This window comes from Procambarus clarkii, unplaced genomic scaffold (assembly GCF_040958095.1).
Source record: "Procambarus clarkii isolate CNS0578487 unplaced genomic scaffold, FALCON_Pclarkii_2.0 HiC_scaffold_197, whole genome shotgun sequence".
In the NCBI taxonomy this organism is placed as follows: domain Eukaryota; kingdom Metazoa; phylum Arthropoda; class Malacostraca; order Decapoda; family Cambaridae; genus Procambarus; species Procambarus clarkii.
The window spans coordinates 91253-235431 of record NW_027189230.1 but is presented as its reverse complement, the minus strand read 5'-3'; positions in this window follow the sequence as shown (position 1 = coordinate 235431).

Below are 144179 nucleotides of genomic sequence, written 5' to 3'. Positions count from 1 at the left end.
GAAGCGCCTAGTGTGATCTCCTAGTGAAGTGTAAGCACTCTACCGAGTTGTGGGTTGGGTTGTCCGTAGAGAAGGATCAACGACGACAACACCAACCAACCCACGAGTCTATAATATCTGGCAGTAAAACTCCTCAAGGATAATTATGCTGATCCAGAAGTAAGAACATCACATTTAGTTCATGAGCTGTTGCATTTACCCCCACCGGAGGCTTCAGCTGATTCACTCCAAGTCTTCAAGCTGGAGGTAGAATCAATGATCAATGCCCTCAACCTGACAGCAGATACAAACGGGGCTGAGTGGGTCTTGAAAATAATTGTCCAGGAGAAAATACCTAGGGACATATTGAGACAAATGAGTGCTCATTACAATAAAAGTATCTTATCCATGAGGGAAATATCTGAGGGTTTAGAGTCAGTAGTTCATCAATTACGAACACATGACAAATTAAAACCACCAAGTAAACCCTCAGAAACCAATAATAGTAAACCACAGAGTACCAAAGGTACTCCAAATCAATCTAGACAATATAATTCAACACCAAAGTGGAACAGTAGCAGTGTGGGCGTATATGCAGTGGGACCCTCCAAGCCTATAGTTACTGCGTCACCCAAGAATGTGACACCAAAGGGTACTAGAAGCTATGGAACATGTTTGTTCTGCAATGAGAAACATTCAATGTATCACTGCCCTAATTTTCCTGATAGTGACGCCCGTGTTGAGCGACTCAAAAGATTTGCAACATTGCACGAGGTGCCTCAGGAAACATAACATCAACGACTGTGATACCCAATTACACACCTGTAATAGGTGTAACAAAGGTCAGCACCATGCAGCATTGTGCAGAGACACCAAAACAACGTCTCCAAACCCCAAGGTGGAAGATAGCATTCCCACCACAGTACAGTACTGCAAGGTGCAACAAACAAAGAGTGTCCAATCGGCAACGTATAAAGGTAATACAACTTTGCCTACTGCCCAAATTACCATCCTGAATAAGAGGGCCAAGGTCCATACCTGTGGGTTGTTTGACCAAGGGTCCCAGAGAACCTATGTCACTAAAAAGTTGGCAGATGAACTACAATTAAGGCCTGTAGCCCAGATGTCATTCAACATCTCAGGGTTTGTAACAGATGCAGGACCTCAAGTCTACCAGGTGGTACAACCATCAGTACGTTTAGGCAGGTACAAGCCATTGTGGTGGACAAAATACCAGTAGACCTACAAGTTCAAGGTCTTAGAGCAACAGCCAAATTCCTGAGAAATAGAGGGATAAAATTGGCAGATAATATTAAGTCTGATCACCTCACCGACTTCGGTCTCATTGTAGGGACAGACTATTGCCATCGATTCATTGGTAGCCCTACTAAATATCAGGGCATATCCATGTTAAATTCTGCAGGAGGTAAATTACTCTCAGGCCCAGTGTCAAGCCTGAGGAGACCTATGCCTGCAGATAAACAATACTAGTAGAAATCTAAATTTGTCAGCTGATTATATTTCTCCAGTAGCATTATACTAAGGAGATTACAGCTGACTATACCAACAGAGGTTGATGTTAGTATCATCATTTAAAGCTGAAGATGAGTTCATGAGGCCTCAGTAGCAAATCAGTGAACAGTAGCCTAAACAGCTACAAGTCACTGCGACCAATGTCACTGAACCCACTGCAGTCTCAGAACCATACTTTACTTTAATGATGAGCTATTCAATCTTCTGAATCAATTAACTAAATTAAACCCCAATAAATCTGATGACTGATTTGATACATTTATTATTTAATCAAGATGTATTCCATGGGCCTCAGTGTTTATATATCAGTGACCAGTTACCTGAACAAACTTCAAGTTATATCTAATGTCACTGATCTCACTGCAGTCCCTGAATCATACTTGACTGTAGTACTTGATCACATTCAGTCTCCTGGGTTAAATAATATGTAATTAGGCTTGAATTTTAGCCTTTCAAGAGTTAACAGGAAAATGAAATCGCATTAGAATTCTAACCCCTGCAACTCTAGTACGGGACATCCGTCCTGTACGAACAGACGCACAAATGTGTGATTACTAACTACTAACATCAAATTAATCTAATAATCCAAAGGAGGAGTATGATGTTCGTCTGTTCTGAATAGGACTTCGACCTGTGAGCAGCCCCCCCGGGAATTATGTCGGAAAACCTGACACCATTTAATTACTAATATCATACAGGCAGATAATATTTCTGCATTGTATAAACAAGTTACCCATAGAAAATGTAACTTGTAGTGGAATTTCCATCTATAGAAAACGGGATATCATTACCACATACTATTATAAATTCACCACCTATTATGGTGGGAATTATTCTTAAATACATTAGTCTTTGGACTTTACCATTATAAAAACATCTCATATAAATTAACTTAATTATCAGAATTAAAATAGAGTAAATGTGACCCTTCTATCACTTACTGTCATCTGGACAATGTAGGCCAGTAGCGTCAGTGAGGAGGGAGTGGTCAGCCATTGTTATTGGACTTAGACCACAGAGGCTCACGGGAGCAAATACGGCTGCTGTTAATTTTACTTGGACGAAGTGTTATGGAAACCAAAGGTGTACCATCATCAACACGCTGTCAACAAATACAAGTTAAGTGTTCTGCCGAAACCCATTTATCTATCATTTATGGCCATTAATGTCATTAGATAGGGGCGGGCCGATTAGAATACGAACTGCCTCTTAATAAAAGGTAATTAAGCCTAGGTCTTTACGGTTCAATGTACAGTGTTTTCTCTGATATAGCTGTCATATATTAGGATTCTGGCTTTATAGCTAGCACCCTTTTGACAGGTCAAGACGAGGAAGCATGCTTTGTGTACCAGTTACTGGGTGATGGAAGCTACCTCAAAGAGGATAATTCGGTGTCTACATCCTAGTTATATCTGGTGGACTAAGGCCTGCTGTACAATAAGATAAGGAACCTCTTCAATGTTTAACAATATATGTAGTTTAATACTGTAGTTTGATTGGCTGCATATATATAAATTCAATATAAACCCCCCCTAATGTGTAGAGGATCGATCTGTGAGATTATTGCAGAAATACAGTCCACTTAACATCATACAAATTGCTATCAAAGTATACAAATTAACGTAAATATAAATTCTATATAAATTCATATAAATTAAATAAATATAAATCTCACAGGTCGGTTCCCACAGAGTTTAAGAATATGGGCAGTGAATAAGAAAATAGATAAATGACTGGTTATGAGATGTGGATAATTTGCTGGAGGCATGAAGCTCCAGCAAATTATCCACATCTTAGTAACAGTTGATTGATTGACAGTTGAGAGGTGGGCCGAAATAGCAGAGCTCAACCCACCCCCCCCCCAACCACCTGCAAGAACTACTAGGTGAACACACACACACACATACAAGATGAGTACACACTATGATGATGACGACGCCATCTGTTGAGGGTACCCGACCTCAATTTTTTTAGGAGGGGAGGTGAGACATCACCATTTGTTGAGCGCACCCGACCCCATTTTTTGTTCCCTGGTGGAAAGCTGTAATCATATTGACACCGGCATAGTTTCCTTCTTTCTATTCATCTTTTATGCCTCAGTGATGTGTCCCTTGGTCGACAAAAATCAGTTCACCCAGGACAGTCCTGAGCTCAAGACGTGTTGCTGTGGGAATAGTGGGTCGAGTCAGTGTATACTGTGATATGTCTGTGATACCCAGGTTAGTATTCGTGATTGAACCGATGCATCCCGTGATAGTCCAATTGAGTTACGAGACAAAATTAACTTCCGTCTGTTAAGGCTTCTTATAGTTGAAGCATGTGCAGAAGCCAGCTAGTGTTGCTGGAGACCTCTGCCAGCGTGTTACTGGTGACCCCTGCCAGCGTGTTACTGGTGACCCCTTCCAGTGTGTTGCTGGAGACCTCTGACAGCGTTTTGCTGGTGACCCCTGCCAGCGTATTGCTGGAGACCCCAGACAGCGTGTTGCTGGAGACCTGCCAGCGTATTGCTGGAGACCGCAGCCAGCATGTTGCTGGAGAAAATTCAGTGTGTTGCTGGAGACCTGCAAGAGTGTTGCTGGAGACCTGCCCGGGTGTTGCTGGAGACCTGCCAGTGTGTTGCAGCAGACCTGCCCGCGTGTTGCTGGAGACCCCTGCCAGTGTGTTGCTGGAAACCTGCCCGCATGTTGCTGGAGACCCCTGCCAGTGTGTTGCTGGAAACCTGCCCGCGTGTTGCTGGAGACCCCTGCCAGTGTGTTGCTGGAAACCTGCCCGCGTGTTGCTGGAGACCCCTGCCAGTGTGTTGCTGGAAACCTGCCCGCGTGTTGCTGGAGACCTGCCAGCGTGTTGCTGGAGACCCCTGCCAGTGTGTTGCTGGAAACCTGCCCGCGTGTTGCTGGAGACCCCTGCCAGTGTGTTGCTGGAAACCTGCCCGCGTGTTGCTGGAGACCTGCCAGCGTGTTGCTGGAGACCCCTGCCAGTGTGTTGCTGGAAACCTGCCCGCGTGTTGCTGGAGACCTGCCAGCTTCTTGCTAGAGACCTGCCAGCGTGTTGCTGGAGAGTAGAAGTGGTGCTTTGCACCGTGAAGACACTCTTGAAAACTGGCCAATAATTTACTGAGAAAGGTGAACTCGCTGGCGTGAGTACCAGAGAAGACATTCTCTCGGAGGGTACCTTGAGTGTTGTATGATAGAAGATAGGAGTGGACTCGCTGGGTTAGAAGATCGCAGACGTTCGTTAGTAGTTTCCTGTGTGAAAGTTACACCTAACGTGTTATGTTATGTACATATGTTATAAGTGTATATAGTTAAGAAGTACGCAAGGTGATGGTTTTTGTTTAGTAATGTTTACCCCCCTAATCCTTTTGGACTATTACTGTGAGTTCTAATAACTTATCTATGACTCGCGGTTGTATCGAGTAAGAAGAGGCATTAAAGCCCAATATAAAGTTTGAAATTAAAAGAACCCGTTTACTGGCTAAGTGAGGCCGTACTATACACACATACACACACGCACCAATACGATGAAGCCAATCTCCCTAACTACTGCAGGTGTGTGAAGCACCGGCCAGGTCCTAGTGGTCTGGCCAAGAGGTGCCGACCCCCACCCCCCCCCCCCCCTGGTCACTCCAGGTTGCCGAGGGATATCTCTGCCAGCTTCAAGACTAAGACAGCTTTAAGACTATCTGCCTCGTGAAGTTCATCTGTGTTCCTGGTGTTCACTTCCAAGCTGGAGGAAAGCCAGAGCAGTTTGGAAGTTTTACATTCACACACACACACACACACACAAGCATTAAGAGAGGAATTAAGCATTAATTTCATTAATGCTTAATTTATGTATTAAACCATAAGTCGTAAGCAAGAAAGAGAAGGATTGGCAGTCGGCATTTTCTTGGACGGTCAGAAAGCATTTGACACAGTACCCCATAAGAGACTTGCACTAAGTGGGAGAAACAAGCTTGATTACGTGAGAGGGTTCTCCTAATGAATACGGGAGTACCTAAACAACAGAGAGCAAAGAGTTACTGCAAGGGATGTGACCTCAGACTAGCGTGACTGTTTAAGCTTTGGGTCACTGAGGAGTTTATTTCTCTCTGCCACACTAAGCTGTATGGTATTGTTATTTTGAGTTTACTATGTGTTTGGTTGAGACTCGTACTTGCAAGGTTTGTAAGCCAGCAAGCACTTCGTATATCTTTGCAACTGTTAAAAACGATTAATTATGCTGGCATGGTCTGGATAATTCACACATCGATATTCTGAATATTCTGCGCTGCAGAACAAACAATATTTAAATTAACTTGTACTGTATGCAGGACCTTCCTTAGTAGGAGCTACAGTAACAACAGGTTTTACTGGGGAAAGTGTGTACCTTCACACGCGTCCTGGTTTCCACTTAATTTTTTTTTTTTACATGCAAGCATGCAAGTATAAGGCAATAAATACAATAAAAAGAACAGAAGAAACAAAATAATCAAAACAAAAAAACACCGGCCATAAGGATCGACAGCACAGTACAAAAACAACAAACATCAACAGAACACAAGAGAAAATAGTGTAAATAGGCGAGCAATACACAGAACATAATAACACATAAAACAAAACAAACATACATCATAACACATAGAGAAAGCATAAGGATAACAAATAACAAAAAAAAAATATAAAAATATACAACAAGCCAAGAAACAGAAACATAAGTCACACATGTCGTATCCGCTGAAAAATGACTTGACTAGTTCACCGGGGTAACGAAAAACACGCGACACAAGTCTTGTCCGCCGAAAAAAGCAAAACGGATACGACTTGTGTCTTCCCCCCACTACTAGTGCCCCCCGTCCGCTCAGACGGACGAGGGGCACTACGGAACAGGCTGCACACGGTCAACAAAGTGAAACGACAAAGGGTTTTGCTTCCCATCATATGCCACGCCGGAGGCCAAGACGATTGGGAGGGGCTTCCAATTTACCTGAAGGCCACTGACACTAGTAGCCTCGACGAGGACAGGAAGCCGGCGGCTTGTCGAAGGTCCCCCTATTTGCTTTGAAACTTTGAAAAACACTTTGTATATGTTTACTTGTTGTTTCAGTAACATTGTTTTTGCTGTTCCACTTACGTGTGGCTTTCAAACAGTCTGGGAGTTACAGATGAACTGTGAGCAAGTGGCTCGCTGGAGTTGTTGGGTTACTGACCCGTGTGACTCACTAGTGACCTGTAGTACATACTACCATTGTTACATGGCCCGTGTGACTCACTAGTGACCTGAAGTACATACTACCATTGTTACATGGCCAGTGTGACTCACTAGTGACCTGCAGTACAAGGCTGCCTTCGTTACATGGCCCGTGTGACTCACTAGTGACCTGCAGTACAAGGCTGCCATCGTTGCATGGCCCGTGTGACTCACTAGTGACCTGCAGTACAAGGCTGCCATCGTTGCATGGCCCGTGTGACTCACTAGTGACCTGCAGTACAAGGCTGCCTTCGTGTCAGAAGTAATAAAGTAAAAATCACTGCTGTGTGTTAATTTGAGTGATGGTCTTTGCAACAGTTTGGATTCAGCTCAGGTTAGTCCTTCCCTATCGTCCTTGGTGTGTTACAGTTGTATTTCTCACCACTCACAGGTGTGACATAACAGAAATAAATATATTAATTAAATTTAAGTAATGTTAATATACATATAATAAACACGGCATAATATTCAGCACAACTCGTGCTAATTATTGTCCCACCTCTAAGGGTCTGAACATCGAAATATAATGTTGACTTCACTAGGTAGGACAGTATTTAGTTCAATGCCTAGCTTTATTTGTAAATTGTTATTGTATAAATCCTACTTTTGTAGGTTGGCACTAAACAACTATAATTGTATAATATACTAGGATACGTGTATCCTATGTGTATGTACGTGTATCCATACGTGTACCCATACGTGTATGCAAACTAGGATACGTGTAACAGTTTTTTATTTAGATTATATAATTTTAATGTTAACCTACTCACTAAACTCAATAATATAAAAGAATAGAAATTAAAATAATCTTTAGTAGCCTTGCATTAGACGTTTATAGTATTTATTATTATAATAGGAAAATAACCTGGAGATTCCTTTGAGAAGTGAACACCATCAGCGAATGAATTCTCATGAAATTGTCTAGCTGTGAAATGAATGTAACATCTTTGAATGTAATGAAACGCCAGTTTCTGGGTGAACCCTAAAGGATCTCTGAAGCTACTCTCTCCGATTTAGGTGCCATCTACTAGGTTCCTCCAATCGCGGAGTTCTCTGGCCTACCTTCGACCCAGAACTAGAACCTGGATCCCTCACAGTAGTGCAAGGAGCCGTGTCATTTATTAATTTATGCCACCACCGAGGAAGTGGTGACATGCTACCACAAACTATCGAAACTCATAAAACTTTCAGAACGTTCAGACGAGTGCTGCAAGAAACCCGACTTTCTTGGGCAGGGATGGTGTCAGGGAGCCACCGGGGATCACTTGCAGGTGTCCAGCAGATAGTCAACAACGTGATAAGGACAAGGGCCTCCTGGTAGCTAAGTGACTCACCTGCGGGTGTTGTCCAGCAGACAGTCAACAACGTGAGAAGGACAAGGGCCTCCTGGCAGCTAAGTGACTCACCTGCGGATGTTGTCCAGCAGACAGTCAACAACAAGAGGAGGACAAGAGCCTCCTGGCAGCTCAGGTGACTCACCTGCGGGTGTTGTCCAGCATACAGTCAACAACGTGAGGAGGACAAGGCCCTCCTGGCAGCTAAGGTCCAGCAGTCTCATGTCGTCGCAGGCCTCGCCTTCACCTCCTGAATAATATAAAATTCCTAATTAATTAACTAAATCATTATTTACAAATTGTTTAATGCGTAAGGAACTATTTTTGCTTGTACAGCTTAGTTGAATTTTTTTTATGTATTTAGCACGCTCTGGTGAGAATGATTACTCATTCTCACCAGATTAATGATAACAAGAATGAAGACAGTACAAATGTAACTAATGTACTGTAACTAATAACAATTGATCTAAATACCATAGAAAAATTTTGTTATATTTATTTATCAACTACGGGGTATGTGGCATAACCCGAGTCTCTCTGTTTCCCATTTGTCCAATTATCTATCCATCCATCTATCTGTTAGCTTACCTGTCCATCTATCCATCTATCCAACCATCCCTCTATACATCTGCCTAATGCATTCGGCAGCATTAATTTGGAATGCATTAGGCAGTGATGTGGCGGAGGCAGACTCCATACACAGTTTCAAATGTCAATATGATAGAGCCCAGTAAGCCCTAGAATCTGTACACCTGTTGATTGAGAATTGAGAGGCGGGATCAAAGAGCCAGAGCTCAACCCATGCAAGCACTACTTGGAAACAACAACTAGGTGAGTACATCTATCCATTCATCGATCACTCCATCTATCTATCCATCTTCCTATGTATCTACTTATCTATCTACATATCCATCTATATATCCATTCATGCTATCAATCTATCATTTCTTTCATCTATACATCTTATCTATCTGACCATCTATCCATATATCTATCAATCTATTCGTCTATATATATATATATATATATATATATATATATATATATATATATATATATATATATATATATATATATATATATATATATATGCGCACAAGCCTGAATGGTCCCCAGGACAATATGCAACTGAAAACTTGAGTTTTCAGTTATATATATATATATAAGTATATTTTGGTAGCAGTCTTTCCTGTTGACATATATTATTAAATATGACCGAAAAAGTAAGATTCATAATTCTAACACGAATTTTCCCGATCTTTCTTACGTTTCTTTTCACTGTTGACGGTAATTCAAAAATCATTGAATTAATCAAAATCAAAAATCATAAAATTGATTTTTGAATTACCATCAACAGTGAAAAGAAGCGGATGGTAATCTTGGGCATAGCATTTTATCAAATCACCTCATTTTTTGGGGCAACACGTGAGGAACACATATGCGAACAAGTCTGAATGGTCCCCAGGACTATATGCAACTGAAAACTCGCATATGTGTTCCTCACGTGTTGCCCCAAAAAATGAGGTGATTTGATAAAATGCTATGCCCAAGATTACCATCCGAGTGCCGGCGGGGAAGTGGTTCAAATAGCTTCGGCTATCACTTCCTTATGTCCGGTCGTGATGGTCAAGCGGATTAAGGCGTCCCTGTACATGCCAGTTGCGTTGCTCCTGGCAGTATGGGTTCGAGTCACTTCTGGGGTGTGAGTTTTCAGTTGCATATAGTCCTGGGGACCATTCAGGCTTGTTCGCATATATATATATATATATATATATATATATATATATATATATATATATATATATATATATATATATATATATATATATATATATATGTCGTACCTAGTAGCCAGAATGCACTTCTCGGCCTACTATGCAAGGCCCAATTTGCCTAATAAGCCAAGTTTTCCTGAATTATTATATTTTCTCTAATTTTTTTCTTATGAAATGATAAAGCTACCCATTTCATTATGTAGGAGGTCAATTTTTTTTCATTGGAGTTAAAATTAACGTAGATATATGACCGAACCTAACCAACCCTACCTAACCTAACCTAACCTAACCTATCTTTATATGTTAGGTTATGTTAGGTAGCCGAAAAAGTTAGGTTAGGTTAGGTTAGGTAGGTTAGGTAGTCGAAAACCGATTAATTCATGAAAACTTGGCTTATTAGGCAAATTGGGCCTTGCATAGTAGGCTGAGAAGTGCGTTCTGGTTACTAGGTATGACATATATATATATTCTACCCACCTGAAGACTCCGCTCCAATATAGAAGCATCAAGAAATATATATATATATATATATATATATATATATATATATATATATATATATATATATATATATATATATATATATATATATGTCGTACCTAGTAGCCAGAACGCACTTCTCAGCCTACTATGCAAGGCCCAATTTGCCTAATAAGCCAAGTTTTCATGAATTAATTGTTTTTCGACTACCTAACCTACCTAACCTAACCTAACCTAACTTTTTCGGCTACCTAACCTAACCTAACCTATAAAGATAGGTTAGGTTAGGTAGGGTTGGTTAGGTTCGGTCATATATCTACGTTAATTTTAACTCCAATAAAAAAAATTGACCTCATACATAATGAAATGGGTAGCTATATCATTTCATTAGAAAAAAAATTAGAGAAAATATATTAATTCAGGAAATCTTGGCTTATTAGGCAAATCGGGCCTTGCATGGTAGGCCGAGAAGTGCGTTCTGGCTACTAGGTACGACATATATATATATATATATATATATATATATATATATATATGCAAACAAGCCTGAATGGTCCCCAGGACTATATATCATTTGTGTTCCTCACGTGTGCCCCAAAGAATGAGGTGATTTGATAAAATGCTATGCCCAAGATTACCATCCGAGTGCCGGCGGGGAAGTGGTTCATATAGCCTCGGCTATCACTTCCTTATGTCCGGTCGTGATGGTCAAGCGGATTAAGGCGTCCCTGTACATACCAGTTGTGGGAGTATGGGTTCGAGTCACTTCTGGGGTGTGAGTTTTCATATATATATATATATATATATATAACCTAGAAGGGGTACCACCTCTGGTGCAAATGTAGGGACCCATAGCCTCGGAGAAGAAAATAAAGAGTACTCAGAGAAGACCTTGTGGATCCTCACTGAACACTTTGATATTTTCTTCTCCTACCACCCCTATTCTTTTGTTAAGTGTGTATATTTATCTAACTTTATTTGAAAATGTCATTACACAAAAAAAGTTACAATATTGATTACATACAGGGTACAAGGCTGCTTGTCACAAGTTGAATAGCTCCTCCAGCTCCTCAGATGGCGGGCAGGAACCATGGATGCAGTGAGCATTTCCTCTCTGGATTGCCACACTAAGGCGCTGAAAAAGAAAACTGGCAGCTCTGGGGTCTCTAGTTGTTTCGATTAGCTTAGACCCCAACTCCTTTAAAAAGCTAGCAGCACTTTTACCCCAGGCACCAAGTGTCTCTGAGGCAATGGGGACAAAATTGTAGTGGTGCTCAAGGTCTCTGTATTTACGTGACTTGGCCGCTTCCCGGTGATTGGCAGCTCCTCCTGCTTGTGTAGCACTGAAGTCAACATAGGTACTGGCCAAAGTTGAAACGCAAGTGTAGTCCCACACCAACTGTCTACCATTCTTCCAGGGGTTCACCGTAATTCCGTCTGGGCGACCGACAGGCTCATCAGAGTTGCGGGACATTAGGTAACGGGGCTCTCTCTCTGCTGGACAACCGGCTGTGGTAAGGCTCCTCTTAATAATGTCATTAACCTCGCCGTGTCTTGCATGCCATCCTCCCGTCCTTTGGCAAAGAAGGCCATGCCGTCCGTATCTGTCGGCCTCTGCCTCGCCGCAAATACACCTGTATTTGGTGTGGATTGGGGCAGCTAGGCGGAGAGCCACGGCAATTCGGAGGGCCTGCGGTGTGAGACGGGTGCCGGTTGCTGACATTGGGGTTGCTAATAGGAAATCACCTGCATGGGGAGCTGCTACAGCTCTAAGTCGGGCAGTGTCATGTGGTGTCGTCGCAGCTTCTAGCAAAGTTGCAGCTTCTTGGTCGGCAATGGGGCGATCCCAGCTGGATTGCTTATGGGCTTCAGAAGGCGGTGGTTGGGGTGCTGGTCCTGCGAGAGAGACCCATTTGGTTGTGCAGTCTGTGAAGCTGGGATCATGCACCCCTGCCTGTTGAACTAGGTGCTCAGGTAGGATTTCCTTCATCAGGTTGTCAGACCCCACTGAAGAGGACAGGAATGCTGGTACAGCAATTTGTGTTGCTGTGCGCACGCCAAGGCCCCCGAGTCTGACAGGAAGGGAGGCCTGTTTCCACTGTGAGTCGCTGAGGGAAAGATTGAGGGCTTTTTCTAGTGTTTTTCAGATATATATATATATATATATATATATATATATATATATATATATATATATATATATATATATATATATATATATCATTGGATATATACAGCACCCCATGCCGAGGTGCTGTATACTCGCCACACTCATGCCGCTCTCCACATTGGAATTGCCCTTCACCTTGCCGCCCCCATCTTCACCAAACATCTTCACCAATACATATGCTGCTGTCTTGTCGGCTTTTCTTATTGTTACGTCTTTCAGATTTTTTAGTTGTTTCGCTGCTTCTTTGAGTCGTGGGGTTAAGATTGTAGATGAATATGTTCCTCGTTTTTTCCCTGCTTCTGTTAGTAGTTCAGCTTGAAGTGTGTCAGTGGTGATGACTTTTTTGTTGTCTTCTAGCTCCTGGCAATGTTAAGACGCATAAACCAGGTAACCCACTACGCCCTATAATCAGCCAAATACCAACCCCAACTTATCACCTGGCAAAGAAACTCAATGAACTCCTAACTCCATACTCTCCAAGTAAGTTTAGTCTACAATCATCAGCAGATTTCCTAGAATTGATCAAATCTACCCAGCCCGATGGAATCATCGCATCCCTGGACGTTGAATCCCTATTTACCAACGTCCCAGTCGACACAACCATAGGAATGATACTGGACAGAGTATACAGAGACGAGAGCACCCCCAAATTAGATATACCTGAGCCACGCTTGAAGAGTCTTCTCGAAGCATGTACAAAGGAAGCACCTTTCATCAGTCCACAAGGAGACATGTATTTACAAATAGACGGAGTAGCAATGGGCTCCCCCTTAGGAGTTTTATTTGCTAATTTTTATATGGGAACCATCGAAGACAGGGTCTTCAGTAGCAGACAAAACCAACTGTATATTGCCGTTATGTAGATAACATATTCGTAATAGTAAAAGACTCAGATGAACTAATTGACCTAAAAAGACACCTAGAGAGAGAGTCAGTACTCCGATTTACACATGAAAATAATGAAAATAACAGTCTGCCATTCCTGGATGTACTAATAACAAAAACAGGAACCTCTTTAAGCACCAACGTATATACCAAGCCCACCAACATAGAATTATGCCTGAACGGTAGAAGTGAGTGCCCCCAAAGATACAAAGCCAGTGTTCTCAATGCTTATATTCGCCGAGCGCTTACCCACTGCTCTGAATGGAGCAACGTGAGTAGAGAGTTTGAAAGAGTAACTCAGGTATTGGTGAACAACGGATATAGCAACGCGGAAATAAACGCTGCTATAAGAAGACACTTGGACCGTTGGTATAATCCAGAACCTAGAACAGAAACCACAACACCTCCAATAAAATTATATTACAAATCAACCATGCACAGTGAACATATAAAAGAGGAAAGAATAATGAAAGAAATAATCCGTAAAGGAGTAAAAAGCACTACTCCTAACCAAAACATAAACCTGATAATATTCTACAAAACCAAGAAGACTTCCGAACTACTTATCAAAAACAGCCCGAAGCCGACAGAGAACCCTCTACAGCAATCAAGCGTTGTATACATATACATTTGCCCCCACGAAGGATGTAACCTTCAATCTAAGTACATAGGTATGACGTCGACCAAGCTGACGAGGCGTTTGACATGCCATCTTCAATCCGGTGCCCCTAGGAATCACATGAGACAAGCCCATGACATCACTCTAACAAGAGAAATGTTGAACAAGAATACCTGCATAATAGACAAAACCCAAGATGCAAGAAGATTACAAATTCTTGAGGCAATTCACATAAGAATAGAACAACCTACCATGAACACCCAAATCACGGAACTATTTACTCTACCCACCATGAGAGTAAGGACAAGACCAGAACATAACGATGCCAACACAGAAGACAATGTCCAACATAACAGGCCAATTACACTGGATTAATCTTTGTGTTTAGATAGGAGCTGCCTCGTATGGACCAATAAGCCTTCTGCAGGAACCTCTATGTTTCACCTCACATTTATCCCTTATGTATCCCCCCATGTTTTCACCTTTATTGTATTATCACCTGACCCAGTGCGGGTATAAAATCAACCAGCATTGTAAGATCTGTTCACTTAAGAATGAACCATGGAGGTTCGAAACGTTGTGCAAAGTGTATAAATAAGTGTAATACACTCTATAGTAAATCACTTCTTTTCTTCACCTTAAAAGTACGAAAATGAGTTTTGGAAAACTCCTATTTCAACTAAGCCCTGATGCTAAGAAAATAGTTAGAGGGATAGAAGCCCTAAACCAGAAAATAATAAATACAGAATATGCGGTCATATTCTATGAAACATGTTTGAAAGAAAACCTGCTGCCAGAATACACCAATATATATATATATATATATATATATATATATATATATATATATATATATATATATATATATATATATATATATATATATATATATATGTCGTACCTAATAGCCAGAACGCACTTCTCAGCCTACTATTCAAGGCCCGATTTGCCTAATAAGCCAAGTTTTCATGAATTAATGTTTTTTCGTCTACCTAACCTACCTAACCTAACCTAACCTAGCTTTTTTTGGCTACCTAACCTAACCTTACCTATAAATATAGGTTAGGTTAGGTTAGGTAGGGTTGGTTAGGTTCGGTCATATATCTACGTTAATTTTAACTCCAATAAAAAAAAATTGACCTCATACATAGAGAAAAGGGTTGCTTTATCATTTCATAAGAAAAAAATTATAGTAAATATATTAATTCAGGAAAACTAGGCTTATTAGGCAAATCGGGCCTTGAATAGTAGGCTGAGAAGTGAGTTCTGGCTACTAGGTACGACATATATATATATATATATATATATAATATATATATATATATATATATATATATATATATATATATATATATATAATATATATATATATATAATATATATATATATATATATATATATATATATATATATATATATATATATATATATATATTATTAAATATGGTCATATTTAATAATATATGTCTACAGGAAAGACTGCTACCAAAATATACTATATATATATATATATATATATATATATATATATATATATATATATATATATATATATATATATATATATATATGCAGGTGTTCTTGTTCAACATTTCTCTTGTCAGAGTAATGTCTTGGGCTTGTCTCATGTGATTCCTAGGGGCACCGGATTGAAGATGGCATGTCAAACGCCTCGTCAGCTTGGTCGACGTCATACCTATGTACTTACATTAAAGGTTACATCCTTCGTGGGGGCAAGTGTACATGTATACAACGCTTGACTGCTGTAGAGGGTTCTCCGTCGGCTTCGGGCTGTTTTTGATAAGGAGTTCGGAAGTCTTCTTGGTTTTGTAGAATATTATCAGGTTTATGTTTTGGTTAGGAGTAGATGACATATTCATAATAGTAAAAGACTCAGATGAACTAATTGACCTAAAAAGACACCTAGAGAGAGAGTCAGTACTCCGATTTACACATGAAAATAGTGAAAATAACAGTCTGCCATTCCTGGATGTACTAATAACAAAAACAGGAACCTCTTTAAGCACCAACGTATATACCAAGCCCACCAAGAAAGGATAATGACTGAACGGTAGAAGTGAGTGCCCCCAAAGATACAAAGCCAGTGTTCTCAATGCTTATATTCGTCGAGCGCTTACCCACTGCTCTGAATGGAGCAACGTGAGTAGAGAGTTTGAAAGAGTAATCAGGTATTGGTGAACAACGGATATAGCAACGCGGAAATAAACGCTGCTATAAGTAGACACTTGGACCGTTGGTATAATCCAGAACCTAGAACAGAAACCACAACACCTCCAATAAAATTATATTACAAATCAACCATGCACAGTGAACATATAAAAGAGGAAAGAATAATGAAAGAAATAATCCGTAAAGGAGTAAAATGCACTACTCCTAACCAAAACATAAACCTGATAATATTCTACAAAACCAAGAAGCCTTCCGAACTCCTTATCAAAAACACCCCGAAGCCGACGGGCTGTAGAACCCTCTACAGCAGTCAAGCGTTGTATACATGTACACTTGCCCCCACGAAGGATGTACCCTTCAATGTAAGTACATAGGTATGACGTCGACCAAGCTGACGAGGCGTTTGACATGCCATCTTCAATCCGGTGCCCCTAGGAATCACATGAGACAAGCCCATGACATTACTCTAACAAGAGAAATGTTGAACAAGAATACCTGCATAATAGACAAAACCCAAGATGCAAGAAGATTACAAATTCTTGAGGCAATTCACATAAGAATAGAGCGACCTACCATGAACAGCCAAATCACGGAACTATTTACTCTACCCACCATGAGAGTAAGGACAAGACCAGAACATAACGATGCCAACACAGAAGACAATGTCCAACATAATAGGCCAATTACACTGGATTAATCTTTGTGTTTAGATAGGAGCTGCCTCGTATAGGCCAATAAGCCTTCTGCAGTTACCCCTATATATATATATATATATATATATATATATATATATATATATATATATATATATATATATATATATATATATATATATATATATACACACAAATATATGTTGTTGAATATGACCGAAAGGGTAAGATTAATAATTCGAACACGAATCTTCTCAATATTTCTTACGATCTTCTTTACTGTCGAGGGAAATTGATAAATTAACTCTCCAAAATTCATTCTTTATTTCTAGTCTGACGGCTGAATGCGTTTCGTAATGCTTATTACATTTTCAAAGACTTAGTTTACACATAAAATACATTCCTACTTATACTCGTTTTGGGTGAGGTGATGTGGCACAAAAGTTTTGGGTGAGGTGACAAAGCTATGACAGACTCCACCTGCTGAAGATTATTGGGTAATGCAAACCTGGTTAAGTGTATGGGAATGTCAAGACCCACAAGCCTGGAAACCCACTTTCGCCAATCAGCAAGATACCCACACCCACATACAGACACACCCACATACAGAAGTGGTTGGGCCTTCCATCAAGCAGAACGCTTTGAAGGAGAGCAACGTCGTCTATGCCCTTAAATGCTCACTTGGGGACTGTAAGCCCCTAAGAATTCAGTATATAGGCATGACAACATATAATCTCTTCTCACAACCAGACCATCACCAGACAAATCTTAACAAACAACACAGAAATCATCGATAGGAAATTTCAAGCATCGAAATGATGCTTGAAATCATCAAGCCCCCAGCGATAGCAGGGGGCTTGACATCAGCGAGGCACTACACATCAAAAAGTCAACACCAGCAATCAACAGCCAATTAATGCACAACTATATTCTATCCATTTCAAGACCCAGAACCAATATGGAAGCTGCTAGAGGAAGTATAGGCCAATTGGCCTTCTGCAGTTACTTCCATTCTTATGTCCACATATCCACGTTATACCCATTGTTTCGTGTTTTGTTTTGTATTTGTCACCTCACCCAAAACTTTTGTACCATATCATCTCACCCAATAGAGTATAAGTACGATGAATTTGTGTGTAAATTAAGTCTTTGAAAATGTAATACGATTTACGAAACGCGTTCAGGCGTCAGACCATTAATAAGAAATTAATTTTCGAGAATTGTTATTTTCATTACCACCGACAGTAAAGAAAAACATAAGAAATATTGAACACATTCGTGTTAGAATTATTAATCTTACTTTTTCGGTCATGTTCACCAACATATGTTTACAAGAAAGACTGCTTACCAATATATACTAATATAGAGTATATGTCTTACCTAGTAGCCAGAATGCACTTCTCGGCCTACTATGCAAGGAACGATTTGCCTAATAGGCTGAGTGATTTTCTTTATTTTCAATATATTGCTTCCAGTTAGTTTATTTGAATTATTATTATTATATTATATTGAGAATATAAATTACTGACGTAGTTGTGTTAGTTTAGGTTAGGTTTAGATAGGTTAGGTTAGGTAGGGTTGGTTAGGTTCGGTCATATATCTACGTTAGTTTTAACTCAAACAAAAAACAATTTACTCATATATAGTAAAATTAATAGCTTTATCATTTCATAAGACAAAAAATCGAAAAAAATATAAATTCTGGAAAACTTGGCTTACTAGGCAAATCGTGCCTTGCATAGTAGGCCGAGTAGTGCGTTCTGGCTACTAGGTACGACATATATATGTATATATATATGTCGTACCTAGTAGCCAGAACGCACTTCTCTGCCTACTATGCAAGGCACGATTTGCCTACTATGCAAGGCACGATACAGCCCAATGCGCTCAAGCATTTGTACACCAGTTGATTGACAATTGACAGCCGAGAACAAAGAGCCTAGGCTCAAAACTCGCAAGCACTATTAGGTGAGTAAAACTATCACTCTGTCAATCTAGCTATTTATCTAACTATTCATCTATTCATCCATATGTACATACATCCAGCTATCAATCTATGAATCCTGTTATCTATTCATCCATACATCCAGCTATCAATCTATAAATCCTGTTATCTATTCATCCATACATCCATGTCTCTGACCATCTATCCATATATCCATCAATCTATTTGTCTACCTAGCTTTCTATACATCCATTTATGTATTCATATATGCATCCTTCGATATATCCTTTTATCTATCAATCCATCTCTCTCTATTTATCTACCAATATATCTATCCATATATTGGTAGCTATTCTATCAGTCTTTCCATAGAGGTATCCTTCTATCCACCCATTAATCCATCCATCTATGTATATCCGTGCATTTACCTGTCTATCCATTCATCTGTATGTCTATCCATCTATATATCCTTCCATCCATCTATCTATCCATCCATCTATCTATCCATTAATCTATCGATCTACCTATTCATCTATCCCTGTATCCATATATCTGTTCAGTCATCTATCATTTATATCTATCCATCTATCAATTAATCTAACCACCCATCTACTGTCTGCTCTTGTTACGAACCCGACTCCATCGTCGGAGCATGGAGCAGCGACGTCAACGCCATCTGTGAGTCCGTTCCCGAAACCCCCACAAAATGGACGACGCCATCTGGTGCTGGCAGTATGATACCTGCAAGAGACTCTAGATTTCTGCCTTGATCAGCCCGAAGAGTCGCTGTAGCTGACCTCTGGTGTGGAGGCGCCTGGAAATCAACACCATCTTTTGGAATATGAGTAGTATGTCAAGGTCAGAGTCCGTAAGTGGTATTTTTGGTTCACAAGTACCGGCGAGTTTATGTATCCACAGAGGCGACGTAGGGCTGCTGTGGTACGAAGACAGTCAGTCTACCCGGGCAGCCTATTATCTCTCTATTTCATTCTGCTTTACGTGAGCAGTGAGCCGCCGCCGAAGAGGAACTGAGTAGTATCTGCTGTCTGCCTGTGTAGTGGCAGTGACAGAATTCGGCGTATCCCCGGACTGGCTAGAGGAAGAGACGATCGACAGTGAGGTGCTATGGAGGAGTGTAACTAGCTAGTTGCAAGACGCTCCTGCCAGAGGTTCGCTACCCTTGTATTTGTTCTTGAAGAGGCCCAGCAGCACGAGGCTGATGTTCTCTGCCAGCACTAGGCTTGAGAGTGATTGTGGGCGTTCACAAGGAGCACCTTGTGATATTTTAGGTGTTGGTATTTCCCAGTACTGGTTGAGGACGGTACTGTGTGTTAAGGAAACACGGAAGTTGACAAGGCTACATTGCATAAGCATAGAGGAGCTCTTAGTGTCCTATGAGAGCGACACATGTGTATATATCAGTGTAGTAATACTTCGTTTATGATTCTATTAAGGTGATGGGAAAGTGATGTGTGAATATATTGATAAAAGACGAAGTGTCGTATTCCTTTTAACTTCCCCATGTTATTTTACTTGCATTACCAAGCCAACTCCTTGAAAGCCACTACCGATTTGGGGTCGGATACTAGTACTTTGGTTCTTCCAGCAAAGAACCCGGTTGCGTCCCATAGTGGCTGTAACAGCTCTACTACTGTGGTTTGACGGTAGAGCGAAGGTCTCGCTTCATGCAGGTCGATGTTCATTCCCCGACAGTCAAAGTGGTTGGGCACCATTCCTTTCCCCCCGTCCTACCCCAAATCGTTCCCTCTCTCCCGTCTACTGTCTGTCTCTGTCTTCCCCCTCCCTCTGTCTCTGTCAATGTCTCTTTCTTTGTCTGTACCTATCTGTCTGTCAGTCTCTTTCTCTCTCACTACAATGTAGTTATTATTCTCACCACACTGTAGTTATTATTCCCACAATACTGTAACTATAATTTTCACAACACTAGCTGTTCACTCAGATGTGATGTATCAATAAAAACATCTGTCGGAGCACTGATGAGGACTCGAACCAATGGAGTGGGTGATCCCACGCACACGCCCCAGACAATTCTCTTCTCTCCATCGTCAATTCTAGGCTGACAGTGGACGATATAATCCACCTATACAGTGCTCCACTCCGTTATACAGTGTGATGGCTCGACGTATTACGTGTTTCAGAGTGCCTCCCGCGAAAGATGTGTAAACCTGTTGATGGGCCAGGCTGGGGGAGAATGACACCTGATGATGGGCCAGGCTGGGGGAGAATGACGCCTGATGATGGGCCAAGCTGGGGAAGAATGATGCTTGATGATGGGCCAGGCTGGGGGAGAATGATGCTTGATGATGGGCCAGGCTGGGGGAGAATGACACCTGATGATGGGCCAGGCTGGGGAAGAATGATGCCTGATGGTGGGCCAGGCTGGGGGAGAATGATGCCTGATGATGGGCCAGGCTGGGGGAGAATGACACCTGATGATGGGCCAGGCTGAAGTAGAATGATGCCTGATGATGGGCCAGGCTGGGGGAGAATGATGCCTGATGATGGGCCTGGCTGGGGGAGAATGACACCTGATGATGGGCCAGGCTGGGGGAGAATGATGCCTGTTGATGAGCCAGGCTGGGGGAGAATGACACCTGATGATGGGCCAGGCTGGGGGAGAATGATGCCTGTTGATGGGCCAGACTGGGGGAGAATGACACCTGATGATGGGCCAGGCTGGGGGAGAATGATGCCTGATGATGGGCCAGGCTGGGGGAGAATGATGCCTGATGATGGGCCAGGCTGGGGGAGAATGACACCTGGTGATGGGCCAGGCTGGGGGAGAATGACACCTGATGATGGGCCAGGCTGGGGGAGAATGATGCCTGATGATGGGCCAGGCTGGGGGAGAATGACACCTGATGATGGGCCTGGCTGGGGGCGAATGACGCCTGATGATGGGCCAGGCTGGGGGAGAATGACACCTTGTGATGGGCCAGGCTGGGGGAGAATGACACCCGATGATGGGCCTGGCTGGGGGAGAATGACACCTGATGATGGGCCAGGCTGGGGGCGAATGACGCCTGATGATGGGCCAGGCTGGGGGCGAATGACAACTGGTGATGGGCCAGGCTGGGGGAGAATGACACCTGGTGATGGGCCAGGCTGGGGGCGAATGACGCCTGATGATGGGCCAGGCTGGGGGCGAATGACGCCTGATGATGGGCCAGGCTGGGGGAGAATGACACATGGTGATGGGCCAGGCTGGGGGAGAATGATACCTGGTGATGGGCCAGGCTGGGGGAGAATGACACCTGGTGATGGGCCAGGCTGGGGGAGAATGACACCTGGTGATGGGCCAGGCTGGGGGAGAATGACGCCTGGTGATGGGCCAGGCTGGGGGCGAATGACGCCTGATGATGGGCCAGGCTGGGGGCGAATGACGCCTGATGATGGGCCAGGATGGGGGAGAATGACACATGGTGATGGGCCAGGCTGGGGGAGAATGACGCCTGGTGATGGGCCAGGCTGGGGGAGAATGACGCCTGGTGATGGACCAGGCTGGGGGAGAATGATGCCTGGTGATGGGCCAGGCTGGGGGCGAATGACGCCTGGTGATGGGCCAGGCTGGGGGCGAATGACGCCTGATGATGGGCCAGGCTGGGGGCGAATGACGCCTGATGATGGGCCAGGCTGGGGGAGAATGACACCTGGTGATGGGCCAGGCTGGGGGAGAATGACGCCTGGTCATGGGCCAGGCTGGGGGCGAATGACGCCTGGTGATGGGCCAGGCTGGGGGAGAATGACGCCTGATGATGGGCCAGGCTGGTGGCGAATGACGCCTGATGATGGGCCAGGCTGGGGGAGAATGACACATGGTGATGGGCCAGGCTGGAGGAGAATGACACCTGGTGATGGGCCAGGCTGGGGGCGAATGACGCCTGGTGATGGGCCAGGCTGGGGGCGAATGACGCCTGATGATGGGCCAGGCTGGGGGAGAATGACACATGGTGATGGGCCAGGCTGGGGGAGAATGACGCCTGGTGATGGGCCAGGCTGGGGGAGAATGATGCCTGGTGATGGGCCTGGCTGGGGGAGAATGATGCCTGGTGATGGGCCAGGCTGGGGGCGAATGACGCCTGACAAAGCCATTTGAAATGAGACCTCGTTGAAAATAATTGGAATTACTATTGGTTTAACTACTAGTTTAAATATGTTGGGTCTGCTCCTCAGCAGGACGTTAGATCCCAACAACACACACTGTAGGTATTATTTTCAATACACTGTGCTTATTTTTTCACGATACTAGAGTTATTATTCTCACCACCCTGTAGTAATATTTCTCACCACATTGTAATTATTCTCACCACACAGTAGTCATTATTCTCAATACAGTGTGGACATTATTCTCACCACACTTTACCTATTATTCTCATTTCAATGTAGTTATTTTTTTCACTACACAGTACCAAATATGCTTATTCATCGTTATCTCCAGTAAAACATGCAATTTGCGTGTAACTAACTGAACCACAAGCAATTTACTTGCAATCAACTAGAGAGTTTGGATTTTACTTGTAATCACTTAGAAAGAACGTTATTTACATATCACCATGAATGGCATTACTTTATTTGTAACCGGTAGTAAAGCAAGTCAATTTCTTGTAATTAGCAAGAAAGCAGATAATATACTTATAATAAAGAGCAGACCTCCCGGCACGGTGTGAGCGTGGCCACCAGAGCAGACCTCCCAGTACGGTGTGAGCGTGGCCACCAGAGCAGACCTCCCGGCACGGTGTGAGCGTGGCCACCAGAGCAGACCATGATAACCACCACCTGCTGCCACACTCCACCACCATAACCAACACCTGCTGCCACACTCCACCACCACCACCTCCACCACCTGCTGCCACACTCCACCACCACCACCTCCACCACCTGCTGCCATACTCCACCACCTGCTGCCACACTCCACCACCATAACCACACCCTGCTGCCAAATTCCACCAACACCAACACTACCACCTGTTGCCACACTCCACCACCATAACCACCACCTGCTGACACATTCCACCTCCACCACCTACTGCCACACTCCACCACCACCACCACCTGTTGCCCCACTCCACCACCATAACCACCACCTGCTGCCACACTCCACCACCATAACCACCACCTGCTGCCACACTTCACCACCGTAACCACCACCTGCTGACACATTCCACCTCCACCACCTCCACCACCTGCTGCCACACTACACCACCACCACCTGCTGCCGCACTCCACAACTATAACCACCACCTACTGCCACACTCCACCACCATACCCACCACCTGCTGCCACATTCCACCATAACCACCACCTGCTGCCACACTTCACCACCATAATCACCACCTGCTGCCACACTCCACCACCGTAACCACCACCTGCTTTCACACTCCACCACCATAACCACCACCTGCTGCCACACTCCACCACTATAACCACCACCTGTTGCCACACTTCACCACCATAATCACCACCTGCTGCTACACTCCACCACCGTAACCACCACCTGCTGCCACACTCCACCACCACCACCACCTGCTGCCACACTCCATCACCATAACCACCACCTGCTGCCACACTCCACCACCATACCCACCACCTGCTGCCACATTCCACCATAACCACCACCTGCTGCCACACTTCACCACCATAATCACCACCTGCTGCCACACTCCACCACCGTAACCACCACCTGCTTTCACACTCCACCACCATAACCACCACCTGCTGCCACACTCCACCACTATAACCACCACCTGCTGCCACACTTCACCACCATAATCACCACCTGCTGCCACACTCCACCACCGTAACCACCACCTGCTTTCACACTCCACCACCATAACCACCACCTGCTGCCACACTCCACCACTATAACCACCACCTGCTGCCACACTTCACCACCATAATCACCACCTGCTGCTACACTCCACCACCGTAACCACCACCTGCTGCCACACTCCACCACCACCACCACCTGCTGCCACACTCCATCACCATAACCACCACCTGCTGCCACACTCCACCACCATAACCACCACCTGCTGCCACACTCCACCATAACCACCACCTGCTGCTACACTCCTCTACCATAACCATCACCTGCTGCCACACTCCACCACCATACCCACCACCTGCTGCCACATTCCACCATAACCACCACCTGCTGCCACACTCCACCACTATAACCACCACCTGCTGCCACACTTCACCACCATAATCATCACCTGCTGCCACACTCCACCACCATAACCACCACCTGCTGCCACACTCCACCACCACCACCACCACCTGCTGCCACACTCCACCACCATAACCACCACCTGCTGCCACACTCCACCACCATAATCACCACCTGCTGCCACTCTCCACCACCACCACCTCAACCACCTGCTGCCACACTCCACCACCATAACCACCACCTGCTGCCACACTCCACCACCATAACCACCACCTGCTGCCACACTCCACCACCATAACCACCACCTGCTGCCACACTCCACCACCTCAACCACCTGCTGCCACACTCCACCACCGTAACCACCACCTGCTGCCACACTCCATCACCATAACCACCACCTGCTGCCACACTCCACCACCATAACCACCACCTGCTGCCACACTCCACCACCATAATCACCACCTGCTGCCACTCTCCACCACCACCACCTCAACCACCTGCTGCCACACTCCACCACCATAACCACCACCTGCTGCCACACTCCACCACCATAACCACCACCTGCTGCCACACTCCATTTCCTTAACCACCACCTGTTGCCACACTCCACCACCATATCCACCACCTGCTGCCACACTCCACCACCAATACCACCACCTGCTGCCACACTCCACCACCATAACCACCACCTTTTTCCAAACTCCACCACCAGCTGCCACATTACACCACCGTAACCACCACCTGCTGCCACACTCCACCACCATAACCACCACCTGCTGCCACACTCCACCACCATAACCACCACCTGCTGCCACACTCCACCACCATAACCACCACCTTCTTCCAAACTCCACCACCATAACCACCACCTGCTGCCACACTCCACCACCATAACCACCACCTGCTGCCCCACTCCACCACCATAACCACCACCTGCCGCCACACTCCACTACCATAACCACCACCTGCTGCCACATTCCACCACCATGACCATAACCACCACCTTCTGCCACACTCCACCACCACCATAACCACCACCTGCGGCCACACTCCATCACCATAACCACCACCTGCTGCCGCACTCCACCATGATAATTACCACCTGCTACCACATTCCACCACCAAAACCACCACCTGTTTCACACTCCACCACCATAATCACCACCTGCTGCCACACTCCACCGTAACCACCACCTGCTGCCACACTCTACGACCATAACCACCACCTGCTGCCACACTCCAACACCTGCTGCCACACTCCACCACCATAACCACCACCTGCTGCCACACTCCACCACCAAAACTACAACCTGCTGCCACACTCCACCACCATAATCACCACCTGCTGCCACACTCCACCATCATAACCACCACCTGCTGCCATACTCCACCACCATAACTACCACCTGCTGCCACACTCCACCATCATAACCACCACCTGCTGCCACACTCCACCACCATAACCACCCCCTGCTGCCACACTCCACCACCAAAACCACCACCTGCTGCAACACTCCACCACCATAGCCACCACTTGCAGCCACACTCCACCACCTGCTGTTAAACTCCACCACCATAACCACCACCTGCTGCCACACTCCATCACCACCACCACCTGCTGCCACACTCCACCACCAACCCCACCACCTGCTGCCACACTCCACCACCACCTCCTGCTGCCACACTCCAACACCACCACCTGCTACCACACTCCACCACCATAACCACAACCTGCTGCCACACTCCACCACCACCTGCTTCCCCACTCCACCACCATAACCAACACATGCTGCCACACTCCACCACCACCTGCTGCCCCACTCCACCACCATAACCACCACCTGCTGCTAAAATCCACCACCTGCTGCCACACTCCACCACCATAACCACCACATGCTGCCAAAGTCCTCCACCAAAACCAACACCTGCTGCCAAACTTCATCACCCCCACCACCACCACCTGCTGCCACACTCCACCACCATAACCACCACCTGCTGCCACACTCCACCACCACCACCTGCTGCCACACTCCACCACCACCACCTGCTACCACACTCCACCACCATAACCACAACCTGATGCCACACTCCACCACCATAACCACAACCTGATGCCACACTCCACCACAATAACCACCACCTGCTGCCACACTCCACCACCATAACCACCACCTGCTGCAACACTCCACCACAATAAATACCACCTGCTGCCACACTCCACCACCATAACCACCACCTGCAGTCTCACTCAACCACCATAACCACCACCTGCTGAAACACTCCACCACCATAACCACCGTCTGCTGCCACACTCCACAACCATAACCACCACCTGCAGCCACACTCCACCACTATAAACACTACCTGCTGCCACACTCCACCACCAAAACCACTACCTGCTGCCACACTCCACCACCACCATAACCACCACCTGCTGCCACACATCACCACTATAACCACCACCTGCCGCTACACTCTACTACGATACCCACCACCTGCTGCCACACTCCACCACCGCCCTACCACCACCTGCTGCCACACTCCACCACAATAACCACCACCTGCTGCCACACTCCACTACCACCACCTCCACGACCTACTGCCACACTCCACAACCAAAACCACCACCTGCGGCCACACTCCACCATCATAACCACCACCTGCTGCCACACTCCACCACCTGCGGCCACACTCCACTAACATAACCATCACCTTCAGCCATACTCCACCACTATAACATCCACTTGCTTCCACACTCCACCACCAAAACTAAAACCTGCTGCGACACTCCACCACTATAACCATCACCTGCTGACATACTCCACCTCCACCACCTGCTGCCACACTCCATCACCAAAACCACCACCTGCTGCCAAACTCCACCACCATAATTTCCACCTGCTTCCACACTCCACCACTGTAACCACCACCTGCTGTTAAACTCCACCACCATAACCACCACCTGCTGCCACACTCCACCACCTGCTCACACTCCACCACTATAACCACCACCTGCTGCCACACTCCACCACCTGCTCACACTCCACCACCATAACCACCACCTGCTGCCACACTCCACCACCAAAACTACCACCTGCTGCCACACTCCACCACCATAACCACCACCTGCTGACACACTCCACCTCCACCACCTGCTGCCACACTCCATCACCATACCCACCACCTGCTGCCACACTCCACTTCCTGTTACGGCCCTCTCGGGTCGCAACTGGGTTCTTACTCTGATGTCGTTAGAGGAAGGGTATCCGGCCCCAAGCCAGTAGTGGCTTTCAAGGGATGTGATCAGTAACGCAAGTAAACAAAAAAGGGGAAGGGAAAGAAAGGCAAAAACTTAATATTATAATTAACACCAACACCAATAAATAATATATAAAAGGTTACTCAGGGGGAGGGGTATTAACACTGCACAGGGGAATTATTTACATGTTCGTCTTCTCCTGAAGACTCTGGATCCTCTCGGTGCCAAGCTCTCGGTGCTCTCGTGGTCTCTCGACGAATCCTTCCACAAGCTGAGTCTACCCCGGACACAGGCCAGCCAAAACACAGTTCCATTGGGGCACCGCCGTGGAGGCCGTCAACCACAAGTCCAGCAAACTGCTGGCAGGTTCCGGATCAGCAACGCTGTTCAGGCCACTCCACGAGCGATACTAGGGTAGCGCCCTAGTCAGGAGCCTCGTGTGATACCACAGATCACTCTCCTGTCCACAATACCCCAGTGGTCAATCGTCTCCACCAGTCGGTCCCGGGTACGATAATCCTTCAACTGCCACTTCACTGGCAGGGTAACACCACAGTGTTCCTCCGGGAGGCGACTCACAGCTGCTGCAGCAAAGCACTTGGTATGGGGACGGCTGCCTTGGGTAGACTGACTCAACTTCCCTTACAGCAGTCCCAGGTCGACTCTGTAAGCAGACACGTCATCAATAACTGGGACACACTAAAGCACCTCACTTACAGGCTCAGACCCAAACGCCCACCTATCCACTCCATAGATGGCGTCGTTGTCTGAGCACCACCTCACCAGAGGTCAGCAGCGGCTGTGTTGTGAGCTGAACAGGACTGGAAACTGGCCCTTGTGGCCAGTACACTTCGTCCTCACCAGGTGTCGTCGTCCGTTTGGAGGGGGTTTCGGGAGCTGACCCACAGATGGCGCGGTCGTCACTGCTCCGTGCTCGGACGCTGGATTCGGGTCCGTAACACCTCCCCACCAAAAAGAATTTGGTTTGGGGTTCTATAAAGAGAAACACAAACCAAATTAGTACGGGGACACAACTCCAAATGGACTCACATGCTGTATAAACTGGAGCGGCGAGGCTGCCTTGTCCACAGAACTGTCCTACTGGGCAATTCCGGCACAACGGGAACTTGCAGATAGAAGGCAATGACCTGTCTGACGTAATCTTCCACCTCTCCACTGCGAGGGGGGGCTTCCCTATGTCGTGGCACCGATGATGGCTGGTCACAGACGGTATTTCTAGTACTGGTCCGGCGGTCCTTCAGGGAGACGGGCACCTGGAATACAGGGGTCTGATAATTTAGAGTGACAGCGACAGCGGGTAAAACAGTACTTACAGCATACTCCTCTACTAGGTCCACACCTAGTCCCAACAGGGCTGTTTGTACATTGAAGATGGCATTCGCTCTGCCACCGTCAGGTCGACCAACGTTCCGTATAACGCTGCATTGAGGCTCAGCAATCACGTGGGGGGTGTCAACCTGTCGGAAACAGTCACTCATAATATCACCTCTCGTACCTCCTGTATCAACCATCACCTTCCAGGTCCTTCCTTTGACTGCAACACTCACTGTGCACGTCTCCAATCCCTGGGACCTCTTCATGGCGTTCACGGGAGCCATCATCTGCCGGGTCGTCCACTGGTCCTCACTGAGAGCACATACAAGAATAAAACAAAATACCGCTAGGAAACATTTGGTTAACATAGGGATAAGCTTCCTGAGCCTGTCATGTCCATAGCCGGCAATATCCACTAGCCTGGTTTGGACCAAAGAGGGCACTAGACCTTTCGAACACACCTCACATACCTCTGACGTCTGGGGAATCTCTGGCCGGTTCAATGAACGTGGTATCTTGCCATACCGCAAATACTCATCTGCCTTCGCTCCAGACTCTGGGGTATTCGTGGGTGCTTGCACACGAGACCTCTCTTCTCGCTCAGTTGCTTCTGACTTCGTAACCGCATGTTCCTCGTCGGGAGAAAAATCAGGAGACTCTGCTAGAATACTGTCGATCTGCGGGTGAGAGGACAAATTAAACATGTTTAAATCCGGGTCTGTTTTTACCTGGATATTACCACTGCCTGCAATTACCTCTGACCTTGCTGTTCCGGCCGACTCGTCAACGACCTTGGGAAGATCGATGCTCCAATCTGTCACCAAGTCGTTGGCTAGTACCACGTCAATCCCTGCTATAGGGAGGGTATCGACTACTGCCAACGCACATGTGCCGCTGAAGTAAGGCGAGTCGAGATGTACTGGCACTAAGGGGGCGATGTACTGCGTCCTAGGAAACCCAACCAGGACAACCTGTTGTCTCCCGTCCACACTTACTCCCTCGGGTAACGAGCTTCTCACGATCAGGGACTGGGCTGCTCCACTATCTCTGAGCACTACATCTGATCTACCAGTATGATCACTCGTTACATACCCGCTTGAAGTGTGAGGGGAAAACAATCTTGGTCCTTCCTGCGTCGCCGTCGACTGGCTTCCTGCTGGTGGTGTAACACAGCTCATCATCATCACCTCCCTACGTGCGCCGCCACCTCTTCTGCCTCGGCACATAGCAGCTACATGCCCTTTCTGCCCACAAGTCCAGCACACCATATTCCTCCTCGGACTCCGGTGTTTCGGACTGCTAGGACTTGTCCTTCGAGGGCTACTTGGGGGCGTCTTCTTAGTGCTTCGTGGGACGGGGGTCTCTTCTTCGTCATGAGGTTTGTCAAACCGGCGTTGGTAATTCCTCGGGACGTACTTAGCAGACGGCCTATGAGTCAGGATGTATTCCTCAGCCATTGTGGCTGCTGCACTCAAGGTCTCTACCTGCTGCTCTTCTAAGTACGTCTTCAGGTCTCCAGACAAACAATCCTTGAAGTCCTCTAACAGTATGAGCTGCTCGAGGTCTTCTTTGGTCTCCACCTTCCGAGAAGCACACCATTCCTGGAAAAGTCGCTCCTTAATAGTGGCGAATTCGGTGAAAGTGTGCTCTGAGGTCTTTTTCAGGTTTCTAAACTTCTGCCTGTACGCCTCAGGTACCAACTGGTAAGCCATGAGCACCACTTTCTTCACCCTGTCGTAATCGCCGGAGTCGTCAAGGGATAACGTGGAGTAGGCGATTTGGGCCTTCCCAGTCAAGACTGTCTGTATCATGATGGCCCAATTCTCCCTTGGCCACTCCAGAGAGGCAGCGACTTTCTCGAAGGCTGCGAAGAATTTCGAAACTTCCCTCTCGTTGAATTTTGGGACCATTTTGATGTTCCTTACCGGATCGAAACTACTGGTGTCCGTTGTTTGCCTCCGACCACCACCTAACCGCAATACTTCTAGTTCATGTTGTCTCTCTCTTTCTTTTTCTTCTCTCTCTCGCTGTTTCTCTTCCCTTTCTCGCTCTTCTCTCTCTCTTTCTCGTTCTTCTCTCTCTCGCCTCTCTTCTCTTTCTCGTTCTTCTCTTTCTTTTTCTCGTTCTAATTCTAAACGTCGTATCTCTAGTTCTTTTCCTAATCGCTCTCTTTCCGTTTCTAATTTCTTATCTTCTCTCTTTCTCGCTTCCTCTTCTCTCTCTTTAGCGATTTCTAGCTTTTTCCATTCTATTTCTCGATGGATCTCTAGTTCACGCATTATCACAGTAAGCACACTTATATTGAGTTCACTCTCATCACTTTCGACATCACTGCTCTTACCTTCCTGTTCAGTGGAAGCTATTTCCTCACCTTCCTTTATACTAGGAGTCTCGCCTTCCTGTTTCTCTTCTGCCTTCAAATGCCGGTGAACCTTGGACAAGATCTCCACACGGGAATCACTGGCACGGATCTTGATCTCCAGGTAGGCGCTCACTAGTACAATTTCCGGTTTGCTCAGATATTTTAATCTGGCAAGACAGTCCTCTCTGTTCAGAAAAGCCTGAACGTCGTCCAGATCATAGATGGTAGCTTTTTCTGCCATTGTCACAGATGGAACACTTAACTAGCACTTAACACACCGCTTTCACGTTAGCACTTAACGCACCGAGCACTGTTCTACGCCAATATTGCACTTTATCGCACCAAACACTGCACTTGCCAATATTGCACGTAATTACTTCGGGCACCGCACTACACAATATTGCACTGAATCACAGCGAACACTTCGCCCTACAATATTGCACTGAATCACGCCGAGCACCGCATTACGCAATATTGCACTTAATCGCTTCATCACAGCGAGCACCGCACTGCACAATATCGCACTTAGTCACTCTGAGCACCGCACAGGACGTATAACGTCCCAATCGTCACACACAGGGGGAATTATTTACAGGGATTACGCCACTTCACCACCCCTGTCAAATATACTTAACAAGGAGACGGATCCCGCTGGGGATGCCAATTATGTTACGGCCCTCTCGGGTCGCAACTGGGTTCTTACTCTGATGTCGTTAGAGGAAGGGTATCCGGCCCCAAGCCAGTAGTGACTTTCAAGGGATGTGATCAGTAACGCAAGTAAACAAAAAAGGGGAAGGGAAAGAAAGGCAAAAACTTAATATTATAATTAACACCACCACCAATAAATAATATATAAAAGGTTACTCTTGTATTAACACTGCACAGGGGAATTATTTACACGGTCGTCTTCTCCTGAAGACTCTGGATCCTCTCGGTGCCAAGCTCTCGGTGCTCTCGTGGTCTCTCTACGAATCCTTCGACAAGCTGAGTCTATCCCGGACACAGGCCAGCCAAAACACAGTTCCACTGGGGCACCGCCGTGGAGGCCGTCAACCACAAGTCCAGCAAACTGCTGGCAGGTTCCGGATCAGCAACGCTGTTCAGGCCACTCCACGAGCGATACTAGGGTAGCGCCCTAGTCAGGAGCCTCGTGTGATACCACAGATCACTCTCCTGTCCACAATACCCCAGTGGTCAATCGTCTCCACCAGTCGGTCCCGGGTACGATAATCCTTCAACTGCCACTTCACTGGCAGGGTAACACCACAGTGTTCCTCCGGGAGGCGACTCACAGCTGCTGCAGCAAAGCACTTGGTATGGGGATGGCTGCCTTGGGTAGACTGGCTCAACTTCCCTTACAGCAGTCCCAGGTAGACTCTGTAAGCAGACACGTCATCAATAACAGGGACACACTAAAGCACCTCACTTACAGGCTCAGACCCAAACGCCCCCCTATCCACTCCATAGATGGCGTCGTTGTCTGAGCACCACCTCACCAGAGGTCAGCAGCGGCTGTGTTGTGAGCTGAACAGGACTGGAAACTGGCCCTTGTGGCGAGTACACTTCGTCCTCACCAGGTGTCGTCGTCCGTTTGGAGGGGGTTTCGGGAGCTGACCCACAGATGGCGCGGTCGTCACTGCTCTGTGCTCGGACACTAGATTCGGGTCTGTAACACTTCCATAACCACCACCTGCAGCCATACCCCACTACTATAACACCCACCTGCTGCCACACTCCACCACCAAAACTACAACCTGCTGCCACACTCCACCACAATAACCACAACCTGCTGCCACACTAAACCACCATAACCACCACCTGCTGCCACACTCCACCACCAAAACCACCACCTGCTGCCTCACTCCACCACCATAACCACCACCTGCTGCCGCACTCCACCACCATAACCACCATCTGCTGCCTCACTCAACCACCATAACCACCACCTGCTGCCACACTCCACCACCATAACCACCACCTGCTGCCACACTCCACCACCATAACCACCACCTGCTGCCACACTCCACCACTATAAACACCACCTGCTGCCACACTCCACCACCATAACCACCATCTGCTGCCACACTCAACCACCATAACCACCACCTTCTGCAACACTCCACCACCTTCTGCCACACCCCACCACCATAACCACCACCTGCTGCCACACCCCACCACCATACCCACCACCTGCTGCCACACACCACCACCAAAACTACCACCTGCTGCCACACTCCACCACCATAACCACCACCTGCTGACACACTCCACCTCCACCACCTGCTGTCACACTCCATCACCATAACCACCACCTGCTGCCACACTCCACTACCATAACCACGACCTGCAGCCATACTCCACTACTATAACACCCACCTGCTGCCACTCTCCACCACCAAAACTATCACCTGCTGCCACACTCAACCACCATAAACACCACCTTCTGCCACACTCCACCACCATAACCACCACCTGCTGCCACACACCACCACCAAAATCACCACCAGCTGCCTCACTCCACCACCATAACTACCACCTGCTGCCGCACTCCACCACCATAACCACCATCTGCTGCCACACTCCACCATGATAATCACCACCTGCTGCCACATTCCACCACCAAAACCACCACCAGCTGCCACACTCCACCACCATAACCACCACCTGCTGCCACACTCCACCATAAATAACCACCACCTGCTGCCTCACTCCAACACCATAACGAGCACCTGCTGCCGCACTCCACAACCATAACCACCATCTGCTGCCACACTCAACCACCATAACCTCCACCTGCTGCCACACTCCATCACCATAACCACCACCTTCTGCCACACTCCACCACCATAACCACTACCTGCTGCCACACTCCACCACCATAACCACCACCTGCTGCCACACTCCATTTCCTTAACCACAACCTGCTGCCACACTTCACCACCATAACCACCACCTGCTGCCACACTCCACTACCATAACCACCACCTGCTGCCACACTCCACCACCACCACTACCACCACCTGCTGCCACACTCCACCACCATAAACACCACCTGCTGCCACATTCCAAAACCACGACAGTAACCAGCCCCTCCTGCCACACTCCACCACCACCACCTCCACGACCTGCTGCCACACTCCACAACCATAACCACCATCTGCTGCCACACTCAACCACCATAACCTCCACCTGCTGCCACACTCCATCACCATAACCACCACCTTCTGCCACACTCCACCACCATAACCACTACCTGCTGCCACACTCCACCACCATAACCACCACTTGCTGCCACACTCCATTTCCTTAACAACAACCTGCTGCCACACTTCACCACCATAACCACCACCTGCTGCCACACTCCACTACCATAACCACCACCTGCTGCCACACTCCACCACCACCACTACCACCACCTGCTGCCACATTCCAAAACCACGACAGTAACCAGCCCCTCCTGCCACACTCCACCTCCATCACCTCCACCACCTGCTGCCACACTCCACCTCCACCACCTCCACCACCTGCTGCCACACTCCACCACCTGCTGCCAAACTCCACCACCACCACCTGCTGCCCCACTCCACCATCATAACCACCACCTGCTGCCACACTCCACCATGATAACCACCACCTGCTGCCACACTCCACCACCATAACCACCACCTGCTGCCAAACACCACCACCATAACCACTACCTGCTGCCACACTCCACCACCATAACCACCACCTGCTGCCACACTCCATTTCCTTAACCACAACCTGCTGCCACACTTCACCACCATAACCACCACCTGCTGCCACACTCCACTACCATAACCACCACCTGCTGCCACACTCCACCACCACCATAAACACCACCTGCTGCCACATTCCAAAACCACGACAGTAACCAGCCCCTCCTGCCACACTCCACCTCCACCACCTCCACCACCTGCTGCCACACTCCATCACCATAACCACCACCTGCTGCTAAACTCCACCACCTGCTGCCAAACTCCACCACCACCACCTGCTGCCCCACTCCACCATCATAACCACCACCTGCTGCCACACTCCACCATGATAACCACCACCTGCTGCCACACTCCACCACCATAACCACCACCTGCTGCCACACTCCACCACCATAACCACCACCTGCTGCCACACTCCACCACCATAATCACCACCTGCTGCCAAACTCCACCACTGTAACCACCACCTGCTGTCACACTCCACCACCATAACCACCACCTGCTGCCACACTCCAACACCTGCTGCCACACTCCACCACCATAACCACCACCTGCGGCCACACTCTACCACCATAACCAACACCTGCTGCCACACTCCACCACCAAAAGTACCACCTGCTGCCACACTCCATCAACATAACCACCACCTGCTGCCACACTCCATCACCATAACCACCACCTGCTGCCACACTCCACCTCCATAACCACCACCTGCTGACACACTCCATCACCTTAACCACCACCTGCTGCCACACTCCACCACCATAACCACCACCTGCGGCCAAACTCCACCACAACCACCTGCTGCCACTCCACCACCATAACCACCACCTGCTGCCACACTTCACCACCATAGCCACCACTTGCAGCCACACTCCACCACCATAACCACCACCTGCTGCCACACTCCACCACCATAACCACCACATGCTGCTACACTCCACTACGATAACCACCACCTGGTGCCACACTCCACCACCATAACCACCACCTGCTGCCACACTCCACCACCATAACCACCACCTGCGGCCAAACTCCACCACAACCACCTGCTGCCACTCCACCACCATAACCACCACCTGCTGCCACACTCCACCACCATAGCCACCACTTGCATCCACACTCCACCACAATAACCACCACCTGCTGCCACACTCCACCACCATAACCACCACCTGCTGCCATACCCCACCACCATAACCACCATCTGCTGCTAAACTCCACCACCATAACCACCACCTGCTGCCACACTCCACCACCATACCCACCACATGCTGCCAAACTCCACTACCAAAGCCACCACCTGCTGCCACATTCAATCACCACCACCACCACCACCACCTGCTACCCCACTCCACCACCACCACCACCTGCTGGCCCACTCCACCTCCTGCTGCATTACTCCACCACATTAACCAACACCTGCTGCCACACTCCACTACCATAATCACCACCTGCTGCCACACTCCACCACTGGAACCACCACCTGCTGCTACACTCCACCACCATAACCACCACCTGCCACACTCCACCACCATAACCACCACCTGCTGCCACACTCCACCACCAAAACAACCACCTGCTGCCTCACTCCTCCACAATAACCACCATCTGCTGCCGCATTCCACCACCATAACCACCATCTGCTGCCTCACTCAACCACCATAACAACCACCTGCTGCCACACTCCACTACCATAACCACCACCTGCTGCCACACTCCACCACTATAAACACCACCTGCTGCCACATTCCACCACCATAACCACCATCTGCTGCCACACTCAACCACCATAACCACCACCTGCTGCCACACTCCACCACCATAACCACCACCTTCTGCCACACCCCACCACCATAACCACCACCTGCTGCGACACCCCACCACCATAACCACCACCTGCTGCCACACTCCACCACCAAAACTACCACCTGCTGCCACACTCCACCACCATAACCACCACCTGCTGACACACTCCACCTCCACCACCTGCTGCCACACTCCATCACCATAACCACCACCTGCTGGAACACTCCACTACCATAACCACGACCTGCAGCCATACTCCACTACTATAACACCCACCTGCTACCACACTCCACCACCAAAACTATCACCTGCTGCCACACTCCACCACCAAAACCACCACCCGCTGCCTCACTCCACCACCATAACCACCACCTGCTGCCGCACTCCTCAACTATAACCACCATCTGCTGCCACACTCAACCACCATAACCTCCATCTGCTGCCACACTCAACCACCATAACCTCCACCTGCTGCCACACTCCATCATAATAACCACCACCTTCTGCCACACTCCACCACCATAACCACCACCTGCTGCCACACTCCACCACCATAACCACCACCTGCTGCCACACTCCACCACCATAACCACCACCTGCTGCCATACTCCATTTCCTTAACCACCACCTGCTGACACACTCCACAACCATAACCACCACCTGCCGCTACACTCCACTACCATAACCACCACCTGCTGCCACACTCCACCACCACCACTACCACCACCTGCTGCCACACTCCACCACTATAAACACCACCTGCTGCCACATTCCACAACCACGACAGTAACCAGCCCCTCCTGCCACACTCCACCACCACCACCTCCACGACCTACTGCCACACTCCACAACCATAACCACCACCTGCGGCAACACTCCACCACCATAACCACCACCTGCTGACACACTCCACCTCCACCACCTCCACCACCTGCTGCCACACTCCATCACCATAACCACCACCTGCTGCCACACTCCACCACCACCACCACCTGCCCCACTCCACCATCATAACCACCACCTGCTGCCGAAGTCCACCATGATAACCACCACCTGCTGCCACACTCCACCACCATAACCACCACCTGCTGCCACACTCCACCACCATAACCACCACCTGCTGCCACACTCCACCGCCATGCTCACCACCTGCTGCCACACTCCACCACTGTAACCACCACCTGCTGCCACACTCCACCACCATAACTACCACCTGCTGCCACACTCCAACACCTGCTGCCACACTTCACCACCATAACCACCACCTGCGGCCATACTCTACCACCATAACCACCACCTGCTGCCACACTCCAACACCTGCTGCCACACTCCACAACTATAACACCCACTTGCTGCCACACTCCACCACCAAAACTACCACCTGCTCCCACACTCTACCACCATAACCACCACCTGCTGCCACACTCCACCACCACCACCTGCTGCCCCACTCCACTATCATAACCACCACCTGCTGCCACACTCCACCACCATACCCACCACATGCTGCCAAACTCCACCACCAAAACCACCACCTGCTGCCACACTCAATCACCACCACCACCACCACCTGCTGCCACACTCCACCACCATAACCACCACCTGCTGCCACACTCCACCACCACCACCTGCTGCCACACTCCACCACCACCACCACCACCTGCTCCCACACTCCACTACCATAACCACAACCTGCTGCCACACTCCACCACCACCACCACCTGCTACCCCACTCCACCACCACCAACACCTGCTGCCCCACTCCACCTCCTGCTGCCATAGTCCACCACATTAACCACCACCTGCTGCCACACTCCACTACCATTATCACCACCTGCTGCCACACTCCACCACTGTAATCACCACCTGCCGCTACACTCCACCACCACCTGCCACACTCCACCACCATAACCACCACCTGCTGCCACACTCCACCACCAAAACCACCACCTGCTGCCTCACTCCTCCACCATAACCACCACCTGCTGCCACACTCCACCACCATAACCACTATCTGCTGCCTCACTAAACCACCATAACCACCACCTGCTGCCACACTCCACTACCATAACCACCACCTGCTGCCACACTCCACCACCATCAACACCACCTGCTGCCACACTCCACCACTATAAACACCACCTGCTGCCACATTCCACCAACAAAACTACCACCTGCTGCCACACTCCACCTCCATAACCACCACCTGCTGACACACTCCACCACCACCACCCGCTGCCACACTCCATCACCATAACCACCACCTGCTGGAACACTCCACTACCATAACCACGACCTGCAGCCATACTCCACTACTATAACACCCACCTGCTACCACACTCCACCACCAAAACTATCACCTGCTGCCACACTCCACCACCATAACCACCACGTGCTGCCACACTCCACCACCATAACCACCACCTGCTGCCACACTCCACCACCAAAATAACCACCTGCTGCCTCACTCCACCACCATAACTACCACCTGCTGCCGCACTCCACCACCAAAACCACCATCTGCTGCCACACTCCACAATGATAATCACCACCTGCTGCCACACTCCACCACCAAAACCACCACGAGCTGCCACACTCCACCACCATAACCACCACTTGCTGCCACACTCCACAACCATAACCACCACCTGCTGCCACACTCCACCACCATAACCACCACCTGCTGCCACACTCCATTTCCTTAACCACCACCTGCTGCCACACTCCACCACCATAACCACCACCTGCCGCTACACTCCACTACCATAACCACCACCTGCTGCCACACTCCACCACTATAAACACCACCTGCTGCCACACTCCACCACTATAAACATCACCTGCTGCCACATTCCACAACCACGACAGTAACCAGCCCCTCCTGCCACACTCCACCACCACCACCTCCACGACCTGCTGCCACACTCCACAACCATAACCACCACCTGCTGCCACACTTCACCACCACCACCTGCTGCCCCACTCCACCATCATAACCACCACCTGCTGCCGAAGTCCACCATGATAACCACCACCTGCTGCCACACTCAACCACCATAACCACCTCCTGCTGCCACACTCCACCGCCATAATCACCACCTGCTGCCACACTCCACCACTATAACCACCACCTGCTGACACACTATACCTCCACCACCTGCTGCCACACTCCATCACCATAACCACCACCTGCTGGAACACTCCACTACCATAACCACGACCTGCAGCCATACTCCACTACTATAACACCCACCTGCTACCACACTCCACCACCAAAACTATCACCTGCTGCCACACTCCACCACCATAACCACCACGTGCTGCCACACTCCACCACCATAACCACCACCTGCTGCCACACTCCACCACCAAAATCACCACCTGCTGCCTCACTCCACCACCATAACTACCACCTGCTGCCGCACTCCACCACCAAAACCACCATCTGCTGCCACACTCCACAATGATAATCACCACCTGCTGCCACACTCCACCGCCATAATCACCACCTGCTGCCACACTCCACCACCATAACCACCACCTGCTGACACACTCCACCTCCACCACCTGCTGCCACACTCCATCACCATAACCACCACCTGCTGGAGCACTCCACTACCATAACCACGACCTGCAGCCATACTCCACTACTATAACACCCACCTGCTGCCACACTCCACCACCAAAACTATCACCTGCTGCCACACTCCACCACCATAACCACCACCTGCTGCCACTTTCCACCACCATAACCACCACCTGCTGCCACACTCCACCACCATAACCACCACCTGCTGCCACACTCCACCACCAAAATCACCACCTGCTGCCTCACTCCACCAATATAGCTCCACCTGCTGCCGCACTCCACCACCATAACCACCATCTGCTGCAACACTCCACAATGATAATCACCACCTGCTGCCACACTCTACCACCAAAACCACCACGAGCTGCCACACTCCACCACCATAACCACCACCTGCTGCCACACTCCACCACCATAACCACCACCTGCTGCCACACTCCACCACCAAAACCACCATCCACTGCCTCACTCCACCACCATAACCACAACCTGCTGCCGCACTCCACAACTATAACCACCATCTGCTGCCACACTCAACCACAATAACCTCCATCTGCTGCCACACTCAACCACCATAACCTCCACCTGCTGCCACACTCCATCACCATAACCACCACCTTCTGCCACACTCCACCACCATAACCACCACCTGCTGCCACACTCCACCACCATAACCACCACCTGCTGCCACACTCCACCACTATAACCACCACCTGCTGCCGCACTCCATTTCCTTAACCACCACCTGCTGCCACACTCCACCACCATAACCACCACCTGCCGCTACACTCCACTACCATAACCACCACCTGCTGCCACACTCCATTTCCTTAACCACCACCTGCTGCCACACTCCACCACCATAACCACCACCTGCCGCTACACTCCACTACCATAACCACCACCTGCTGCCACACTCCATCGCCATAACCACCACCTGCTGCCACACTCCACCACCACCACCTGCTGCCACACTCCACCACTATAAACACCACCTGCTGCCACATTCCACCACCATAACCACCATCTGCTGCCACACTCCACCACTATAACCACCACCTGCTGTCACACTCCATTTCCTTAACCACCACCTGCTGCCACACTCCACCACCATAACCACCACCTGCCGCTACACTCCACTACCATAACCACCACCTGCTGCCACACTCCATTTCCTTAACCACCACCTGCTGCCACACTCCACCACCATAACCACCACCTGCCGCTACACTCCACTACCATAACCACCACCTGCTGCCACACTCCACCACCACCACTACCACCACCTGCTGCCATACTCCATCACTATAAACACCACCTGCTGCCACATTCCACAACCACGACAGTAACCAGCCCCTCCTGCCACACTCCACCACCACCACCTCCACGACCTGCTGCCACACTCCACAACCATAACCACCACCTGCGGCAACACTCCACCACCATAACCACCACCTGCTGACACACTCCACCTCCACCACCTCCACCACCTGCTGCCACACTCCACCACCACCACCTGCTGCCACACTCCACCACTATAAACACCACCTGCTGCCACACTCCACCACCAAAATCACCACCTGCTGCCTTACTCCACCAATATAACTCCACCTGCTGCCGCACTCCACCACCATAACCACCATCTGCTGCCACACTCCACCATGATAATCACCACCTGCTGCCACACTCCACCACCAAAACCACCACGAGCTGCCACACTCCACCACCATAACCACCACCTGCTGCCACACTCCACCACCATAACCACCACCTGCTGCCACACTCCACCACCATAACCACCACCTGCTGCCACACTCCACCACCAAAATCACCACCTGCTGCCTCACTCCACCAATATACCTCCACCTGCTGCCGCACTCCACCACCTGCTGACACACTCCACCTCCACCACCTCCACCACCTGCTGCCACACTCCACCACCACCACCTGCTGCCGCACTCCACCACTATAAACACCACCTGCTGCCACATTCCACCACCATCTGCTGCCACACTCAACCACCATAACCACCACCTGCTGCCACACTCCACCACCATAACCACCACCTTCTGCCACACCACACCACCATAACCACCACCTTCTGCGACACCCCACCACCATAACCACCACCTGCTGCCACACTCCACCACCAAAACTACCACCTGCTGCCACACTCCACCACCATAACCACCACCTGCTGACACACTCCACCTCCACCACCTGCTGCCACACTCCATCACCATAACCACCACCTGCTGGAACACTCCACTACCATAACCACGACCTGCAGCCATACTCCACTACTATAACACCCACCTGCTACCACACTCCACCACCAAAACTATCACCTGCTGCCACACTCCACCACCAAAACTATCACCTGCTGCCACACTCCACCACCATTACCACTACCTGCTGCCACACTCCACCACCATAACCACCACCTGCTGCCACACTCCACCACCAAAATCACCACCTGCTGCCTCACTCCACCACCATAACTACCACCTGCTGCCGCACTCCACCACCAAAACCACCATCTGCTGCCACACTCCACCATGATAATCACCACCTGCTGCCACACTCCACCACCAAAACCACCACGAGCTGCCACACTCCACCACCATAACCACCACCTGCTGCCACACTCCACCACCATAACCACCACCTGCTGCCACACTCCACCACCAAAACCACCACCCGCTACCTCACTCAACCACCATAACCACCACCTGCTGCCGCACTCCACAACTATAACCACCATCTGCTGCCACACTCAACCACCATAACCTCCATCTGCTGCCACACTCAACCACCATAACCTCCACCTGCTGCCACACTCCATCACCATAACCACCACCTTCTGCCACACTCCACCACCATAACCACCACCTGCTGCTGCCACACTCCACCACTATAACCACCACCTGCTGCCACACTCCACCACCATAACCACCACCTGCTGCCATACTCCATTTCCTTAACCACCACCTGCTGACACACTCCACCACCATAACCACCACCTGCCGCTACACTCCACTACCATAACCACCACCTGCTGCCACACTCCACCACCACCACTACCACCACCTGCTGCCATACTCCACCACTATAAACACCACCTGCTGCCACATTCCACAACCACGACAGTAACCAGCCCCTCCTGCCACACTCCACCACCACCACCTCCACGACCTGCTGCCACACTCCACCACCACCACCACCACCTGCTCCCACACTCCACTACCATAACCACAACCTGCTGCCACACTCCACCACCACCACCACCTGCTACCCCACTCCACCACCACCAACACCTGCTGCCCCACTCCACCTCCTGCTGCCATAGTCCACCACATTAACCACCACCTGCTGCCACACTCCACTACCATTATCACCACCTGCTGCCACACTCCACCACTGTAATCACCACCTGCCGCTACACTCCACCACCACCTGCCACACTCCACCACCATAACCACCACCTGCTGCCACACTCCACCACCAAAACCACCACCTGCTGCCTCACTCCTCCACCATAACCACCACCTGCTGCCACACTCCACCACCATAACCACTATCTGCTGCCTCACTAAACCACCATAACCACCACCTGCTGCCACACTCCACTACCATAACCACCACCTGCTGCCACACTCCACCACCATCAACACCACCTGCTGCCACACTCCACCACTATAAACACCACCTGCTGCCACATTCCACCAACAAAACTACCACCTGCTGCCACACTCCACCTCCATAACCACCACCTGCTGACACACTCCACCACCACCACCCGCTGCCACACTCCATCACCATAACCACCACCTGCTGGAACACTCCACTACCATAACCACGACCTGCAGCCATACTCCACTACTATAACACCCACCTGCTACCACACTCCACCACCAAAACTATCACCTGCTGCCACACTCCACCACCATAACCACCACGTGCTGCCACACTCCACCACCATAACCACCACCTGCTGCCACACTCCACCACCAAAATAACCACCTGCTGCCTCACTCCACCACCATAACTACCACCTGCTGCCGCACTCCACCACCAAAACCACCATCTGCTGCCACACTCCACAATGATAATCACCACCTGCTGCCACACTCCACCACCAAAACCACCACGAGCTGCCACACTCCACCACCATAACCACCACTTGCTGCCACACTCCACAACCATAACCACCACCTGCTGCCACACTCCACCACCATAACCACCACCTGCTGCCACACTCCATTTCCTTAACCACCACCTGCTGCCACACTCCACCACCATAACCACCACCTGCCGCTACACTCCACTACCATAACCACCACCTGCTGCCACACTCCACCACTATAAACACCACCTGCTGCCACACTCCACCACTATAAACATCACCTGCTGCCACATTCCACAACCACGACAGTAACCAGCCCCTCCTGCCACACTCCACCACCACCACCTCCACGACCTGCTGCCACACTCCACAACCATAACCACCACCTGCTGCCACACTTCACCACCACCACCTGCTGCCCCACTCCACCATCATAACCACCACCTGCTGCCGAAGTCCACCATGATAACCACCACCTGCTGCCACACTCAACCACCATAACCACCTCCTGCTGCCACACTCCACCGCCATAATCACCACCTGCTGCCCCACTCCACCATCATAACCACCACCTGCTGCCGAAGTCCACCATGATAACCACCACCTGCTGCCACACTCAACCACCATAACCACCTCCTGCTGCCACACTCCACCACCATAACCACCACCTGCTGACACACTATACCTCCACCACCTGCTGCCACACTCCATCACCATAACCACCACCTGCTGGAACACTCCACTACCATAACCACGACCTGCAGCCATACTCCACTACTATAACACCCACCTGCTACCACACTCCACCACCAAAACTATCACCTGCTGCCACACTCCACCACCATAACCACCACGTGCTGCCACACTCCACCACCATAACCACCACCTGCTGCCACACTCCACCACCAAAATCACCACCTGCTGCCTCACTCCACCACCATAACTACCACCTGCTGCCGCACTCCACCACCAAAACCACCATCTGCTGCCACACTCCACAATGATAATCACCACCTGCTGCCACACTCCACCGCCATAATCACCACCTGCTGCCACACTCCACCACCATAACCACCACCTGCTGACACACTCCACCTCCACCACCTGCTGCCACACTCCATCACCATAACCACCACCTGCTGGAGCACTCCACTACCATAACCACGACCTGCAGCCATACTCCACTACTATAACACCCACCTGCTGCCACACTCCACCACCAAAACTATCACCTGCTGCCACACTCCACCACCATAACCACCACCTGCTGCCACTTTCCACCACCATAACCACCACCTGCTGCCACACTCCACCACCATAACCACCACCTGCTGCCACACTCCACCACCAAAATCACCACCTGCTGCCTCACTCCACCAATATAGCTCCACCTGCTGCCGCACTCCACCACCATAACCACCATCTGCTGCAACACTCCACCATGATAATCACCACCTGCTGCCACACTCTACCACCAAAACCACCACGAGCTGCCACACTCCACCACCATAACCACCACCTGCTGCCACACTCCACCACCATAACCACCACCTGCTGCCACACTCCACCACCAAAACCACCATCCACTGCCTCACTCCACCACCATAACCACAACCTGCTGCCGCACTCCACAACTATAACCACCATCTGCTGCCACACTCAACCACAATAACCTCCATCTGCTGCCACACTCAACCACCATAACCTCCACCTGCTGCCACACTCCATCACCATAACCACCACCTTCTGCCACACTCCACCACCATAACCACCACCTGCTGCCACACTCCACCACCATAACCACCACCTGCTGCCACACTCCACCACTATAACCACCACCTGCTGCCGCACTCCATTTCCTTAACCACCACCTGCTGCCACACTCCACCACCATAACCACCACCTGCCGCTACACTCCACTACCATAACCACCACCTGCTGCCACACTCCATTTCCTTAACCACCACCTGCTGCCACACTCCACCACCATAACCACCACCTGCCGCTACACTCCACTACCATAACCACCACCTGCTGCCACACTCCATCGCCATAACCACCACCTGCTGCCACACTCCACCACCACCACCTGCTGCCACACTCCACCACTATAAACACCACCTGCTGCCACATTCCACCACCATAACCACCATCTGCTGCCACACTCCACCACTATAACCACCACCTGCTGTCACACTCCATTTCCTTAACCACCACCTGCTGCCACACTCCACCACCATAACCACCACCTGCCGCTACACTCCACTACCATAACCACCACCTGCTGCCACACTCCATTTCCTTAACCACCACCTGCTGCCACACTCCACCACCATAACCACCACCTGCCGCTACACTCCACTACCATAACCACCACCTGCTGCCACACTCCACCACCACCACTACCACCACCTGCTGCCATACTCCATCACTATAAACACCACCTGCTGCCACATTCCACAACCACGACAGTAACCAGCCCCTCCTGCCACACTCCACCACCACCACCTCCACGACCTGCTGCCACACTCCACAACCATAACCACCACCTGCGGCAACACTCCACCACCATAACCACCACCTGCTGACACACTCCACCTCCACCACCTCCACCACCTGCTGCCACACTCCACCACCACCACCTGCTGCCACACTCCACCACTATAAACACCACCTGCTGCCACACTCCACCACCAAAATCACCACCTGCTGCCTCACTCCACCAATATAACTCCACCTGCTGCCGCACTCCACCACCATAACCACCATCTGCTGCCACACTCCACCATGATAATCACCACCTGCTGCCACACTCCACCACCAAAACCACCACGAGCTGCCACACTCCACCACCATAACCACCACCTGCTGCCACACTCCACCACCATAACCACCACCTGCTGCCACACTCCACCACCATAACCACCACCTGCTGCCACACTCCACCACCAAAATCACCACCTGCTGCCTCACTCCACCAATATACCTCCACCTGCTGCCGCACTCCACCACCATAACCACCACCTGCTGACACACTCCACCTCCACCACCTCCACCACCTGCTGCCACACTCCACCACCACCACCTGCTGCCGCACTCCACCACTATAAACACCACCTGCTGCCACATTCCACCACCATAACCACCATCTGCTGCCACACTCAACCACCATAACCACCACCTGCTGCCACACTCCACCACCATAACCACCACCTTCTGCCACACCACACCACCATAACCACCACCTTCTGCGACACCCCACCACCATAACCACCACCTGCTGCCACACTCCACCACCAAAACTACCACCTGCTGCCACACTCCACCACCATAACCACCACCTGCTGACACACTCCACCTCCACCACCTGCTGCCACACTCCATCACCATAACCACCACCTGCTGGAACACTCCACTACCATAACCACGACCTGCAGCCATACTCCACTACTATAACACCCACCTGCTACCACACTCCACCACCAAAACTATCACCTGCTGCCACACTCCACCACCAAAACTATCACCTGCTGCCACACTCCACCACCATAACCACTACCTGCTGCCACACTCCACCACCATAACCACCACCTGCTGCCACACTCCACCACCAAAATCACCACCTGCTGCCTCACTCCACCACCATAACTACCACCTGCTGCCGCACTCCACCACCAAAACCACCATCTGCTGCCACACTCCACCATGATAATCACCACCTGCTGCCACACTCCACCACCAAAACCACCACGAGCTGCCACACTCCACCACCATAACCACCACCTGCTGCCACACTCCACCACCATAACCACCACCTGCTGCCACACTCCACCACCAAAACCACCACCCGCTACCTCACTCAACCACCATAACCACCACCTGCTGCCGCACTCCACAACTATAACCACCATCTGCTGCCACACTCAACCACCATAACCTCCATCTGCTGCCACACTCAACCACCATAACCTCCACCTGCTGCCACACTCCATCACCATAACCACCACCTTCTGCCACACTCCACCACCATAACCACCACCTGCTGCTGCCACACTCCACCACTATAACCACCACCTGCTGCCACACTCCACCACCATAACCACCACCTGCTGCCATACTCCATTTCCTTAACCACCACCTGCTGACACACTCCACCACCATAACCACCACCTGCCGCTACACTCCACTACCATAACCACCACCTGCTGCCACACTCCACCACCACCACTACCACCACCTGCTGCCATACTCCACCACTATAAACACCACCTGCTGCCACATTCCACAACCACGACAGTAACCAGTCCCTCCTGCCACACTCCACCACCACCACCTCCACGACCTGCTGCCACACTCCACAACCATAACCACCACCTGCGGCAACACTCCACCACCATAACCACCACCTGCTGACACACTCCACCTCCACCACCTCCACCACTTGCTGCCACACTCCATCACCATTACCACCACCTGCTGCCACACTCCACCACCACCACCTGCTGCCACACTCCACCACTATAAACACCACCTGCTGCCACATTCCACCACCATAACCACCATCTGCTGCCACACTCAACCACCATAACCACCACCTGCTGCCACACTCCACCACCATAACCACCACCTTCTGCCACACCCCACCACCATAACCACCACCTTCTGCGACACCCCACCACCATAACCACCACCTGCTGCCACACTCCACCACCAAAACTACCACCTGCTGCCACACTCCACCACCATAACCACCACCTGCTGACACACTCCACCTCCACCACCTGCTGCCACACTCCACCACTATAAACACCACCTGCTGCCACATTCCACCACCATAACCACCATCTGCTGCCACACTCCTCCACTATAACCACCACCTGCTGTCACACTCCATTTCCTTAACCACCACCTGCTGCCACACTCCACCACCATAACCACCACCTGCCGCTACACTCCACTACCATAACCACCACCTGCTGCCACACTCCATTTCCTTAACCACCACCTGCTGCCACACTCCACCACCATAACCACCACCTGCCGCTACACTCCACTACCATAACCACCACCTGCTGCCACACTCCACCACCACCACCACCTGCTGCCATACTCCACCACTATAAACACCACCTGCTGCCACATTCCACAACCACGACAGTAACCAGCCCCTCCTGCCACACTCCACCACCACCACCCCCACGACCTGCTGCCACACTCCACAACCATAACCACCACCTGCTGACACACTCCACCTCCACCACCTCCACCACCTGCTGCCAGACTCCATCACCATAACCACCACCTGCTGCCACACTCCACCACCACCACCTGCTGCCACACTCCACCACTATAAACACCACCTGCTGCCACATTCCACACCATAACCACCATCTGCTGCCACACTCAACCACCATAACCACCACCTGCTGCCACACTCCACCACCATAACCACCACCTTCTGCCACACCCCACCACCATAACCACCACCTGCTGCGACACCCCACCACCATAACCACCACCTGCTGCCACACTCCACCACCAAAACTACCACCTGCTGCCACACTCCACCACTATAACCACCACCTGCTGACACACTCCACCTCCACCACCTGCTGCCACACTCCATCACCATAACCACCACCTGCTGGAACACTCCACCACCATAACCACCACCTGCTGCCACACTCCACCACCAAAATCACCACCTGCTGCCTCACTCCACCACCATAACTACCACCTGCTGCCGCACTCCACCACCAAAACCACCATCTGCTGCCACACTCCACAATGATAATCACCACCTGCTGCCACACTCCACCACCAAAACCCCCACGAGCTGCCACACTCCACCACCATAACCACCATCTGCTGCCACACTCAACCACCATAACCTCCATCTGGTGCCACACTCAACCACCATAACCTTCACCTGCTGCCACACTCCATCATCATAACCACCACCTTCTGCCACACTCCACCACCATAACCACCACCTGCTGCCACACTCCACCACCATAACCACCACCTGCTGCCACACTCCACCACCATAACCACCACCTGCTGCCACACTCCATTTCCTTAACCACCACCTGCTGCCACACTCCACCACCATAACCACCACCTGCCGCTACACTCCACTACCATAACCACCACCTGCTGCCACACTCCACCACTATAAACACCACCTGCTGCCACACTCCACCACTATAAACACCACCTGCTGCCACATTCCACAACCACGACAGTAACCAGCCCCTCCTGCCACACTCCACCACCACCACCTCCACGACCTGCTGCCACACTCCACAACCATAACCACCACCTGCTGCCACACTTCACCACCACCACCTGCTGCCCCACTCCACCATCATAACCACCACCTGCTGCCGAAGTCCACCATGATAACTACCACCTGCTGCCACACTCCACCACCATAACCACCACCTGCTGCCACACTCCACCGCCATAACCACCACCTGCTGCCACACTCCACCGCCATAATCACCACCTGCTGCCACACTCCACCACCATAACCACCACCTGCTGACACACTCCACCTCCACCACCTGCTGCCACACTCCCTCACCATAACCACCACCTGCTGGAACACTCCACTACCATAACCACGACCTGCAGCCATACTCCACTACTATAACACCCACCTGCTGCCACACTCCACCACCAAAACTATCACCTGCTGCCACACTCCACCATGATAATCACCACCTGCTGCCACACTCCACCACCAAAACCACCACGAGCTGCCACAGTCCACCACCATAACCACCACCTGCTGCTACACTCCACCACCATAACCACCACCTGCTGCCACACTCCACCACCAAAACCACCATCCGCTGCCTCACTCCACCACCATAACCACCACCTGCTGCCGCACTCCACAACTATAACCACCATCTGCTGCCACACTCAACCACCATAACCTCCATCTGCTGCCACACTCAACCACCATAACCTCCACCTGCTGCCACACTCCATCACCATAAACACCACCTTCTGTCACACTCCACCACCATAACCACCACCTGCTGCCACACTCCAACACCATAACCACAACCTGCTGCCACACTCCACCACTATAACCACCACCTGCTGCCACACTCCATTTCCTTAACCACCACCTGCTGCCACACTCCACCACCATAACCACCACCTGCCGCTACACTCCACTACCATAACCACCACCTGCTGCCACACTCCATTTCCTTAACCACCACCTGCTGCCAAACTCCACCACCATAACCACCACCTGCCGCTACACTCCACTGCCATAACCACCACCTGCTGCCACACTCCATCACCATAACCACCACCTGCTGCCACACTCCACCACCACCACCTGCTGCCACACTCCACCACTATAAACACCACCTGCTGCCACATTCCACCACCATAACCACCATCTGCTACCACACTCCAACACTATAAACACCACCTGCTGTCACACTCCATTTCCTTAACCACCACCTGCTGCCACACTCCACCACCATAACCACCACCTGCCGCTACACTCCACTACCATAACCACCACCTGCTGCCACACTCCACCACCACCACTACCACCACCTGCTTCCATACTCCACCACTATAAACACCACCTGCTGCCACATTCCACAACCACGACAGTAACCAGCCCCTCCTGCCACACTCCACCACCACCACCTCCACGACCTGCTGCCACACTCCACAACCATAACCACCACCTGCGGCAACACTCCACCACCATAACCACCACCTGCTGAGACACTCCACCTCCACCACCTCCACCACCTGCTGCCACACTCCATCACCATAACCACCACCTGCTGCCACACTCCACCACCACCACCTGCTGCCACACTCCACCACTATAAACACCACCTGCTGCCACATTCCACCACCATAACCACCATCTGCTGCCACACTCAACCACCATAACCACCACCTGCTGCCACACTCCACCACCATAACCACCAACTTCTGCCACACCCCACCACCATAACCACCACCTTCTGCGACACCCCACCACCATAACCACCACCTGCTGCCACACTCCACCACCAAAACTACCACCTGCGGCCACACTCCACCACCATAACCACCACCTGCTGACACACTCCACCTCCACCACCTGCTGCCACACTCCATCACCATAACCACCACCTGCTGGAACACTCCACTACCATAACCACGACCTGCAGCCATACTCCACTACTATAACACCCACCTGCTACCACACTCCACCACCAAAACTATCACCTGCTGCCACACTCCACCACCATAACCACTACCTGCTGCCACACTCCACCACCATAACCACCACCTGCTGCCACACTCCATCACCAAAATCACCACTTGCTGCCTCACTCCACCACCATAACTACCACCTGCTGCCGCACTCCACCACCAAAACCACCATCTGCTGCCACACTCCACCATGATAATCACCACCTGCTGCCACACTCCACCACCAAAACCACCACGAGCTGCCACACTCCACCACCATAACCACCACCTGCTGCCACACTCCACCACCATAACCACCACCTGCTGCCACACTCCACCACAAAAACCACCACCCGCTGCCTCACTCCACCACCATAACCACCACCTGCTGCCGCACTCCGCAACTATAACCACCATCTGCTGCCACACTCAACCACCATAACCTCCATCTGCTGCCACACTCAACCACCATAACCTCCACCTGCTGCCACACTCCATCACCATAACCACCACCTTCTGCCACACTCCACCACCATAACCACCACCTGCTGCCACACTCCACCACCATAACCACCACCTGCTGCCATACTCCATTTCCTTAACCACCACCTGCTGACACACTCCACCACCATAACCACCACCTGCCGCTACACTCCACTACCATAACCACCACCTGCTGCCACACTCCACCACCACCACTACCACCACCTGCTGCCATACTCCACCACTATAAACACCACCTGCTGCCACATTCCACAATCACGACAGTAACCAGCCCCTCCTGCCACACTCCACCACCACCACCTCCACGACCTGCTGCCACACTCCACAACCATAACCACCACCTGCGGCAACACTCCACCACCATAACCACCACCTGCTGACACACTCCACCTCCACCACCTCCACCACCTGCTGCCACACTCCATCACCATAACCACCACCTGCTGCCACACTTCACCACCAAAATCACCACTTGCTGCCTCACTCCACCACCATAACTACCACCTGCTGCCGCACTCCACCACCAAAACCACCATCTGCTGCCACACTCCACCATGATAATCACCACCGGCTGCCACACTCCACTACCAAAACCACCACGAGCTGCCACACTCCACCACCATAACCACCACCTGCTGCCACACTCCACCACCACAACCACCACCTGCTGACACACTCCACCTCCACCACCTCCACCACCTGCTGCCACACTCCATCACCATAACCACCACCTGCTGCCATAACTCCACCACCACCACCTGCTGCCACACTCCACCACCATAACCACAACCTGCTGCCACACTCCACCACCATAACCACCACCTTCTGCCACACCCCACCACCATAACCACCACCTGCTGCAACACCCCACCACCATAACCACCACCTGCTGCCACACTCCACCACCAAAACTATCACCTGCTGCCACACTCCACCACCATAACCACCACGTGCTGCCACACTCCACCACCATAACCACCACCTGCTGCCACACTCCACCACCAAAATCACCACCTGCTGCCTCACTCCACCACCATAACTACCACCTGCTGCCGCACTCCACCACCAAAACCACCATCTGCTGCCACACTCCACAATGATAATCACCACCTGCTGCCACACTCCACCACCAAAACCCCCACGAGCTGCCACACTCCACCACCATAACCACCATCTGCTGCCACACTAAACCACCATAACCTCCATCTGGTGCCACACTCAACCACCATAACCTCCACCTGCTGCCACACTCCATCATCATAACCACCACCTTCTGCCACACTCCACCACCATAACCACCACCTGCTGCCACACTCCACCACCATAACCACCACCTGCTGCCACGCTCCACCACCATAACCACCACCTGCTGCCACACTCCATTTCCTTAACCACCACCTGCCGCTACACTCCACTACCATAACCACCACCTGCTGCCACACTCCACCACTATAAACACCACCTGCTGCCACACTCCACCACTATAAACACCACCTGCTGCCACATTCCACAACCACGACAGTAACCAGCCCCTCCTGCCACACTCCACCACCACCACCTCCACGACCTGCTGCCACACTCCACAACCATAACCACCACCTGCTGCCACACTTCACCACCACCACCTGCTGCCCCACTCCACCATCATAACCACCACCTGCTGCCGAAGTCCACCATGATAACCACCACCTGCTGCCACACTCCACCACCATAACCACCACCTGCTGCCACACTCCACCGCCATAACCACCACCTGCTGCCACACTCCACCGCCATAATCACCACCTGCTGCCACACTCCACCACCATAACCACCACCTGCTGACACACTCCACCTCCACCACCTGCTGCCACACTCCATCACCATAACCACCACCTGCTGGAACACTCCACTACCATAACCACGACCTGCAGCCATACTCCACTACTATAACACCCACCTGCTGCCACACTCCACCACCAAAACTATCACCTGCTGCCACACTCCACCACCATAACCACCACCTGCTGCCAGACTCCACCACCATAACCACCACCTGCTGCCACACTCCACCACCATAACCACCACCTGCTGCCACACTCCACCACCAAAATGACCACCTGCTGCCTCACTCCACCACCATAACTCCACCTGCTGCCGCACTCCACCACCATAACCACCATCTGCTGCCACACTCCACCATGATAATCACCACCTGCTGCCACACTTTACCACCAAAACCACCACGAGCTGCCACACTCCACCACCATAACCACCACCTGCTGCCACACTCCACCACCATAACCACCACCTGCTGCCACACTCCACCACCAAAACCACCATCCGCTGCCTCACTCCACCACCATAACCACCACCTGCTGCCGCACTCCACAACTATAACCACCATCTGCTGCCACACTCAATCACCATAACCTCCATCTGCTGCCACACTCAACCACCATAACCTCCACCTGCTGCCACACTCCATCACCATAACCACCACCTTCTGCCACACTCCACCACCATAACCACCACCTGCTGCCACACTCCACCACCATAACCACAACCTGCTGCCACACTCCACCATTATAACCACCACCTGCTGCCACACTCCATTTCCTTAACCACCACCTGCTGCCACACTCCACCACCTGCCGCTACACTCCACTACCATAACCACCACCTGCTGCCACACTCCATTTCCTTAACCACCACCTGCTGCCACACTCCACCACCATAACCACCACCTGCCGCTACACTCCACTACCATAACCACCACCTGCTGCCACACTCCATCACCATAACCACCACCTGCTGCCACACTCCACCACCACCACCTGCTGCCACACTCCACCACTATAAACACCACCTGCTGCCACATTCCACCACCATAACCACCATCTGCTGCCACACTCAACCACGATAACCACCACCTGCTGCCACACTCCACCACCATAACCACCACCTTCTGCCACACTCCACCACCATAACCACCACCTGCTGACACACTCCACCTCCACCACCTGCTGCCACACTCCATCACCATAACCACCACCTGCTGGAACACTCCACTACCATAACCACGACCTGCAGCCATACTCCACTACTATAACACCCACCTGCTACCACACTCCACCACCAAAACTATCACCTGCTGCCACACTCCACCACCATAACCACTACCTGCTGCCACACTCCACCACCATAACCACCACCTGCTGCCACACTCCACCACCAAAATCACCACTTGCTGCCTCACTCCACCACCATAACTACCACCTGCTGCCGCACTCCACCACCAAAACCACCATCTGCTGCCACACTCCACCATGATAATCACCACCTGCTGCCACACTCCACCACCAAAACCACCACGAGCTGCCACACTCCACCACCATAACCACCACCTGCTGCCACACTCCACCACCATAACCACCACCTGCTGCCACACTCCACCACAAAAACCACCACCCGCTGCCTCACTCCACCACCATAACCACCACCTGCTGCCGCACTCCGCAACTGTAACCACCATCTGCTGCCACACTCAACCACCATAACCTCCATCTGTTGCCACACTCAACCACCATAACCTCCACCTGCTGCCACACTCCATCACCATAACCACCACCTTCTGCCACACTCCACCACCATAACCACCACCTGCTGCCACACTCCACCACCATAACCACCACCTGCTGCCATACTCCATTTCCTTAACCACCACCTGCTGACACACTCCACCACCATAACCACCACCTGCCGCTACACTCCACTACCATAACCACCACCTGCTGCCACACTCCACCACCTCCACTACCACCACCTGCTGCCATACTCCACCACTATAAACACCACCTGCTGCCACATTCCACAATCACGACAGTAACCAGCCCCTCCTGCCACACTCCACCACCACAACCTCCAAGACCTGCTGCCACACTCCACAACCATAACCACCACCTGCGGCAACACTCCACCACCATAACCACCACCTGCTGCCACACTCCACCACCAAAATCACCACTTGCTGCCTCACTCCACCACCATAACTACCACCTGCTGCCGCACTCCACCACCAAAACCACCATCTGCTGCCACACTCCACCATGATAATCACCACCTGCTGCCACACTCCACCACCAAAACCACCACGAGCTGCCACACTCCACCACCATAACCACCACCTGCTGCCACACTCCACCACCATAACCACCACCTGCTGACACACTCCACCTCCACCACCTGCTGCCACACTCCATCACCATAACCACCACCTGCTGCCATAACTCCACCACCACCACCTGCTGCCACACTCCACCACCATAACCACAACCTGCTGCCACACTCCACCACCATAACCACCACCTTCTGCCACACCCCACCACCATAACCACCACCTGCTGCAACACCCCACCACCATAACCACCACCTGCTGCCACACTCCACCACCAAAACTATCACCTGCTGCCACACTCCACCACCATAACCACCACCTGCTGACACACTCCACCTCCACCACCTGCTGCCACACTCCATCACCATAACCACCACCTGCTGGAACACTCCACTACCATAACCACGACCTGCAGCCATACTCCACTACTATAACACCCACCTGCTACCACACTCCACCACCAAAACTATCACCTGCTGCCACACTCCACCACCATAACCACCACGTGCTGCCACACTCCACCACCATAACCACCACCTGCTGCCACACTCCACCACCAAAATCACCACCTGCTGCCTCACTCCACCACCTTAACTACCACCTGCTGCCGCACTCCACCACCAAAACCACCATCTGCTGCCACACTCCACAATGATAATCACCACCTGCTGCCACACTCCACCACCAAAACCCCCACGAGCTGCCACACTCCACCACCATAACCACCATCTGCTGCCACACTAAACCACCATAACCTCCATCTGGTGCCACACTCAACCACCATAACCTCCACCTGCTGCCACACTCCATCATCATAACCACCACCTTCTGCCACACTCCACCACCATAACCACCACCTGCTGCCACACTCCACCACCATAACCACCACCTGCTGCCACACTCCACCACCATAACCACCACCTGCTGCCACACTCCATTTCCTTAACCACCACCTGCTGCCACACTCCACCACCATAACCACCACCTGCCGCTACACTCCACTACCATAACCACCACCTGCTGCCACACTCCACCACTATAAACACCACCTGCTGCCACACTCCTCCACTATAAACACCACCTGCTGCCACACTCCACCACTATAAACACCACCTCCTGCCACACTCCACCACCACCACCTCCACGACCTGCTGCCACACTCCACAACCATAACCACCACCTGCTGCCACACTTCACCACCACCACCTGCTGCCCCACTCCACCATCATAACCACCACCTGCTGCCGAAGTCCACCATGATAACCACCACCTGCTGCCACACTCCACCACCATAACCACCACCTGCTGCCACACTCCACCGCCATAACCACCACCTGCTGCCACACTCCACCGCCATAATCACCACCTGCTGCCACACTCCACCACTATAACCACCACCTGCTGACACACTCCACCTCCACCACCTGCTGCCACACTCCATCACCATAACCACCACCTGCTGGAACACTCCACTACCATAACCACGACCTGCAGCCATACTCCACTACTATAACACCCACCTGCTGCCACACTCCACCACCAAAACTATCACCTGCTGCCACACTCCACCACCATAACCACCACCTGCTGCCAGACTCCACCACCATAACCACCACCTGCTGCCACACTCCACCACCATAACCACCACCTGCTGCCACACTCCACCACCAAAATGACCACCTGCTGCCTCACTCCACCACCATAACTCCACCTGCTGCCGCACTCCACCACCATAACCACCATCTGCTGCCACACTCCACCATGATAATCACTACCTGCTGCCACACTTTACCACCAAAACCACCACGAGCTGCCACACTCCACCACCATAACCACCACCTGCTGCCACACTCCACCACCATAACCACCACCTGCTGCCACACTCCACCACCAAAACCACCATCCGCTGCCTCACTCCACCACCATAACCTCCACCTGCTGCCGCACTCCACAACTATAACCACCATCTGCTGCCACACTCAATCACCATAACCTCCATCTGCTGCCACACTCAACCACCATAACCTCCACCTGCTGCCACACTCCATCACCATAACCACCACCTTTTGCCACACTCCACCACCATAACCACCACCTGCTGCCACACTCCACCACCATTACCACAACCTGCTGCCACACTCCACCATTATAACCACCACCTGCTGCCACACTCCATTTCCTTAACCACCACCTGCTGCCACACTCCACCACCTGCCGCTACACTCCACTACCATAACCACCACCTGCTGCCACACTCCATTTCCTTAACCACCACCTGCTGCCACACTCCACCACCATAACCACCACCTGCCGCTACACTCCACTACCATAACCACCACCTGCTGCCACACTCCATCACCATAACCACCACCTGCTGCCACACTCCACCACCACCACCTGCTGCCACACTCCACCACTATAAACACCACCTGCTGCCACATTCCACCACCATCTGCTACCACACTCCAACACTATAAACACCACCTGCTGTCACACTCCATTTCCTTAACCACCACCTGCTGCCACACTCCACCACCATAACCACCACCTGCCGCTACACTCCACTACCATAACCACCACCTGCTGCCACATTCCACAACCACGACAGTAACCAGCCCCTCCTGCCACACTCCACCACCACCACCTCCACGACCTGCTGCCACACTCCACAACCATAACCACCACCTGCTGCCACATTCCACAACCACGACAGTAACCAGCCCCTCCTGCCACACTCCACCACCACCACCTCCACGACCTGCTGCCACACTCCACTACCATAACCACCACCTGCTGCCACATTCCACAACCACGACAGTAACCAGCCCCTCCTGCCACACTCCACCACCACCACTACCACCACCTGCTGCCATACTCCACCACTATAAACACCACCTGCTGCCACATTCCACAACCACGACAGTAACCAGCCCCTCCTGCCACACTCCACCACCACCACCTCCACGACCTGCTGCCACACTCCACAACCATAACCACCACCTGCGGCAACACTCCACCACCATAACCACCACCTGCTGACACACTCCACCTCCACCACCTGCTGCCACACTCCATCACCATAACCACCACCTGCTGCCACACTCCACCACCACCACCTGCTGCCACACTCCACCACTATAAACACCACCTGCTGCCACATTCCACCACCATAACCACCATCTGCTGCCACACTCAACCACCATAACCACCACCAGCTGCCACACTCCACCACCATAACCACCACCTTCTGCCACACCCCACCACCATAACCACCACCTTCTGCGACACCCCACCACCATAACCACCACCTGCTGCCACACTCCACCACCAAAACTACCACCTGCTGCCACACTCCACCACCATAACCACCACCTGCTGACACACTCCACCTCCACCACCTGCTGCCACACTCCATCACCATAACCACCACCTGCTGGAACACTCCACTACCATAACCACGACCTGCAGCCATACTCCACTACTATAACACCCACCTGCTACCACACTCCACCACCAAAACTATCACCTGCTGCCACACTCCACCACCATAACCACTACCTGCTGCCACACTCCACCACCATAACTACCACCTGCTGCCGCACTCCACCACCAAAACCACCATCTGCTGCCACACTCCACCATGATAATCACCACCTGCTGCCACACTCCACCACCAAAACCACTACGAGCTGCCACACTCCACCACCATAACCACCACCTGCTGCCACACTCCACCACTATAACCACCACCTGCTGCCACACTCCACCACCAAAACCACCACCCGCTGCCTCACTCCACCACCATAACCACCACCTGCTGCCGCACTCCACAACTATAACCACCATCTGTGTCACACTCAACCACCATAACCTCCATATGCTGCCACACTCAACCACCATAACCTCCACCTGCTGCCACACTCCATCACCATAACCACCACCTTCTGCCACACTCCACCACCATAACTACCACCTGCTGCCACACTCCACCACCATAACCACCACCTGCTGCCACACTCCACCACCATAACCACCACCTGCTGCCATACTCCATTTCCTTAACCACCATCTGCTGACACACTCCACCACCATAACCACCACCTGCCGCTAAACTCCACTACCATAACCACCACCTGCTGCCACACTCCACCACCACCACTACCACCACCTGCTGCCATACTCCACCACTATAAACACCACCTGCTGCCACATTCCACAACCACGACAGTAACCAGCCCCTCCTGCCACACTCCACCACCACCACCTCCACGACCTGCTGCCACACTCCACAACCATAACCACCACCTGCTGCCACACTTCACCACCACCACCTGCTGCCCCACTCCACCATCATAACCACCACCTGCTGCCGAAGTCCACCATGATAACCACCACCTGCTGCCACACTCCACCACCATAACCACCACCTGCTGCCACACTCCACTGCCATAACCACCACCTGCTGCCACACTCCACCACCATAACCACCACCTGCCGCTACACTCCACTACCATAACCACCACCTGCTGCCACACTCCATCACCATAACCACCACCTGCTGCCACACTCCACCACCACCACCTGCTGCCACACTCCACCACTATAAACACCACCTGCTGCCACATTCCACCACCATAACCACCATCTGCTGCCACACTCAACCACGATAACCACCACCTGCTGCCACACTCCACCACCATAACCACCACCTTCTGCCACACTCCACCACCATAACCACCACCTGCTGACACACTCCACCTCCACCACCTGCTGCCACACTCCATCACCATAACCACCACCTGCTGGAACACTCCACTACCATAACCACGACCTGCAGCCATACTCCACTACTATAACACCCACCTGCTACCACACTCCACCACCAAAACTATCACCTGCTGCCACACTCCACCACCATAACCACTACCTGCTGCCACACTCCACCACCATAACCACCACCTGCTGCCACACTCCACCACCAAAATCACCACTTGCTGCCTCACTCCACCACCATAACTACCACCTGCTGCCGCACTCCACCACCAAAACCACCATCTGCTGCCACACTCCACCATGATAATCACCACCTGCTGCCACACTCCACCACCAAAACCACCACGAGCTGCCACACTCCACCACCATAACCACCACCTGCTGCCACACTCCACCACCATAACCACCACCTGCTGCCACACTCCACCACAAAAACCACCACCCGCTGCCTCACTCCACCACCATAACCACCACCTGCTGCCGCACTCCGCAACTATAACCACCATCTGCTGCCACACTCAACCACCATAACCTCCATCTGTTGCCACACTCAACCACCATAACCTCCACCTGCTGCCACACTCCATCACCATAACCACCACCTTCTGCCACACTCCACCACCATAACCACCACCTGCTGCCACACTCCACCACCATAACCACCACCTGCTGCCATACTCCATTTCCTTAACCACCACCTGCTGACACACTCCACCACCATAACCACCACCTGCCGCTACACTCCACTACCATAACCACCACCTGCTGCCACACTCCACCACCTCCACTACCACCACCTGCTGCCATACTCCACCACTATAAACACCACCTGCTGCCACATTCCACAATCACGACAGTAACCAGCCCCTCCTGCCACACTCCACCACCACAACCTCCAAGACCTGCTGCCACACTCCACAACCATAACCACCACCTGCGGCAACACTCCACCACCATAACCACCACCTGCTGCCACACTCCACCACCAAAATCACCACTTGCTGCCTCACTCCACCACCATAACTACCACCTGCTGCCGCACTCCACCACCAAAACCACCATCTGCTGCCACACTCCACCATGATAATCACCACCTGCTGCCACACTCCACCACCAAAACCACCACGAGCTGCCACACTCCACCACCATAACCACCACCTGCTGCCACACTCCACCACCATAACCACCACCTGCTGACACACTCCACCTCCACCACCTGCTGCCACACTCCATCACCATAACCACCACCTGCTGCCATAACTCCACCACCACCACCTGCTGCCACACTCCACCACCATAACCACAACCTGCTGCCACACTCCACCACCATAACCACCACCTTCTGCCACACCCCACCACCATAACCACCACCTGCTGCAACACCCCACCACCATAACCACCACCTGCTGCCACACTCCACCACCAAAACTATCACCTGCTGCCACACTCCACCACCATAACCACCACCTGCTGACACACTCCACCTCCACCACCTGCTGCCACACTCCATCACCATAACCACCACCTGCTGGAACACTCCACTACCATAACCACGACCTGCAGCCATACTCCACTACTATAACACCCACCTGCTACCACACTCCACCACCAAAACTATCACCTGCTGCCACACTCCACCACCATAACCACCACGTGCTGCCACACTCCACCACCATAACCACCACCTGCTGCCACACTCCACCACCAAAATCACCACCTGCTGCCTCACTCCACCACCTTAACTACCACCTGCTGCCGCACTCCACCACCAAAACCACCATCTGCTGCCACACTCCACAATGATAATCACCACCTGCTGCCACACTCCACCACCAAAACCCCCACGAGCTGCCACACTCCACCACCATAACCACCATCTGCTGCCACACTAAACCACCATAACCTCCATCTGGTGCCACACTCAACCACCATAACCTCCACCTGCTGCCACACTCCATCATCATAACCACCACCTTCTGCCACACTCCACCACCATAACCACCACCTGCTGCCACATTCCACCACCATAACCACCACCTGCTGCCACACTCCACCACCATAACCACCACCTGCTGCCACACTCCATTTCCTTAACCACCACCTGCTGCCACACTCCACCACCATAACCACCACCTGCCGCTACACTCCACTACCATAACCACCACCTGCTGCCACACTCCACCACTATAAACACCACCTGCTGCCACACTCCACCACTATAAACACCACCTGCTGCCACACTCCACCACTATAAACACCACCTCCTGCCACACTCCACCACCACCACCTCCACGACCTGCTGCCACACTCCACAACCATAACCACCACCTGCTGCCACACTTCACCACCACCACCTGCTGCCCCACTCCACCATCATAACCACCACCTGCTGCCGAAGTCCACCATGATAACCACCACCTGCTGCCACACTCCACCACCATAACCACCACCTGCTGCCACACTCCACCGCCATAACCACCACCTGCTGCCACACTCCACCGCCATAATCACCACCTGCTGCCACACTCCACCACTATAACCACCACCTGCTGACACACTCCACCTCCACCACCTGCTGCCACACTCCATCACCATAACCACCACCTGCTGGAACACTCCACTACCATAACCACGACCTGCAGCCATACTCCACTACTATAACACCCACCTGCTGCCACACTCCACCACCAAAACTATCACCTGCTGCCACACTCCACCACCATAACCACCACCTGCTGCCAGAATCCACCACCATAACCACCACCTGCTGCCACACTCCACCACCATAACCACCACCTGCTGCCACACTCCACCACCAAAATGACCACCTGCTGCCTCACTCCACCACCATAACTCCACCTGCTGCCGCACTCCACCACCATAACCACCATCTGCTGCCACACTCCACCATGATAATCACTACCTGCTGCCACACTTTACCACCAAAACCACCACGAGCTGCCACACTCCACCACCATAACCACCACCTGCTGCCACACTCCACCACCATAACCACCACCTGCTGCCACACTCCACCACCAAAACCACCATCCGCTGCCTCACTCCACCACCATAACCTCCACCTGCTGCCGCACTCCACAACTATAACCACCATCTGCTGCCACACTCAATCACCATAACCTCCATCTGCTGCCACACTCAACCACCATAACCTCCACCTGCTGCCACACTCCATCACCATAACCACCACCTTTTGCCACACTCCATCACCATAACCACCACCTGCTGCCACACTCCACCACCATAACCACAACCTGCTGCCACACTCCACCATTATAACCACCACCTGCTGCCACACTCCATTTCCTTAACCACCACCTGCTGCCACACTCCACCACCTGCCGCTACACTCCACTACCATAACCACCACCTGCTGCCACACTCCATTTCCTTAACCACCACCTGCTGCCACACTCCACCACCATAACCACCACCTGCCGCTACACTCCACTACCATAACCACCACCTGCTGCCACACTCCATCACCATAACCACCACCTGCTGCCACACTCCACCACCACCACCTGCTGCCACACTCCACCACTATAAACACCACCTGCTGCCACATTCCACCACCATCTGCTACCACACTCCAACACTATAAACACCACCTGCTGTCACACTCCATTTCCTTAACCACCACCTGCTGCCACACTCCACCACCATAACCACCACCTGCCGCTACACTCCACTACCATAACCACCACCTGCTGCCACACTCCACCACCACCACTACCACCACCTGCTGCCATACTCCACCACTATAAACACCACCTGCTGCCACATTCCACAACCACGACAGTAACCAGCCCCTCCTGCCACACTCCACCACCACCACCTCCACGACCTGCTGCCACACTCCACAACCATAACCACCACCTGCGGCAACACTCCACCACCATAACCACCACCTGCTGACACACTCCACCTCCACCACCTCCACCACCTGCTGCCACACTCCATCACCATAACCACCACCTGCTGCCACACTCCACCACCACCACCTGCTGCCACACTCCACCACTATAAACACCACCTGCTGCCACATTCCACCACCATAACCACCATCTGCTGCCACACTCAACCACCATAACCACCACCAGCTGCCACACTCCACCACCATAACCACCACCTTCTGCCACACCCTACCACCATAACCACCACCTTCTGCGACACCCCACCACCATAACCACCACCTGCTGCCACACTCCACCACCAAAACTACCACCTGCTGCCACACTCCACCACCATAACCACCACCTGCTGACACACTCCACCTCCACCACCTGCTGCCACACTCCATCACCATAACCACCACCTGCTGGAACACTCCACTACCATAACCACGACCTGCAGCCATACTCCACTACTATAACACCCACCTGCTACCACACTCCACCACCAAAACTATCACCTGCTGCCACACTCCACCACCATAACCACTACCTGCTGCCACACTCCACCACCATAACTACCACCTGCTGCCGCACTCCACCACCAAAACCACCATCTGCTGCCACACTCCACCATGATAATCACCACCTGCTGCCACACTCCACCACCAAAACCACTACGAGCTGCCACACTCCACCACCATAACCACCACCTGCTGCCACACTCCACCACAATAACCACCACCTGCTGCCACACTCCACCACCAAAACCACCACCCGCTGCCTCACTCCACCACCATAACCACCACCTGCTGCCGCACTCCACAACTATAACCACCATCTGTGCCACACTCAACCACCATAACCTCCACCTGCTGCCACACTCCATCACCATAACCACCACCTTCTGCCACACTCCACCACCATAACTACCACCTGCTGCCACACTCCACCACCATAACCACCACCTGCTGCCACACTCCACCACCATAACCACCACCTGCTGCCATACTCCATTTCCTTAACCACCATCTGCTGACACACTCCACCACCATAACCACCACCTGCCGCTAAACTCCACTACCATAACCACCACCTGCTGCCACACTCCACCACCACCACTACCACCACCTGCTGCCATACTCCACCACTATAAACACCACCTGCTGCCACATTCCACAACCACGACAGTAACCAGCCCCTCCTGCCACACTCCACCACCACCACCTCCACGACCTGCTGCCACACTCCACAACCATAACCACCACCTGCTGCCACACTTCACCACCACCACCTGCTGCCCCACTCCACCATGATAACCACCACCTGCTGCCGAAGTCCACCATGATAACCACCACCTGCTGCCACACTCCACCACCATAACCACCACCTGCTGCCACACTCCACTGCTATAACCACCACCTGCTGCCACACTCCACCACCATAACCACCACCTGCCGCTACACTCCACTACCATAACCACCACCTGCTGCCACACTCCATCACCATAACCACCACCTGCTGCCACACTCCACCACCACCACCTGCTGCCACACTCCACCACTATAAACACCACCTGCTGCCACATTCCACCACCATCTGCTACCACACTCCAACACTATAAACACCACCTGCTGTCACACTCCATTTCCTTAACCACCACCTGCTGCCACACTCCACCACCATAACCACCACCTGCCGCTACACTCCACTACCATAACCACCACCTGCTGCCACACTCCACCACCACCACTACCACCACCTGCTGCCATACTCCACCACTATAAACACCACCTGCTGCCACATTCCACAACCACGACAGTAACCAGCCCCTTCTGCCACACTCCACCACCACCACCTCCAAGACCTGCTGCCACACTCCACAACCATAACCACCACCTGCGGCAACACTCCACCACCATAACCACCACCTGCTGACACACTCCACCTCCACCACCTCCACCACCTGCTGCCACACTCCATCACCATAACCACCACCTGCTGCCACACTCCACCACCACCACCTGCTGCCACACTCCACCACTATAAACACCACCTGCTGCCACATTCCACCACCATAACCACCATCTGCTGCCACACTCAACCACCATAACCACCACCAGCTGCCACACTCCACCACCATAACCACCACCTTCTGCCACACCCCACCACCATAACCACCACCTTCTGCGACACCCCACCACCATAACCACCACCTGCTGCCACACTCCACCACCAAAACTACCACCTGCTGCCACACTCCACCACCATAACCACCACCTGCTGACACACTCCACCTCCACCACCTGCTGCCACACTCCATCACCATAACCACCACCTGCTGGAACACTCCACTACCATAACCACGACCTGCAGCAATACTCCACTACTATAACACCCACCTGCTACCACACTCCACCACCAAAACTATCACCTGCTGCCACACTCCACCACCATAACCACTACCTGCTGCCACACTCCACCACCATAACTACCACCTGCTGCCGCACTCCACCACCAAAACCACCATCTGCTGCCACACTCCACCATGATAATCACCACCTGCTGCCACACTCCACCACCAAAACCACTACGAGCTGCCACACTCCACCACCATAACCACCACCTGCTGCCACACTCCACCACTATAACCACCACCTGCTGCCACACTCCACCACCAAAACCACCACCCGCTGCCTCACTCCACCACCATAACCACCACCTGCTGCCGCACTCCACAACTATAACCACCATCTGTGTCACACTCAACCACCATAACCTCCATCTGCTGCCACACTCAACCACCATAACCTCCACCTGCTGCCACACTCCATCACCATAACCACCACCTTCTGCCACACTCCACCACCATAACTACCACCTGCTGCCACACTCCACCACCATAACCACCACCTGCTGCCACACTCCACCACCATAACCACCACCTGCTGCCATACTCCATTTCCTTAACCACCATCTGCTGACACACTCCACCACCATAACCACCACCTGCCGCTAAACTCCACTACCATAACCACCACCTGCTGCCACACTCCACCACCACCACTACCACCACCTGCTGCCTTACTCCACCACTATAAACACCACCTGCTGCCACATTCCACAACCACGACAGTAGCCAGCCCCTCCTGCCACACTCCACCACCACCACCTCCACGACCTGCTGCCACACTCCACAACCATAACCACCACCTGCTGCCACACTTCACCACCACCACCTGCTGCCCCACTCCACCATCATAACCACCACCTGCTGCCGAAGTCCACCATGATAACCACCACCTGCTGCCACACTCCACCACCATAACCACCACCTGCTGCCACACTCCACTGCCATAACCACCACCTGCTGCCACACTCCACCGCCATAATCACCACCTGCTGCCACACTCCACCACCATAACCACCACCTGCTGACACACTCCACCTCCACCACCTGCTGCCACACTCCCTCACCATAACCACCACCTGCTGGAACACTCCACTACCATAACCACGACCTGCAGCCATACTCCACTACTATAACACCCACCTGCTGCCACACTCCACCACCAAAACTATCACCTGCTGCCACACTCCACCACCATAACCACCACCTGCTGCCAGACTCCACCACCATAGTAGTAGGGATGGCTCCACACAGACGATATTTTTTTTCAGGTCAAATATCGTCTGTGCGGGCCATGGTTTTCAGGTTCCAAAGGGAAAATATCGTCTGTGCGGGCCAGGGTTTTCAGATTCCAATATCGTCGGTGTGAGCCAGGGTTTTCAGGTAAATTTGGGGAGTCACAGATTTGGAAGTAAGGATTTCTTATAACGAAAAATAATGTCATACGAGTTTGTTAAAGTTCTTATGAGAAAAATAATTTCCGAGACATAGAAGTTTGTTAAGGCCTTATGGGACAAATTCAAGTAACGTATGTAGCTCTTTAGGGCTTCCAGGAGAACTCTACGGACATATTTACATGTTTTCAACTTACAAAATCGTCTATGTAAGCCTTAGTTATTCATATAAATTTAGAAAATCACCTGTGTAAGTCATGGTTTTCAAGTCTCGTACCTCACACCCCCCTCCCTCCCCCCTTACCTCGCAATCTGTCGCGTCACCTTTATTTAATTTACGCCCGGCCAGCCAGCCCTCTTATCTTATCTTATCTTCCCATAATATCTGGACCGTCCCTCCTCTCTCTCTCGCCTCCTATTTCCTTACAGCTATTTTCAGAGTTTCAAATAATCATAGAAGTTTATTTATATGTTTATGACAGAATTTGTAAAAGGACCATTTTCAGAGAATATTGTCTTAGATGTTTTGTTAAGGAAAACAGACAACTTATCCATAACATTTAGTTTTATATCCATTTACGGCTATTTCATCTGTAAAGACCAAAATTGAACAGAGCCCAGTTTTAAGCTCATATTTCATCAGAGACCAGTTTATACCGAAAATTCACCAGAGTCTACTTTGAGAGCAAATTTCATCAGTGTCCTGTAATCTGTGAAAACTTGACAGAGTCCATTTTATACCCAATTTTCGGCAGAGTCCAGTTTATGCTCAAATTCGCCAGAGTCTACTTTGAGAGCAAAATTAGTCAGAGACAGTTTTAAGCTCATATTTCATCAGAGTCCAGTTTATGCTCAAATTCGCCAGAGTCTACTTTAATAGCAAAATTCATCAGAGTCCAGTTCTTGATCGAAATTCATCAGAGTCCAGTTTTCTAGCAATTTTCATCAGTGTCCTGTAATCTGTGAAAATTTGACAGAGTCCAGTTCTTGATCGAAATTCATCAGAGTCCAGTTTTCTAGCAAAATTCGCCAGAGTCTACTTTGTGCCAAAATATTCAGAGTCCAGTTCATTATCGAAATTAATCAGAGTCCAATTAAAGACCCAAATTTGACAGAGACCACATTTTCGCTACTAGCAGTCCAATCCCCCTGAAATTTTAAACAGACGTACTTCAAAGTTAGTAAATAAGATCAAGTCAGTTACTGAGCTCCAGCTCTTGTCCCCCACCCTCTTCCACCCTCAAGTCTTTGTAAATAAACCATCAATTTCCCCGAAATTTTTACCCTCTGTATTTCAGACATAGTAAATATGAAGTAACAAATATAAAACTCTAGCTCTTGTCCTCTGTCCAAGTTCACTCATGTAAATTCATTACTATCAGTCCAAATCCCCCTGAGATTTAAACACCCAACTACATTTTCAGACATAGTAAATAAAAACCAGTTCAGTTATCAAGTTTCAACTCTTGTGCCACAGCTTAGTTCATTTGTACAAGTTCTTTATTTTCCAACTAAATCACCCTGAGATTTAAAATCACCTTATTTTCTAACGTAGTAAAATTAATCTGGACATTAGCCAAGTTTCCATTTCCTCAGCCTTAGATCATCAGACATAAATATTTTCGATCAAGTCCATCTCCAGCCTAACTCTTATTCGAGTACACACATAACCCCAACCTGTGTAATTATCTTGCACCCCCTCCCACCTTCCTCCATCTCATCTCACCTTACCCTTTCCCTCCCTTACCTTCTCATCCCCAACGTATCCAAACCTTCAATAATCATACTGTATTTGCATATTTTCTCTATATTCAGCTGCGTTCTTCACATTTTATCCATGTTTTCTGTGTTCATTCCATGTTCTACAAATGTTCACAGTCCCATTCAGTTCATATTTTCACAAGTATCTCCATTTTTTCTGTAATCTTTCTCTTAGTCTCATTACTTTCTCTACAAATTCTAGTCATATTTTCTATGTTTTCATGTTCATCACATGTTCTCTTTACAACTTTTATACTCAATATTCATGCTAACTTCCATATTTTTGTGTTCTTTGTCAATATTCATGTTCCTCTACAAGTTCATGTTCCTCACAAGATCACTTCGTTTTTCACCTTTACTTACATGTTTTCTACATTCTTTGTCATATTCTCCATGTTCTTCACAAGTCCATTGTTCATTCTTTGTAATCCCTATTCTCCTTATCATGTTTTCATGTTTTCTGTAAGTTCATATTCCCAGCATGTTCACTGTATTCATCAACTTTTCTTACATATGTTCGTTGCCATGTTCCCCCATATGTTCTCTGGGTTTTTCCCCTTACATTTTATTTAACGTTCCTTAACTAAAAATCTTTCGCCAACCAACTAAAAAACATAGTCACTTTCGTCATTTCTCAACTAAACTTATTATCCAGTCAACTAAAAATAGTCAGAAATAGCCTCGTTCAACACTGTTCTTAACTAAAACAACCTTTCTCTTAGCTGAAAATTGTCAAAGGAAACTTCTTTCAGCACTTTCTTAACAGCCGCTATGTTTCATCAAGTAAGAAAAATTGTCAAAGGAATCTTTCCAGCACTGTTCTTAACTAAACTTATTCCCCAGTCATCAGAAAATAGCCGTGTTCTTCATGTTTCATTGTCATTTCATAACTAAAATTATCCATCAATCAACAGAAAAAGCCATGTTCATCATGTTTTGTCTTTTTGCTTAACTAAAATTATGTTTTGTCAAGTAAGAAAAAATAACCAAAGATATCTTTCATCGCTGTTCTTAACTGACATTATACTTTGGGGAGCACAAAATAGTCTCCCTCGTCATGTTTTGTCTTTTTCCTTAACTAAAGTATTCATCAGTCAACTAAAAAATAGTTACTTCATCATGTTTCCTTGTCATTTCTTAACTGAAATATCACTTCTCTCATTTAAAATAGTCATGTGTAGCCTTCTTTCCAACACTGTTCTTAACTAAAGTAACCTTTCACTTCGCTAGAATAGTCATATTCATCGTTGTTCCTAACTAAAATTGTATGTCGTTAAGTAAGAAATATAGTCAAAGACACTCTTCGAGACATCAAGGACTTACTCAAAGACATCAAAGTTGCACTCAAAGACATCCTTTGAGACATCAAAGACATTCTTTAAGACTTCAATGGGACTCTTCGAGATATCAAAAGACACTCTCAAACACTCAAAAATTTACTTGCATCCTCAAAGTTAATCTCAGAGGCACAAAAGTTATTCTGAGCTATCAAAGTTAATCTCAAACATCTCCGTTCATAAAAGTTATTCTCTAAGAGCTATCAAAAGTTATTCTCAGTCATCAAAAGTTATTCCAAGAGACGTCAAAGTTAATCCAAGACATCATCTTTCATCAAAGATATTCTCTCTAAGCCATCAATGTTCTTCTCTAAGACATCAAAGTTATTCTCTATGTCATCAAAAAGTTATTCTCTGAGCTAACAAAATACTACTCATGTTCTCAAAGACATTCTCCAATTCATCAATGTTGTTTCAAAGACATCAAAGTTAATCTCAGAGTTATCCAAAGACATTCTCAAAGTCATCTAAAGTTATTCTCTAAGACATCAAAGTTATTCTCAGTCATGTTATGTTATTCTCTAACTCACTTCCATTCATCAAAGACATTCTCTAAGCCCTCAAAGTTATTCCCAGAGTCATCAAAAAGTTATTCTTCAAAACATAAAATTTGCTCTGTAAGATATCTTTGTTCATCAAACTTATTCTCAGAGATATCTAAAGTTATTCTCAGAACAATCAAAAGTTATTCTAAGACAACAAAATCTTTCTCAGAGTCATCAAAGTTATTCTCAGAGTCACCTTTGTTATTCAAAGAAGCCTTCTGAGACATCCTCGTTCAACAAAAACTGTCCTCAGAGCCATCAAAAAGTTAAATACAGTCGTCAAAGTTATTCTCTAAGTATCTTTTCGTTCATCAGAGAAGCTTTCTAAGACATCTTTGTTCATCCAAGTTGTTCTCTAAGACATCAATCTTGTTCTCTAAGACATCAAAGATGTTCTCTAAATCATAAAAGTTAATCTCTAAGTTACCTTCGTTCGTCAGAGAAACTTTCCAAAACATCTTTGTTCATCAAACTTGTTTTCAAAGTCATCAAAAGTTAATCTAAGACATCTTTTTTCATCAAAGTTATTTTCAGAGACATCTAAAGTTATTATGTAAGACATAAAAGTTATTCTCAGAGTCATCAAATGTTATTCTCGAAGTCATCAAAGATATTTTCAGAGACATCTAAAGTTAATTTCTATGTTATAAAAGTTATTCTCAGAGACATCTAAAGTTAATCTTGGTCATCAAAGTTGTTCTCCAAGACATCAAAGATGTTCTCAAAATCATAAAAGTTATTCCCAGAGCTATCAAAGTTATTCTCAGTCATCAAAGTTATTCAAAGAGCTAACAAAAGTTATTCTCTAAGTAACCTTTCGTTCATCAGAGAAGCTTTCTAAGACATCTTCGTTCATCAATGTTGATCTCTAAGTCACCTTGGTTCATCAAAGAAACTCTCCTTCTTCCATCAAGTTATACTTTAAGACAACATTGTTGTTCTCTAAGACATCTTCAGGCATAAAATTTCTCTCCAAATGTAACTAGTTCAGCTTTTCATATCAAACTTACACTTCTGTTAAATATATTTTCTTAGACATTTTACCTTTTAAACTGTTCTCTGAACTACACTGTTCAAACCTACGTAACCTATCCTCTCCACCCAATGTTACTTAGTTAACGTAACGTTCCTAAACCTAACTTTACCTATCCTAACATAACTTACCTTACCTTACCTATCTTACCTAACTTTACCTATCCTAACATAACTTACCTTACCTTACCTATCTTACCTAACTTTACCTATCTTACCTAACTTAACCTGCATAACCTAACTTTACCTATGTTACCTTACCTTACCTATCTTACCTAACCTAACTTTACCTATGTTACCTTACCTTACCTACCTTTCCTAACTTATCCTGCTTAACCTATCTTACCTATCTTACCTAACTTTACCTATCTTACCTAACTTAACTTTCATAACCTAACTTTACCTATCCTAACATAACTTACCTTACCTTCCCTATCTTACCTAACTTTACCTATCCTATCCTAACCTAACTTGTCTTACCTAACTTAATCTTACTTTCCCAAACTGATGTATCCTAACTTATCTAGTCCAACCAGACATGCTCTAACTTACATAAGTATTCCTTCTTGTCTTTTGTGTTTCGTCAATCATTGTCTCATATTCATTTACTCTTTTCATTAGTTAATTTCTCAAATGGTCACTTATGCATTTCAAGTGCTATTTGTTAGAGATTCGATATTTAAGCATTTCAAAGGATTTTTGTTATATATGGGAACTTACTCATTTCAAGGGATAATTTCTCAAATGGACGTTTTTGCATTTCAAGTGTTATTTGTTTAAGATTGGGTGTTTAACCATTTCAAAGGATTTTTGTTATATATGGGAACTTACTCATTTCAAGGGATAATTTCTCAAATGGACGTTTTTGCATTTCAAGTGTTATTTGTTAAAGATTGGGTGTTTAATCATTTCAAAGGTTTTTCTTATATATGGGAACTTACTCGTTTCAAGGGCCAATTTCTCAAATGGTCATTTTTGCAGATCAAGGGTTATTTGTTAAAGATTGGGTGTTTAATCATTTCAAAGGTTTTTCTTATATATGGGAACTTACTCATTTCAAGGGATAATTTCTCAAATGGACGTTTTTGCATTTCAAGTGTTATTTGTTAAAGATTGGGTGTTTAATCATTTCAAAGGTTTTTCTTATATATGGGAACTTACTCGTTTCAAGGGCCAATTTCTCAAATGGTCATTTTTGCAGATCAAGGGTTATTTGTTAAAGATTGGGTGTTTAATCATTTCAAAGGTTTTTCTTATATATGGGAACTTACTCGTTTCAAGGGCCAATTTCTCAAATGGTCATTTTTGCAGATCAAGGGTTATTTGTTAAAGTTCATCAAGTTGCTCATAAGTTGTATTTAGTAGGTTCTATCTTATGTTCTTATTCCCCAACCCCTTAACCTAACCTCTTGTAATCTTAGTGTATTTAGTAGGTTCTATCTTATGTTCTTATTCCCCAACCCTTTAACCTAACCTTTCAGATGTAGTTTATTGTGTTTTTTGACATATTTGTTGAATATATTATCCTTTTCCTAACCTTTCAGATGTAGCTTTGTTTCTCCTTTTTGTATATTTTTACCCAAACCATCTTTCCTTCTTTACTTTGATTCTCCTACTCCTTCTAACCCTCCTTTTCTATCTCTCTCCCTTATTCTCTCTCCCTCATTTGCTCAAATGCTCTCTTGTTTCTCAAATTCAAGTCTTAGTGCTCCCATGCCCACACACTCTCTCATTCTCTCTTCTTTGGTCCCATTTTCTTCCGCCCCCTCTCTCTTACTCCTTGCTCTTCTTTCATGCTCTCACTCCCTTGAGCTCTTGTTTCTCAATTTCAAGTCTTAGTAGATCTGATTCTTTACTATTGTAATTTTTATTATTACTATGATAAAGAATGAACTTATATGTGAAAACAAAGTAAAGAAGGAAAGATGGTTTGGGTAAAAATATACAAAAAGGAGAAACAAAGCTACATCTGAAAGGTTAGGAAAAGGATAATATATTCAACAAATATGTCAAAAAACACAATAAACTACATCTGAAAGGTTAGGTTAAAGGGTTGGGGAATAAGAACATAAGATAGAACCTACTAAATACACTAAGATTACAAGAGGTTAGGTTAAGGGGTTGGGGAATAAGAACATAAGATAGAACCTACTAAATACAACTTATGAGCAACTTGATGAACTTTAACAAATAACCCTTGATCTGCAAAAATGACCATTTGAGAAATTGGCCCTTGAAACGAGTAAGTTCCCATATATAAGAAAAACCTTTGAAATGATTAAACACCCAATCTTTAACAAATAACCCTTGATCTGCAAAAATGACCATTTGAGAAATTGGCCCTTGAAACGAGTAAGTTCCCATATATAAGAAAAACCTTTGAAATGATTAAACACCCAATCTTTAACAAATAACACTTGAAATGCAAAAACGTCCATTTGAGAAATTATCCCTTGAAATGAGTAAGTTCCCATATATAAGAAAAACCTTTGAAATGATTAAACACCCAATCTTTAACAAATAACCCTTGATCTGCAAAAATGACCATTTGAGAAATTGGCCCTTGAAACGAGTAAGTTCCCATATATAAGAAAAACCTTTGAAATGATTAAACACCCAATCTTTAACAAATAACACTTGAAATGCAAAAACGTCCATTTGAGAAATTATCCCTTGAAATGAGTAAGTTCCCATATATAACAAAAATCCTTTGAAATGGTTAAACACCCAATCTTAAACAAATAACACTTGAAATGCAAAAACGTCCATTTGAGAAATTATCCCTTGAAATGAGTAAGTTCCCATATATAACAAAAATCCTTTGAAATGCTTAAATATCGAATCTCTAACAAATAGCACTTGAAATGCATAAGTGACCATTTGAGAAATTAACTAATGAAAAGAGTAAATGAATATGAGACAATGATTGACGAAACACAAAAGACAAGAAGGAATACTTATGTAAGTTAGAGCATGTCTGGTTGGACTAGATAAGTTAGGATACATCAGTTTGGGAAAGTAAGATTAAGTTAGGTAAGACAAGTTAGGTTAGGATAGGATAGGTAAAGTTAGGTAAGATAGGGAAGGTAAGGTAAGTTATGTTAGGATAGGTAAAGTTAGGTTATGAAAGTTAAGTTAGGTAAGATAGGTAAAGTTAGGTAAGATAGGTAAGATAGGTTAAGCAGGATAAGTTAGGAAAGGTAGGTAAGGTAAGGTAACATAGGTAAAGTTAGGTTAGGTAAGATAGGTAAGGTAAGGTAACATAGGTAAAGTTAGGTTATGCAGGTTAAGTTAGGTAAGATAGGTAAAGTTAGGTAAGATAGGTAAGGTAAGGTAAGTTATGTTAGGATAGGTAAAGTTAGGTAAGATAGGTAAGGTAAGGTAAGTTATGTTAGGATAGGTAAAGTTAGGTTTAGGAACGTTACGTTAACTAAGTAACATTGGGTGGAGAGGATAGGTTACGTAGGTTTGAACAGTGTAGTTCAGAGAACAGTTTAAAAGGTAAAATGTCTAAGAAAATATATTTAACAGAAGTGTAAGTTTGATATGAAAAGCTGAACTAGTTACATTTGGAGAGAAATTTTATGCCTGAAGATGTCTTAGAGAACAACAATGTTGTCTTAAAGTATAACTTGATGGAAGAAGGAGAGTTTCTTTGATGAACCAAGGTGACTTAGAGATCAACATTGATGAACGAAGATGTCTTAGAAAGCTTCTCTGATGAACGAAAGGTTACTTAGAGAATAACTTTTGTTAGCTCTTTGAATAACTTTGATGACTGAGAATAACTTTGATAGCTCTGGGAATAACTTTTATGATTTTGAGAACATCTTTGATGTCTTGGAGAACAACTTTGATGACCAAGATTAACTTTAGATGTCTCTGAGAATAACTTTTATAACATAGAAATTAACTTTAGATGTCTCTGAAAATATCTTTGATGACTTCGAGAATAACATTTGATGACTCTGAGAATAACTTTTATGTCTTACATAATAACTTTAGATGTCTCTGAAAATAACTTTGATGAAAAAAGATGTCTTAGATTAACTTTTGATGACTTTGAAAACAAGTTTGATGAACAAAGATGTTTTGGAAAGTTTCTCTGACGAACGAAGGTAACTTAGAGATTAACTTTTATGATTTAGAGAACATCTTTGATGTCTTAGAGAACAAGATTGATGTCTTAGAGAACAACTTGGATGAACAAAGATGTCTTAGAAAGCTTCTCTGATGAACGAAAAGATACTTAGAGAATAACTTTGACGACTGTATTTAACTTTTTGATGGCTCTGAGGACAGTTTTTGTTGAACGAGGATGTCTCAGAAGGCTTCTTTGAATAACAAAGGTGACTCTGAGAATAACTTTGATGACTCTGAGAAAGATTTTGTTGTCTTAGAATAACTTTTGATTGTTCTGAGAATAACTTTAGATATCTCTGAGAATAAGTTTGATGAACAAAGATATCTTACAGAGCAAATTTTATGTTTTGAAGAATAACTTTTTGATGACTCTGGGAATAACTTTGAGGGCTTAGAGAATGTCTTTGATGAATGGAAGTGAGTTAGAGAATAACATAACATGACTGAGAATAACTTTGATGTCTTAGAGAATAACTTTAGATGACTTTGAGAATGTCTTTGGATAACTCTGAGATTAACTTTGATGTCTTTGAAACAACATTGATGAATTGGAGAATGTCTTTGAGAACATGAGTAGTATTTTGTTAGCTCAGAGAATAACTTTTTGATGACATAGAGAATAACTTTGATGTCTTAGAGAAGAACATTGATGGCTTAGAGAGAATATCTTTGATGAAAGATGATGTCTTGGATTAACTTTGACGTCTCTTGGAATAACTTTTGATGACTGAGAATAACTTTTGATAGCTCTTAGAGAATAACTTTTATGAACGGAGATGTTTGAGATTAACTTTGATAGCTCAGAATAACTTTTGTGCCTCTGAGATTAACTTTGAGGATGCAAGTAAATTTTTGAGTGTTTGAGAGTGTCTTTTGATATCTCGAAGAGTCCCATTGAAGTCTTAAAGGATGTCTTTGATGTCTCAAAGGATGTCTTTGAGTGCAACTTTGATGTCTTTGAGTAAGTCCTTGATGTCTCGAAGAGTGTCTTTGACTATATTTCTTACTTAACGACATACAATTTTAGTTAGGAACAACGATGAATATGACTATTCTAGCGAAGTGAAAGGTTACTTTAGTTAAGAACAGTGTTGGAAAGAAGGCTACACATGACTATTTTAAATGAGAGAAGTGATATTTCAGTTAAGAAATGACAAGGAAACATGATGAAGTAACTATTTTTTAGTTGACTGATGAATACTTTAGTTAAGGAAAAAGACAAAACATGACGAGGGAGACTATTTTGTGCTCCCCAAAGTATAATGTCAGTTAAGAACAGCGATGAAAGATATCTTTGGTTATTTTTTCTTACTTGACAAAACATAATTTTAGTTAAGCAAAAAGACAAAACATGATGAACATGGCTTTTTCTGTTGATTGATGGATAATTTTAGTTATGAAATGACAATGAAACATGAAGAACACGGCTATTTTCTGATGACTGGGGAATAAGTTTAGTTAAGAACAGTGCTGGAAAGATTCCTTTGACAATTTTTCTTACTTGATGAAACATAGCGGCTGTTAAGAAAGTGCTGAAAGAAGTTTCCTTTGACAATTTTCAGCTAAGAGAAAGGTTGTTTTAGTTAAGAACAGTGTTGAACGAGGCTATTTCTGACTATTTTTAGTTGACTGGATAATAAGTTTAGTTGAGAAATGACGAAAGTGACTATGTTTTTTAGTTGGTTGGCGAAAGATTTTTAGTTAAGGAACGTTAAATAAAATGTAAGGGGAAAAACCCAGAGAACATATGGGGGAACATGGCAACGAACATATGTAAGAAAAGTTGATGAATACAGTGAACATGCTGGGAATATGAACTTACAGAGAACATGAAAACATGATAAGGAGAATAGGGATTACAAAGAATGAACAATGGACTTGTGAAGAACATGGAGAATATGACAAAGAATGTAGAAAACATGTAAGTAAAGGTGAAAAACGAAGTGATCTTGTGAGGAACATGAACTTGTAGAGGAACATGAATATTGACAAAGAACACAAAAATATGGAAGTTAGCATGAATATTGAGTATAAAAGTTGTAAAGAGAACATGTGATGAACATGAAAACATAGAAAATATGACTAGAATTTGTAGAGAAAGTAATGAGACTAAGAGAAAGATTACAGAAAAAATGGAGATACTTGTGAAAATATGAACTGAATGGGACTGTGAACATTTGTAGAACATGGAATGAACACAGAAAACATGGATAAAATGTGAAGAACGCAGCTGAATATAGAGAAAATATGCAAATACAGTATGATTATTGAAGGTTTGGATACGTTGGGGATGAGAAGGTAAGGGAGGGAAAGGGTAAGGTGAGATGAGATGGAGGAAGGTGGGAGGGGGTGCAAGATAATTACACAGGTTGGGGTTATGTGTGTACTCGAATAAGAGTTAGGCTGGAGATGGACTTGATCGAAAATATTTATGTCTGATGATCTAAGGCTGAGGAAATGGAAACTTGGCTAATGTCCAGATTAATTTTACTACGTTAGAAAATAAGGTGATTTTAAATCTCAGGGTGATTTAGTTGGAAAATAAAGAACTTGTACAAATGAACTAAGCTGTGGCACAAGAGTTGAAACTTGATAACTGAACTGGTTTTTATTTACTATGTCTGAAAATGTAGTTGGGTGTTTAAATCTCAGGGGGATTTGGACTGATAGTAATGAATTTACATGAGTGAACTTGGACAGAGGACAAGAGCTAGAGTTTTATATTTGTTACTTCATATTTACTATGTCTGAAATACAGAGGGTAAAAATTTCGGGGAAATTGATGGTTTATTTACAAAGACTTGAGGGTGGAAGAGGGTGGGGGACAAGAGCTGGAGCTCAGTAACTGACTTGATCTTATTTACTAACTTTGAAGTACGTCTGTTTAAAATTTCAGGGGGATTGGACTGCTAGTAGCGAAAATGTGGTCTCTGTCAAATTTGGGTCTTTAATTGGACTCTGATTAATTTCGATAATGAACTGGACTCTGAATATTTTGGCACAAAGTAGACTCTGGCGAATTTTGCTAGAAAACTGGACTCTGATGAATTTCGATCAAGAACTGGACTCTGTCAAATTTTCACAGATTACAGGACACTGATGAAAATTGCTAGAAAACTGGACTCTGATGAATTTCGATCAAGAACTGGACTCTGATGAATTTTGCTATTAAAGTAGACTCTGGCGAATTTGAGCATAAACTGGACTCTGATGAAATATGAGCTTAAAACTGTCTCTGACTAATTTTGCTCTCAAAGTAGACTCTGGCGAATTTGAGCATAAACTGGACTCTGCCGAAAATTGGGTATAAAATGGACTCTGTCAAGTTTTCACAGATTACAGGACACTGATGAAATTTGCTCTCAAAGTAGACTGGTGAATTTTCGGTATAAACTGGTCTCTGATGAAATATGAGCTTAAAACTGGGCTCTGTTCAATTTTGGTCTTTACAGATGAAATAGCCGTAAATGGATATAAAACTAAATGTTATGGATAAGTTGTCTGTTTTCCTTAACAAAACATCTAAGACAATATTCTCTGAAAATGGTCCTTTTACAAATTCTGTCATAAACATATAAATAAACTTCTATGATTATTTGAAACTCTGAAAATAGCTGTAAGGAAATAGGAGGCGAGAGAGAGAGGAGGGGCGGTCCAGATATTATGGGAAGATAAGATAAGATAAGAGGGCTGGCTGGCCGGGCGTAAAGTAAATAAAGGTGACGCGACAGATTGCGAGGTAAGGGGGGAGGGAGGGGGGTGTGAGGTACGAGACTTGAAAACCATGACTTACACAGGTGATTTTCTAAATTTATATGAATAACTAAGGCTTACATAGACGATTTTGTAAGTTGAAAACATGTAAATATGTCCGTAGAGTTCTCCTGGAAGCCCTAAAGAGCTACATACGTTACTTGAATTTGTCCCATAAGGCCTTAACAAACTTCTATGTCTCGGAAATTATTTTTCTCATAAGAACTTTAACAAACTCGTATGACATTATTTTTCGTTATAAGAAATCCTTACTTCCAAATCTGTGACTCCCCAAATTTACCTGAAAACCCTGGCTCACACCGACGATATTGGAATCTGAAAACCCTGGCCCGCACAGACGATATTTTCCCTTTGGAACCTGAAAACCATGGCCCGCACAGACGATATTTGACCTGAAAAAAAATATCGTCTGTGTGGAGCCATCCCTACTACTCACCATAACCACCACCTGCTGCCACACTCCACCACCATAACCACCACCTGCTGCCACACTCCACCACCAAAATCACCACCTGCTGCCTCACTCCACCACCATAACTCCACCTGCTGCCGCACTCCACCACCATAACCACCATCTGCTGCCACACTCCACCATGATAATCACCACCTGCTGCCACACTCCACCACCAAAACCACCACGAGCTGCCACACTCCACCACCATAACCACCACCTGCTGCTACACTCCACCACCATAACCACCACCTGCTGCCACACTCCACCACCAAAACCACCATCCGCTGCCTCACTCCACCACCATAACCACCACCTGCTGCCGCACTCCACAACTATAACCACCATCTGCTGCCACACCCAACCACCATAACCTCCATCTGCTGCCACACTCAACCACCATAACCTCCACCTGCTGCCACACTCCATCACCATAACCACCACCTTCTGCCACACTCCACCACCATAACCACCACCTGCTGCCACACTCCAACACCATAACCACAACCTGCTGCCACACTCCACCACTATAACCACCACCTGCTGCCACACTCCATTTCCTTAACCACCACCTGCTGCCACACTCCACCACCATAACCACCACCTGCCGCTACACTCCACTACCATAACCACCACCTGCTGCCACACTCCATTTCCTTAACCACCACCTGCTGCCAAACTCCACCACCATAACCACCACCTGCCGCTACACTCCACTGCCATAACCACCACCTGCTGCCACACTCCATCACCCTAACAACCACCTGCTGCCACACTCCACCACCACCACCTGCTGCCACACTCCACCACTATAAACACCACCTGCTGCCACATTCCACCACCATAACCACCATCTGCTACCACACTCCAACACTATAAACACCACCTGCTGTCACACTCCATTTCCTTAACCACCACCTGCTGCCACACTCCACCACCATAACCACCACCTGCCGCTACACTCCACTACCATAACCACCACCTGCTGCCACACTCCACCACCACCACTACCACCACCTGCTGCCATACTCCACCACTATAAACACCACCTGCTGGCACATTCCACAACCACGACAGTAACCAGCCCCTCCTGCCACACTCCACCACCACCACCTCCACGACCTGCTGCCACACTCCACAACCATAACCACCACCTGCGGCAACACTCCACCACCATAACCACCACCTGCTGACACACTCCACCTCCACCACCTCCACCACCTGCTGCCACACTCCATCACCATAACCACCACCTGCTGCCACACTCCACCACCACCACCTGCTGCCACACTCCACCACTATAAACACCACCTGCTGCCACATTCCACCACCATAACCACCATCTGCTGCCACACTCAACCACCATAACCACCACCTGCTGCCACACTCCACCACCATAACCACCACCTTCTGCCACACCCCACCACCATAACCACCACCTTCTGCGACACCCCACCACCATAACCACCACCTGCTGCCACACTCCACTACCAAAACTACCACCTGCTGCCACACTCCACCACCATAACCACCACCTGCTGACACACTCCACCTCCACCACCTGCTGCCACACTCCATCACCATAACCACCACCTGCTGGAACACTCCACTACCATAACCACGACCTGCAGCCATACTCCACTACTATAACACCCACCTGCTACCACACTCCACCACCAAAACTATCACCTGCTGCCACACTCCACCACCATAACCACTACCTGCTGCCACACTCCACCACTGCCACCACCTGCTGGAACACTCCACTACCATAACCACGCGGGACTTGTGAGCCTGTGGTCCTGGGTTCGATCCCAGGCGCCGGCGAGAAACAATGGGCAGAGTTTCTTTCACCCTATGCCCCTGTTACCTAGCAGTAAAATAGGTACCTGGGTGTTAGTCAGCTGTCACGGGCTGCTTCCTGGGGTGGAGGTCTGGCCGAGGACCGGGCCGCGGGGACACTAAAAAGCCCCGAAATCATCTCAAGATAACCTCAAGATAAGATAACCACCATAACCACCACCTGCTGCCACACTCCACCACCAAAATCACCACTTGCTGCCTCACTCCACCACCATAACTACCACCTGCTGCCGCACTCCACCACCAAAACCACCATCTGCTGCCACACTCCACCATGATAATCACCACCTGCTGCCACACTCCACCACCAAAACCACCACGAGCTGCCACACTCCACCACCATAACCACCACCTGCTGCCACACTCCACCACCATAACCACCACCTGCTGCCACACTCCACCACAAAAACCACCACCCGCTGCCTCACTCCACCACCATAACCACCACCTGCTGCCGCACTCCACAACTATAACCACCATCTGCTGCCACACTCAACCACCATAACCTCCATCTGCTGCAACACTCAACCACCATAACCTCCACCTGCTGCCACACTCCATCACCATAACCACCACCTTCTGCCACACTCCACCACCATAACCACCACCTGCTGCCACACTCCACCACCATAACCACCACCTGCTGCCATACTCCATTTCCTTAACCACCACCTGCTGACACACTCCACCACCATAACCACCACCTGCCGCTACACTCCACTACCATAACCACCACCTGCTGCCACACTCCACCATGATAATCACCACCTGCTGCCACACTCCACCACCAAAACCACCACGAGCTGCCACACTCCACCACCATAACCACCACCTGCTGCCACACTCCACCACCATAACCACCACCTGCTGCCACACTCCACCACCAAAACCACCACCCGCTGCCTCACTCCACCACCATAACCACCACCTGCTGCCGCACTCCACAACTATAACCACCATCTGCTGCCACACTCAACCACCATAACCTCCATCTGCTGCCACACTCAACCACCATAACCACCACCTGCTGCCACACTCCATCACCATAACCACCACCTGCTGCCATAACTCCACCACCACCACCTGCTGCCACACTCCACCACCATAACCACAACCTGCTGCCACACTCCACCACCATAACCACCACCTTCTGCCACACCCCCACCACCATAACCACCACCTGCTGCAACACCCCACCACCATAACCACCACCTGCTGCCACACTCCACCACCAAAACTATCACCTGCTGCCACACTCCACCACCATAACCACCACCTGCTGACACACTCCACCTCCACCACCTGCTGCCACACTCCATCACCATAACCACCACCTGCTGGAACACTCCACTACCATAACCACGACCTGCAGCCATACTCCACTACTATAACACCCACCTGCTACCACACTCCACCACCAAAACTCTCACCTGCTGCCACACTCCACCACCATAACCACCACGTGCTGCCACACTCCACCACCATAACCACCACCTGCTGCCACACTCAACCACCAAAATCACCACCTGCTGCCTCACTCCACCACCATAACTACCACCTGCTGCCGCACTCCACCACCAAAGCCACCATCTGCTGCCACACTCCACAATGATAATCACCACCTGCTGCCACACTCCACCACCAAAACCCCCACGAGCTGCCACACTCCACCACCATAACCACCATCTGCTGCCACACTAAACCACCATAACCTCCATCTGGTGCAACACTCAACCACCATAACCTCCACCTGCTGCCACACTCCATCATCATAACCACCACCTTCTGCCACACTCCACCACCATAACCACCACCTGCTGCCACACTCCACCACCATAACCACCACCTGCTGCCACACTCCACCACCATAACCACCACCTGCTGCCACACTCCATTTCCTTAACCACCACCTGCTGCCACACTCCACCACCATAACCACCAACTGCCGCTACACTCCACTACCATAACCACCACCTGCTGCCACACTCCACCACTATAATCACCACCTGCTGCCACACTCCACCACTATAAACACCACCTGCTGCCACATTCCACAACCACGACAGTAACCAGCCCCTCCTGCCACACTCCACCACCACCACCTCCACGACCTGCTGCCACACTCCACAACCATAACCACCACCTGCTGCCACACTTCACCACCACCACCTGCTGCCCCACACCACCATCATAACCACCACCTGCTGCCGAAGTCCACCATGATAACCACCACCTGCTGCCACACTCCACCACCATAACCACCACCTGCTGCCACACTCCACCGCCATAACCACCACCTGCTGCCACACTCCACCGCCATAATCACCACCTGCTGCCACACTCCACCACCATAACCACCACCTGCTGACACACTCCACCTCCACCACCTGCTGCCACACTCCATCACCATAACCACCACCTGCTGGAACACTCCACTACCATAACCACGACCTGCAGCCATACTCCACTACTATAACACCCACCTGCTGCCACACTCCACCACCAAAACTATCACCTGCTGCCACACTCCACCACCATAACCACCACCTGCTGCCAGACTCCACCACCATAACCACCACCTGCTGCCACACTCCACCACCATAACCACCACCTGCTGCCACACTCCACCACCAAAATGACCACCTGCTGCCTCACTCCACCACCATAACTCCACCTGCTGCCGCACTCCACCACCATAACCACCATCTGCTGCCACACTCCACCATGATAATCACCACCTGCTGCCACACTTTACCACCAAAACCACCACGAGCTGCCACACTCCACCACCATAACCACCACCTGCTGCCACACTCCACCACCATAACCACCACCTGCTGCCACACTCCACCACCAAAACCACCATCCGCTGCCTCACTCCACCACCATAACCACCACCTGCTGCCGCACTCCACAACTATAACCACCATCTGCTGCCACACTCAATCACCATAACCTCCATCTGCTGCCACACTCAACCACCATAACCTCCACCTGCTGCCACACTCCATCACCATAACCACCACCTTCTGCCACACTCCACCACCATAACCACCACCTGCTGCCACACTCCACCACCATAACCACAACCTGCTGCCACACTCCACCATTATAACCACCACCTGCTGCCACACTCCATTTCCTTAACCACCACCTGCTGCCACACTCCACCACCTGCCGCTACACTCCACTACCATAACCACCACCTGCTGCCACACTCCATTTCCTTAACCACCACCTGCTGCCACACTCCACCACCATAACCACCACCTGCCGCTACACTCCACTACCATAACCACCACCTGCTGACACACTCCATCACCATAACCACCACCTGCTGCCACACTCCACCACCACCACCTGCTGCCACACTCCACCACTTTAAACACCACCTGCTGCCACATTCCACCACCATCTGCTACCACACTCCAACACTATAAACACCACCTGCTGTCACACTCCATTTCCTTAACCACCACCTGCTGCCACACTCCACCACCATAACCACCACCTGCCGCTACACTCCACTACCATAACCACCACCTGCTGCCACACTCCACCACCACCACTACCACCACCTGCTGCCATACTCCACCACTATAAACACCACCTGCTGCCACATTCCACAACCACGACAGTAACCAGCCCCTCCTGCCACACTCCACCACCACCACCTCCACGACCTGCTGCCACACTCCACAACCATAACCACCACCTGCGGCAACACTCCACCACCATAACCACCACCTGCTGACACACTCCACCTCCACCACCTCCACCACCTGCTGCCACACTCCATCAACATAACCACCACCTGCTGCCACACTCCACCACCAAAACCTGCTGCCACACTCCACCACTATAAACACCACCTGCTGCCACATTCCACCACCATAACCACCATCTGCTGCCACACTAAACCACCATAACCACCACCTGCTGCCACACTCCACCACCATAACCACCACCTTCTGCCACACCCCACCACCATAACCACCACCTTCTGTGACACCCCACCACCATAACCACCACCTGCTGCACCACTCCACCACCAAAACTACCACCTGCTGCCACACTCCACCACCATAACCACCACCTGCTGACACACTCCACCTCCACCACCTGCTGACACACTCCACCTCCACCACCTGCTGCCACACTCCATCACCATAACCACCACCTGCTGGAACACTCCACTACCATAACCACGACCTGCAGCCATACTCCACTACTATAACACCCACCTGCTACCACACTCCACCACCAAAACTATCACCTGCTGCCACACTCCACCACCATAACCACTACCTGCTGCCACACTCCACCACCATAACTACCACCTGCTGCCGCACTCCACCACCAAAACCACCATCTGCTGCCACACTCCACCATGATAATCACCACCTGCTGCCACACTCCACCACCAAAACCACTACGAGCTGCCACACTCCACCACCATAACCACCACCTGCTGCCACACTCCACCACTATAACCACCACATGCTGCCACACTCCACCACCAAAACCACCACCCGCTGCCTCACTCCACCACCATAACCACCACCTGCTGCCGCACTCCACAACTATAACCACCATCTGTGTCACACTCAACCACCATAACCTCCATCTGCTGCCACACTCAACCACCATAACCTCCACCTGCTGCCACACTCCATCACCATAACCACCACCTGCTGCCACACTCCACCACCATAACCACCACCTGCTGCCACACTCCACCACCATAACCACCACCTGCCGCTAAACTCCACTACCATAACCACCACCTGCTGCCACACTCCACCACCACCACTACCACCACCTGCTGCCATACTCCACCACTATAAACACCACCTGCTGCCACATTCCACAACCACGACAGTAACCAGCCCCTCCTGCCACACTCCACCACCACCACCTCCACGACCTGCTGCCACACTCCACAACCATAACCACCACCTGCTGCCACACTTCACCACCACCACCTGCTGCCCCACTCCACCATCATAACCACCACCTGCTGCCGAAGTCCACCATGATAACCACCACCTGCTTCCACACTCCACCACCATAACCACCACCTGCTGCCACACTCCACTGCCATAACCACCACCTGCTGCCACACTCCACCGCCATAATCACCACCTGCTGCCACACTCCACCACCATAACCACCACCTGCTGACACACTCCACCTCCACCACCTGCTGCCACACTCCCTCACCATAACCACCACCTGCTGGAACACTCCACTACCATAACCACGACCTGCAGCCATACTCCACTACTATAACACCCACCTGCTGCCACACTCCACCACCAAAACTATCACCTGCTGCCACACTCCACCACCATAACCACCACCTGCTGCCAGACTCCACCACCATAACCACCACCTGCTGCCTCACTCCACCACCATAACTCCACCTGCTGCCGCACTCCACCACCATAACCACCATCTGCTGCCACACTCCACCATGATAATCACCACCTGCTGCCACACTCCACCACCAAAACCACCACGAGCTGCCACACTCCACCACCATAACCACCACCTGCTGCTACACTCCACCACCATAACCACCACCTGCTGCCACACTCCACCACCAAAACCACCATCCGCTGCCTCACTCCACCACCATAACCAACACCTGCTGCCGCACTCCACAACTATAACCACCATCTGCTGCCACACTCAACCACCATAACCTCCATCTGCTGCCACACTCAACCACCATAACCTCCACCTGCTGCCACACTCCATCACCATAACCACCACCTTCTGCCACACTCCACCACCATAACCACCACCTGCTGCCACACTCCAACACCATAACCACAACCTGCTGCCACACTCCACCACTATAACCACCACCTGCTGCCACACTCCATTTCCTTAACCACCACCTGCTGCCACACTCCACCACCATAACCACCACCTGCCGCTACACTCCACTACCATAACCACCACCTGCTGCCACACTCCAACACCATAACCACAACCTGCTGCCACACTCCACCACTATAACCACCACCTGCTGCCACACTCCATTTCCTTAACCACCACCTGCTACCACACTCCAACACTATAAACACCACCTGCTGTCACACTCCATTTCCTTAACCACCACCTGCTGCCACACTCCACCACCATAACCACCACCTGCCGCTACACTCCACTACCATAACCACCACCTGCTGCCACACTCCACCACCACCACTACCACCACCTGCTTCCATACTCCACCACTATAAACACCACCTGCTGCCACATTCCACAACCACGACAGTAACCAGCCCCTCCTGCCACACTCCACCACCACCACCTCCACGACCTGCTGCCACACTCCACAACCATAACCACCACCTGCGGCAACACTCCACCACCATAACCACCACCTGCTGACACACTCCACCTCCACCACCTCCACCACCTGCTGCCACACTCCATCACCATAACCACCACCTGCTGCCACACTCCACCACCACCACCTGCTGCCACACTCCACCACTATAAACACCACCTGCTGCCACATTCCACCACCATAACCACCATCTGCTGCCACACTCAACCACCATAACCACCACCTGCTGCCACACTCCACCACCATAACCACCACCTTCTGCCACACCCCACCACCATAACCACCACCTTCTGCGACACCCCACCACCATAACCACCACCTGCTGCCACACTCCACCACCAAAACTACCACCTGCTGCCACACTCCACCACCATAACCACCACCTGCTGACACACTCCACCTCCACCACCTGCTGCCACACTCCATCACCATAACCACCACCTGCTGGAACACTCCACTACCATAACCACGACCTGCAGCCATACTCCACTACTATAACACCCACCTGCTACCACACTCCACCACCAAAACTATCACCTGCTGCCACACTCCACCACCATAACCACTACCTGCTGCCACACTCCACCACCATACCCACCACCTGCTGCCACACTCCACCACCAAAATCACCACTTGCTGCCTCACTCCACCACCATAACTACCACCTGCTGCCGCACTCCACCACCAAAACCACCATCTGCTGCCACACTCCACCATGATAATCACAACCTGCTGCCACACTCCACCACCAAAACCACCACGAGCTGCCACACTCCACCACCATAACCACCACCTGCTGCCACACTCCACCACCATAACCACCACCAGCTGCCACACTCCACCACAAAAACCACCACCCGCTGCCTCACTCCACCACCATAACCACCACCTGCTGCCGCACTCCGCAACTATAACCACCATCTGCTGCCACACTCAACCACCATAACCTCCATCTGCTGCCACACTCAACCACCATAACCTCCACCTGCTGCCACACTCCATCACCATAACCACCACCTTCTGCCACACTCCACCACCATAACCACCACCTGCTGCCACACTCCACCACCATAACCACCACCTGCTGCCATACTCCATTTCCTTAACCACCACCTGCTGACACACTCCACCACCATAACCACCACCTGCCGCTACACTCCACTACCATAACCACCACCTGCTGCCACACTCCACCACCACCACTACCACCACCTGCTGCCATACTACACCACTATAAACACCACCTGCTGCCACATTCCACAATCACGACAGTAACCAGCCCCTCCTGCCACACTCCACAACCACCACCTCCAAGACCTGCTGCCACACTCCACAACCATAACCACCACCTGCGGCAACACTCCACCACTATAACCACCACCTGTTGACACACTCCACCTCCACCACCTCCACCACCTGCTGCCACACTCCATCACCATAACCACCACCTGCTGCCACACTCCACCACCAAAATCACCACTTGCTGCCTCACTCCACCACCATAACTACCACCTGCTGCCGCACTCCACCACCAAAACCACCATCTGCTGCCACACTCCACCATGATAATCACCACCTGCTGCCACACTCCACCACCAAAACCACCACGAGCTGCCACACTCCACCACCATAACCACCACCTGCTGCCACACTCCACCACCATAACCACCACCTGCTGACACACTCCACCTCCACCACCTCCACCACCTGCTGCCACACTCCATCACCATAACCACCACCTGCTGCCATAACTCCACCACCACCACCTGCTGCCACACTCCACCACCATAACCACAACCTGCTGCCACACTCCACCACCATAACCACCACCTTCTGCCACACCCCACCACCATAACCACCACCTGCTGCAACACCCCACCACCATAACCACCACCTGCTGCCACACTCCACCACCAAAACTATCACCTGCTGCCACACTCCACCATCATAACCACCACCTGCTGACACACTCCACCTCCACCACCTGCTGCCACACTCCATCACCATAACCACCACCTGCTGGAACACTCCACTACCATAACCACGACCTGCAGCCATACTCCACTACTATAACCCCCACCTGCTACCACACTCCACCACCAAAACTATCACCTGCTGCCACACTCCACCACCATAACCACCACGTGCTGCCACACTCCACCACCATAACCACCACCTGCTGCCACACTCCACCACCAAAATCACCACCTGCTGCCTCACTCAACCACCATAACTACCACCTGCTGCCGCACTCCACCACCAAAACCACCATCTGCTGCCACACTCCACAATGATAATCACCACCTGCTGCCACACTCCACCACCAAATCCCCTACGAGCTGCCACACTCCACCACCATAACCACCATCTGCTGCCACACTAAACCACCATAACCTCCATCTGGTGCCACACTCAACCACCATAACCTCCACCTGCTGCCACACTCCATCATCATAACCACCACCTTCTGCCACACTCCACCACCATAACCACCACCTGCTGCCACACTCCACCACCATAACCACCACCTGCTGCCACACTCCACCACCATAACCACCACCTGCTGCCACACTCCACCACCAAAATCACCACCTGCTGCCTCACTCCACCACCATAACTCCACCTGCTGCCGCACTCCACCACCATAACCACCATCTGCTGCCACACTCCACCATGATAATCACCACCTGCTGCCACACTCCACCACCAAAACCACCACGAGCTGCCACACTCCACCACCATAACCACCACCTGCTGCTACACTCCACCACCATAACCACCACCTGCTGCCACACTCCACCACCAAAACCACCATCCGCTGCCTCACTCCACCACCATAACCACCACCTGCTGCCGCACTCCACAACTATAACCACCATCTGCTGCCACACTCAACCACCATAACCTCCATCTGCTGCCACACTCAACCACCATAACCTCCACCTTATGCCACACTCCACCACCATAACCACCACCTGCTGCCACACTCCAACACCATAACCACAACCTGGTGCCACACTCCACCACTATAACCACCACCTGCTGCCACACTCCATTTCCTTAACCACCACCTGCTGCCACACTCCACCACCATAACCACCACCTGCCGCTACACTCCACTACCATAACCACCACCTGCTGCCACACTCCATTTCCTTAACCACCACCTGCTGCCAAACTCCACCACCATAACCACCACCTGCCGCTACACTCCACTGCCATAACCACCACCTGCTGCCACACTCCATCACCATAACCACCACCTGCTGCCACACTCCACCACCACCACCTGCTGCCACACTCCACCACTATAAACACCACCTGCTGCCACATTCCACCACCATAACCACCATCTGCTACCACACTCCAACACTATAAACACCACCTGCTGTCACACTCCATTTCCTTAACCACCACCTGCTGCCACACTCCACCACCATAACCACCACCTGCCGCTACACTCCACTACCATAACCACCACCTGCTGCCACACTCCACCACCACCACTACCACCACCTGCTTCCATACTCCACCACTATAAACACCACCTGCTGCCACATTCCACAACCACGACAGTAACCAGCCCCTCCTGCCACACTCCACCACCACCACCTCCACGACCTGCTGCCACACTCCACAACCATAACCACCACCTGCGGCAACACTCCACCACCATAACCACCACCTGCTGACACAATCCACCTCCACCACCTCCACCACCTGCTGCCACACTCCATCACCATAACCACCACCTGCTGCCACACTCCACCACCACCACCTGCTGCCACACTCCACCACTATAAACACCACCTGCTGCCACATTCCACCACCATAACCACCATCTGCTGCCACACTCAACCACCATAACCACCACCTGCTGCCACACTCCACCACCATAACCACCACCTTCTGCCACACCCCACCACCATAACCACCACCTTCTGCGACACCCCACCACCATAACCACCACCTGCTGCCACACTCCACCACCAAAACTACCACCTGCTGCCACACTCCACCACCATAACCACCACCTGCTGACACACTCCACCTCCACCACCTGCTGCCACACTCCATCACCATAACCACCACCTGCTGGAACACTCCACTACCATAACCACGACCTGCAGCCATACTCCACTACTATAACACCCACCTGCTACCACACTCCACCACCAAAACTATCACCTGCTGCCACACTCCACCACCATAACCACTACCTGCTGCCACACTCCACCACCATACCCACCACCTGCTGCCACACTCCACCACCAAAATCACCACTTGCTGCCTCACTCCACCACCATAACTACCACCTGCTGCCGCACTCCACCACCAAAACAGTAGTGGAAAGTATGCCATAACGTGTCCGTTTTGCTTTTTTCGAGGGACACGTTATGGCATACCTGTTTTTCGATGCAGTTTTGATGGGACACGTTATGGCATACCTGTTTTTCGTTGCAGTTTTGATGGGACACGTTATGGCATACCTGTTTTTCGTTATAGTTTTAAGGGGACACGTTATGGCATACCTGTTTTTCGTTATAGTTTTAAGGGGACACGTTCTGGCGTACCTGTTTTTCGTTGCAGTTTTGATGGGACACGTTCTGGCGTACCTGTTTTTCGTTGCAGTTTTAAGGGGACACTTTATGGCATACCTGTTTTTCGTTATAGTTTTAAGGGGACACGTTCTGGCGTACCTGTTTTTCGTTGCAGTTTTGATGGGACACGTTCTGGCGTACCTGTTTTTCGTTGCAGTTTTAAGGGGACACGTTATGGCATACCTGTTTTTCGTTATAGTTTTAAGGGGACACGTTCTGGCGTACCTGTTTTTCGTTGCAGTTTTGATGGGACACGTTCTGGCGTACCTGTTTTTCATCTCAGTTTTGATGGGACACGTTATGGCATACCTGTTTTTCGATGCAGTTTTGATGGGACACGTTCTGGCGTACCTGTTTTTCGTTGCAGTTTTGATGGGACACGTTCTGGCGTACCTGTTTTTCGTTGCAGTTTTGATGGGACACGTTCTGGCATACTTGTTTTTCGTTGCAGTTTTGATGGGACACGTTCTGGCGTACCTGTTTTTCGTTTCAGTTTTGATGGGACACGTTCTGGCGTACCTGTTTTTTCGATGCAGTTTTGATGGGACACGTTCTGGCGTACCTGTTTTTCGTTGCAGTTTTAAGGGGACACGTTATGGCATACCTGTTTTTCGTTACCCCAGTGGGCCATGCACAGACATTGCTAATGGTCAATGACGTCACCCCCGTCTTCATCTTCCCTGTGTAAGTCCGTTTTCTGTTATAGTGTAATTATTCCCATTTTCAATATTTATAGCAAAGGGGGATTCAAATGCTGCCTTCTGTCAAGTCTAATGTGCAATGGCGTTAACCATTATAAGCTCGTTTTTTCACAATTAGGTATTACCATACGGTTTCCCATTGTCTAAGATCATTTTTTAGCTAAGATTACATAATAATAACATAAGAAATGAGTTCAAACCCTGTTTACAGAACCGGTATTTACCCAGGTCTTTTTCCTAAATATAAAACATATCCAGTTCATTTCCTATTCTGTTTCATGTTGATACGTATAATAGGTTAATAATATTCCCCTTTACTATGACCATTCAGTCACACCTCTATCATGTCACCCCTATTTCTTCTTCGTCGTCGTCGTTCTAGAGAAAGTAATTTGAGCTTTGACAATCTTTCTTAAAGGAATGTTTATTATACATAGGGCAAAAAATAAAACTGCTATCAGTCGTTTATATGAAAAAACAGAGCCCTGGGCATTGGCAATTTCAATGCGTTTTCAGTAGTAACCAATATTGTCCTTAACCTCACACACGTCTCACATTCCCTCAAAACATACCTCCCACACCTTGCTATGGCATATAACAAATAAAAAAATCTCATTCAGTAAAAGCAAGCCTCTCATATTTTAAAATAAGGCCTTCTGCGGCGCAAGGCGCGCTAAATGCGAATCCCAGGAGGTTCACACATAAGTGTGAACTCTTAATCTGGCTTAATACCTCACCTATACTCTGTGCTTCATCAAAGTTGATATTCAGCTACAATAGCTCGTATTTTGGCTCATTGCTTATATTTTCTGTTATTCATAAACCCGATCAAACCTTCCTAACCTAACCTATCCTAACTTATTATATATAACAAGCAAATACATTCTACAGAACAGTTATTGTTGTTGTTTAGTGACATCGTGAAAAGCGACCTCAGGTATAGGGATAATGTATTGATGGTCATTAGCATATAGGTGTGAAGGTATTACAGTACCTTACTGGTCAACTATGTATGACGTCACCAGACAACCAATGCGACCTTTGGCATCCTACTGGCATGAGTATTTGATGTTATTATTCAAAAATGACTAGACTATCCATCCCCACCTAACCTAATCAGAGGTATAAGAATATACATTTTAGTCATCCACAACTGTAATCATTATTCAGTGATAAGTTCAAAAGTATAACAGAATGCCAAATGTCATACTGCAATTTAAGCAGAATCGTACATCTGGCAGCATAGCAGGTGAGCTGAACATAAGAATAAAGGTAACTGCAGAGGTCCTATTGGCCCATACGAGGCAGCTCCTATATATTTCCACCCAATCTCATAAGAACATAAGAACATAAGAACAAAGGTAACTGCAGAAGGCCTATTGGCCCATACGAGGCAGCTCCTATTCTATAACCACCCAATCCCACTCATATACTTGTCCAACCCGTGCTTGAAACAATCGAGGGACCCCACCTCCACAATGTTACGCGGCAATTGGTTCCACAAATCAACAACCCTGTTACTGAACCAGTATTTACCCAAGTCTTTCCTAAATCTAAACTTATCCAATTTATATCCATTGTTTCGTGTTCTGACCTGTGTTGATACTTTTAATACCCTATTAATATCCCCCCGGTTATGTCCATTCATCCACTTGTAAACCTCTATCATGTCACCCCTAACTCTTCGCCTTTCCAGTGAATGCAACTTAAGCTTTGTTAATCTTTCTTCATATGAAAGATTTCTAATTTGGGGAATTAACATTCATTCTCTTTCTCATTCATGTCCACCCTATGCTTAAAACAACCAAGGGATCCCACTTAAAATATTAGTTTACAATAATAGTTTTAATAAATAGCTCTTATTCTAGTTTTATACACAACAGCAATTATGAAACCCTATAGCTAGATATTCTACTATAATCCACAAGTAGTTACCACACATCTGGCAGTACAGTGGATTAGTGGCTGTGTTCATAGGCTAGTCAACTGTCCTCACATCCATCAAATAGATATCCAAATGTCGCACCTCAATTCATCCATCTAGCTGGATGTTAGCCACTATATTCATAGGCTAATCATTTCTACACCTCAAAAAATCCTAGTCTTGCTACGCAAATCAGCTAACTTGTTTCTAAACCAACACTCGCAAATACAATCATGCATACATAAGAACATAAGAACATAAGAACAAAGGTAACTGCAGAAGGCCTATTGGCCCATACGAGGCAGCTCCTATTCTATAACCACCCAATCCCACTCATATACTTGTCCAACCCGTGCTTGAAACAATCGAGGGACCCCACCTCCACAATGTTACGCGGCAATTGGTTCCACAAATCAACAACCCTGTTACTGAACCAGTATTTACCCAAGTCCCTCCTAAATCTAAACTTATCCAATTTATACCCATTGTTTCGTGTTCTGTCCTGTGTTGATACTTTTAATACCCTATTAATATCTCCCCGGTTATGTCCATTCATCCACTTGTAAACCTCTATCATGTCACCCCTAACTCTTCGCCTTTCCAGTGAATGCAACTTAAGCTTTGTTAATCTTTCTTCATATGAAAGATTTCTAATTTGGGGAATTAACTTAGTCATCCTACGCTGGACACGTTCAAGTGAATTTATATCCATTCTATAATATGGCGACCAAAACTGAACTGCATAATCTAAATGGGGCCTAACTAGAGCAAGATATAGCTTGAGAACCACACCAGGTGTCTTGTTACTAACGCTGCGATTAATAAATCCAAGTGTCCGATTTGCCTTATTACGAACATTTATGCATTGATCCTTTTGTTTTAAATTCTTACTAATCATAACTCCCAGATCCCTTTCGCAATCCGACTTCGCAATCACGACACCATCTAGCTCGTATCTTGTAACTCTATCATCATTACCTAACCTCAGAACTTTACATTTATCAGCATTAAACTGCATCTGCCAATCCTTTGACCATTTCAAAACCCTATCTAGATCAACTTGAAGTGATACCTACACATACTTCAAAACCTATGCATTCATAGAGAATAGCCTAGTTTTTTGCCACCATTTCCCCATTAATCAGATGTAATTTATGCCATACACACAGAAAATACAGCATTAACACACCAAATATGCCATTTATGCACAAAATATATTATTTACACTCAAAATATACCATCACATAAAAAAATATGAGATTTTCATACAAAATATGTCAGTTGCAAACAAAAATATACCATTTACACAATATTGCATGTACACTCAGAGTATGACATTTACACAAAGTACGGTATTTTGCACAAATATATCAAAATGCTTATGCATTTAGACAATCAAAAATGCACTTTAACTAAATTACACAATTTCACAAACGTAATTTTCACAAAAATACCCACACATTGTCTCATAAACCAAAATACACTTACACCATAAAGATCTATTTTATCAAATTACAGAGCTTACGCAAAATACACAATTTTCACACACAAATACAGTTTCACCAGTTACACTTCAACATATTAAAAACACAACTTGCATAAATGCACTATTATCACAAAAATTATTATACAGTTTGTGTAATTATTTTACATCTTTGCACAATTAATACAAGAAAACTTGCTATATAATTACTCAGCTTGCACAATGACAATCAATACCCAAAGGTATAAATAAACAATTCGTCCATATGCAATTACACAACATGCGCAATTAATACACAACTTATACAATATTACACATCTTTCATAATTATTACACACAACTTGCACAAATGCATATCTAGCACAAATACGTGCAAAACATAACTACCCCAAATATGAAAATACACAACTAGCATAAATACACGATTTACACAAATACAATTGCGACATTTACACAACTTGCTCAAAAATATAATCAATACACAACTTACCAAAATATGAACAATACATAACTAGCACATATTCATTAAATCCACAACTATGCAATTTCCGCAAATATACATACAAAAACATATACAATTAATACATACAACTTGCACAAAAACAATACACAATTTATAGAAATATAATCAATACATAATTTCAATAATCATACAACATATGCAAAATACATAATCTGCACAATTAATACACAAGTATATTAATTGTGCTATATATGTACAAACACAACCAACTGGGTCAAACAATACACAATTTGCATGATATTTTTCTGGGTATATTTAGGACATTAATTATAATATGCTGAGTTTAACCAACTCCCCAAAAGTCAGAATTTCACATATAAAAATGTTTCTTATAACTTCCAATGAGCTCAATATATAACACATTCTTTTCCATTAAGATATCAACATTATTAGTGCTAAACTATTCATCTAACATATGTCCACTGTTTTTATGTCTTATTAATACCTTCCTTGTTACATTCTCTCCAATCAGACCACCATATTTATGTATTTATTCAAACCATCTAACAGACTTATTTGTTCTAGCCTTAGTTATGTTAGGGCAGGTGGGGTTAGGTAGAGTCAGTATTTTCTATGATAATTTTAGACAAATTTGCTATATCTTATCAAAATGCATCCTGTTAAAACTTAAATTCATCTAAATCTATCAAAAATATACTTATACTACGCAAATTTGACTAAATTCTACCTAGCTAAACTTACTAAATATGAGCATCCCATATCCTCACATACAAGCCTATGTCACCTCTGTCCATACATTATATGAGTCTGCCATATAGCACGAACCCCAAATAGGAAAATTTACGCTATTTCATATACATACTAGTTCATTACCCTAAGATATTATATATGTCCTTCCCTACACGACCTCACCAAACCTGACCTAGCATATCCAACCCTGGATTTGGTTAAAGTTGGCGAAATGTATGCTATGCCACCTAAATTTCACCAAATTTAAGGCAATTTCCACCAAATATACCCAAATGTTGTGTATCATAGCATCGCCAAAGCCCATTTTCTCCTATTCCATACTACCCTACACAACCTCACCCAACCTGACCTAGCATATCCAAACCTGGATGTGGTTAAAGTCGGCGAAATTCATGCTATGCCACCTAAATTTGACCAAATATACCCAATGTTTCATATCACAGCACTGCCAAAGCCCATTTTTACCTACATTTTCTCCTATTCCATCCTACCCTACGCAACCTTACCTAACCTATCCTAGCATATCCAAACCTAGATTTGGTTAAAGTAGGCGAAATTTAAGTTATCCCATATAAATTTGACCTAATTTAAGACAATTCCCACCAAATATACCCAAAAATGTTTTGGAACGTAGCACGGCCAAAGCTCATTTTAGCTGAGTTTTCACCTATTCCAACCTGCCCTAGACAACCCTACCCAGCCTCTCCTGGCATATCCAAAGTCAGATTTGATTATAGTTGGCGAAATTTATGCCTTTCCAACCTAAATTTTACCTAATTTAAGACAATTTCTACCCAATATACCCAAAATGTTTTGTTACATAGCTCAGCAAAAGACCATTTTAGCCGAGTTTTCACATATTCCAACCTACCCTACATAGCCTTACCTATCCCTGACCTAGCAGATTTGATTAAAGTTGGGGAAATTTAAGCTATCGCCATCAAATTGGAGACAATTTCCACCAAATATGCCTAAATGTTGTGTATCATAGCACAGCCAAAACCCATTTTACCCACATTTTCACCCATTCCATCTAAACCTGGACCTAGCCTCTGATACTCAGAGAAGTGATGTTTTTGGATATGAACCTAAATGCCCGTGCCTAACCTGCAAGAGTCTTGGAGCTTTGTTGAATATTTCTTCGAAAACTGAAGTTTTGGATATGAACCTATCCGCACTGTGCCTAACCTGCTAGGATCTTTGTTGAACATTGTAACCATATTCATAGAAAAGTGATGTTTTGGATATGGACCTAACAGCCCCCTCTCCTTTAAAACTTGGAACTGTGTTCAATATTGTAGATATAGTGTTGGGTGTGTGTTTTGTTTTTACACATCAACGCAACCGACCTGGACCTAACCTCCCTTCATCTAACTTCAAATTTATCGTAAATATGGAAGGACGTGTTGTTTGTGCATCAACCCAACCGTCCTCGACCTAACCTCCATTTATCAAACTTCAAATTTATCATAAATATGGGAGGACCGTGTTATTTGTGCATCAACCCATCCTGGGCCTAACCTCCCTTTATCTAACTTCAAATTTATTGTATTTATGGGAAGAAGGTGTTGTTTATGCATCAACCCAACCGCCCTGGACCTAACCTCTGATACACGAATCTTGGTTCAACATTGCATCATACTCGTAGCATATTTTTTTTTCACATAATTCAACCATCCTCAACCTTACCTCTATTACCTGGGGGAGGGAGGTTAATGGAAAATATGATAATAATGGGAATTTTCTCTACATCAGTTCAACCTAACCATCCTTATCCTAACCTTAGTTAGAAAGGGATATAACTCACCAAAACTATTTAATTACCATTTACCTTATTTTCCTTATCCTAACCCATAACCAGAGGGTTTAGACCCCCCTTTACCTCGAAATCAGAGTACAGGGTTAAATTAGGGAATGTTAGGTTTATGTGTGAAAATATATTCCTACCTTAAATATATAGTATAATTAGGTAAAGTATAAGAGGTAAAGGGGGGTCTAAACCCTCTGGTTATGGGTTAGGATAAGGAAAATAAGGTAAATGGTAATTAAATAGTTTTGGTGAGTTATATCCCTTTCTAACTAAGGTTAGGATAAGGATGGTTAGGTTGAACTGATGTAGAGAAAATTTCCATTATTATCATATTTTCCATTAACCTCCCTCCCCCAGGTAATAGAGGTAAGGTTGAGGATGGTTGAATTATGTGAAAAAAAAATATGCTACGAGTATGATGCAATGTTGAACCAAGATTCGTGTATCAGAGGTTAGGTCCAGGGCGGTTGGGTTGATGCATAAACAACACCTTCTTCCCATAAATACAATAAATTTGAAGTTAGATAAAGGGAGGTTAGGCCCAGGATGGGTTGATGCACAAATAACACGGTCCTCCCATATTTATGATAAATTTGAAGTTTGATAAATGGAGGTTAGGTCGAGGACGGTTGGGTTGATGCACAAACAACACGTCCTTCCATATTTACGATAAATTTGAAGTTAGATGAAGGGAGGTTAGGTCCAGGTCGGTTGCGTTGATGTGTAAAAACAAAACACACACCCAACACTATATCTACAATATTGAACACAGTTCCAAGTTTTAAAGGAGAGGGGGCTGTTAGGTCCATATCCAAAACATCACTTTTCTATGAATATGGTTACAATGTTCAACAAAGATCCTAGCAGGTTAGGCACAGTGCGGATAGGTTCATATCCAAAACTTCAGTTTTCGAAGAAATATTCAACAAAGCTCCAAGACTCTTGCAGGTTAGGCACGGGCATTTAGGTTCATATCCAAAAACATCACTTCTCTGAGTATCAGAGGCTAGGTCCAGGTTTAGATGGAATGGGTGAAAATGTGGGTAAAATGGGTTTTGGCTGTGCTATGATACACAACATTTAGGCATATTTGGTGGAAATTGTCTCCAATTTGATGGCGATAGCTTAAATTTCCCCAACTTTAATCAAATCTGCTAGGTCAGGGATAGGTAAGGCTATGTAGGGTAGGTTGGAATATGTGAAAACTCGGCTAAAATGGTCTTTTGCTGAGCTATGTAACAAAACATTTTGGGTATATTGGGTAGAAATTGTCTTAAATTAGGTAAAATTTAGGTTGGAAAGGCATAAATTTCGCCAACTATAATCAAATCTGACTTTGGATATGCCAGGAGAGGCTGGGTAGGGTTGTCTAGGGCAGGTTGGAATAGGTGAAAACTCAGCTAAAATGAGCTTTGGCCGTGCTACGTTCCAAAACATTTTTGGGTATATTTGGTGGGAATTGTCTTAAATTAGGTCAAATTTATATGGGATAACTTAAATTTCGCCTACTTTAACCAAATCTAGGTTTGGATATGCTAGGATAGGTTAGGTAAGGTTGCGTAGGGTAGGATGGAATAGGAGAAAATGTAGGTAAAAATGGGCTTTGGCAGTGCTGTGATATGAAACATTGGGTATATTTGGTCAAATTTAGGTGGCATAGCATGAATTTCGCCGACTTTAACCACATCCAGGTTTGGATATGCTAGGTCAGGTTGGGTGAGGTTGTGTAGGGTAGTATGGAATAGGAGAAAATGGGCTTTGGCGATGCTATGATACACAACATTTGGGTATATTTGGTGGAAATTGCCTTAAATTTGGTGAAATTTAGGTGGCATAGCATACATTTCGCCAACTTTAACCAAATCCAGGGTTGGATATGCTAGGTCAGGTTTGGTGAGGTCGTGTAGGGAAGGACATATATAATATCTTAGGGTAATGAACTAGTATGTATATGAAATAGCGTAAATTTTCCTATTTGGGGTTCGTGCTATATGGCAGACTCATATAATGTATGGACAGAGGTGACATAGGCTTGTATGTGAGGATATGGGATGCTCATATTTAGTAAGTTTAGCTAGGTAGAATTTAGTCAAATTTGCGTAGTATAAGTATATTTTTGATAGATTTAGATGAATTTAAGTTTTAACAGGATGCATTTTGATAAGATATAGCAAATTTGTCTAAAATTATCATAGAAAATACTGACTCTACCTAACCCCACCTGCCCTAACATAACTAAGGCTAGAACAAATAAGTCTGTTAGATGGTTTGAATAAATACATAAATATGGTGGTCTGATTGGAGAGAATGTAACAAGGAAGGTATTAATAAGACATAAAAACAGTGGACATATGTTAGATGAATAGTTTAGCACTAATAATGTTGATATCTTAATGGAAAAGAATGTGTTATATATTGAGCTCATTGGAAGTTATAAGAAACATTTTTATATGTGAAATTCTGACTTTTGGGGAGTTGGTTAAACTCAGCATATTATAATTAATGTCCTAAATATACCCAGAAAAATATCATGCAAATTGTGTATTGTTTGACCCAGTTGGTTGTGTTTGTACATATATAGCACAATTAATATACTTGTGTATTAATTGTGCAGATTATGTATTTTGCATATGTTGTATGATTATTGAAATTATGTATTGATTATATTTCTATAAATTGTGTATTGTTTTTGTGCAAGTTGTATGTATTAATTGTATATGTTTTTGTATGTATATTTGCGGAAATTGCATAGTTGTGGATTTAATGAATATGTGCTAGTTATGTATTGTTCATATTTTGGTAAGTTGTGTATTGATTATATTTTTGAGCAAGTTGTGTAAATGTCGCAATTGTATTTGTGTAAATCGTGTATTTATGCTAGTTGTGTATTTTCATATTTGGGGTAGTTATGTTTTGCACGTATTTGTGCTAGATATGCATTTGTGCAAGTTGTGTGTAATAATTATGAAAGATGTGTAATATTGTATAAGTTGTGTATTAATTGCGCATGTTGTGTAATTGCATATGGACGAATTGTTTATTTATACCTTTGGGTATTGATTGTCATTGTGCAAGCTGAGTAATTATATAGCAAGTTTTCTTGTATTAATTGTGCAAAGATGTAAAATAATTACACAAACTGTATAATAATTTTTGTGATAATAGTGCATTTATGCAAGTTGTGTTTTTAATATGTTGAAGTGTAACTGGTGAAACTGTATTTGTGTGTGAAAATTGTGTATTTTGCGTAAGCTCTGTAATTTGATAAAATAGATCTTTATGGTGTAAGTGTATTTTGGTTTATGAGACAATGTGTGGGTATTTTTGTGAAAATTACGTTTGTGAAATTGTGTAATTTAGTTAAAGTGCATTTTTGATTGTCTAAATGCATAAGCATTTTGATATATTTGTGCAAAATACCGTACTTTGTGTAAATGTCATACTCTGAGTGTACATGCAATATTGTGTAAATGGTATATTTTTGTTTGCAACTGACATATTTTGTATGAAAATCTCATATTTTTTTATGTGATGGTATATTTTGAGTGTAAATAATATATTTTGTGCATAAATGGCATATTTGGTGTGTTAATGCTGTATTTTCTGTGTGTATGGCATAAATTACATCTGATTAATGGGGAAATGGTGGCAAAAAACTAGGCTATTCTCTATGAATGCATAGGTTTTGAAGTATGTGTAGGTATGCATGATTGTATTTGCGAGTGTTGGTTTAGAAACAAGTTAGCTGATTTGCGTAGCAAGACTAGGATTTTTTGAGGTGTAGAAATGATTAGCCTATGAATATAGTGGCTAACATCCAGCTAGATGGATGAATTGAGGTGCGACATTTGGATATCTATTTGATGGATGTGAGGACAGTTGACTAGCCTATGAACACAGCCACTAATCCACTGTACTGCCAGATGTGTGGTAACTACTTGTGGATTATAGTAGAATATCTAGCTATAGGGTTTCATAATTGCTGTTGTGTATAAAACTAGAATAAGAGCTATTTATTAAAACTATTATTGTAAACTAATACTTTAAGTGGGATCCCTTGGTTGTTTTAAGCATAGGGTGGACATGAATGAGAAAGAGAATGAATGTTAATTCCCCAAATTAGAAATCTTTCATATGAAGAAAGATTAACAAAGCTTAAGTTGCATTCACTGGAAAGGCGAAGAGTTAGGGGTGACATGATAGAGGTTTACAAGTGGATGAATGGACATAACCGGGGGGATATTAATAGGGTATTAAAAGTATCAACACAGGTCAGAACACGAAACAATGGATATAAATTGGATAAGTTTAGATTTAGGAAAGACTTGGGTAAATACTGGTTCAGTAACAGGGTTGTTGATTTGTGGAACCAATTGCCGCGTAACATTGTGGAGGTGGGGTCCCTCGATTGTTTCAAGCACGGGTTGGACAAGTATATGAGTGGGATTGGGTGGTTATAGAATAGGAGCTGCCTCGTATGGGCCAATAGGCCTTCTGCAGTTACCTTTGTTCTTATGTTCTTATGTTCTTATGAGATTGGGTGGAAATATATAGGAGCTGCCTCGTATGGGCCAATAGGACCTCTGCAGTTACCTTTATTCTTATGTTCAGCTCACCTGCTATGCTGCCAGATGTACGATTCTGCTTAAATTGCAGTATGACATTTGGCATTCTGTTATACTTTTGAACTTATCACTGAATAATGATTACAGTTGTGGATGACTAAAATGTATATTCTTATACCTCTGATTAGGTTAGGTGGGGATGGATAGTCTAGTCATTTTTGAATAATAACATCAAATACTCATGCCAGTAGGATGCCAAAGGTCGCATTGGTTGTCTGGTGACGTCATACATAGTTGACCAGTAAGGTACTGTAATACCTTCACACCTATATGCTAATGACCATCAATACATTATCCCTATACCTGAGGTCGCTTTTCACGATGTCACTAAACAACAACAATAACTGTTCTGTAGAATGTATTTGCTTGTTATATATAATAAGTTAGGATAGGTTAGGTTAGGAAGGTTTGATCGGGTTTATGAATAACAGAAAATATAAGCAATGAGCCAAAATACGAGCTATTGTAGCTGAATATCAACTTTGATGAAGCACAGAGTATAGGTGAGGTATTAAGCCAGATTAAGAGTTCACACTTATGTGTGAACCTCCTGGGATTCGCATTTAGCGCGCCTTGCGCCGCAGAAGGCCTTATTTTAAAATATGAGAGGCTTGCTTTTACTGAATGAGATTTTTTTATTTGTTATATGCCATAGCAAGGTGTGGGAGGTATGTTTTGAGGGAATGTGAGACGTGTGTGAGGTTAAGGACAATATTGGTTACTACTGAAAACGCATTGAAATTGCCAATGCCCAGGGCTCTGTTTTTTCATATAAACGACTGATAGCAGTTTTATTTTTTGCCCTATGTATAATAAACATTCCTTTAAGAAAGATTGTCAAAGCTCAAATTACTTTCTCTAGAACGACGACGACGAAGAAGAAATAGGGGTGACATGATAGAGGTGTGACTGAATGGTCATAGTAAAGGGGAATATTATTAACCTATTATACGTATCAACATGAAACAGAATAGGAAATGAACTGGATATGTTTTATATTTAGGAAAAAGACCTGGGTAAATACCGGTTCTGTAAACAGGGTTTGAACTCATTTCTTATGTTATTATTATGTAATCTTAGCTAAAAAATGATCTTAGACAATGGGAAACCGTATGGTAATACCTAATTGTGAAAAAACGAGCTTATAATGGTTAACGCCATTGCACATTAGACTTGACAGAAGGCAGCATTTGAATCCCCCTTTGCTATAAATATTGAAAATGGGAATAATTACACTATAACAGAAAACGGACTTACACAGGGAAGATGAAGACGGGGGTGACGTCATTGACCATTAGCAATGTCTGTGCATGGCCCACTGGGGTAACGAAAAACAGGTATGCCATAACGTGTCCCCTTAAAACTGCAACGAAAAACAGGTACGCCAGAACGTGTCCCATCAAAACTGCATCGAAAAAACAGGTACGCCAGAACGTGTCCCATCAAAACTGAAACGAAAAACAGGTACGCCAGAACGTGTCCCATCAAAACTGCAACGAAAAACAAGTATGCCAGAACGTGTCCCATCAAAACTGCAACGAAAAACAGGTACGCCAGAACGTGTCCCATCAAAACTGCAACGAAAAACAGGTACGCCAGAACGTGTCCCATCAAAACTGCATCGAAAAACAGGTATGCCATAACGTGTCCCATCAAAACTGAGATGAAAAACAGGTACGCCAGAACGTGTCCCATCAAAACTGCAACGAAAAACAGGTACGCCAGAACGTGTCCCCTTAAAACTATAACGAAAAACAGGTATGCCATAACGTGTCCCCTTAAAACTGCAACGAAAAACAGGTACGCCAGAACGTGTCCCATCAAAACTGCAACGAAAAACAGGTACGCCAGAACGTGTCCCCCTAAAACTATAACGAAAAACAGGTATGCCATAAAGTGTCCCCTTAAAACTGCAACGAAAAACAGGTACGCCAGAACGTGTCCCATCAAAACTGCAACGAAAAACAGGTACGCCAGAACGTGTCCCCTTAAAACTATAACGAAAAACAGGTATGCCATAACGTGTCCCCTTAAAACTATAACGAAAAACAGGTATGCCATAACGTGTCCCATCAAAACTGCAACGAAAAACAGGTATGCCATAACGTGTCCCATCAAAACTGCATCGAAAAACAGGTATGCCATAACGTGTCCCTCGAAAAAAGCAAAACGGACACGTTATGGCATACTTTCCACTACTCAAAACCACCATCTGCTGCCACACTCCACCATGATAATCACAACCTGCTGCCACACTCCACCACCAAAACCACCACGAGCTGCCACACTCCACCACCATAACCACCACCTGCTGCCACACTCCACCACCATAACCACCACCTGCTGCCACACTCCACCACAAAAACCACCACCCGCTGCCTCACTCCACCACCATAACCACCACCTGCTGCCGCACTCCGCAACTATAACCACCATCTGCTGCCACACTCAACCACCATAACCTCCATCTGCTGCCACACTCAACCACCATAACCTCCACCTGCTGCCACACTCCATCACTATAACCACCACCTTCTGCCACACTCCACCACCATAACCACCACCTGCTGCCACACTCCACCTCCATAACCACCACCTGCTGCCATACTCCATTTCCTTAACCACCACCTGCTGACACACTCCACCACCATAACCACCACCTGCCGCTACACTCCACTACCATAACCACCACCTGCTGCCACACTCCACCACCACCAATACCACCACCTGCTGCCATACTCCACCACTATAAACACCACCTGCTGCCACATTCCACAATCACGACAGTAACCAGCCCCTCCTGCCACACTCCACAACCACCACCTCCAAGACCTGCTGCCACACTCCACAACCATAACCACCACCTGCGGCAACACTCCACCACTATAACCACCACCTGTTGACACACTCCACCTCCACCACCTGCTGCCACACTCCATCACCATAACCACCACCTGCTGCCACACTCCACCACCAAAATCACCACTTGCTGCCTCACTCCACCACCATAACTACCACCTGCTGCCGCACTCCACCACCAAAACCACCATCTGCTGCCACACTCCACCATGATAATCACCACCTGCTGCCACACTCCACCACCAAAACCACCACGAGCTGCCACACTCCACCACCATAACCACCACCTGCTGCCACACTCCACCACCATAACCACCACCTGCTGACACACTCCACCTCCACCACCTCCACCACCTGCTGCCACACTCCATCACCATAACCACCACCTGCTGCCATAACTCCACCACCACCACCTGCTGCCACACTCCACCACCATAACCACAACCTGCTGCCACACTCCACCACCATAACCACCACCTTCTGCCACACCCCACCACCATAACCACCACCTGCTGCAACACCCCACCACCATAACCACCACCTGCTGCCACACTCCACCACCAAAACTATCACCTGCTGCCACACTCCACCACCATAACCACCACCTGCTGACACACTCCACCTCCACCACCTGCTGCCACACTCCATCACCATAACCACCACCTGCTGGAACACTCCACTACCATAACCACGACCTGCAGCCATACTCCACTACTATAACACCCACCTGCTACCACACTCCACCACCAAAACTATCACCTGCTGCCACACTCCACCACCATAACCACCACGTGCTGCCACACTCCACCACCATAACCACCACCTGCTGCCACACTCCACCACCAAAATCACCACCTGCTGCCTCACTCCACCACCATAACTACCACCTGCTGCCGCACTCCACCACCAAAACCACCATCTGCTGCCACACTCCACAATGATAATCACCACCTGCTGCCACACTCCACCACCAAAACCCCCACGAGCTGCCACACTCCACCACCATAACCACCATCTGCTGCCACACTAAACCACCATAACCTCCATCTGGTGCCACACTCAACCACCATAACCTCCACCTGCTGCCACACTCCATCATCATAACCACCACCTTCTGCCACACTCCACCACCATAACCACCACCCGCTGCCACACTCCACCACCATAACCACCACCTGCTGCCACACTCCACCACCATAACCACCACCTGCTGCCACACTCCATTTCCTTAACCACCACCTGCTGCCACACTCCACCACCATAACCACCACCTGCCGCTACACTCCACTACCATAACCACCACCTGCTGCCACACTCCACCACCACCAATACCACCACCTGCTGCCATACTCCACCACTATAAACACCACCTGCTGCCACATTCCACAATCACGACAGTAACCAGCCCCTCCTGCCACACTCCACAACCACCACCTCCAAGACCTGCTGCCACACTCCACAACCATAACCACCACCTGCGGCAACACTCCACCACTATAACCACCACCTGTTGACACACTCCACCTCCACCACCTCCACCACCTGCTGCCACACTCCATCACCATAACCACCACCTGCTGCCACACTCCACCACCAAAATCACCACTTGCTGCCTCACTCCACCACCATAACTACCACCTGCTGCCGCACTCCACCACCAAAACCACCATCTGCTGCCACACTCCACCATGATAATCACCACCTGCTGCCACACTCCACCACCAAAACCACCACGAGCTGCCACACTCCACCACCATAACCACCACCTGCTGCCACACTCCACCACCATAACCACCACCTGCTGACACACTCCACCTCCACCACCTCCACCACCTGCTGCCACACTCCATCACCATAACCACCACCTGCTGCCATAACTCCACCACCACCACCTGCTGCCACACTCCACCACCATAACCACAACCTGCTGCCACACTCCACCACCATAACCACCACCTTCTGCCACACCCCACCACCATAACCACCACCTGCTGCAACACCCCACCACCATAACCACCACCTGCTGCCACACTCCACCACCAAAACTATCACCTGCTGCCACACTCCACCACCATAACCACCACCTGCTGACACACTCCACCTCCACCACCTGCTGCCACACTCCATCACCATAACCACCACCTGCTGGAACACTCCACTACCATAACCACGACCTGCAGCCATACTCCACTACTATAACACCCACCTGCTACCACACTCCACCACCAAAACTATCACCTGCTGCCACACTCCACCACCATAACCACCACGTGCTGCCACACTCCACCACCATAACCACCACCTGCTGCCACACTCCACCACCAAAATCACCACCTGCTGCCTCACTCCACCACCATAACTACCACCTGCTGCCGCACTCCACCACCAAAACCACCATCTGCTGCCACACTCCACAATGATAATCACCACCTGCTGCCACACTCCACCACCAAAACCCCCACGAGCTGCCACACTCCACCACCATAACCACCATCTGCTGCCACACTAAACCACCATAACCTCCATCTGGTGCCACACTCAACCACCATAACCTCCACCTGCTGCCACACTCCATCATCATAACCACCACCTTCTGCCACACTCCACCACCATAACCACCACCTGCTGCCACACTCCACCACCATAACCACCACCTGCTGCCACACTCCACCACCATAACCACCACCTGCTGCCACACTCCATTTCCTTAACCACCACCTGCTGCCACACTCCACCATCATAACCACCACCTGCCGCTACACTCCACTACCATAACCACCACCTGCTGCCACACTCCACCACTATAAACACCACCTGCTGCCACACTCCACCACTATAAACACCACCTGCTGCCACATTCCACAACCACGACAGTAACCAGCCCCTCCTGTCACACTCCACCACCACCACCTCCACGACCTGCTGGCACACTCCACAACCATAACCACCACCTGCTGCCACACTTCACCACCACCACCTGCTGCCCCACTCCACCATCATAACCACCACCTGCTGCCGAAGTCCACCATGATAACCACCACCTGCTGCCACACTCCACCACCATAACCACCACCTGCTGCCACACTCCACCGTTATAACCACCACCTGCTGCCACACTCCACCGCCATAATCACCACCTGCTGCCACACTCCACCACCATAACCACCACCTGCTGACACATTCCACCTCCACCACCTGCTGCCACACTCCATCACCATAACCACCACCTGCTGGAACACTCCACTACCATAACCACGACCTGCAGCCATACTCCACTACTATAACACCCACCTGCTGCCACACTCCACCACCAAAACTATCACCTGCTGCCACACTCCACCACCATAACCACCACCTGCTGCCAGACTCCACCACCATAACCACCACCTGCTGCCACACTCCACCACCATAACCACCACCTGCTGCCACACTCCACCACCAAAATGACCGCCTGCTGCCTCACTCCACCACCATAACTCCACCTGCTGCCGCACTCCACCACCATAACCACCATCTGCTGCCACACTCCACCATGATAATCACCACCTGCTGCCACACTTTACTACCAAAACCACCACGAGCTGCCACACTCCACCACCATAACCACCACCTGCTGCCACACTCCACCACCATAACCACCACCTGCTGCCACACTCCACCACCAAAACCACCATCCGCTGCCTCACTCCACCACCATAACCACCACCTGCTGCCGCACTCCACAACTATAACCACCATCTGCTGCCACACTCAATCACCATAACCTCCATCTGCTGCCACACTCAACCACCATAACCTCCACCTGCTGCCACACTCCATCACCATAACCACCACCTTCTGCCACACTCCACCACCATAACCACCACCTGCTGCCACACTCCACCACCATAACCACAACCTGCTGCCACACTCCACCATTATAACCACCACCTGCTGCCACACTCCATTTCCTTAACCACCACCTGCTGCCACACTCCACCACCTGCCGCTACACTCCACTACCATAACCACCACCTGCTGCCACACTCCATTTCCTTAACCACCACCTGCTGCAACACTCCACCACCATAACCACCACCTGCCGCTACACTCCACTACCATAACCACCACCTGCTGCCACACTCCATCACCATAACCACCACCTGCTGCCACACTCCACCACCACCACCTGCTGCCACACTCCACAACTATAAACACCACCTGCTGCCACATTCCACCACCATCTGCTACCACACTCCAACACTATAAACACCACCTGCTGTCACACTCCATTTCCTTAACCACCACCTGCTGCCACACTCCACCACCATAACCACCACCTGCCGCTACACTCCACTACCATAACCACCACCTGCTGCCACACTCCACCACCACCACCTCCACGACCTGCTGCCACACTCCACAACCATAACCACCACCTGCGGCAATACTCCACCACCATAACCACCACCTGCTGACATACTCCACCTCCACCACCTCCACCACCTGCTGCCACACTCCATCACCATAACAACCACCTGCTGCCACACTCCACCACCACCACCTGCTGCCACACTCCACCACCACCACCTGCTGCCACACTCCACCACTATAAACACCACCTGCTGCCACATTCCACCACCATAACCACCATCTGCTGCCACACTCAACCACCATAACCACCACCAGCTGCCACACTCCACCACCATAACCACCACCTTCTGCCACACCCCACCACCATAACCACCACCTTCTGCGACACCCCACCACCATAACCACCACCTGCTGCCACACTCCACTACCAAAACTACCACCTGCTGCCACACTCCACCACCATAACCACCACCTGCTGACACACTCCACCTCCACCACCTGCTGCCACACTCCATCACCATAACCACCACCTGCTGGAACACTCCACTACCATAACCACGACCTGCAGCCATACTCCACTACTATAACACCCACCTGCTACCACACTCCACCACCAAAACTATCACCTGCTGCCACACTCCACCACCATAACCACTACCTGCTGCCACACTCCACCACCATAACTACCACCTGCTGCCGCACTCCACCACCAAAACCACCATCTGCTGCCACACTCCACCATGATAATCACCACCTGCTGCCACACTCCACCACCATAACCACCACCTGCTGCCACACTCCACCACTATAACCACCACCTGCTGCCACACTCCACCACCAAAACCACCACCCGCTGCCTCACTCCACCACCATAACCACCACCTGCTGCCGCACTCCACAACTATAACCACCATCTGTGTCACACTCAACCACCATAACCTCCATCTGCTGCCACACTCAACCACCATAACCTCCACCTGCTGCCACACTCCATCACCATAACCACCACCTTCTGCCACACTCCACCACCATAACCACCACCTGCTGCCACACTCCACCACCATAACCACCACATGCTGCCACACTCCACCACCATAACCACCACCTGCTGCCATACTCCATTTCCTTAACAACCATCTGCTGACACACTCCACCACCATAACCACCACCTGCCGCTAAACTTCACTACCATAACCACCACCTGCTGCCACACTCCACCACCACCACTACCACCACCTGCTGCCATACTCCACCACTATAAACACCACCTGCTGCCACATTCCACAACCACGACAGTAACCAGCCCCTCCTGCCACACTCCACCACCACCACCTCCACGACCTGCTGCCACACTCCACAACCATAACCACCACCTGCTGCCACACTTCACCACCACCACCTGCTGCCCCACTCCACTGCCATAACCACCACCTGCTGCCACACTCCACCGCCATAATCACCACCTGCTGCCACACTTCACCACCATAACCACCACCTGCTGACACACTCCACCTCCACCACCTGCTGCCACACTCCCTCACCATAACCACCACCTGCTGGAACACTCCACTACCATAACCACGACCTGCAGCCATACTCCACTACTATAACACCCACCTGCTGCCACACTCCACCACCAAAACTATCACCTGCTGCCACACTCCACCACCATAACCACCACCTGCTGCCAGACTCCACCACCATAACCACCACCTGCTGCCACACTCCACCACCATAACCACCACCTGCTGCCACACTCCACCACCAAAATCACCACCTGCTGCCTCACTCCACCACCATAACTCCACCTGCTGCCGCACTCCACCACCATAACCACCATCTGCTGCCACACTCCACCATGATAATCACCACCTGCTGCCACACTCCACCACCATAACCACCACCTGCTGCTACACTCCACCACCATAACCACCACCTGCTGCCACACTCCACCACCATAACCACCACCTGCTGCCACACTCCACCACCAAAACCACCATCCGCTGCCTCACTCCACCACCATAACCACCACCTGCTGCCGCACTCCACAACTATAACCACCATCTGCTGCCACACTCAACCACCATAACCTCCATCTGCTGCCACACTCAACCACCATAACCACCACCTGCTGCCACACTCCACCACCATAACCACCACCTTCTGCCACACCCCACCACCATAACCACCACCTTCTGCGACACCCCACCACCATAACCACCACCTGCTGCCACACTCAACCACCAAAACTACCACCTGCTGCCACACTCCACCACCATAACCACCACCTGCTGACACACTCCACCTCCACCACCTGCTGCCACACTCCATCACCATTACCACCACCTGCTGGAACACTCCACTACCATAACCACGACCTGCAGCCATACTCCACTACTATAACACCCACCTGCTACCACACTCCACCACCAAAACTATCACCTGCTGCCACACTCCACCACCATAACCACTACCTGCTGCCACACTCCACCACCATAACCACCACCTGCTGCCACACTCCACCACCAAAATCACCACTTGCTGCCTCACTCCACCACCATAACTACCACCTGCTGCCGCACTCCACCACCAAAACCACCATCTGCTGCCACACTCCACCATGATAATCACCACCTGCTGCCACACTCCACCACCAAAACCACCACGAGCTGCCACACTCCACCACCATAACCACCACCTGCTGCCACACTCCACCACCATAACCTCCACCTGCTGCCACACTCCACCACAAAAACCACCACCCGCTGCCTCACTCCACCACCATAACCACCACCTGCTGCCGCACTCCACAACTATAACCACCATCTGCTGCCACACTCAACCACCATAACCTCCATCTGCTGCCACACTCAACCACCATAACCTCCACCTGCTGCCACACTCCATCACCATAACCACCACCTTCTGCCACACTCCATCACCATAACCACCACCTGCTGCCACACTCCACCACCATAACCACCACCTGCTGCCATACTCCATTTCCTTAACCACCACCTGCTGACACACTCCACCACCATAACCACCACCTTCCGCTACACTCCACTACCATAACCACCACCTGCTGCCACACTCCACCATGATAATCACCACCTGCTGCCACACTCCACCACCAAAACCACCACGAGCTGCCACACTCCACCACCATAACCACCACCTGCTGCCACACTCCACCACCATAACCACCACCTGCTGCCACACTCCACCACCAAAACCACCACCCGCTGCCTCACTCCACCACCATAACCACCACCTGCTGCAACACCCCACCACCAAAACTACCACCTGCTGCCACACTCCACCACCATAACCACCACCTGCTGACACACTCCACCTCCACCACCTGCTGCCACACTCCATCACCATAACCACCACTTGCTGGAAAACTCCACTACCATAACCACGACCTGCAGCCATACTCCACTACTATAACACCCACCTGCTACCACACTCCACCACCAAAACTATCACCTGCTGCCACACTCCACCACCAAAACCACCATCTGCTGCCACACTCCACAATGATAATCACCACCTGCTGCCACACTCCACCACCAAAACCCCCACGAGCTGCCACACTCCACCACCATAACCACCATCTGCTGCCACACTAAACCACCATAACCTCCATCTGGTGCCACACTCAACCACCATAACCTCCACCTGCTGCCACACTCCATCATCATAACCACCACCTTCTGCCACACTCCACCACCATAACCACCACCTGCTGCCACACTCCACCACCATAACCACCACCTGCTGCCACACTCCACCACCATAACCACCACCTGCTGCCACACTCCATTTCCTTAACCACCACCTGCTGCCACACTCCACAACTATAACCACCACCTGCCGCTACACTCCACTACCATAACCACCACCTGCTGCCACACTCCACCACTATAAACACCACCTGCTGCCACACTCCACCACTATAAACACCACCTGCTGCCACATTCCACAACCACGACAGTGTACCAGCCCCTCCTGCCACACTCCACCACCACCACCTCCACGACCTGCTGCCACACTCCACAACCATAACCACCACCTGCTGCCACACTTCACCACCACCACCTGCTGCCCCACTCCACCATCATAACCACCACCTGCTGCCACACTCCACCACCATAACCACCACCTGCTGCCACACTCCACCGCCATAACCACCACCTGCTGCCACACTCCACCGCCATAATCACCACCTGCTGCCACACTCCACCACCATAACCACCACCTGCTGACACACTCCACCTCCACCACCTGCTGCCACACTCCATCACCATAACCACCACCTGCTGGAACACTCCACTACCATAACCAAGACCTGCAGCCATACTCCACTACTATAACACCCACCTGCTGCCACACTCCACCACCAAAACTATCACCTGCTGCCACACTCCACCACCATAACCACCACCTGCTGCCAGACTCCACCACCATAACCACCACCTGCTGCCACACTCCACCACCATAACCACCACCTGCTGCCACACTCCACCACCAAAATGACCACCTGCTGCCTCACTCCACCACCATAACTCCACCTGCTGCCGCACTCCACCACCATAACCACCATCTGCTGCCACACTCCACCATGATAATCACCACCTGCTGCCACACTTTACCACCAAAACCACCACGAGCTGCCACACTCCACCACCATAACCACCACCTGCTGCCACACTCCACCACCATACCCACCACCTGCTGCCACACTCCACCACCAAAACCACCATCCGCTGCCTCACTCCACCACCATAACCACCACCTGCTGCCGCACTCCACAACTATAACCACCATCTGCTGCCACACTCAATCACCATAACCTCCATCTGCTGCCACACTCAACCACCATAACCTCCACCTGCTGCCACACTCCATCACCATAACCACCACCTTCTGCCACACTCCACCACCATAACCACCACCTGCTGCCTCACTCCACCACCATAACCACAACCTGCTGCCACACTCCACCATTATAACCACCACCTGCTGCCACACTCCATTTCCTTAACCACCACCTGCTGCCACACTCCACCACCATAACCACCACCTGCCGCTACACTCCACTACCATAACCACCACCTGCTGCCACACTCCAATTCCATAACCACCACCTGCTGCCACACTCCATCACCATAACCACCACCTGCTGCCACACTCCACCACCACCACCTGCTGCCACACTCCACCACTATAAACACCACCTGCTGCCACATTCCACCACCATAACCACCATCTGCTACCACACACCAACACTATAAACACCACCTGCTGTCACACTCCATTTCCTTAACCACCACCTGCTGCCACACTCCACCACCATAACCACCACCTGCCGCTACACTCCACTACCATAACCACCACCTGCTGCCACACTCCACCACCACCACTACCACCACCTGCTGCCATACTCCACCACTATAAACACCACCTGCTGCCACATTCCACAACCACGACAGTAACCAGCCCCTCCTGCCACACTCCACCACCACCACCTCCACGACCTGCTGCCACACTCCACAACCATAACCACCACCTGCGGCAACACTCCACCACCATAACCACCACCTGCTGACACACTCCACCTCCACCACCTCCACCACCTGCTGCCACACTCCATCACCATAACCACCACCTGCTGCCACACTCCACCACCACCACCTGCTGCCACACTCCACCACTATAAACACCACCTGCTGCCACATTCCACCACCATAAAAACCATCTGCTGCCACACTCAACCACCATAACCACCACCTGCTGCCACACTCCACCACCATAACCACCACCTTCTGCCACACCCCACCACCATAACCACCACCTTCTGCGACACCCCACCACCCTAACCACCACCTGCTGCCACACTCCACCACCAAAACTACCACCTGCTGCCACACTCCACCACCATAACCACCACCTGCTGACACACTCCACCTCCACCACCTGCTGCCACACTCCATCACCATAACCACCACCTGCCGCTAAACTCCACTACCATAACCACGACCTGCAGCCATACTCCACTACTATAACACCCACCTGCTACCACACTCCACCACCAAAACTATCACCTGCTGCCACACTCCACCACCATAACCACTACCTGCTGCCACACTCCACCACCATAACTACCACCTGCTGCCGCACTCCACCACCAAAACCACCATCTGCTGCCACACTCCACCATGATAATCACCACCTGCTGCCACACTCCACCACCAAAACCACTACGAGCTGCCACACTCCACCACCATAACCACCACCTGCTGCCACACTCCACCACTATAACCACCACCTGCTGCCACACTCCACCACCAAAACCACCACCCGCTGCCTCACTCCACCACTATAACCACCACCTGCTGCCGCACTCCACAACTATAACCACCATCTGTGTCACACTCAACCACCATAACCTCCATCTGCTGCCACACTCAACCACCATAACCTCCACCTGCTGCCACACTCCATCACCATAACCACCACCTGCTGCCATACTCCACCACTATAAACACCACCTGCTGCCACATTCCACAATCACGACAGTAACCAGCCCCTCCTGCCACACTCCACCACCTCCACCTCCACGACCTGCTGCCACACTCCACAACCATAACCACCACCTGCGGCAACACTCCACCACAATAACCACCACCTGCTGACACACTCCACCTCCACCACCTCCACCACCTGCTGCCACACTCCATCACCATAACCACCACCTGCTGCCACACTCCACCACCACTACCTGCTGCCACACTCCACCACCACCACCTGCTGCCACACTCCACCAATATAAACACCACCTGCTGCCACATTCCACCACCATAACCACCATCTGCTGCCACACTCTACCACCATAACCACCACCTGCTGCCACACTCCACCACCATAACCACCACCTTCTGCCACACCCCACCACCATAACCACCACCTGCTGCGACACCCCACCACCATAACCACCACCTGCTGCCACACTCCACCACCAAAACTACCACCTGCTGCCACACTCCACCACCATAACCACCACCTGCTGCCACACTCCACCACCAAAACCACCACCCGCTGCCTCACTCCACCACCATAACCACCACCTGCTGCCGCACTCCACAACTATAACCACCATCTGCTGCCACACTCAACCACCATAACCTCCATCTGCTGCCACACTTATCCACCATAACCTCCACCTGCTGCCACACTCCATCACCATAACCACCACCTTCTGCCACACTCCACCACCATAACCACCACCTGCTGCCACACTCCACCACCATAACCACCACCTGCTGCCACACTCCACCACCATAACCACCACCTGCTGCCATACTCCATTTCCTTAACCACCACCTGCTGACACACTCCACCACCATAACCACCACCTGCCGCTACACTCCACTACCATAACCACCACCTGCTACCACACTCCACCACCACCACTACCACCACCTGCTGCCACACTCCACCACTATAAACACCACCTGCTGCCACATTCCACAACCACGACAGTAACCAGCCCCTCCTGCCACACTCCACCACCACCACCTCCACGACCTACTGCCACACTCCATAACCATAATCACCACCTGCGGCAACACTCCACCACCATAACCACCACCTGCGGACACACTCCACCTCCACCACCTCCACCACCTGCTGCCACACTCCATCACCATAACCACCACCTGCTGCCATACTCCATTTCCTTAACCACCACCTGCTGACACACTCCACCACCATAACCACCACCTGCCGCTACACTCCACTACCATAACCACCACCTGCTGCCACACTCCACCACCACCACTACCACCACCTGCTGCCACACTCCACCACTATAAACACCACCTGCTGCCACATTCCACAACCACGACAGTAACCAGCCCCTCCTGCCACACTCCATCACCATAACCACCACCTTCTGCCACACTCCACCACCATAACCACCACCTGCTGCCACACTCCACCACCATAACCACCACCTGCTGCCACACTCCACCACCATAACCACCACCTGCTGCCATACTCCATTTCCTTAACCACCACCTGCTGACACACTCCACCACCATAACCACCACCTGCCGCTACACTCCACTACCATAACCACCACCTGCTGCCACACTCCACCACCACCACTACCACCACCGGCTGCCACACTCCACCACTATAAACACCACCTGCTGCCACCTTCCACAACCACGACAGTAACCAGCCCCTCCTGCCACACTCCACCACCACCACCTCCACGACCTACTGCCACACTCCATAACCATAACCACCACCTGCGGCAACACTCCACCACCATAACCACCACCTGCGGACACACTCCACCTCCACCACCTCCACCACCTGCTGCCACACTCCATCACCATAACCACCACCTGCTGCCACACTCCAACACCACCACCTGCTGCCCCACTCCACCATCATAACTACCACCTGATGCCGAAGTCCACCATGATAACCACCACCTGCTGCCACACTCCACCACCATAACCACCACCTGCTGCCACACTCCACCACCATAACAACCACCTGCTGCCACACTCCACCGCCATAATCACCACCTGCTGCCACACTCCACCACTGTAAACACCACCTGCTGCCACACTCCACCACCATAACCACCACCTGCTGCCACACTCCAACACCTGCTGCCACACTTCACCACCATAACCACCACCTGCGTCCATACTCTACCACCATAACCACCACCTGCTGCCACACTCCAACACCTGCTGCCACACTCCACAACTATAACACCCACTTGCTGCCACACTCCACCACCAAAACTACCACCTGCTGCCACACTCTACCACCATAACCACCACCTGCTGCCACCCTCCAACATCTGCTGCCACACTCCACCACCACCACCTGCTGCCCCACTCCACTATCATAACCACCACCTGCTGCCACACTCCACCACCATACCCACCACATGCTGCCAAACTCCACCACCAAAACCACCACCTGCTGCCACACTCAATCACCACCACCACCACCACCTGCTGCCACACTCCACCACGATAACCACCACCTGCTGCCACACTCCACCACCACCACCTGCTGCCACACTCCACCACCACCACCACCACCTGCTCCCACACTCCACTACCATAACCATAACCTGCTGCCACACTCCACCACCACCACCACCTGCTACCCCACTCCACCACCACCAACACCTGCTGCCCCACTCCACCTCCTGCTGCCATACTCCACCACATTAACCACCACCTGCTGCCACACTCTACTACCATTATCACCACCTGCTGCCACACTCCACCACTGTAACCACCACCTGCCGCTACACTCCACCACCATAACCACCACCACCTGCCTCACTCCACCACCATAACCACCACCTGCTGCCACACTCCACCACCAAAACCACCACCTGCTGCCTCACTCCTCCACCATAACCACCACCTGGTGCCGCACCCCACCACCATAACCACTATCTGCTGCCTCACTAAACCACCATAACCACCACCTGCTGCCACACTCCACTACCATAACCACCACCTGCTGCCACACTCCACCACCATCAACACCACCTGCTGCCACACTCCACCACTATAAACACCACCTGCTGCCACATTCCACCACCATAACCACCATCTGCTGCCACACTCAACTACCATAACCACCACCTGCTGCCAGACTCCACCACCACAACCAACACCTTCTGCCACACCCCACCACCATAACCACCACCTGCTGCGACACCCCACCACCATAACCACCACCTGCTGCCACACTCCACCACCATAACCACCACCTTCTGCCACACCCCACCACCATAACCACCACCTTCTGCGACACCCCACCACCATAACCACCACCTGCTGCCACACTCCACCACCAAAACTACCACCTGCTGCCACACTCCACCACCATAACCACCACCTGCTGACACACTCCACCTCCACCACCTGCTGCCACACTCCATCACCATAACCACCACCTGCTGGAACACTCCACTACCATAACCACGACCTGCAGCCATACTCCACTACTATAACACCCACCTGCTACCACACTCCACCACCAAAACTATCACCTGCTGCCACACTCCACCACCATAACCACTACCTGCTGCCACACTCCACCACCATAACTACCACCTGCTGCCGCACTCCACCACCAAAACCACCATCTGCTGCCACACTCCACCATGATAATCACCACCTGCTGCCACACTCCACCACCAAAACCACTACGAGCTGCCACACTCCACCACCATAACCACCACCTGCTGCCACACTCCACCACTATAACCACCACCTGCTGCCACACTCCACCACCAAAACCACCACCCGCTGCCTCACTCCACCACTATAACCACCACCTGCTGAAGCACTCCACAACTATAACCACCATCTGTGTCACACTCAACCACCATAACCTCCATCTGCTGCCACACTCAACCACCATAACCTCCACCTGCTGCCACACTCCATCACCATAACCACCACCTTCTGCCACACTCCACCACCATAACCACCACCTGCTGCCATACTCCATTTCCTTAACCACCATCTGCTGACACACTCCACCACCATAACCACCACCTGCCGCTAAACTCCACTACCATAACCACCACCTGCTGCCACACTCCACCACCACCACTACCACCACCTGCTGCCATACTCCACCACTATAAACACCACCTGCTGCCACATTCCACAACCACGACAGTAACCAGCCCCTCCTGCCACACTCCACCACCACCACCTCCACGACCTGCTGCCACACTCCACAACCATAACCACCACCTGCGGCAACACTCCACCACAATAACCACCACCTGCTGACACACTCCACCTCCACCACCTCCACCACCTGCTGCCACACTCCATCACCATAACCACCACCTGCTGCCACACTCCTCCACCACTACCTGCTGCCACACTCCACCACCACCACCTGCTGCCACACTCCACCAATATAAACACCACCTGCTGCCACATTCCACCACCATAACCACCATCTGCTGCCACACTCTACCACCATAACCACCACCTGCTGCCACACTCCACCACCATAACCACCACCTTCTGCCACACCCCACCACTATAACCAACACCTGCTGCGACACCCCACCACCATAACCACCACCTGCTGCCACACTCCACCACCAAAACTACCACCTGCTGCCACACTCCACCACGATAACCACCACCTGCTGCCACACTCCACCACCAAAACCACCACCCGCTGCCTCACTCCACCACCATAACCACAACCTGCTGCCGCACTCCACAACTATAACCACCATCTGCTGCCACACTCAACCACCATAACCTCCATCTGCTGCCACACTCATCCACCATAACCTCCACCTGCTGCCACACTCCATCACCATAACCACCACCTTCTGCCACACTCCACCACCATAACCACCACCTGCTGCCACACTCCACCACCATAACCACCACCTGCTGCCACACTCCACCACCATAACCACCACCTGCTGCCATACTCCATTTCCTTAACCACCACCTGCTGACACACTCCACCACCATAACCACCACCTGCCGCTACACTCCACTACCATAACCACCACCTGCTGCCACACTCCACCACCACCACTACCACCACCTGCTGCCACACTCCACCACTATAAACACCACCTGCTGCCACATTCCACAACCACGACAGTAACCAGCCCCTCCTGCCACACTCCACCACCACCACCTCCACGACCTACTGCCACACTCCATAACCATAACCACCACCTGCGGCAACACTCCACCACCATAACCACCACCTGCGGACACACTCCACCTCCACCACCTCCACCACCTGCTGCCACACTCCATCACCATAACCACCACCTGCTGCCACACTCCACCACCACCACCTGCTGCCCCACTCCACCATCATAACTACCACCTGCTGCCGAAGTCCACCATGATAACCACCACCTGCTGCCACACTCCACCACCATAACCACCACCTGCTGCCACACTCCACCACCATAACAACCACCTGCTGCCACACTCCACCGCCACAATCACCACCTGCTGCCACACTCCACCACCATAACCACCACCTGCTGCCACACTCCAACACCTGCTGCCACACTTCACCACCATAACCACCACCTGCGTCCATACTCTACCACCATAACCACCACCTGCTGCCACACTCCAACACCTGCTGCCACACTCCACAACAATAACACCCACTTGCTGCCACACTCCACCACCAAAACTACCACCTGCTGCCACACTCTACCACCATAACCACCACCTGCTGCCACCCTCCAACATCTGCTGCCACACTCCACCACCACCACCTGCTGCCCCACTCCACTATCATAACCACCACCTGCTGCCACACTCCACCACCATACCCACCACATGCTGCCAAACTCCACCACCAAAACCACCACCTGCTGCCACACTCAATCACCACCACCACCACCACCTGCTGCCAAACTCCACCACGATAACCACCACCTGCTGCCACACTCCACCACCACCACCTGCTGCCACACTCCACCACCACCACCACCACCTGCTCCCACACTCCACTACCATAACCACCACCTGCTGCCACACTCCACCACCATCAACACCACCTGCTGCCACACTCCACCACTATAAACACCACCTGCTGCCACATTCCACCACCATAACCACCATCTGCTGCCACACTCAACTACCATAACCACCACCTGCTGCCAGACTCCACCACCACAACCAACACCTTCTGCCACACCCCACCACCATAACCACCACCTGCTGCGACACCCCACCACCATAACCACCACCTGCTGCCACACTCCACCACCATAACCACCACCTTCTGCCACACCCCACCACCATAACCACCACCTTCTGCGACACCCCACCACCATAACCACCACCTGCTGCCACACTCCACCACCAAAACTACCACCTGCTGCCACACTCCACCACCATAACCACCACCTGCTGACACACTCCACCTCCACCACCTGCTGCCACACTCCATCACCATAACCACCACCTGCTGGAACACTCCACTACCATAACCACGACCTGCAGCCATACTCCACTACTATAACACCCACCTGCTACCACACTCCACCACCAAAACTATCACCTGCTGCCACACTCCACCACCATAACCACTACCTGCTGCCACACTCCACCACCATAACTACCACCTGCTGCCGCACTCCACCACCAAAACCACCATCTGCTGCCACACTCCACCATGATAATCACCACCTGCTGCCACACTCCACCACCAAAACCACTACGAGCTGCCACACTCCACCACCATAACCACCACCTGCTGCCACACTCCACCACTATAACCACCACCTGCTGCCACACTCCACCACCAAAACCACCACCCGCTGCCTCACTCCACCACTATAACCACCACCTGCTGAAGCACTCCACAACTATAACCACCATCTGTGTCACACTCAACCACCATAACCTCCATCTGCTGCCACACTCAACCACCATAACCTCCACCTGCTGCCACACTCCATCACCATAACCACCACCTTCTGCCACACTCCACCACCATAACCACCACCTGCTGCCATACTCCATTTCCTTAACCACCATCTGCTGCCACACTCCACCACCACCACTACCACCACCTGCTGCCATACTCCACCACTATAAACACCACCTGCTGCCACATTCCACAACCACGACAGTAACCAGCCCCTCCTGCCACACTCCACCACCACCACCTCCACGACCTGCTGCCACACTCCACAACCATAACCACCACCTGCGGCAACACTCCACCACAATAACCACCACCTGCTGACACACTCCACCTCCACCACCTCCACCACCTGCTGCCACACTCCATCACCATAACCACCACCTGCTGCCACACTCCTCCACCACTACCTGCTGCCACACTCCACCACCACCACCTGCTGCCACACTCCACCAATATAAACACCACCTGCTGCCACATTCCACCACCATAACCACCATCTGCTGCCACACTCTACCACCATAACCACCACCTGCTGCCACACTCCACCACCATAACCACCACCTTCTGCCACACCCCACCACTATAACCAACACCTGCTGCGACACCCCACCACCATAACCACCACCTGCTGCCACACTCCACCACCAAAACTACCACCTGCTGCCACACTCCACCACGATAACCACCACCTGCTGCCACACTCCACCACCAAAACCACCACCCGCTGCCTCACTCCACCACCATAACCACAACCTGCTGCCGCACTCCACAACTATAACCACCATCTGCTGCCACACTCAACCACCATAACCTCCATCTGCTGCCACACTCATCCACCATAACCTCCACCTGCTGCCACACTCCATCACCATAACCACCACCTTCTGCCACACTCCACCACCATAACCACCACCTGCTGCCACACTCCACCACCATAACCACCACCTGCTGCCACACTCCACCACCATAACCACCACCTGCTGCCATACTCCATTTCCTTAACCACCACCTGCTGACACACTCCACCACCATAACCACCACCTGCCGCTACACTCCACTACCATAACCACCACCTGCTGCCACACTCCACCACCACCACTACCACCACCTGCTGCCACACTCCACCACTATAAACACCACCTGCTGCCACATTCCACAACCACGACAGTAACCAGCCCCTCCTGCCACACTCCACCACCACCACCTCCACGACCTACTGCCACACTCCATAACCATAACCACCACCTGCGGCAACACTCCACCACCATAACCACCACCTGCGGACACACTCCACCTCCACCACCTCCACCACCTGCTGCCACACTCCATCACCATAACCACCACCTGCTGCCACACTCCACCACCACCACCTGCTGCCCCACTCCACCATCATAACTACCACCTGCTGCCGAAGTCCACCATGATAACCACCACCTGCTGCCACACTCCACCACCATAACCACCACCTGCTGCCACACTCCACCACCATAACAACCACCTGCTGCCACACTCCACCGCCACAATCACCACCTGCTGCCACACTCCACCACCATAACCACCACCTGCTGCCACACTCCAACACCTGCTGCCACACTTCACCACCATAACCACCACCTGCGTCCATACTCTACCACCATAACCACCACCTGCTGCCACACTCCAACACCTGCTGCCACACTCCACAACAATAACACCCACTTGCTGCCACACTCCACCACCAAAACTACCACCTGCTGCCACACTCTACCACCATAACCACCACCTGCTGCCACCCTCCAACATCTGCTGCCACACTCCACCACCACCACCTGCTGCCCCACTCCACTATCATAACCACCACCTGCTGCCACACTCCACCACCATACCCACCACATGCTGCCAAACTCCACCACCAAAACCACCACCTGCTGCCACACTCAATCACCACCACCACCACCACCTGCTGCCAAACTCCACCACGATAACCACCACCTGCTGCCACACTCCACCACCACCACCTGCTGCCACACTCCACCACCACCACCACCACCTGCTCCCACACTCCACTACCATAACCACAACCTGCTGCCACACTCCACCACCACCACCACCTGCTACCCCACTCCACCACCACCACCACCTGCTGCCACACTCAATCACCACCACCACCACCACCTGCTGCCAAACTCCACCACGATAACCACCACCTGCTGCCACACTCCACCACCACCACCTGCTGCCACACTCCACCACCACCACCACCACCACCTGCTGCCATACTCCACCACATTAACCACCACCTGCTGCCACACTCTACTACCATTATCACCACCTGCTGCCACACTCCACCACTGTAACCACCACCTGCCGCTACACTCCACCACCATAACCACCACCACCTGCCTCACTCCACCACCATAACCACCACCTGCTGCCACACTCCACCACCAAAACCACCACCTGCTGCCTCACTCCTCCACCATAACCACCATCTGGTGCCGCACTCCACCACCATAACCACTATCTGCTGCCTCACTAAACCACCATAACCACCACCTGCTGCCACACTCCACTACCATAACCACCACCTGCTGCCACACTCCACCACCATCAACACCACCTGCTGCCACACTCCACCACTATAAACACCACCTGCTGCCACATTCCACCACCATAACCACCATCTGCTGCCACACTCAACTACCATAACCACCATCTGCTGCCACACTCCACCACCATAACCACCACCTGCTGCGACACCCCACCACCATAACCACCACCTTCTGCCACACTCCACCACCAAAACCACCACCTGCTACCTCACTCCTCCACCATAACCACCACCTGCTGACACACTCCACCTCCACCACCTGCTGCCACACTCCATCACCATAACCACCACCTGCTGGAACACTCCACTACCATAACCACGACCTGCAGCCATACTCCACTACTATAACACCCACCTGCTACCACACTCCACCACCAAAACTATCACCTGCTGCCACACTCCACCACCATAACCACCACGTGCTGCCACACTCCACCACCATAACCACCACCTGCTTCCACACTCCACCACCAAAATCACCACCTGCTGCCTCACTCCACCACCATAACTACCACCTGCTGCCACACTCCACCATGATAATCACCACCTGCTGCCACACTCCACCACCAAAACCACCACGAGCTGCCACACTCCACCACCATAACCAACACCTGCTTCCACACTCCACCACCAAAATCACCACGTGCTGCCACACTCCACCACCATAACTACCACCTGCTGCCACACTCCACCATGATATTCACCACCTGCTGCCACACTCAACCACCATAACCTCCATCTGCTGCCACACTCAACCACCATAACCTCCACCTGCTGCCACACTCCATCACCATAACCACCACCTTCTGCCACACTCCACCACCATAACCACCACCTGCTGCCACACTCCACCACCATAACCACCACCTGCTGCCACACTCCACCACCATAACCACCACTTGCTGCCACACTCCATTTCCTTAACCACCACCTGCTGCCACACTCCACCACCATAACCACCACCTGCCGCTACACTCCACTACCATAACCACCACCTGCTGCCACACTCCACCACTATAAACACCACCTGCTGCCACACTCCACCACTATTAACACCACCTGCTGCCACATTCCACAACCACGACAGTAACCAGCCCCTCCTGCCACACTCCACCACCACCACCTCCACGACCTGCTGCCACACTCCACAACCATAACCACCACCTGCTGCCACACTCCACCACCACCACCTTCTGCCCCACTCCACCATCATAACCACCACCTGCTGCCGAAGTCCACCATGATAACCACCACCTGCTTCCACACTCCACCACCAAAATCACCACCTGCTGCCTCACTCCACCACCATAACTACCACCTGCTGCCACACTCCACCATGATAATCACCACCTGCTGCCACACTCCACCACCAAAACCACCACGAGCTGCCACACTCCACCACCATAACCACCATCTGCTGCTACACTCAACCACCATAACCTCCATCTGCTGCCACACTCAACCACCATAACCTCCACCTGCTGCCACACTCCATCACCATAACCACCACCTTCTGCCACACCCCACCACCATAACTTCCACCTGCTGCCACACTCCACCACCATAACCACCACCTGCTGCCACACTCCACCGCCATAATCACCACCTGCTGCCACACTCCACCACCATAACACCCACCTGCTGCCACACTCCACCACCAAAACTATCACCTGCTGCCACACTCCACCACCATAACCACCACCTGCTGCCACACTCCACCACCATAACCACCACCTTCTGCCACACTCCACCACCATAACCACCACCTGCTGCCACACTCCACCACCAAAATCACCACCTGCTGCCTCACTCCACCACCATAACTCCACCTGCTGCCGCACTCCACCACCACAACCACCATCTGCTGCCACACTCCACCATGATAATCACCACCTGCTGCCACACTCCTCCACCAAAACCACCACCAGCTGCCACACTCCACCACCATAACCACCACCTGCTGCCACACTCCACCACCATAACCACCACCTGCTGCCACACTCCACCACCAAAACCACCATCCGCTGCCTCACTCCACCACCATAACCACCACCTGCTGCCGCACTCCACAACAATAACCACCATCTGCTGCCACACTCAACCACCATAACCTCCATCTGCTGCCACACTCAACCACCATATCCTCCACCTGCTGCCACACTCCATCACCATAACCACCACCATCTGCCACACTCCACCACCATAACCACCACCTGCTGCCACACTCCACCACCATAACCACCACCTGCTGCCACACTCCACCACTATAACCACCACCTGCTGCAACACTCCACCACTATAACCACCACCTGCTGCCACACTCCATTTCCTTAACCACCACCTGCTACCACACTCCACCACCATAACCACCACCTGCCGCTACACTCCACTACCATAACCAACACCTGCTGCCACACTCCATTTCCTTAACCACCACCTGCTGCCACACTCCACCACCATAACCACCACCTGCCGCTACACTCCACTACCATAACCACCACCTGCTGCCACACTCCACCACCACCACTACCACCACCTGCTGCCATACTCCACCACTATAAACACCACCTGCTGCCACATTCCACAACCACGACAGTAACCAGCCCCTCCTGCCACACTCCACCACAACCACCTCCACGACCTGCTGCCACACTCCACAACCATAACCACCACCTGCGGCAACACTCCACCACCATAACCACCACCTGCTGACACACTCCACCTCCACCACCTGCTGCCACACTCCATCACCATAACCACCACCTGCTGGAACACTCCACTACCATAACCACGACCTGCAGCCATACTCCACTACTATAACACTCACCTGCTACCACACTCCACCACCAAAACTATCACCTGCTGCCACACTCCACCACTATAACCACCACCTGCTGCCACACTCCACCACCATAACCACCACCTGCTGCCACACTCCACCACCAAAATCACCACCTGCTACCTCACTCCACCACCATAACTACCACCTGCTGCCGCACTCCACCACCAAAACCACCATCTGCTGCCACACTCCACCACCATAACCACCACCTGCTGCCACACTCCACCACCAAAATCACCACCTGCTGCCTCACTCCACCACCATAACTCCACGTGCTGCCGCACTCCACCACCATAACCACCATCTGCTGCCACACTCCACCATGATAATCACCACCTGCTGCCACACTCCACCACCAAAACCACCACGAGCTGCCACACTCCACCACCATAACCACCACCTGCTGCCACACTCCACCACCATAACCACCACCTGCTGCCACACTCCACCACCAAAACCACCACCCGCTGCCTCACTCCACCACCATAACCACCACCTGCTGCCGCACTCCACAACTATAACCACCATCTGCTGCCACACTCAACCACCATAACCTCCATCTGCTGCCACACTCAACCACCATAACGTCAACCTGCTGCCACACTCCATCACCATAACCACCACCTTCTGCCACACTCCACCACCATAACCACCACCTGCTGCCACACTCCACCACCATAACCACCACCTGCTGCCACACTCCACCACCATAACCACCACCTGCTGCCACACTCCACCACCAAAATCACCACCTGCTGCCTCACTCCACCACCATAACTCCACGTGCTGCCGCACTCCACCACCATAACCACCATCTGCTGCCACACTCCACCATGATAATCACCACCTGCTGCCACACTCCACCACCAAAACCACCACCAGCTGCCACACTCCACCACCATAACCACCACCTGCTGCCACACTCCACCACCATAACCACCACTTGCTGCCACACTCCACCACCAAAACCACCATCCGCTGCCTCACTCCACCACCATAACCACCACCTGCTGCCGCACTCCACAACTATAACCACCATCTGCTGCCACACTCAACCACCATAACCTCCATCTGCTGCCACACTCAACCTCCATAACCTCCACCTGCTGCCACACTCCATCACCATAACCACCACCTTCTGCCACACTCCACCACCATACCCACCACCTGCTGCCACACTCCACCACCATAACCACAACCTGCTGCCACACTCCACCACTATAGCCACCACCTGCTGCCACACTCCATTTCCTTAACCACCACCTGCTGCCACACTCCACCACCATAACCACCACCTGCCGCTACACTCCACTACCATAACCACCACCTGCTGCCACACTCCACCACCACCACTACCACCACCTTCTGCCATACTCCACCACTATAAACACCACCTGCTGCCACATTCCACAACCACGACAGTAACCAGCCCCTCCTGCCACACTCCACCACCACCACCTCCACGACCTGCTGCCACACTCCACAACCATAACCACCACCTGCTGACACACTCCACCTCCACCACCTCCACCACCTGCTGCCACACTCCATCACCATAACCACCACCCGCTGCCACACTCCACCACCACCACCTGCTGCCCCACTCCACCATCATAACCACCACCTGCTGCCGAACTCCTCCATCATAACCACCACCTGCTGCCACACTCCACCACCATAACCACCACCTGCTGCCACACTCCACCACCATAACCACCACCTGCTGCCACACTCCATCACCATAACCACCACCTGCTGGAACACTCCACTACCATAACCACGACCTGCAGCCATACTCCACTACTATAACACCCACCTGCTACCACACTCCACCACCAAAACTATCACCTGCTGCCACACTCCACCACCATAACCACCACGTGCTGCCACACTCCACCACCATAACCACCACCTGCTGCCACACTCCACCACCAAAATCACCACCTGCTGCCTCACTCCACCACCATAACTACCACATGCTGCCGCAATCCACCACCAAAACCACCATCTGCTGCCACACTCCACCATGATAATCACCACCTGCTGCCACACTCCACCACCAAAACCACCACGAGCTGCCACACTCCACCACCATAACCACCATCTGCTGCCACACTCAACCACCATAACCTCCATCTGCTGCCACACTCAACCACCATAACCTCCACCTGCTGCCACACTCCATCACCATAACCACCACCTTCTGCCACACTCCACCACCATAACCACCACCTGCTGCCACACTCCACCACCATAACCACCACCTGCTGCCACACTCCACCACCATAACCACCACTTGCTGCCACACTCCATTTCCTTAACCACCACCTGCTGCCACACTCCACCACCATAACCACCACCTGCCGCTACACTCCACTACCATAACCACCACCTGCTGCCACACTCCACCACTATAAACACCACCTGCTGCCACACTCCACCACTATAAACACCACCTGCTGCCACATTCCACAACCACGACAGTAACCAGCCCCTCCTGCCACACTACACCACCACCACCTCCACAACCACCACCTGCTGCCACACTCCACCACCACCACCTGCTGCCCCACTCCACCATCATAACCACCACCTGCTGCCGAAGTCCACCATGATAACCACCACCTGCTGCCACACTCCACCACCATAACCACCACCTGCTGCCACACTCCACCGCCATAACCACCACCTGCTGCCACACTCCACCGCCATAATCACCACCTGCTGCCACACTCCACCACCATAACCACCACCTGCTGCCACACTCCACCACCATAACCACAACCTGCTGCCACACTCCACCACTATAACCACCACCTTCTGCCACACTCCATTTCCTTAACCACCACCTGCTGCCACACTCCACCACCATAACCACCACCTGCCGCTACACTCCACTACCATAACCACCACCTGCTGCCACACTCCACCACCACCACTACCACCACCTTCTGCCATACTCCACCACTATAAACACCACCTGCTGCCACATTCCACAACCACGACAGTAACCAGCCCCTCCTGCCACACTCCACAACCATAACCACCACCTGCTGACACACTCCACCTCTACCACCTCCACCACCTGCTGCCACACTCCATCACCATAACCACCACCCGCTGCCACACTCCACCACCACCTGCTGCCCCACTCCACCATCATAATCACCACCTGCTGCCGAACTCCTCCATCATAACCACCACCTGCTGCCACACTCCACCACCATAACCACCACCTGCTGCCACACTCCACCACCATAACCACCACCTGCTGCCACACTCCATCACCATAACCACCACCTGCTGGAACACTCCACTACCATAACCACGACCTGCAGCCATACTCCACTACTATAACACCCACCTGCTACCACACTCCACCACCAAAACTATCACCTGCTGCCACACTCCACCACCATAACCACCACGTGCTGCCACACTCCACCACCAAAATCACCACCTGCTACCTCACTCCACCACCATAACTACCACCTGCTGCCGCACTCCACCACCAAAACCACCATCTGCTGCCACACTCCACCACCATAACCACCACCTGCTGCCACACTCCACCACCAAAATCACCACCTGCTGCCTCACTCCACCACCATAACTCCACGTGCTGCCGCACTCCACCACCATAACCACCATCTGCTGCCACACTCCACCATGATAATCACCACCTGCTGCCACACTCCACCACCAAAACCACCACGAGCTGCCACACTCCACCACCATAACCACCACCTGCTGCCACACTCCACCACCATAACCACCACCTGCTGCCACACTCCACCACCAAAACCACCACCCGCTGCCTCACTCCACCACCATAACCACCACCTGCTGCCGCACTCCACAACTATAACCACCATCTGCTGCCACACTCAACCACCATAACCTCCATCTGCTGCCACACTCAACCACCATAACGTCCACCTGCTGCCACACTCCATCACCATAACCACCACCTTCTGCCACACTCCACCACCATAACCACCACCTGCTGCCACACTCCACCACCATAACCACCACCTGCTGCCACACTCCACCACCATAACCACCACCTGCTGCCACACTCCACCACCAAAATCACCACCTGCTGCCTCACTCCACCACCATAACTCCACGTGCTGCCGCACTCCACCACCATAACCACCATCTGCTGCCACACTACACCATGATAATCACCACCTGCTGCCACACTCCACCACCAAAACCACCACCAGCTGCCACACTCCACCACCATAACCACCACCTGCTGCCACACTCCACCACCATAACCACCACTTGCTGCCACACTCCACCACCAAAACCACCATCCGCTGCCTCACTCCACCACCATAACCACCACCTGCTGCCGCACTCCACAACTATAACCACCATCTGCTGCCACACTCAACCACCATAACCTCCATCTGCTGCCACACTCAACCTCCATAACCTCCACCTGCTGCCACACTCCATCACCATAACCACCACCTTCTGCCACACTCCACCACCATACCCACCACCTGCTGCCACACTCCACCACCATAACCACAACCTGCTGCCACACTCCACCACTATAACCACCACCTGCTGCCACACTCCATTTCCTTAACCACCACCTGCTGCCACACTCCACCACCATAACCACCACCTGCCGCTACACTCCACTACCATAACCACCACCTGCTGCCACACTCCACCACCACCACTACCACCACCTTCTGCCATACTCCACCACTATAAACACCACCTGCTGCCACATTCCACAACCACGACAGTAACCAGCCCCTCCTGCCACACTCCACCACCACCACCTCCACGACCTGCTGCCACACTCCACAACCATAACCACCACCTGCTGACACACTCCACCTCCACCACCTCCACCACCTGCTGCCACACTCCATCACCATAACCACCACCCGCTGCCACACTCCACCACCACCACCTGCTGCCCCACTCCACCATCATAACCACCACCTGCTGCCGAACTCCTCCATCATAACCACCACCTGCTGCCACACTCCACCACCATAACCACCACCTGCTGCCACACTCCACCACCATAACCACCACCTGCTGCCACACTCCATCACCATAACCACCACCTGCTGGAACACTCCACTACCATAACCACGACCTGCAGCCATACTCCACTACTATAACACCCACCTGCTACCACACTCCACCACCAAAACTATCACCTGCTGCCACACTCCACCACCATAACCACCACGTGCTGCCACACTCCACCACCATAACCACCACCTGCTGCCACACTCCACCACCAAAATCACCACCTGCTGCCTCACTCCACCACCATAACTACCACATGCTGCCGCAATCCACCACCAAAACCACCATCTGCTGCCACACTCCACCATGATAATCACCACCTGCTGCCACACTCCACCACCAAAACCACCACGAGCTGCCACACTCCACCACCATAACCACCATCTGCTGCCACACTCAACCACCATAACCTCCATCTGCTGCCACACTCAACCACCATAACCTCCACCTGCTGCCACACTCCATCACCATAACCACCACCTTCTGCCACACTCCACCACCATAACCACCACCTGCTGCCACACTCCACCACCATAAATACCACCTGCTGCCACACTCCACCACCATAACCACCACTTGCTGCCACACTCCATTTCCTTAACCACCACCTGCTGCCACACTCCACCACCATAACCACCACCTGCCGCTACACTCCACTACCATAACCACCACCTGCTGCCACACTCCACCACTATAAACACCACCTGCTGCCACACTCCACCACTATAAACACCACCTGCTGCCACATTCCACAACCACGACAGTAACCAGCCCCTCCTGCCACACTACACCACCACCACCTCCACAACCACCACCTGCTGCCACACTCCACCACCACCACCTGCTGCCCCACTCCACCATCATAACCACCACCTGCTGCCGAAGTCCACCATGATAACCACCACCTGCTGCCACACTCCACCACCATAACCACCACCTGCTGCCACACTCCACCGCCATAACCACCACCTGCTGCCACACTCCACCGCCATAATCACCACCTGCTGCCACACTCCACCACCATAACCACCACCTGCTGCCACACTCCACCACCATAACCACAACCTGCTGCCACACTCCACCACTATAACCACCACCTTCTGCCACACTCCATTTCCTTAACCACCACCTGCTGCCACACTCCACCACCATAACCACCACCTGCCGCTACACTCCACTACCATAACCACCACCTGCTGCCACACTCCACCACCACCACAACCACCACCTTCTGCCATACTCCACCACTATAAACACCACCTGCTGCCACATTCCACAACCACGACAGTAACCAGCCCCTCCTGCCACACTCCACAACCATAACCACCACCTGCTGACACACTCCACCTCTACCACCTCCACCACCTGCTGCCACACTCCATCACCATAACCACCACCCGCTGCCACACTCCACCACCACCACCTGCTGCCCCACTCCACCATCATAATCACCACCTGCTGCCGAACTCCTCCATCATAACCACCACCTGCTGCCACACTCCACCACCATAACCACCACCTGCTGCCACACTCCACCACCATAACCACCACCTGCTGCCACACTCCATCACCATAACCACCACCTGCTGGAACACTCCACTACCATAACCACGACCTGCAGCCATACTCCACTACTATAACACCCACCTGCTACCACACTCCACCACCAAAACTATCACCTGCTGCCACACTCCACCACCATAACCACCACGTGCTGCCACACTCCACCACCAAAATCACCACCTGCTACCTCACTCCACCACCATAACTACCACCTGCTGCCGCACTCCACCACCAAAACCACCATCTGCTGCCACACTCCACCACCATAACCACCACCTGCTGCCACACTCCACCACCAAAATCACCACCTGCTGCCTCACTCCACCACCATAACTCCACGTGCTGCCGCACTCCACCACCATAACCACCATCTGCTGCCACACTCCACCATGATAATCACCACCTGCTGCCACACTCCACCACCAAAACCACCACGAGCTGCCACACTCCACCACCATAACCACCACCTGCTGCCACACTCCACCACCATAACCACCACCTGCTGCCACACTCCACCACCAAAACCACCACCCGCTGCCTCACTCCACCACCATAACCACCACCTGCTGCCGCACTCCACAACTATAACCACCATCTGCTGCCACACTCAACCACCATAACCTCCATCTGCTGCCACACTCAACCACCATAACGTCCACCTGCTGCCACACTCCATCACCATAACCACCACCTTCTGCCACACTCCACCACCATAACCACCACCTGCTGCCACACTCCACCACCATAACCACCACCTGCTGCCACACTCCACCACCATAACCACCACCTGCTGCCACACTCCACCACCAAAATCACCACCTGCTGCCTCACTCCACCACCATAACTCCACGTGCTGCCGCACTCCGCCACCATAACCACCATCTGCTGCCACACTCCACCATGATAATCACCACCTGCTGCCACACTCCACCACCAAAACCACCACCAGCTGCCACACTCCACCACCATAACCACCACCTGCTGCCACACTCCACCACCATAACCACCACTTGCTGCCACACTCCACCACCAAAACCACCATCCGCTGCCTCACTCCACCACCATAACCACCACCTGCTGCCGCACTCCACAACTATAACCACCATCTGCTGCCACACTCAACCACCATAACCTCCATCTGCTGCCACACTCAACCTCCATAACCTCCACCTGCTGCCACACTCCATCACCATAACCACCACCTTCTGCCACACTCCACCACCATACCCACCACCTGCTGCCACACTCCACCACCATAACCACAACCTGCTGCCACACTCCACCACTATAACCACCACCTGCTGCCACACTCCACCACCATAACCACCACCTGCCGCTACACTCCACTACCATAACCACCACCTGCTGTCACACTCCACCACCACCACTACCACCACCTTCTGCCATACTCCACCACTATAAACACCACCTGCTGCCACATTCCACAACCACGACAGTAACCAGCCCCTCCTGCCACACTCCACCACCACCACCTCCACGACCTGCTGCCACACTCCACAACCATAACCACCACCTGCTGACACACTCCACCTCCACCACCTCCACCACCTGCTGCCACACTCCATCACCATAACCACCACCCGCTGCCACACTCCACCACCACCACCTGCTGCCCCACTCCACCATCATAACCACCACCTGCTGCCGAACTCCTCCATCATAACCACCACCTGCTGCCACACTCCACCACCATAACCACCACCTGCTGCCACACTCCACCACCATAACCACCACCTGCTGCCACACTCCATCACCATAACCACCACCTGCTGGAACACTCCACTACCATAACCACGACCTGCAGCCATACTCCACTACTATAACACCCACCTGCTACCACACTCCACCACCAAAACTATCACCTGCTGCCACACTCCACCACCATAACCACCACGTGCTGCCACACTCCACCACCATAACCACCACCTGCTGCCACACTCCACCACCAAAATCACCACCTGCTGCCTCACTCCACCACCATAACTACCACATGCTGCCGCAATCCACCACCAAAACCACCATCTGCTGCCACACTCCACCATGATAATCACCACCTGCTGCCACACTCCACCACCAAAACCACCACGAGCTGCCACACTCCACCACCATAACCACCATCTGCTGCCACACTCAACCACCATAACCTCCATCTGCTGCCACACTCAACCACCATAACCTCCACCTGCTGCCACACTCCATCACCATAACCACCACCTTCTGCCACACTCCACCACCATAACCACCACCTGCTGCCACACTCCACCACCATAACCACCACCTGCTGCCACACTCCACCACCATAACCACCACTTGCTGCCACACTCCATTTCCTTAACCACCACCTGCTGCCACACTCCACCACCATAACCACCACCTGCCGCTACACTCCACTACCATAACCACCACCTGCTGCCACACTCCACCACTATAAACACCACCTGCTGCCACACTCCACCACTATAAACACCACCTGCTGCCACATTCCACAACCACGACAGTAACCAGCCCCTCCTGCCACACTACACCACCACCACCTCCACAACCACCACCTGCTGCCACACTCCACCACCACCACCTGCTGCCCCACTCCACCATCATAACCACCACCTGCTGCCGAAGTCCACCATGATAACCACCACCTGCTGCCACACTCCACCACCATAACCACCACCTGCTGCCACACTCCACCGCCATAACCACCACCTGCTGCCACACTACACCGCCATAATCACCACCTGCTGCCACACTCCACCACCATAACCACCACCTGCTGCCACACTCCACCACCATAACCACAACCTGCTGCCACACTCCACCACTATAACCACCACCTTCTGCCACACTCCATTTCCTTAACCACCACCTGCTGCCACACTCCACCACCATAACCACCACCTGCCGCTACACTCCACTACCATAACCACCACCTGCTGCCACACTCCACCACCACCACTACCACCACCTTCTGCCATACTCCACCACTATAAACACCACCTGCTGCCACATTCCACAACCACGACAGTAACCAGCCCCTCCTGCCACACTCCACAACCATAACCACCACCTGCTGACACACTCCACCTCTACCACCTCCACCACCTGCTGCCACACTCCATCACCATAACCACCACCCGCTGCCACACTCCACCACCAC